Below are 144,179 nucleotides of genomic sequence, written 5' to 3' on the forward strand. Positions count from 1 at the left end.
GTGGGTTCATTTCCCACTCAGACCCCCTCGGTACGGGGGTACAGTTCTGGACTGGCACCCCAGAGACGTGGGTTCATTTCCCACTCAGCTCCCCTCGGTACCGGGGTAGAGTTCTGGACTGGCACCCCAGAGACGTGGGTTCATTTCCCACTCAGCTCCCCTCGGTACCGGGGTAGAGTTCTGGACTGGCACCCCAGAGACGTGGGTTCATTTCCCACTCTGCTCCCCTCGGTACCGGGTTAGAGTTCTGGACTGGCACCACAGAGACGTGGGTTTATTTCCCACTCAGCCCCCCTCGGTACCGGGGTACAGTTCTGGACTGGCACCCCAGAGACGTGGGTTCATTTCCCACTCAGCCCCCTTCGGTACCGGGGTACAGTTCTGGACTGGCACGCCAGAGACGTGGGTTCATTTCCCACTCAGACCCCCTCGGTACCGGGGTACAGTTCTGGACTGGCACCCCAGAGACGTGGGTTCATTTCCCACTCAGACCCCCTCGGTACCGGGGTACAGTTCTGGACTGGCACCCCACAGACGTGGGTTCATTTCCCACTCAGACCCCCTCGGTACCGGGGTACAGTTCTGGACTGGCACGCCAGAGACGTGGGTTCAATTCCCACTCAGACCCCCTTGGTACCGGGGTACAGTTCAGGACTGGCATGCCAGAGACGTGGGTTCATTTCCCACTCAGCTCCCCTCGGTACCGGGGTAGAGTTCTGGACTGGCACCCCAGAGACGTGGGTTCATTTCACACTCAGACCCCCTCGGTACCGGGGTACAGTTCTGGACTGGCACCCCAGAGACGTGGGTTCATTTCCCACTCAGCCCCCCTCGGTACCGGGGTACAGTTCTGGACTGGCACGCCAGAGACGTGGGTTCATTTCCCACTCAGCTCCCCTCGGTACCGGGGTACAGTTCTGGACTGGCGCTCCAGATACGTGGGTTCATTTCCCACTCAGCTCCCCTCGGTACCGGGGTACAGTTCTGGACTGGCACCCCAGAGACGTGGGTTCATTTCCCACTCAGGCCCCCTCGGTACCGGGGTACAGTTCTGGACTGGCACGCCAGAGACGTGGGTTCATTTCCCACTCAGCTCCCCTCGGTACCGCGGAACAGTTCTGGACTGGCGCGCCAGATACATGGGTTCATTTCCCACTCAGCTCCCCTCGGTACCGGGGTACAGTTCTGGACTGGCGCCCCAGAGACGTGGGTTCATTTCCCACTCAGCTCCCCTCGGTACCGGGGTACAGTTCTGGACTGGCACGCCAGAGACGTGGGTTCAATTCCCACTCAGACCACCTCGGTACCGGGGTAGAGTTCTGGACTGGCACCCCAGAGACGTGGGTTCATTTCCCACTCAGCCCCCCTCGGTACCGGGGTACAGTTCTGGACTGGCACCCCAGAGACGTGGGTTCATTTCCCACTCAGCCCCCCTCGGTACCGGGGTACAGTTCTGGACTGGCACCCAAGAGACGTGGGTTCATTTCCCACTCAGACCCCCTCGGTACTGGGGTACAGTTCTGGACTGGCACCCCAGAGACGTGGGTTCATTTCCCACTCAGCTCCCCTCGGTACCGGGGTAGAGTTCTGGACTGGCACCCCAGAGACGTGGGTTCATTTCCCACTCAGACCCCCTCGGTACGGGGGTACAGTTCTGGACTGGCACCCCAGAGACGTGGGTTCATTTCCCACTCAGCTCCCCTCGGTACCGGGGTAGAGTTCTGGACTGGCACCCCAGAGACGTGGGTTCATTTCCCACTCAGCTCCCCTCGGTACCGGGGTAGAGTTCTGGACTGGCACCCCAGAGACGTGGGTTCATTTCCCACTCTGCTCCCCTCGGTACCGGGTTAGAGTTCTGGACTGGCACCACAGAGACGTGGGTTTATTTCCCACTCAGACCCCCTCGATACCGAGGTACAGTTCTGGACTGGCACACCAGATACGTGAGTTCATTTCTCACTCAGACCCCTCGGTACCGGGGTAGAGTTCTGGACTGGCACCCCAGAGATGTGGGTTCATTTCCCACTCAGACCCCCTCGGTACCGGGGTACAGTTCTGGACTGGCACCCCAGAGACGTGGGTTCATTTCCCACTCAGCCCCACTCGGTACCGGGGTACAGTTCTGGACTGGCACCCCAGAGACGTGGGTTCATTTCCCTCTCAGACCCCCTCAGTACTGGGGTACAGTTCTGGACTGGCACCCCAGAGACGTGGGTTCATTTCCCACTCAGCTCCCCTCGGTACCGGGGTACAGTTCTGGACTGGCACCCCAGAGACGTGGGTTCATTTCCCACTCAGCCCCCCTCGGTACCGGGGTACAGTTCTGGACTGGCACCCCAGAGACGTGGGTTCATTTCCCACTCAGCCCCCTTCGGTACCGGGGTACAGTTCTGGACTGGCACGCCAGAGACGTGGGTTCATTTCCCACTCAGACCCCCTCGGTACCGGGGTACAGTTCTGGACTGGCACCCCAGAGACGTGGGTTCATTTCCCACTCAGACCCCCTCGGTACCGGGGTACAGTTCTGGACTGGTACCCCAGAGACGTGGGTTCATTTCCCACTCAGACCCCCTCGGTACCGGGGTAGAGTTCTGGACTGGCACCCCAGAGACGTGGGTTCATTTCCCACTCAGACCGCCTCGGTACCGGGGTACAGTTCTGGTCTGGCACGCCAGAGACGTGGGTTCATTTCCCACTCAGCTCCCCTCAGTACCGGGGTACAGTTCTGGACTGGCACCCCAGAGACGTGGGTTCATTTCCCACTCAGCCCCCCTCGGTACCGGGGTAGAGTTCTGGACTGGCACCCCAGAGACGTGGGTTCATTTCCCACTCAGACCCCCTCGGTACCGGGGTAGAGTTCTGGACTGGCACGCCAGAGACGTGGGTTCAATTCCCACTCAGACCCCCTCGGTACCGGGGTACAGTTCTGGACTGGCACCCCAGAGACGTGGGTTCATTTCCCACTCAGACCCCCTCGGTACCGGGGTACAGTTCTGGACTGGCACCCCAGAGACGTGGGTTCATTTCCCACTCAGACCCCCTCGGTACCGGGGTACAGTTCTGGACTGGCACCCCAGAGACGTGGGTTCATTTCCCACTCAGCTCCCCTCGGTACCAGGGTACAGTTCTGGACTGGCGCTCCAGAGACGTGGGTTCATTTCCCACTCAGCTCCCCTCGGTACCGGGGTAGAGTTCTGGACTGGCACCCCAGAGACGTGGGTTCATTTCCCACTCAGACCCCCTCGGTACCGGGGTACAGTTCTGGACTGGCGCGCCAGAGACGTGGGTTCATTTCCCACTCAGCTCCCCTCGGTACCGGTGTACAGTTCTGGACTGGCGCGCCAGATACATGGGTTCATTTCCCACTCAGCTCCCCTCGGTACCGGGGTACAGTTCTGGACTGGCGCCCCAGAGACGTGGGTTCATTTCCCACTCAGCCCCCCTCGGTACCGGGGTACAGTTCTGGACTGGCACGCCAGAGACGTGGGTTCAATTCCCACTCAGACCCCCTCGGTACCGGGGTAGAGTTCTGGACTGGCACCCCAGAGACGTGGGTTCATTTCCCACTCAGCCCCCCTCGTTACCGGGGTACAGTTCTGGACTGGCACCCCAGAGACGTGGGTTCATTTCCCACTCAGCCCCCCTCGGTACCGGGGTACAGTTCTGGACTGGCACCCCAGAGACGTGGGTTCATTTCCCACTCAGACCCCCTCGGTACTGGGGTACAGTTCTGGACTGGCATGCCAGAGACGTGGGTTCATTTCCCACTCAGCTCCCCTCGGTACCGGGGTTGAGTTCTGGACTGGCACCCCAGAGACGTGGGTTCATTTCCCACTCAGACCCCCTCGGTACCGGGGTACAGTTGTGGACTGGCACCCCAGAGACGTGGGTTCATTTCCCACTCAGCTCCCCTCGGTACCGGGGTACAGTTCTGGACTGGCACCCCAGAGACGTGGGTTCATTTCCCACTCAGCCCCCCTCGGTACCGGGGTACAGTTCTGGACTGGCACCCCAGAGACGTGGGTTCATTTCCCACTCAGCCCCCCTCGGTACCGGGGTACAGTTCTGGACTGGCACGCCAGAGACGTGGGTTCATTTCCCACTCAGACCCCCTCGGTACCGGGGTACAGTTCTGGACTGGCACCCCGGAGACGTGGGTTCATTTCCCACTCAGACCCCCTCGGTACCGGGGTAGAGTTCTGGACTGGCACGCCAGAGACGTGGGTTCAATTCCCACTCAGACCGCCTCGGTACCGGGGTACAGTTCTGGACTGGCACGCCAGAGACGTGGGTTCATTTCCCACTCAGCTCCCCTCAGTACCGGGGTACAGTTCTGGACTGGCACCCCAGAGACGTGGGTTCATTTCCCACTCAGACCCCCTCGGTACCGGGGTAGAGTTCTGGACTGGCACCCCAGAGACGTGGGTTCATTTCCCACTCAGACCCCCTCGGTACCGGGGTACTGTTCTGGACTGGCACCCCAGAGACGTGGGTTCATTTCCCACTCAGACCCCCTCGGTACCGGGGTACAGTTCTGGACTGGCACGCCAGAGACGTGGGTTCAATTCCCACTCAGACCCCCTCGGTACCGGGGTACAGTTCTGGACTGGCACGCCAGAGACGTGGGTTCAATTCCCACTCAGCCCCCCTCGGTACCCGGGGTAGAGTTCTGGACTGGCACCCCAGATACGTGGGTTCATTTCCCACTCAGCTCCCCTCGGTACCGGGGTACAGTTCTGGACTGGCACGCCAGAGACGTGGGTTCATTTCCCACTCAGACCCCCTCGGTACCGGGGTAGAGTTCTGGACTGGCACCCCAGAGACGTGGGTTCATTTCCCACTCAGCTCCCCTCGGTACCGGGGTACTGTTCTGGACTGGCACCCCAGAGACGTGGGTTCATTTCCCACTCAGCCCCCCTCGGTACCGGGGTACAGTTCTGGACTGGCACGCCAGAGACGTGGGTTCATTTCCCACTCAGAGCCCCTCGGTACCGGGGTACAGTTCTGGACTGGCACCCCGGAGACGTGGGTTCATTTCCTACTCAGACCCCCTCGGTACCGGGGTAGAGTTCTGGACTGGCACGCCAGAGACGTGGGTTCAATTCCCACTCAGACCGCCTCGGTACCAGGGTACAGTTCTGGACTGGCACGCCAGAGACGTGGGTTCATTTCCCACTCAGCTCCCCTCAGTACCGGGGTACAGTTCTGGACTGGCACCCCAGAGACGTGGGTTCATTTCCCACTCAGACCCCCTCGGTACCGGGGTAGAGTTCTGGACTGGCACCCCAGAGACGTGGGTTCATTTCCCACTCAGACCCCCTCGGTACCGGGGTAGAGTTCTGGACTGGCACCCCAGAGACGTGGGTTCATTTCCCACTCAGACCCCCTCGGTACCGGGGTACAGTTCTGGACTGGCACCCCAGAGACGTGGGTTCAATTCCCACTCAGACCCCCTCGGTACCGGGGTACAGTTCTGGACTGGCACGCCAGAGACGTGGGTTCAATTCCCACTCAGCCCCCCTCGGTACCCGGGGTAGAGTTCTGGACTGGCACCCCAGATACGTGGGTTCATTTCCCACTCAGCTCCCCTCGGAACCGGGGTACAGTTCTGGACTGGCGCCCCAGAGACGTGGGTTCATTTCCCACTCAGCCCCCCTCGGTACCGGGGTACAGTTCTGGACTGGCACGCCAGAGACGTGGGTTCAATTCCCACTCAGACCCCCTCGGTACCGGGGTAGAGTTCTGGACTGGCACCCCAGAGACGTGGGTTCATTTCCCACTCAGCCCCCCTCGGTACCGGGGTACAGTTCTGGACTGGCACCCCAGAGACGTGGGTTCATTTCCCACTCAGCCCCCCTCGGTACCGGGGTACAGTTCTGGACTGGCACCCCAGAGACGTGGGTTCATTTCCCACTCAGACCCCCTCGGTACTGGGGTACAGTTCTGGACTGGCATGCCAGAGACGTGGGTTCATTTCCCACTCAGCTCCCCTCGGTACCGGGGTTGAGTTCTGGACTGGCACCCCAGAGACGTGGGTTCATTTCCCACTCAGACCCCCTCGGTACCGGGGTACAGTTGTGGACTGGCACCCCAGAGACGTGGGTTCATTTCCCACTCAGCTCCCCTCGGTACCGGGGTACAGTTCTGGACTGGCACCCCAGAGACGTGGGTTCATTTCCCACTCAGCCCCCCTCGGTACCGGGGTACAGTTCTGGACTGGCACCCCAGAGACGTGGGTTCATTTCCCACTCAGCCCCCCTCGGTACCGGGGTACAGTTCTGGACTGGCACGCCAGAGACGTGGGTTCATTTCCCACTCAGACCCCCTCGGTACCGGGGTACAGTTCTGGACTGGCACCCCGGAGACGTGGGTTCATTTCCCACTCAGACCCCCTCGGTACCGGGGTAGAGTTCTGGACTGGCACGCCAGAGACGTGGGTTCAATTCCCACTCAGACCGCCTCGGTACCGGGGTACAGTTCTGGACTGGCACGCCAGAGACGTGGGTTCATTTCCCACTCAGCTCCCCTCAGTACCGGGGTACAGTTCTGGACTGGCACCCCAGAGACGTGGGTTCATTTCCCACTCAGACCCCCTCGGTACCGGGGTAGAGTTCTGGACTGGCACCCCAGAGACGTGGGTTCATTTCCCACTCAGACCCCCTCGGTACCGGGGTACAGTTCTGGACTGGCACCCCAGAGACGTGGGTTCATTTCCCACTCAGACCCCCTCGGTACCGGGGTACAGTTCTGGTCTGGCACGCCAGAGACGTGGGTTCAATTCCCACTCAGACCCCCTCGGTTCCGCGGTACAGTTCTGGACTGGCACGCCAGAGACGTGGGTTCAATTCCCACTCAGCCCCCCTCGGTACCCGGGGTAGAGTTCTGGACTGGCACCCCAGATACGTGGGTTCATTTCCCACTCAGCTCCCCTCGGTACCGGGGTACAGTTCTGGACTGGCACGCCAGAGACGTGGGTTCATTTCCCACTCAGACCCCCTCGGTACCGGGGTAGAGTTCTGGACTGGCACCCCAGAGACGTGGGTTCATTTCCCACTCAGCTCCCCTCGGTACCGGGGTACTGTTCTGGACTGGCACCCCAGAGACGTGGGTTCATTTCCCACTCAGCCCCCCTCGGTACCGGGGTACAGTTCTGGACTGGCACGCCAGAGACGTGGGTTCATTTCCCACTCAGAGCCCCTCGGTACCGGGGTACAGTTCTGGACTGGCACCCCGGAGACGTGGGTTCATTTCCTACTCAGACCCCCTCGGTACCGGGGTAGAGTTCTGGACTGGCACGCCAGAGACGTGGGTTCAATTCCCACTCAGACCGCCTCGGTACCGGGGTACAGTTCTGGACTGGCACGCCAGAGACGTGGGTTCATTTCCCACTCAGCTCCCCTCAGTACCGGGGTACAGTTCTGGACTGGCACCCCAGAGACGTGGGTTCATTTCCCACTCAGACCCCCTCGGTACCGGGGTAGAGTTCTGGACTGGCACCCCAGAGACGTGGGTTCATTTCCCACTCAGACCCCCTCGGTACCGGGGTACAGTTCTGGACTGGCACCCCAGAGACGTGGGTTCATTTCCCACTCAGACCCCCTCGGTACCGGGGTACAGTTCTGGTCTGGCACGCCAGAGACGTGGGTTCAATTCCCACTCAGACCCCCTCGGTACCGCGGTACAGTTCTGGACTGGCACGCCAGAGACGTGGGTTCAATTCCCACTCAGCCCCCCTCGGTACCCGGGGTAGAGTTCTGGACTGGCACCCCAGATACGTGGGTTCAATTCCCACTCAGCTCCCCTCGGTACCGGGGTACAGTTCTGGACTGGCACGCCAGAGACGTGGGTTCATTTCCCACTCAGACCCCCTCGGTACCGGGGTAGAGTTCTGGACTGGCACCCCAGAGACGTGGGTTCATTTCCCACTCAGCTCCCCTCGGTACCGGGGTACTGTTCTGGACTGGCACCCCAGAGACGTGGGTTCATTTCCCACTCAGCCCCCCTCGGTACCGGGGTACAGTTCTGGACTGGCACGCCAGAGACGTGGGTTCATTTCCCACTCAGAGCCCCTCGGTACCGGGGTACAGTTCTGGACTGGCACCCCGGAGACGTGGGTTCATTTCCTACTCAGACCCCCTCGGTACCGGGGTAGAGTTCTGGACTGGCACGCCAGAGACGTGGGTTCAATTCCCACTCAGACCGCCTCGGTACCGGGGTACAGTTCTGGACTGGCACGCCAGAGACGTGGTTTCACTTCCCACTCAGCTCCCCTCAGTACCGGGGTACAGTTCTGGACTGGCACCCCAGAGACGTGGGTTCATTTCCCACTCAGACCCCCTCGGTACCGGGGTAGAGTTCTGGACTGGCACCCCAGAGACGTGGGTTCATTTCCCACTCAGACCCCCTCGGTACCGGGGTAGAGTTCTGGAATGGCACCCCAGAGACGTGGGTTCATTTCCCACTCAGACCTCCTCGGTACCGCGGTACAGTTCTGGACTGGCACGCCAGAGACGTGGGTTCAATTCCCACTCAGCCCCCCTCGGTACCCGGGGTAGAGTTCTGGACTGGCACCCCAGATACGTGGGTTCATTTCCCACTCAGCTCCCCTCGGTACCGGGGTACAGTTCTGGACTGGCACGCCAGAGACGTGGGTTCATTTCCCACTCAGACCCCCTCGGTACCGGGGTAGAGTTCTGGACTGGCACCCCAGAGACGTGGGTTCATTTCCCACTCAGCTCCCCTCGGTACCGGGGTACTGTTCTGGACTGCCACCCCAGAGACGTGGGTTCATTTCCCACTCAGCCCCCCTCGGTACCGGGGTACAGTTCTGGACTGGCACCCCAGAGACGTGGGTTCATTTCCCACTCAGCCCCCCTCGGTACCGGGGTACAGTTCTGGACTGGCACCCCGGAGACGTGGGTTCATTTCCTACTCAGACCCCCTCGGTACCGGGGTAGAGTTCTGGACTGGCACGCCAGAGACGTGGGTTCAATTCCCACTCAGACCGCCTCGGTACCGGGGTACAGTTCTGGACTGGCACGCCAGAGACGTGGGTTCACTTCCCACTCAGCTCCCCTCAGTACCGGGGTACAGTTCTGGACTGGCACCCCAGAGACGTGGGTTCATTTCCCACTCAGACCCCCTCGGTACCGGGGTAGAGTTCTGGACTGGCACCCCAGAGACGTGGGTTCATTTCCCACTCAGACCCCCTCGGTACCGGGGTAGAGTTCTGGAATGGCACCCCAGAGACGTGGGTTCATTTCCCACTCAGACCCCCTCGGTACCGCGGTACAGTTCTGGACTGGCACGCCAGAGACGTGGGTTCAATTCCCACTCAGCCCCCCTCGGTACCCGGGGTAGAGTTCTGGACTGGCACCCCAGATACGTGGGTTCATTTCCCACTCAGCTCCCCTCGGTACCGGGGTACAGTTCTGGACTGGCACGCCAGAGACGTGGGTTCATTTCCCACTCAGACCCCCTCGGTACCGGGGTAGAGTTCTGGACTGGCACCCCAGAGACGTGGGTTCATTTCCCACTCAGCTCCCCTCGGTACCGGGGTACTGTTCTGGACTGGCACCCCAGAGACGTGGGTTCATTTCCCACTCAGCCCCCCTCGGTACCGGGGTACAGTTCTGGACTGGCACGCCAGAGACGTGGGTTCATTTCCCACTCAGAGCCCCTCGGTACCGGGGTACAGTTCTGGACTGGCACCCCGGAGACGTGGGTTCATTTCCTACTCAGACCCCCTCGGTACCGGGGTAGAGTTCTGGACTGGCACGCCAGAGACGTGGGTTCAATTCCCACTCAGACCGCCTCGGTACCGGGGTACAGTTCTGGACTGGCACGCCAGAGACGTGGGTTCACTTCCCACTCAGCTCCCCTCAGTACCGGGGTACAGTTCTGGACTGGCACCCCAGAGACGTGGGTTCATTTCCCACTCAGACCCCCTCGGTACCGGGGTAGAGTTCTGGACTGGCACCCCAGAGACGTGGGTTCATTTCCCACTCAGACCCCCTCGGTACCGGGGTAGAGTTCTGGAATGGCACCCCAGAGACGTGGGTTCATTTCCCACTCAGACCCCCTCGGTACCGGGGTACAGTTCTGGACTGGCACGCCAGAGACGTGGGTTCAATTCCCACTCAGACCCCCTCGGTACCGGGGTACAGTTCTGGACTGGCACGCCAGAGACGTGGGTTCAATTCCCACTCAGCCCCCCTCGGTACCCGGGGTAGAGTTCTGGACTGGCACCCCAGATACGTGGGTTCATTTCCCACTCAGTCCCCCTCGGTACCGGGGTACAGTTCTGGACTGGCGCGCCAGAGACGTGGGTTCAATTCCCACTCAGCTCCCCTCAGTACCGGGGTACAGTTCTGGACTGGCACCCCAGAGACGTGGGTTCATTTCCCACTCAGCTCCCCTCAGTACCGGGGTACAGTTCTGGACTGGCACCCCAGAGACGTGGGTTCATTTCCCACTCAGACCCCCTCGGTACCGGGGTAGAGTTCTGGACTGGCACCCCAGAGACGTGGGTTCATTTCACACTCAGACCCCCTCGGTACCGGGGTACAGTTCTGGACTGGCACCCCAGAGACGTGGGTTCATTTCCCACTCAGACCCCCTCGGTACCGGGGTAGAGTTCTGGACTGGCACGCCAGAGACGTGGGTTCAATTCCCACTCAGACCGCCTCGGTACCGGGGTACAGTTCTGGACTGGCACCCGAGAGACGTGGGTTCATTTCCCACTCAGCTCCCCTCAGTACCGGGGTACAGTTCTGGACTGGCACCCCAGAGACGTGGGTTCATTTCCCACTCAGCCCCCCTCGGTACCGGGGTAGAGTTCTGGACTGGCACCCCAGAGACGTGGGTTCATTTCCCACTCAGACCCCCTCGGTACCGGGGTAGAGTTCTGGACTGGCACGCCAGAGACGTGGGTTCAATTCCCACTCAGACCCCCTCGGTACCGGGGTACAGTTCTGGACTGGCACCCCAGAGACGTGGGTTCATTTCCCACTCAGACCCCCTCGGTACCGGGGTATAGTTCTGGACTGGCACCCCAGAGACGTGGGTTCATTTCCCACTCAGACCCCCTCGGTACCGGGGTACAGTTCTGGACTGGCACCCCAGAGACGTGGCTTCATTTCCCACTCAGCTCCCCTCGGTACCGGGGTACATTTCTGGACTGGCGCTCCAGAGACGTGGGTTCATTTCCCACTCAGCTCCCCTCGGTACCGGGGTACAGTTCTGGACTGGCACCCCAGAGACGTGGGTTCATTTCCCACTCAGACCCCCTCGGTACCGCGGTACAGTTCTGGACTGGCGCGCCAGAGACGTGGGTTCATTTCCCACTCAGCCCCCCTCGGTACCGGGGTACAGTTCTGGACTGGCACGCCAGAGACGTGGGTTCATTTCCCACTCAGAGCCCCTCGGTACCGGGGTACAGTTCTGGACTGGCACCCCGGAGACGTGGGTTCATTTCCTACTCAGACCCCCTCGGTACCGGGGTAGAGTTCTGGACTGGCACGCCAGAGACGTGGGTTCAATTCCCACTCAGACCGCCTCGGTACCGGGGTACAGTTCTGGACTGGCACGCCAGAGACGTGGGTTCACTTCCCACTCAGCTCCCCTCAGTACCGGGGTACAGTTCTGGACTGGCACCCCAGAGACGTGGGTTCATTTCCCACTCAGACCCCCTCGGTACCGGGGTAGAGTTCTGGACTGGCACGCCAGAGACGTGGGTTCATTTCCCACTCAGACCCCCTCGGTACCGGGGTAGAGTTCTGGAATGGCACCCCAGAGACGTGGGTTCATTTCCCACTCAGACCCCCTCGGTACCGGGGTACAGTTCTGGACTGGCACGCCAGAGACGTGGGTTCAATTCCCACTCAGACCCCCTCGGTACCGGGGTACAGTTCTGGACTGGCACGCCAGAGACGTGGGTTCAATTCCCACTCAGCCCCCCTCGGTACCCGGGGTAGAGTTCTGGACTGGCACCCCAGATACGTGGGTTCATTTCCCACTCAGACCCCCTCGGTACCGGGGTACAGTTCTGGACTGGCGCGCCAGAGACGTGGGTTCAATTCCCACTCAGCTCCCCTGAGTACCGGGGTACAGTTCTGGACTGGCACCCCAGAGACGTGGGTTCATTTCCCACTCAGCTCCCCTCAGTACCGGGGTACAGTTCTGGACTGGCACCCCAGAGACGTGGGTTCATTTCCCACTCAGACCCCCTCGGTACCGGGGTAGAGTTCTGGACTGGCACCCCAGAGACGTGGGTTCATTTCACACTCAGACCCCCTCGGTACCGGGGTACAGTTCTGGACTGGCACCCCAGAGACGTGGGTTCATTTCCCACTCAGACCCCCTCGGTACCGGGGTAGAGTTCTGGACTGGCACGCCAGAGACGTGGGTTCAATTCCCACTCAGACCGCCTCGGTACCGGGGTACAGTTCTGGACTGGCACCCCAGAGACGTGGGTTCATTTCCCACTCAGCTCCCCTCAGTACCGGGGTACAGTTCTGGACTGGCACCCCAGAGACGTGGGTTCATTTCCCACTCAGCCCCCCTCGGTACCGGGGTAGAGTTCTGGACTGGCACCCCAGAGACGTGGGTTCATTTCCCACTCAGACCCCCTCGGTACCGGGGTAGAGTTCTGGACTGGCACGCCAGAGACGTGGGTTCAATTCCCACTCAGACCCCCTCGGTACCGCGGTACAGTTCTGGACTGGCGCGCCAGAGACGTGGGTTCATTTCCCACTCAGCTCCCCTCGGTACCGGGGTACAGTTCTGGACTGGCGCGCCAGATACATGGGTTCATTTCCCACTCAGCTCCCCTCGGTACCGGGGTACAGTTCTGGACTGGCGCCCCAGAGACGTGGGTTCATTTCCCACTCAGCCCCCCTCGGTACCGGGGTACAGTTCTGGACTGGCACGCCAGAGACGTGGGTTCAATTCCCACTCAGACCCCCTCGGTACCGGGGTAGAGTTCTGGACTGGCACCCCAGAGACGTGGGTTCATTTCCCACTCAGCCCCCCTCGGTACCGGGGTACAGTTCTGGACTGGCACCCCAGAGACGTGGGTTCATTTCCCACTCAGCCCCCCTCGGTACCGGGGTACAGTTCTGGACTGGCACCCCAGAGACGTGGGTTCATTTCCCACTCAGCCCCCCTCTGTACCGGGGTACAGTTCTGGACTGGCACCCCAGAGACGTGGGATCATTTCCCACTCAGACCCCCTCGGTACCGGGGTACAGTTCTGGACTGGCATGCCAGAGACGTGGGTTCATTTCCCACTCAGCTCCCCTCGGTACCGGGGTAGGGTTCTGGACTGGCACCCCAGAGACGTGGGTTCATTTCCCACTCAGACCCCCTCGGTACCGGGGTACAGTTCTGGACTGGCACCCCAGAGACGTGGGTTCATTTCCCACTCAGCCCCCCTCGGTACCGGGGTAGAGTTCTGGACTGGCACCCCAGAGACGTGGGTTCATTTCCCACTCAGCTCCCCTCAGTACCGGGGTACAGTTCTGGACTGGCACCCCAGAGACGTGGGTTCATTTCCCACTTAGCTCCCCTCGGTACCGGGGTAGAGTTCTGGACTGGCACCCCAGAGACGTGGGTTCATTTCCCACTCAGCTCCCCTCGGTACCGGGGTAGAGTTCTGGACTGGCACCCCAGAGACGTGGGTTCATTTCCCACTCTGCTCCCCTCGGTACCGGGTTAGAGTTCTGGACTGGCACCACAGAGACGTGGGTTCATTTCCCACTCAGCCCCCCTCGGTACCGGGGTAGAGTTCTGGACTGGCACCCCAGAGACGTGGGTTCATTTCCCACTCAGCCCCCCTCAGTACCGGGGTACAGTTCTGGACTGGCACCCCAGAGACGTGGGTTCATTTCCCACTCAGCCCCCCTCGGTACCGGGGTACAGTTCTGGACTGGCACGCCAGAGACGTGGGTTCATTTCCCAATCAGACCCCCTCGGTACCGGGGTACAGTTCTGGACTGGCACCCCGGAGACGTGGGTTCATTTCCCACTCAGACCCCCTCGGTACCGGGGTAGAGTTCTGGACTGGCACGCCAGAGACGTGGGTTCAATTCCCACTCAGACCGCCTCGGTACCGGGGTACAGTTCTGGACTGGCACGCCAGAGACGTGGGTTCATTTCCCACTCAGACCCCCTCGGTACCGGGGTACAGTTCTGGACTGGCACCCCAGAGACGTGGGTTCAATTCCCACTCAGCCCCCCTCGGTACCCGGGGTACAGTTCTGGACTGGCACCCCAGAGACGTGGGTTCAATTCCCACTCAGCCCCCCTCGGTACCCGGGGTAGAGTTCTGGACTGGCACCCCAGATACGTGGGTTCATTTCCCACTCAGCTCCCCTCGGTACCGGGGTACAGTTCTGGACTGGCACGCCAGAGACGTGGGTTCATTTCCCACTCAGACCCCCTCTGTACCGGGGTACAGTTCTGGACTGGCACCCCAGAGACGTGGGTTCATTTCCCACTCAGACCCCCTCGGTACCGGGGTAGAGTTCTGGACTGGCACGCCAGAGACGTGGGTTCATTTCCCACTCAGACCCCCTCGGTACCGGGGTACAGTTCTGGACTGGCACGCCAGAGACGTGGGTTCATTTCCCACTCAGACCCCCTCGGTACCGGGGTAGAGTTCTGGACTGGCACGCCAGAGACGTGGGTTCAATTCCCACTCAGACCGCCTCGGTACCGGGGTACAGTTCTGGACTGGCACGCCAGAGACGTGGGTTCATTTCCCACTCAGCTCCCCTCAGTACCGGGGTAGAGTTCTGGACTGGCACCCCAGAGACGTGGGTTCATTTCCCACTCTGACCCCCTCGGTACCGGGGTAGAGTTCTGGACTGGCACGCCAGAGACGTGGGTTCAATTCCCACTCAGACCCCCTCGGTACCGGGGTACAGTTCTGGACGGGCACCCCAGAGACGTGGGTTCATTTCCCACTCAGACCCCCTCGGTACCGGGGTACAGTTCTGGACTGGCACCCCAGAGACGTGGGTTCATTTCCCACTCAGACCCCCTCGGTACCGGGGTAGAGTTCTGGACTGGCACCCCAGAGACGTGGGTTCATTTCCCACTCAGACCCCCTCGGTACTGGGGTACAGTTCTGGACTGGCATGCCAGAGACGTGCGTTCATTTCTCACTCAGCTCCCCTCGGTACCGGGGTAGAGTTCTGGACTGGCACCCCAGAGACGTGGGTTCATTTCCCACTCAGACCCCCTCGGTACCGCGGTACAGTTCTGGACTGGCACCCCAGAGACGTGGGTTCATTTCCCACTCAGCTCCCCTCGGTACCGGGGTAGAGTTCTGGACTGGCACCCCAGAGACGTGGGTTCATTTCCCACTCAGCTCCCCTCAGTACCGGGGTAGAGTTCTGGACTGGCACGCCAGAGACGTGGGTTCATTTCCCACTCAGACCCCCTCGGTACCGGGGTAGAGTTCTGGACTGGCACCCCAGAGACGTGGGTTCATTTCCCACTCAGCCCCCCTCGTTACCGGGGTAGAGTTCTGGACTGGCACCCCAGAGACGTGGGTTCATTTCCCACTCAGACCCACTCGGTACCGGGGTACAGTTCTGGACTGTCACCCCAGAGACGTGGGTTCATTTCCCACTCAGACCCCCTCGGTACCGGGGTACAGTTCTGGACTGGCATGCCAGAGACGTGGGATCATTTCCCACTCAGCTCCCCTCGGTACCGGGGTAGAGTTCTGGACTGGCACCCCAGAGACGTGGGTTCATTTCCCACTCAGACCCCCTCGGTACCGGGGTACAGTTCTGGACTGGCACCCCAGAGACGTGGGTTCATTTCCCACTCAGCTCCCCTCGGTACCGGGGTACAGTTCTGGACTGGCACCCCAGAGACGTGGGTTCATTTCCCACTCAGCCCCCCTCGGTACCGGGGTACAGTTCTGGACTGGCACCCCAGAGACGTGGGTTCATTTCCCACTCAGCCCCCCTCGGTACCGGGGTAGAGTTCTGGACTGGCACGCCAGAGACGTGGGTTCATTTCCCACTCAGACCCCCTCGGTACCGGGGTACAGTTCTGGACTGGCACCCCGGAGACGTGGGTTCATTTCCCACTCAGACCCCCTCGGTACCGGGGTAGAGTTCTGGACTGGCACGCCAGAGACGTGGGTTCAATTCCCACTCAGACCGCCTCGGTACCGGGGTACAGTTCTGGACTGGCACGCCAGAGACGTGGGTTCATTTCCCACTCAGCTCCCCTCAGTACCGGGGTACAGTTCTGGACTGGCACCCCAGAGACGTGGGTTCATTTCCCACACAGCCCCCCTCGGTACCGGGGTACAGTTCTGGACTGGCACCCCAGAGACGTGGGTTCATTTCCCACTCAGACCCCCTCGGTACCGGGGTACAGTTCTGGACTGGCACGCCAGAGACGTGGGTTCAATTCCCACTCAGACCCCCTCGGTACCGGGGTACAGTTCTGGACTGGCACGCCAGAGACGTGGGTTCAATTCCCACTCAGTCCCCCTCGGTACCCGGGGTAGAGTTCTGGACTGGCACCCCAGATACGTGGGTTCATTTCCCACTCAGCTCCCCTCGGTACCGGGGTACAGTTCTGGACTGGCACGCCAGAGACGTGGGTTCATTTCCCACTCAGACCCCCTCGGTACCGGGGTACAATTCTGGACTGGCACCCCAGAGACGTGGGTTCATTTCCCACTCAGACCCCCTCAGTACTGGGGTAGAGTTCTGGACTGGCACGCCAGAGACGTGGGTTCAATTCCCACTCAGACCGCCTCGGTACCGGGGTACAGTTCTGGACTGGCCTGCCAGAGACGTGGGTTCATTTCCCACTCAGCTCCCCTCAGTACCGGGGTACAGTTCTGGACTGGCACCCCAGAGACGTGGGTTCAATTCCCACTCAGACCGCCTCGGTACCGGGGTACAGTTCTGGACTGGCACGCCAGAGACGTGGGTTCATTTCCCACTCAGCTCCCCTCAGTACCGGGGTACAGTTCTGGACTGGCACCCCAGAGACGTGTGTTCATTTCCCACTCAGCCCCCCTCGGTACCGGGGTAGAGTTCTGGACTGGCACCCCAGAGACGTGGGTTCATTTCCCACTCCGACCCCCTCGGTACCGGGGTACAGTTTGGGACTGGCACGCCAGAGACGTGGGTTCAATTCCCACTCAGACCCCCTCGGTACCGGGGTACAGTTCTGGACTGGCACGCCAGAGACTGGGTTCAATTCCCACTCAGCCCCCCTCGGTACCCGGGGTAGAGTTCTGGACTGGCACCCCAGATACGTGGGTTCATTTCCCACTCAGCTCCCCTCGGTACCGGGGTACAGTTCTGGACTGGCACGCCGGAGACGTGGGTTCATTTCCCACTCAGACCCCCTCGGTACCGGGGTACAGTTCTGGACTGGCACCCCAGATACGTGGGTTCATTTCCCACTCAGCTCCCCTCGGTACCGGGGTAGAGTTCTGGACTGGCACCCCAGAGACGTGGGTTCATTTCCCACTCAGACCCCCTCGGTACCGGGGTACAGTTCTGGACTGGCACCCCAGAGACGTGGGTTCATTTCCCACTCAGCCCCCCTCGGTACCGGGGTACAGTTCTGGACTGGCACGCCAGAGACTGGGTTCAATTCCCACTCAGCCCCCCTCGGTACCGGGGTAGAGTTCTGGACTGGCACCCCAGAGACGTGGGTTCATTTCCCACTCCGACCCCCTCGGTACCGGGGTACAGTTTGGGACTGGCACGCCAGAGACGTGGGTTCAATTCCCACTCAGACCCCCTCGGTACCGGGGTACAGTTCTGGACTGGCACGCCAGAGACTGGGTTCAATTCCCACTCAGCCCCCCTCGGTACCCGGGGTAGAGTTCTGGACTGGCACCCCAGATACGTGGGTTCATTTCCCACTCAGCTCCCCTCGGTACCGGGGTACAGTTCTGGACTGGCACGCCGGAGACGTGGGTTCATTTCCCACTCAGACCCCCTCGGTACCGGGGTACAGTTCTGGACTGGCACCCCAGAGACGTGGGTTCATTTCCCACTCAGCTCCCCTCGGTACCGGGGTAGAGTTCTGGACTGGCACCCCAGAGACGTGGGTTCATTTCCCACTCAGACCCCCTCGGTACCGGGGTACTGTTCTGGACTGGCACCCCAGAGACGTGGGTTCATTTCCCACTCAGCCCCCCTCGGTACCCGGGGTACAGTTCTGGACTGGCGCGCCAGAGACGTGGGTTCATTTCCCACTCAGACCCTCTCGGTACCGGGGTAGAGTTCTGGACTGGCGCGCCAGAGACGTGGGTTCAAGCCCAGACAGACCAGACACACAGAAAATATAAGAAACACAACAGAGTCAATGAAAGACCCAGCAGGATGGATGAACAACCAATGTGGAAATACAAAAAGAAAGGAAGAAAACAATAACAAAATTTAAATAATAAATAAATCAGTAATAAGCATCAAGAACATGAGATGAAGTGTCCTTGAAAGTGTCCACATAGATTGTGGGAACAATTTGCCCCATCAGGGACAGGGCAAATTATCCTGTCTGGTTCAAGGGCCTTTTGGTTAAGGGGTAATAACTGTTTCTGAACCTGGTGGTGAGAGTCCTGAGGCTCTTGTACCTTCATCCTGATGGCAGCAGTGAGAAGAGAGCCTGGCCTGGGTGGTGGGCGTTCCTTGGGGATGGATGCTGTTTTCCATGTAGATGTGCTCAATGTGGGGAGGTCTTTACCCCCGATCCACTCATTTTCTGTTCTCTCCGCCTCTGATCACTCGATGAGGACTGCCTCAGGGTCCTCTGGTTTCCATCACCTGATGTCAATAATCATCTCTTTAGTCTTGTTGATACTGGGGAGAGGATGTTGTTGTGACACCACTCAGCCAGATATTCAATCACCCTTCTATTTACTGATTCATCACCATCGACAGTGGCGTCATCAGCAAATTTGCATATGGTATTAGAGCTGTGCTTAGCCTCACAGTCGGAAGTATAAAGCAAACAGAGTGGGTGGGGGGGGGTTAAGTACACAGCCTTGTGGTGCACCTGTGTTGATGGAGATTGTGGAGGAGATGTTGTTGCCAATCCGAACTGATTGAAGTCTGCAAGTGAGAAGCTGGGGATCCAGATTGTAATATTGAGACCTGTACTAGGTTTGAGGGATGATGATATTGAATGTAGAGGCGTAGTCAATGAAGAACAGCCTGATGTTTGCATCTACACTGTCCAGATGGTCCAGGCTGAGTGAAGAGTCAATGAAATGGAGCACGCTGTTGACCTGTTGTGACCCTCGGCAAATTGGAGCAGATCCAAGTCACTCCTCACGAGCTGATATGTTTCTTCACCAACTTCTCAAAGTACTTCATCACAGAGGATGTACGTGCTACCGGACAATTGTCATTGAGGCAGGTCACCACGTTCTTCTTTGGCACCGATACAATCAAAACCTGCTCGAAGCAGGTGGGTACTTCAGACTGGAGAAGAAGAAGCTAAAGATATCTGTGTACACTCCAGCCAGTTGACCAGCAGAAGTCTTTAGTACTCGGCCGCATACCCAATCCAGGCTGGATGCTTTCCGTGAGTTTACTCTCCTGAAGAAAGTTCTCACGTTGGCCTTAGAGACTGAAATGACTGGTTTTCAGAGCTGTGGGAGTTCGTGAAGGTGCCTCCATGTTTTGATGGCTAAAGCTAACATGAAATGTATTGAGCTCAACTGGGAGTAAAACCTTGCTGTGAAATATCTCATTACTTCTACACAGAACGGAGTGCAGATGCTCAGAGTGACGGAAGAATTGGAGAAATCTTTCCAGAAAGAGAAGGGTTCCTTGTGGCAATACAGGACCAGGTGTTTAACATAAAAACATATCAAAAATATATGATGAAAGACCAACATATTTAAAACGATAAATACAGAAAATGCCAAGAGAAGCCAGAAGCAATGCAATGCATTACAGGATCCCACAGCGGTTTAACTCAATCTGATTACTTACAAAGGCACAATCAAGGTGGAAAAGATCATTCACCAAAATCGAGCTTTAGAAGCAAGCCAGGTCCAGTTTTAGAGCCAGAGTCTTCCAAATTATATTACACTGATCCATTATTTCAGACAGGACAATCCATTATATCCCCCCCCCCCCAGATACAATAACACAGGACAAGCAAGCAAGAACAACTTACTTAACAGATATCCAAACACCTATAACATACAGAAATCAATGTGAAAAACACTAGAAATATGCTAAATTAAAAGAGGAAATTGAAAGACTATGGAAGATGAAAAGGGTATTCCTTGCCCCGATAGTAATATCTACAACTGGTGTCATCCCAAGGGCACTACACAATTAGACCTACGCAGCAATATCCATTTAAATCTCCAGAAAGCCACTAGACACCACTCGAATAGTTCAAATCTTCCTAGCAAATGAGAAATGAGTGTACTTGGCTAAGCCTGTGCCTCAGGTTTTACCTCCTTGAGCTGAGGAAAAAGAATAAACATGCAACGATCATGAGTAGTTGAGAGAAGGAAGACACACACGATATGGTCATCAGAAGTAAACACATCCGTAGTGAGTGTATGTTATCGAGTAACGGAACATGAGACTGGCATCGCCATCAGTTAAAAGCACAATATCCCCCCCCCCCCCCCGCCCCACGCGAGCAAATGCACAATGAATTCCAGCAACCGACCATGGCATTGAACTTGTGAGAAGAGGCTTGTCAAGTGAGACATGATGCCGATCAGGGAAAGTCGTTTGGATCCTGCCTAGTCGAAAACCCTTTCTTCACTGAAGTCCATATCTAGTTTGGGTACCCTGAATGTGACAACCACATACCAGGCAGGAAGATTCACCATCATAGCAAATTAGATGAAACGGTGCAAACTGTTGGTTCTTGGACTGAATGAGACAAGATGAACTCCATCTGGAAAGGCTCCGCCGACAGGCAGAATAATTATCATCCACTCAGGCCATCAGGGCAACGATACATCATATACCGAGGGTGTCGCCTTCATGACGACACCAGAAGCACGTCGAGCCACGATCACATGGGAAGCCATCAGTTCCAGAGTCATCACTTTAAAACCAAGCACGAGAAGGTAACAGCTCGAGTTCTCCGACGTTAAGCACCAACAAACACCATTAATGAAGAAGACAAAGAGGAGTTCGACAACACACTCAATGGAGTCATTAGCGGAGGGAGGGAAAAAGCCCTGAATATTGTCATTGGAGATTTTAATGCCAAAATTGGCAGGGATAATGCAGGATATGAACAGCTGATGGGGAAACACGGTCTTGGAGAAGTCAACGAATATAGTGAGCAACTTGCTGAAACTTGTGCTGACCAAGCTAGTTATTGGAGCAAGATTATTCCCATATAGGCAAATACACAAGGCAACATGGATGTCGCCAGACAAGGTAACGGAGAACCAGATCAATTGCAGAATCATCTCAAAGCAGTTTCGAAGATCGCTTCATGATGCAAGAGTGAAACGAGGTGCAGATGCAGGATCAGGACATCTTCCAAAGTACAGGTGAAGCTACGCACTACCCATCAGAGACTGAACTACAATGTGGACTACCTGAAAGTCAAAGGAACAGCTCAGAGATTGGCCCTCAGACTTTCCAGCAGGTCCCAGGCACTTGAGGACCTTGAAGCAATTGAAGCTGAACCTGGAGGGAAAAAGCCGAGGGAGGGAGGGAGGGAGTATGACAGACTACACAGGGAAGTAAGGAGAAACATCACGAGGGACAGGAGAGAGTCCCAGGCATAAAACTCTGCAAATGGGAATATGAAAGAACTATACAATACTACCAAGGACCCAGCTGGCACATTCAATCAGATCAACACCATCAGTTGACATCAGAATTGGATGTCAACTGTGCCAATCCATCAAAGAAGGCTATCATACAGGCAATCAAGAGGCTAAGCTCAGGAAAAGCAGCTGGCCCAGACAGTGTACTGCCCTGATCTCCCTTCAGCCATGAAATCTGTGCTGTATGATGATAGCCCTCCATCATGGAAGCCACCGGAGACATGGAGTCTGGAGGAGGCAGAAGTAGATACTATGACGCACGAGTCAAGAACAGAAAACAACACCGATACTGATACAGATTTTGAACCCTTTATGTTGTGTGGGCCTCATCTGATAACCCAATCTGAGCTAAATGACCTGGTCAGAGACTTGTCTTTGTCAAAGGCAAAGGCAGAATTATTGGGTTCAAGGCTGTCAGGATGGAATCTGCTGTTACCAGGCACAAACATTTCCGTGAATGATCCTTTATTTTAGATAAATGTTTCCCAGAGTAACTAGGGAGGCGTTTCAGTTGGTCCACAAATCAAACAGCTCTTCACGGACAGGCAACTTGAAGAACCTCTAGTGGGACCAGAGAAAATCACATGGAAGGCATTCAAGAACGTTGTTGAAATTTTTCTTGGCAGCCACAGAGCACCAAACTACGTGCAGCTGGTTGACAACGTGCTTCAACCATACAAAGCCACGAAGTGCAACATGTCACTAAAGATCCATTTTCTGCATTCCCCTTTACACTTCTTCCCTGCAAACCTTGGCGCCGACAGTGACGAGAATGGTGAAAGATTTCACCAGGACATTGCGGCCATGGGGAAACGGTATCAGGGCAAATGGAATCCATCGGTGCTATCCGATTATTTTTGGAAACTTAAGCGAGAAACCTCAGGCACTGAGTTCAAATGAAAGTCATCAACAAGACATTTTTAGCTAGTTGAACTATTGCAAAGCATCAGCACCTTTATGCAATTAAATGCATTATAGTCAATAAAAGTTACATTCCTGTTCCCCCAAATTCCTACGTGATACGAGAAATTATGTATGTGTTTAGTTGTAGGTAGTCTATCATAACCACAGAACATTCCTGAGGAAGCAACACTTTGGGGGAAAAATGTCCATTGTTATTACCCCTTAGCCATCAGGCACCTGAACCAGAGGGGATAACTTCACTCACCCCAACTCAAAAACTGTTCACACAACCTATAGACTCACTTTCAAGGGCTCTTCATCTCGTGTTCTCGATATTTATTGCTTATTTATTATTGTTATTTTGCCTGTTTTTGTTGTTGCTTTGTACTGTGAATGCTGGCAAGAATCTCGGGGTTGTATATGGTGGCTTAACGGTACTTTGCTAATAAAATTTCTTTGACTTTGATGAGCGAAGATACTGGTGTCATTTCAGCATCCGTGGCAGACGGGTCCCTGATTCATGGAGTTTCGGGGCGGGGTGATAGATAGATAGATAGATAGATACTTTATTCATCCCCATGGGGAAATTCAACTTTTTTTCCAATGTCCCATACCCTTGTTGTAGCAAAACTAATTACATACAATACTTAACTCAGTAAAAAATATGATATGCATCTAAATCACTATCTCAAAAAGCATTAATAATAGCTTTTAAAAAGTTCTTAAGTCCTGGCGGTAGAATTGTAAAGCCTAATGGCATTGGGGAGTATTGACCTCTTCATCCTGTCTGAGGAGCATTGCATCGATAGTAACCTGTCGCTGAAACTGCTTCTCTGTCTCTGGATGGTGCTATGTAGAGGATGTTCAGAGTTATCCATAATTGACCGTAGCCTACTCAGCGCCCTTCGCTCAGCTACCGATGTTAAACTCTCCAGTACTTTGCCCACGACAGAGCCCGCCTTCCTTACCAGCTTATTAAGACGTGAGGCGTCCCTCTTCTTAATGCTTCCTCCCCAACACGCCACCACAAAGAAGAGGGCGCTCTCCACAACTGACCTATAGAACATCTTCAGCATCTCACTACAGACATTGAATGACGCCAACCTTCTTAGGAAGTACAGTCGACTCTGTGCCTTCCTGCACAAGGCATCTGTGTTGACAGTCCAGTCTAGCTTCTCATCCAACTGTACTCCCAGATACTTGTAGGTCTTAACCTGCTCCACACATTCTCCATTAATGATCACTGGCTCCATATGAGGCCTAGATCTCCTAAAGTCCACCACCATCTCCTTGGTCTTGGTGATATTGAGACGCAGGTGCCATGCCTGACACCGCCGGAGTAGGAAAGGAAAATGATTTGTGACTGGGAATCTCAAACAGAACAGCATGTCCATTCTGCTGCGTTGGTCGCCTCACCATCACGGCGACTGAATCCAGCTGTAAGATCCCAAACGGAATGCTGACGTCAGATTCTGCAGTTACCGCGGCAGCTCATCACACCCAGAACTGATCCCTGGTCACCGGGCATTGGCGGGGTTTGTTCTGCTGATGTTACTCTTAAATTAGATAGGTGTTTAATACTGTGGATCTGTCATAAATAAAGCGGTTCTATTTTAAATCCCGTTCTCGTGTGCTTCCTGTCTCTGCCACACGGTCTCTGTCCGTGATTTTGTTCCGCATCAGTCCTTCTAAATCCACCTCTGCTGTTCAGCTCTCGCTCACCACGTGTCGAGAGGTTTCAGATGCTCGCCGCGCTGTGGATGAAGATGTTGACCTTGAATTTCCCCTGTAACTTTCAGCAGACTGCAGATGAAGACCAACTCACTGTCTCAAAAATTCGTCGTTCCTCCGGGCTCTGGGCGAAGGAAGAAAGTCGTGAATTGTTAAAGCCCGACTTCTCTTGCCTTTGTCTCACACAGCTGCGTTGTTGCAACGCGTCACAGCCCTCTGAAGTTTGGGAGCAGAATGGCCAGCCATTACGTAGGGTCAGAAACCAAGGAGATGCCAGCACCAGGCAAGATTCTGGGGCTCCAGTAAGTGGTGGGGCGAACAGTCTACTAGGGGTGGGGAGAGAGGAGGGAATCAGACCAGCAGGACATGGCTACAAGATGAGCAACGTTTGGAAACTGATTGACTGAAAATAATCTTGTTTATTCCTGCAACAGACTGGAAGAATGTAGCAGATCAGGCAGCACCTACGGAGCGGATTAAGCAATGGACATTCCAGGCCGAGACCCTTCTCCAGGTTTGATGAAAGGTCCCGGCCTGAAGCTTCGACAGTTCGTTCCTCTACAGGTACTGCGTGACCGGCTGCATTCCTCCGGCAGTTTGTATGTGTCGCTCTAATATTTCCTGCGTCTGCAGAATCCCTTCAGAAACAAGCGGAAATCTGCAGATGCTGAAAATCCGAGCAACACACACAAAATGCTGGAGGAGTTCAGCAGGCAAGGCAGCATCTAGGGTAAGAGTACAGTCGGTGTTTTGGGCCAAAACCCTTGGCAGGACTGGGTTTTGAATAGTTTTGGCCCAAAACATTGACTGTACTCTTTTCCTAGATGCTGAATTTTGTGTGTTACAGAATCTCTTGTAATTTTGTTTAATTTCTGCATATGTAAGTGTGTTGGACTTTTGACACAAGGAACACCGGTTGACATTAAATATATTGCTTGTTGTGTTATAGTAGCTGCTGAGTTTTACATATAAAAATATTGAAACAACAAACACAAAGTGCTGGTGGAACACAGCAGGCCAGGCAGCATCTATAGGGAGAAGCGCTGTCGACGTTTCGGGCCGAGACCCTTCGTCAGGAAATAAAAATATTGATTGGTTTTGAGGGTTGCGGCAGAGGGGAAACTGTCCTTGCAGAAACTTAAATGGCACCTTGCTTACCCAGAAATCTCCACGATTTAGAACTCGCCGTCGGTGACCGACCGATCAAGTGCGCATGCGCCACGTGTCAAATAGTTCCTGTAAAGTCACGCATGCGCTCAGTGGACCAAAGGCTTTGGAGGATTGGGAGCAGGTAGGAAAGGGTTTTGGTGGGGGTTTCATCAGCATTGGACACCGCGCCCCGATTGAGGAACAATTGCCGCGAGCTCCGGACACATCGTGGCCATGCACCCCAGGACAGGCTGCTTTCCCACTTTCTCAGTTCTGCGATCCGCACCCGGGCCCAGGGAAATTTCCTACTGATCAATGAGGGTGCTGGGACCCCGACGGATAGATGTCCGTGGGGTTTTCCGGGTAGAGAGAGGCGGCCATGGATGACTCTGCCGAGGCTTTACCCGCCAGTCTTCGGGCTGTGCTTGGAATGGGAGTGGATGGATCTCCCAAACTCTGCCGAGCTTCAGCGATCTGCATCCAAGGATCTGGAACTCGGAACAAAACTAGGGTTCCGAGTTTAATCTCGGATGTAGAGCGTGCAGGACACTTTCTTGGCAGATAAGTCCGTGGTGAATTAGGCTGTTATATTCAGAGAGTACTAGTCGGAGGTCTGTAATTAGTGGTGTTCCACAGGGATCTGTTTGGGATGTATATAAATGACCTGGATGAAAATGTAGATGGGTCGGTTAGTAAATTTGTAGATGATATGAAGATTGGTGGAGTTGTGAAGAACATAGAAGACTGACAAAGAAATCAGTGGGATATAGATCAGTTGCGGATACGGGGACAGATGGACAGAGTAGATGGGAAAGGCTGTTTCCCTTGGTGGGTGAGTCCAGGGCAAGAGGTCACAGTCTTAGAATTAGAGGGTACCCATTTAACAGATGAGGAGAAATTTTTTTAGCCAGAGGGTCGTGGATTTATGGAATTCGTTGCCACATACAGCTGTGGAGGCCAGTCATTGAAGGTTTTTAAGGAGGAGATTGACAGTTTATCTGATTAGTCAGGGTATCAAGGGATGTGGGAAAAAAGCTGGAAATTGGAACTAGACGGGAGAATAGTTTAGCTCGTGGTGGAGTTACTTACTTATAGAGCACCTTCTTACAGATAATCTCATTCAAAGTGGCTTCCAATGAGATATAGTGAGAACATGAAACTAGAAGACAAAATGATGTCAGTTAAAGTCAAGTTTAAATAGATGAACGGGCTTTGAGTCGGCGTTCACTAGTGTGAACTGAGTCTGAATCCCTTACAGCTTTTGGTGTTGATATCCACCGTATAGAAGCGTAGTTCAAAAACACTGACCTGCCAAGTACCTTTTGAGGAAGATTGCTCAAATTTAAAAGAACAGCAGAACCCGAGAGCTCGGCAGGATGATAAAACAAAGCAGATTCTGTGATGTAGTCTGGTTTCAGACCATTGCGATCTTTAAAACAAGTAAGAGAAATTCAAAATATTTTCTGTAATATTTCTGAAGTGTAGAAATGCTGTTCTGGTCACTCCCTTTCTGTGGGATTTTAAATTCAAATCTGAATCACAGATAACACCCTGGCTTGTTATTTCCAATTTTACAAAGGGAGCCAAGTTTCCAAGTGTTCCCAGAATTTTAACTCTTTTGGCTTTGGGACCAACCAAAAGCATTTCAGTTTTACCTTCATTTGGTTTTAAGAAATTATTGCTCACCCGTGGGTTTATTCCAGCCAGAGAGATCGGGTGTTATCATCAACAGGCTGAACTGGGGTGTACAGTTGTGAGTCATCTGTACAACTGGAAATCAGGTTTATGCTCTCCACTGATGTGTCCTGTGGGGAAAGGCAGTGAACCAAGTCAGCTTCCCTGAGCAACACCAAAAGGTGTGTCGAATCTCTCAGAAAACTGGTCTCCAAGACAGAGATATCTCATGTATCTCTGAGAGACATAAGACGTAAGACCAGAATTAGGCCATTCAGCCCATCGAGTCTGCTCCGCCATTCCACCATGGCTGATCCCGGATCCCACTCAACCCCATACGCCTGCTTTCTTGCCATATCCTTTGATGCCCTGACCGATTAGGAAGCTGTCAACTTCCCCCTTAAATATATGCACAGACTTGGCCTCCACTGCAGTCTGTGGCAGAACATTCCACAGATTCACGACTCTCTGGCTAATTAAAAAAAAATCCTCCTTACCTCTGTTCTAAAGGGTCACCCCTCAATATTGAGGCTGTGCCCTGTTACGTACCCCGTAACTGGGTGTCTGACCAGCAAAGATAGAAGAATCTGTTGGAGTCTGGTGGTACTATTTTCAAACAGTGTTTATTAGTAAAATATACAAATCAATATCAACAATGCAAATATATAGATAATACACGTTAGCAAATACTAAACCTAAAAGTGTGGGTATAATAATAATCAATAATAAACAAGCTCTATCGTTGTCTAGGGGATAATGAATTGTCATATGTGAATATAAAGTTCAGTTCAGTTCATACGTGCTGAGGTAGTTGTTGGTGGTTTTGTTGTAATTGTTGGAGAGAGAGAGAGAGCGAGAGAGAGAGAGAGAGAGAGAGAGAGAGAGCAAACAGTGACAGCTACAGTCAGGCAAACCTTCCTTTACGTTCTTGATCCATCGATGTGTTGTGGCCATTCAGGTATGACACCTCTATCCTTCAGCTAGACCATCCTTCCGTGGTGGACTCGTCACCCAGGCAAAGGCGGACACACACACAAGCCCCCACTGGCCCTGCTATAATGCTGAGAGTTAAACTGACCGATCCGTTGTTCGGTCCCCGATGCCCCACACCTTCTCGTGGGTTCCAACACTCAAGCAGTGCTCACTAGTGTGTCTCCTGGTGTGTCTGAGGGGTGTCTCCCCAGACCCCACTTTTATCCCCACTCACGGGGTCTCAGGTGTCAATCAGTTTTGAATGGCTTAGTCCATCAAACCAGCCCACTCCGGCTGTCCACTGAGGAATTTTAATGAACAGAATAGTACCAAGTAAACAGCCCTCTCCGGAGCCATAAGTCTTACAGGAGTCATAATATGGTCTCTCTCCCCCGGTGTTATCTCTCCCCTATCTGAAGCAAATGTTCCAGTCCCAGTATGTTTTCCCTTCGTCTCTCTTTCTCTCTCATTAGCACCATAGCAACAGTAACAGGTTGTGATTCTCCCGGGGGGGGGGGGGGGGGAGGGAAACGGGCAACTCTGCACCCTTCTGCCCATCAGAGTTGTTCATCCTTCATAACAGCCCTCTAGTTCTGGATAACCACACCATAGGAAACATCCTCTCCACATCCACCCTATCTAGTCCTTTCAACATTTGGTAGGTTTCAATGAGATCTCCATACATTCTGCTAAATTCCAGTGAGTACAGGCCCAAAGCTGGCAAATGATCATCATTAACCTCCTCTGGACTCTCTCCAATGACAACACATCTTTTCTGAGATATGGGGCCCAAAACTTTTGACAATACTCCAAGTGCACCCTGACTGGTGTCATATAAAGGCTCAGCATTATCTCCTTGCTTTTATGTTCTACTCCCCTTGAAATAAATTCTAACATTGCATTTGCCTTCTTTATCACAGACGTGTAAGTTAACCTTTTGGGAGTTTTGCCCGAGGACTCCCAAGTCCATCTGTTCCTCTGATGTTTGAACTTTCCTATTCAGGTAATAGTCTGCACTATTGCTCCTTATACCAAAATGCATTATCACACATTTCCCAACACTCTATTCCATCTGCCACTTTTTTTTGCCCATTCTTCCAGTTTGTCTAAGTCCTGCTGCAATTGTATTGCTTCCTCAACACTACCTACCCCTCCACCTATCTTCGTATCATCCACAAACTTTGCCACAAAGCCACTAATTCCATTATCCAAATCACTGACAAACCATGAGAAAAGTAGCGGTCTCAATTCCGACCCTTGAGGAACATCACTAGTCACTGGCAGCCGACGAGAAATGGCCCCGTTTATTACCACCCGCTGCCTACTGCCCACCAGAAATTCCACTATCCATGCCAGTGTCTTTCCTGTAACGCCATAGGATTTTATCTCGTTAAGCAGCCTCATGTGTGGCACCTTATCAAATGGCTTCTGAAAATCCAAATAAATGACACCCACTGCCTCTCCTGTGTCCACCCTGCTTGTTACTTCCTCGAAGAACTCCAACAGATTTGTCAGGCAAGATTTCCCTTCACAGAAACCATGCTGACTTTGACTTATTTTATCATTAGTCTCCAAGTACCCCTAAACCCCGTCCTTAATAATAGACTCCAGTACTTTCCCAAGTACTGAGGTTAGGCTAAATGGCCTATAATTTCCTTTCTTTTGTCTTCCTTTTTAAAGAGTAGTGTGACATTTGAAGTCTTCCATTCCTCCAGAACCAGGCCAGAATCAAGTTATTCTTGAAAGATCATAACCGATGTATCTTTTATCTCTTCAGCAACCTCTCTCAGGACTCTGGGATGTAGTTTATCTGGTCCAGGTGACTTATCCACCGTAAGACCTTTTCCTAGCACTTTGGCACTCACTCCTGCTCCCTGACACTCACGGACCTCTGGCACACAGCTAGTGTCTTCCACAGTGAAGACTATTGCAAAGTGCCCATTAAGTTCTGCTGCCATTTCTTTCTCCCCCATTACTGCCTCACCAGCATCATTTTCCAGTGGTCCAATATCAACTCTCACCTCCCTTTTATTCTTTGTATAACTGAAACACTTTTGGTATCCCACTTTATATTATTAGCTAGACTGCCCTCATATTTCATCTTTTCCCATCTTATAGCTGTTTTAGTTGCCTTTTGTTGGATTTTATAAACCCGCAATCATCCAACATCCCACTCACCTTTGCTACATTACATGCCCTTTCCTTGGCTTTAATTCAGTCCTTAACTTCCTTTGTCGGCCATGGTTACCACCCTAGTCTTTTGAAAACTTCTTCCTCTTTGGGACATATCTGTCCTGTGGCTTGTGAACTATTCCCAGAAACTTCAGCCATCTCTGCTCTGCCATCATCCCCGCCAGTATCCCCCCTCCAATCCCCCCTGGGCAAGCTCCTCTCACATGCCTCCGTAATTCCCCTTATTCCATTGTGATACTGATACACGTGCTTCCCCCTCTCAAATTACAGTATGAATTCAATCATGATCACTTTCTCCTAAGGGTTCCTTACATTGAGCTCCCTAATAAGATCTGGGTTATTACAACCACCCAATGTATGATAGCCTTTCCCCGAGTAGGCTCAAGCACAAGCTGCTCTAAAAAGCCATCCCATAGGGCATTCAACAAATCCCCTCTCTTGCGATCCGACACCAACTTGACTTTCCCCAATCCCCTTGCATATTGAAGTCCCTCATTACAATTGTGACATTGCCCTTATTAAAGCCCTTTCCAGCTCCCACTGCAATCTCAACCCCACATCTTGGCTACTATTTGGAGGCCTGTATATGATTCCCATCATGGTTTTTTTACTTCCCTTTGCAATTTCTTAACTCCACCCACAAAGATTCAACATTTCTCTGACCCTGTGTCACCTCTTTCTAAAGAAGGTAATTCCATCTCTTACCCACAGAGCCACACCACCACCTATGCCTTCCTGCCTGTCCTTTTGATACAAAGTGTATCCTTTGATGTTAAGCTCCCAACTCTGGCCTTCTTTCAGCCACGACTCAGCGATGCCCACAACGTCATTCCGACCAATCTCTAACTGCGCCACGAGTTCGTCCACCTTATTCCGAATGCTACACGCATTTAAATACAGCACCTTCAATCCTGCATTCTTCGCCCTTTTGAATTTTGCTGCTAGGTACAATTTAACTCTTTGCTCTGTTTGCATGTGTACCCAATTATTGGCTTGTCCTTCCTTCCATTCATATTACATATTACATCTCTACTTGTAAACCTGCTCGCTCATCGTCAGCTCGATCATACTAGTTCCCATCCCCCCCCACCATATTAGTTCAAACCACTCCCAGCAGCTCTAGTAAGTAGAACATAGAATAGTACAGCACAGTGCAGGCCCTTTGGCCCATAATGTTGTGCTGACCCTTAAACCCTGCCTCCCATATATCCCCCCACCTTAAATTTCTCCATATACCTGTCTAAATCAGCCTGCAAGAATATTGATTCCCCCTCAGATTTAAGTGCAACCTGTCCCTTTTGTACAGGTCATAGCTGCCCCAGAAGACGTCTGAATTATCCAGAAATCTGAATCCATGTCCCCCCCCCCCCCCCCCCACGTTCCAATGCAGATGCACGAGCCAGAAACCAGTTAAGGACACAGCCAGTGTGTGGATCCAGTTCTCAGGGTGTTGCGGTGAACTGTGTCAAGGGCAGCGTTTAGATTCGGGAGAATTAGAACTGAGCCCCTGTCAGTATCAGGGTTGAGCCTAAAGTCGCTGACAAGGGTCGGCTTCATGCTGTGGTTTGCTCTGCAGCCTGACTGAAACTTTCCTAAGATATGAAAATTCCTCACATTTGTGGCAGATGCTTGACTGACGACATTATAGGTTGGGGCAGGTTTCAACACCTGGGTAATAGTTGAGCCTCTGTAATAATCTTGGAAAAACGGGCTCTTCTTGCAGAGGTTTATACCAGCATTAAAGGAAGCTAGAAAACATTATGATGGTCGTCTAGTCAGCTTTCGTCCATTTTCTCTCAGCTACTCGTCAGTTCGCAGATAAAGTTGCTTAACTGTGGTGAAGTTTTAGTAAGTTAATTCTTTTTAACCCTAGTGGGGCCACAGTGTTAATATATTTTTCAAATTATTGTTGAAAGAGTCAACCATTTCATTTACTGCGTAGGCAGAAGGGATTAGTCGGCCTGTTTGGTTCAGTACATCATTGTGGGCTGAAGGGCCTGTTTCTGTCCTGTACTGTTTTATCTGCTATAATGTGTTTAGTTGAGACTGAGGTCTGAAAGAATGTACTAGGTCTATCTAACAGTCAACGTAAATGTTAATTAGTTCTGCAAGAAAAAAAATCAGAATTCTTGCATCAACTTTGGTTCTTTAGAAAGTCACCTCTGTTTTACGCCCTCCAGTCTGGACCCTTCTACCCGTGAAGTCATTTTGTCCCATTCTCTCTGAGAACATGATATCAGACGCCTTTGTCCAGGGCACCAAGTGACTTGTAGCGTTCACGTCACAAAGTGTCACACGTCTAATCACTTACCCTTCATATCCATTGCCATTGGTCATTTCACCACCGTCAATCACTTGGAGGGGGAGGAGGGCTCAGAATAATTAGAAAGTCTCCAGAAGACTTCATGTCATATCATGTGCTCTTTGCAGCTCTGTGGGACGTGCCCAGAACCTGAAATAATACCGACTGGGAGAGACAAACTGAGCCAAGTCACAGATCGATGACGGGCAGACATGTCCATTGTGACACAGACAGGGAGTTTGATGGTTGGTCTGGATGCCTGTTAGCAAATGAGGAGTCATTTCTCAACTTGCTGTCACTGGTCAGAGCTCGCCGTAGAGACTAAAACCATCTCACCCGGAAGCTGCCTTTCACCCACCGATGTACTCTATACATCTCTTTACAGGAGAGGAACGGCAACGGGCTTTGTGTACAGGAATCTCATAGCACAACAAGAGGACAATTACGTTGTAACGGTCGGCTCACCAGCACCCGAATCTCTGACTGTGGAGGAGGAGATGCTTGAGAAGACAGCACAGCAGTCACAGCAAGGAGAATCCGAACACGTGTTCAGTGTCCGGGTGAGATTTGGATGAACCCACCTGGAGACACGCTGTGTAAATTGCCGACAAGTTACTGAAGGGGGCAACCAGGTATTTTCTTTGTACCTCATCCCAGCTCCGAAATGAATTTCCCTGAAATCCAGTGGAACCGGGGTGCTGAGAACACACCAGCTTTTATTCACCAGAGATCAGTCCTTCAAACGCAATGATTTTCCAAGGGATTCACTATGTCTAACATCTGATTTGGTGAATTGCCAGAGAATTGATAGCAGGGAGATAGCATTCACCTGCTGTGTGTGTGTGTGTGGAAGGGATTCATTCAGCCATTCAACCACAGTCACACCAGAGAGTTGACACTGTGGAGAGGCCGTGTGTGGGAGGGGATATGCTCAGTTATCGAGCCCAAAGATACATCAGCCAGTTCACACGGTAGTTCGACCGTTCACCTGCTGTTCTGACTGTGGGATGTGATTCGTTCTGCCGTCCAAGCTGAAGCTACGTCAGAAAGTAGTGCCGCTGAGAGCCTGTTCACCTGCTCCGCGTGCGTGATGAGGACACCAGCGGGCTCACACCGGGGAGAGGCGGTTCACCTGCTCAGCCTGCGGGAAGGCGTTCACCCAGTCATTCCAGCTGCGGAGCCACGAGCGGGTTCACACCGGGGAGAGGGCCGTTCTCCTGCTCCGAGTGCGGGAAGGCGTTCACCCAGTCGTCCCAGCTGCGGACCCACCAGCGATTTCACAGAGGGGAGCGGAACTTCATCTGCTCCGTCTGCGCCAAGGGATTCATTCGATCGGCTGACCTGCTGCGGCACCAGCGGGTTCACTCCGGGGAGAGGCCGTTCACCTGCTCAGACTGCGGGAAGGGATTCACCCAGTCGTGTCACCTGCAGACGCACAGCGGATTCACAGAGGGGAGAGGGCCGTTCGTGTGCTCGGTCTGTGGGAAGAGGTACCCTCAGTCATCCCATCTGCTGGTACACCAGCGAGTTCACACTGGCGAGAGGCCGTACTCCTGCTCTGAATGCGGGGAAGACGTTCACTCAGGCCTCCCACCTGCAGACACACGAGCGGGTTCACACCGGGGAGAGGCCGTTCACCTGCTCTGCGTGTGGGAAGAGTTTCAGCAGCTCGTCCAGCCTGATGTCCCACCAGCGAGTCCACTCCGGGGAGAAGCCGTTCACCTGCCCCGAGTGCGGAAGCAGATTCACTCGGCCATCCGAACTGCAGGCCCACCAGCGAGTTCACAGCGGGGAGAGGCCGTTCGTCTGCTCTGTCTGCGGGAAGGGATTCACTCAGTCATCCGAGCTGCTGCGACACCAGCGAGTTCACACCGGGGAGAGGCCGTTCACCTGCTCCGAGTGTGGGAAGGGATTCACCCGGTCGTCCAACCTGGTGACGCACCAGCGAGCCCACACCGGGGAGCGGCCCTTCATCTGCTCCGTGTGTCGGAAGGGATTCGCGAGTTCATCCCACCTGATGCTGGCACCAGCGGGTTCACTCGAGGAGAGGCCGTTCAGCTGCTCGGAATGTGGAAAGAGATTTACTGCGTCCTCTCACCTCCAGGCACCCAGCGGGTTCACACCGGGGAGAGGCCGTTCACCTGCTCAGACTGTGGGAAAGGATTCACTCGATCCTCTTACCTTGTGACACACCGGCGAATTCACTCGGGGGAGAAGCCTTTCACCTACTCCGACTGTGGAAAGAGAATCACTGCGTCATCCCATACCCAGGCACACCAGCGGGTAGACACTGGGGACAGACCATTCAACCTGCTCCGAATGTGGGAGGGGATTCACTCGGTCCATCCAACCTAGAGACACACCAGCGAGTTCACACCGGGGAGAGGCCGTTCACCTGCTCTGAGTGCGGGAAGAGATTCACTCGCTCTTCTCATCTACTGAGACACCAGTCAGTCCACACCGGGGAGAGACCGTTCATCTGTTCCGAGTGTGGGAAGAGATTCACTCAGCTGTCCCACCTCCAGACACACCGGCGAGTTCACACTGGGGAGAAGCCGTTCACCCGCTGAGACTGTGGGCAGGGATTCATTCGGTCATCCCACCTTGTGAGGCAATACTGAGAGTCTGCACACGTCTTTGTGTGAGCAAAGAGGTTTACTAGGTCATCGCACCTGCCTGAAACACCAGCAACTGCACACTGAGGAAAAGCAGTTCAAGTAACTCTGTGTTAGGTTTTTAACCATCACATTTGGAGAACCCATTTGCAGGTTTACGAGTGACTGTTGTCAGATCCTGCAGTTACCGCTGCTGTTCATCGCACCTGGGGCCGAACCCTGGTCATCGGGCTCGGGAGAAGTTTGTTCTGATGACATCGGCCTTTAATTGGACCAGAGATTAATATTGTGGATCTGTCATAAATAATCAGGTCTATTTTAAAACTTGTGTTTCAGGTTCTTACTGACTGTGCAGCACACTGAGTGTACGGTAAAGAGGCCATTCTGCCCCTCTGGTCCCTGCCAGTGTTCCTGCCCCACCACCTGTAGCGATGTTCTTGTCTCTCTCTCTGTTCTCTCAGCTTCCCCTTCAACCCATCCCTGCCGCTCCCCTCAGTCTGTCCCTGTCGTGACGGTCACCGCTCTGGGGTGCAGTGACCTCACCGATCACCTGGTCTCCCACAACTTGCACTCGCTCTTCCTTCCAACTTTCTTTACTTGTGCACCGGGACAACAGTCCGGGCCCCCGTCACCGAACTGTTCTGAAACTTCAGCTCGGAGTTGTCAGTTTTATATCGATATTGACCGATTGAAATCCGGTGCAGCTTCTAATCCCTTATTCGCAAACATGGAATCCAGTCATGATACATTCTTACAGGTGTTAACAACCATTAACACACACAAAATGCCGAAGGAACTCTGCAAGTCGGGCAGTATCTGTGGAAGGGAATAAACAGTCGATATTTCAGCTGAGACCATTCATCTCCCAGTTCGGTTGGTCTCCCTGTTCCAACCCCTCCTCCAGAATGCTCACCCCCTTTTCCCATCTCAGGGTCGACCCCTTCCTACCAGTCTCGGGGTCACTCCTTTTCCCTGGGTCACCCGCTTTTCTCCCCCCCCCCCCCCTTGTCTCTGGGCCTGCCGCCCATTCTCCCCAGTGTTTCTGCAACCCTCCCCCCCTTCTCTAGGTGTGCTCCCCGTCTATTGGTTAACCCATTCAGCGTTCAATCTGGATCTCCCCTTACAGTCTCCACCCCCTCAATTTCCTGGTCACACCCTTCACTCAACCCCCCACTTCCCCCTTCTAAATCCCCACTCACCCCTGTCTCTGGGTAACCACTCACCCCTGCCCCCTCTGGATCACTCCGCTTCCCACCTCAACCCCCGTTTCTAGGTTGCCCACTCCACTCCTGGGTTTCCACTCCACCACTTTCTGGGTCACCTATACCCACTCGCCCCTCTCTATGTTCCCCTCCACCCCTTTCCCTTCTGAGTTGCTCCATTACCCCTCACAACTTCTGGGTGCCACTTCCCCTTCACCCCCCCCCCTCCAGATGGGGACACCGCTTCCTCACCCCTCCCACTCTAGGTCTCCCTCCTCCCCAGACTACCACCCTCAACATCGTCTCTGTGTCACCCTCCTCCCGTCACACCTGCCGTCCTTGGCCACCCCATGCATCTGCCTTTGGATTGTTGTACCCTGCCCTCCCCTCGTATCCCACCCTCCCCTTTCCTCGTCCACTTGTTTTTGGGGGTACCCCTTCCCCCTTCTTCAATCCCTCACACCTCCTGGTCTCCCAACCCTCTCCCTCCCCCACCTGTGGGTCATCCCCTTCCCAAGCCTCTGAATCTCCCCCTTCCCTGTTTCATCTCTGTCAGCCTCTCCTCTGCCCATTCTCTGAGCTCCCTTCCCCCCCCAATTCACTCTTCTCCCCTCCGTACCCTGTCTCTGTCCACCCCTCCCTCGTCTCTGGGATTCCCACTCTGCCCCACTCCCTTCTCTTCGGTGTTGCTCCCCGCCTGTACCCATCTCCATATCTGGCAAACCCACTTTCCCCCATCATCCTTTCTCAGATGCCAACTGTACAACCTCTGGGACCTCCCCTACCCCTCTCCCTGTATCTGAAATGTCCCTCCCCGCTTCTCTGGAAGGCGCCCTTCCAACACTCTCCCCTCCCCCTCCGCTTCCATCTGTCCTGGATTCTTGGATGCCCCTTTCTCCTCCTCCTCACCCCACCCTTCTCTCAAAACACCTGCTTCCCCTGTCTCTAGGGTGCCCCCTGCCCCCTGTATTTGGGACGACCTCTCCCTGCCGACTCTGGGACACCATCTTCTTCCCCCCTCTGCCCCGGTCACGGGACACTCCTAGTCTTCCTATCTCTGGGATGCCCCCTTGCCCAATCCTGTCTCCAGGACGCACCCTTCCCCTGTTTTAGCGATATTCTCCTCATCCCAACTATCTCGCCTCGTATCTGGCACCTCCTCCCCCTATATAGGACGCCACCTCCCCCCACCCCCCATCCAGCTCTCTCCACCCTGTCTCTGAAATGCCCCATCCCCCTCTTTTCCTCCCCTCGTCTGTGTGAGACCACGTCCTCCTTCCCATCTCCGGGACGGCCCTCCTTCCTCTCTCTCCAGCCCCTCCGTTGCACCGGACGCCCCATACTCACTTCCACACTCTCCCATTTCTGGGACATCTCCTATAGGGATGCCTCACCCGTTCCTTGTCCCTTCCCGTCTCAGCGACGTTCCCTTCCTCCCCTACCTGCGCCTCTGGCACGCCACCCCCACTCCCTCCTCCGGGTGTCTGATACAACCCCTTTCCTGCGTCCCTGGGAAAACCGTTCAACCCCATCTCCGGGAGGCCCCTTCTCCCCTCGCGCACTCGTCCCATACCCCATACTCATTCAAACCCAACATTCTCCCGTCTGATAGACCCTCACCAACCCACCCCTCGAACCCCCGGCCCGGGGCACTTCCCTTCCGACCACACCACACCACACTAACCACTCCCCACCCTGTCTGCAATATGTAAAACACAGGTCACAGAAGAAGAATGAGACAATTCGAATCTGCTCCGCTATTGGATCGTGGTTGATCTGTAGTCTCTCTCAATCCCATTCTCCTGGTTTATTCGGGTAACCTGCAGCGCCCTTACTAAACAAGAACCCATTCACTTCCAGTTTAAATACAGCCGAGCGTGGAAATGAAATCCACAGGCTAAAGAAATTCGGCCTCATCTCTGTTCGAAAGATACGTCCTTCCCATCCGGCTCCGAGAGTCACCCGGGACGCATCCACTCCATCTAGACATTTCAATGAGAAACCACCCCCTCACCCCCAGTCTTCTAATATCCAGCGAGCACGAGCCCAGAGCATCGTATCAAACTCTCCTCATACGTTAACCCTTTCATTTGCGGATTTTTTTTTTGGAAAATCTTCTCTGGACCTCCTCTAATGTTAACACCTGGTTTCTCAGATAAGGGGCCAACAGCCGCTCCCAATACTCCAGATGCGGTGTGGCCAATGCCTTACAAAGCCTCAACATTTCATCCTGGCTTTTAAACTTGTCTGGTGGCAGGCAAGCCACCTTTTCGTCCATGCCAACAAGGCGGAGGAGATGGTTATTGGCCACCGCGGACACTTCTCTTCACATCGGCAGCTGTTACACACTCCTGGGAGTGCACAGCTCACGCAATCCCCCATTGTCCCAGAACGCATCCGACACGTTCAGGAAAGCTCACCGAGGCCGCTTGTTTTCTGCGGAGGTCGGTGCGCATCGATACTTCCACAGATGCGCAGCAGAGGGCGCCCTAGCGCGCTGCACCACTGCACCGGAGGGCAATTGCACAGGACAACGAGCAGTTAAAACCTCCCAGCGCATCATCGGCACCGGCCTGGCCGCCATCCAGAAAGGCGCGAGAAAAAGGCCAGCAAGGATCCCACCCACCCCGCTCGTGGACTGTCTGTCCCACTCCCGTCACGGAGGAGGCTACACAGCCGCCATGCCGGGGCCACCAGACTCAGAAACAGTTACTTTCCCCGAGCCGCCAAGCTGGTCACCACCCCATCACACCAGACCCCCTGCCCCACCAAAACTTCTTTGTTGTTACAGTCACCCTATGTACAGATACTCCTGTACCCAATGTCAACTTGTCTATAAACTAATCTTATGTTTTCATATTGATGTCACGGTCCCTTCGGGCAACCCCCACTTGGCTACTTACCTCAGGAATTGGGCCTCAATCCCCTCGTTCAGTTCCCAATCATTCCCAGGTTCCACTGACTACACACACCTACTTTCCATCAGCAAACGCAGAATTAAAAACCCTGTGACCACGACAAGGAGCTGCCAGTTCGTTGGTCGAGTCCGGTGTGAGTAACCTCGTTTCGTGGCTCTTAGGACAGCCAGTTCTAAGTCTAGCATCGCTCCTGGAAACCGGCTCCACGCTCGCTACGTTAATAACGTCTCCCGACGCTGCCTCCGCGCCCGTGTTCTGCACTTGGGGTTCGTCCACCGCCACGCTCGTGTAACAATTGATGGTGTTTTAAAATCGTGTTATTTTCATGTTGCATCGTATCTGGAGTAACAACTATTCTAGGTGTTCTTGTACATCAGTCAATGAAAGCAAGCATGCAGGTACAGCAGGCAGTGAGGAAAGCTAATGGCATGCTGGCCTTTATAACAAGAGGAATTGACTATAGGGGTAAAGAGGTCCTTCTGCAGCTGTACAGGGCCCTGGTGAGACCCCACCTGGAGTATTGTGTGCAGTTTTGGTCTCCAAATTTGAGGAAGGACATTCTTGCTATTGAGGGAGTGCAGCGTAGGTTCACGAGGTTAATTCCCGGAATGGCGGGACTGTCATATGTTGAAAGATTGGAGCGACTGGAATTTAGAAGGATGAGAGGGGATCTGATTGAAACATATAAGATTATTAAGGGATTGGACATACTGGAGGCAGGAAGCATGTTCCCGCTGATGGGTGTGTCCAGAATTAGAGGCCACAGTTTAAGAATAAGGGGTAGGCCGTTTAGAACAGAGATGCGGAAAAACTTTTTCACCCAGAGAGTGGTGGATATGTGGAATGCTCTGCCCCAGAAGGCAGTGGAGGCCAATTCTCTGGATGCTTTCAAGAGAGTTAGATAGAGCTCTTATAAATAGCGGGGTCAAGGGATATGGGGAGAGGGCAGGAACGGGGTACTGATTGTGTATGATCAGCCATGATCACAATGAAGGGCGGTGCTGGCTAGAAGGGCCGAATGGCCTACTCCCGCACCTACTGTCTGTTGTCTATTTCGCTCTCTTTTATGCTTGTCCACTGAAGAATGGCAACAGGCGAACTTGAGTCTGGATCTTGAATATTGTAGTCCCCACAAAGTGACTGCACACATTGCATTTGCTTCCCTTAGTAACCTCCTCAGAAAACCCTGCAGGAGGTGTCGCAAGTCCTCTTCCACTTGCTTCCCGTTCTATCAGGGTGAAGGGCCACACACTTCCCCACCTTGTATTCCATCTGCCACTTCTTCGCTCATTCTCCCACTCTGTCCAAGTCTTCCCGCAGATCCCCTGCTTCCTTCACACTACCTGCCCGTCTACCCGTCTTTGTATCGTTTGCAAACTTGGCCACGAAGACGTCAACTCCGTCGTCCGGGTCATTGATATAACGTGACAAGAAGCGGTCCCAATTCCGACAGCTAACCAGAAATGCCCCCCCCCCACCTCTTTCTCCCCACTCTGCCGGTCGGCCGATCGTTTATCCACACTGGCCTGTCTCCTGGATGCCTCGGGCTCGCGTGTTCAGCAGCCTCATGGCCGGCTCCTTGTCAAAGGCCATCTGAAAATCCAAGTACACAACACCCACTCAGTTCTCATTGTCCACCCTGCCTGTTACTTCCTCAAAGATTCCCAGCAGATTTGTCAGGCAAAATTTCCCCTGAAGGAAACAATACCGACCTCGATCTATTTTATCGCGGCTTCCAAGCTCTCTGAAAAGGCGTCCACGATGATAGACTCTTAACGGCTTGCCAACCACGGAAGCCAGTCCAACTTCTGGAAAAGTGGCGTGCCGAGTGTAATTTTCCACTTCTCTGGAGCCATTCTCAAACAGCGATTATTGACAAATCACTGCTAATTCCTCCGCAATCTTTCCAGCCACCTCTTTCCGGACGCTGGGGTGTAGTCTATCAGATCCAGATGACTTTCAGCTTTCCAGACACCTTCTCCTTCGTGATAGTGGCCACACTTAACTTCTGCCCCTCTCTCGCGTTTCTGCCACACTGCTGGCGTCTCCCACAGTGAAGAGTGGCGCTAAATTCCTTTCTTCCCCAGTTTCGTCCGCCGGACCCGTGCGGCGTCGTTTCCGGCGTCCCGATGTCCGCTTGCCTTTCTTTTACTCTTTATATCCGAGAATAACAAAGTTTGGTATCGGCCAGCTCAACTTCAAAGTTCATCTTTCCTTTCCTTATTGTTTTCTGTTCAGTTATCCCCTGTTGGTTTTTAAAAGCTTTCCAGTCCTCTGGCTTCACACGGGTTTTGCAGCATTCCATGCCTTCCTAATCGTTTGTCTTCGTACCGTCTTTAACTTCTCATGTCGGCCACGGTCGCCTCGCCCTCCCCTCCCCTGAGAGCGCTTCTCCTTGGCGATGAGCCCTTCCCAGAAACTCAATCTATCGCTGCTGGACCGTCATCCCTACGACTGCCCCGTTTCCTTCTCATGCCCCTGTACAGTACTTTTACTCCACTGTACTACCGACACGTCCGATTTTAGCTGCTCCCGCTCAGGCTGCGGGGTGTATTAAACCCCCACCTTTAACCCCCCCCCCCCCAGAATTTCTCCTCAGTATCATCTTCACCGAGACACAATCACCCGACTGATAGCGCGTGCTAACATGTGTATTCACAACTGACACACTGCATTAAATATACACGCAACTAAAAGCATGCACACGCATTTCACGCGTGACGTGACGTGCACTGCCAAACGTACACACGTATGCAGACAAGCACCCAACCCCCAACATAGCGAAGTACGCATGCTGAGATATGTGTGTGTATGTATATATATGTATGTGTATATATGTATGTATATATGTGTATATATGTATGTGTATATATATGTATATGTATGTATATATGTATGTATGTGTGTGTATATATATATGTGTGTGTATGTATATATATGTATGTGTATATATGTATGTATATATGTGTATATGTGTATGTGTATATATATGTATATGTATGTATATATGTATGTGTGTGTGTATATATATATATGTGTGTGTGTGTGTGTGTGTGTATATATATGTATGTGTATATATGTATGTATATATGTGTATATATGTATGTGTATATATATGTATATGTATGTATATATGTATGTATGTGTGTATATATATGTGTGTGTATGTATATATATGTATGTGTATATATGTATGTATATATGTGTATATGTGTATGTGTATATATATGTATATGTATGTATATATGTATGTGTGTGTGTGTGTGTGTGTGTGTGTGTGTGTGTGTGTGTGTGTGTGTATATATATATATATATACACACACACACACACATGCAAGCGTACCCCACATACCCGACTCACACAAGTACGTTCTGTTACCCGCCACGTAGGATCACGTCGCCGGACACGCAGAGACACACGAAGGCTAACACACACAGAGAGGTTGGTGCAGCCCCACACGGAATCTCTCGTGTTTCCGTTCTCAGAGCCGGCTTCCCGTGTCTGCGGAACTGATCACGTTTCGTGAGGTCAAACCCACCCTGACGCCTGCGGTGGAGGTTTGTGTCAGAACCCGACCGGATCTCTTTCGATACGGATTCGAGGCATCGAAGAGCGATGACCCGGTGATTCGGAGGACTGGGAGTCCGCGAAAATCCCGTAACTGTGAACGCAAGAGATTTTGCAGATGCTCGAAATTTTAAGAACACACACAAAATGCTGGTGGGACTCTAGCTGTTCAGGCAGAATCTATGGAGAATAAACAGTCGATGTTTCTGGCCGAGACCCTTCATGTTAAACGTCGGCTGTCAAATCCCCTCTACACACACCGCCTGCCCCGCTGAGTGCCTCCAGCGTTGTGCCTGTTGCTTTAGTTTCCAGTATTTGCGGGACCTTGTGTCTCAATTAATTCCCCCCATTTTCATGGACCATCTGCCTATAAGTTCATTCTGACACACCCTGTCCAATATCGTGGCCTCTAAATTCATGTGCTTGTCAAATACCTTTAGAAAATCTAATTACGCCACAGCCACAGTTTTACCTCCATCAGCCTTTCCTGCCGCAGTTTCGTCCTTCAGTTCCTTTAATCTTCACAACCCGGTAACTGAGCACTGCCCACCCCACACCCGCAGCAGCGGAGGTTCACCTCCCTCCAAAGACAAATTATTTCTCCCTACAACACACACAAAATGCTGGGGGAACACAGCAGGCCAGGCAGCATCTATAGGGAGAAGCGCTGTCGACATTAACAACAACACACACAAAATGCTGGTGGAACGCAGCAGGCCAGGCAGCATCTATAGGGAGAAGCGCTGTCGACATTAACAACAACATACACAAAATGCTGGTGGAACGCAGCAGGCCAGGCAGCGTCTATAGGGAGAAGCGCTGTCGACATTAACAACAACATACACAAAATGCTGGTGGAACACAGCAGGCCAGGCAGCATCTATAGGGAGAAGCGCTGTCGACATTAACAACAACACACACAAAATGCTGGTGGAACACAGCAGGCCAGGCAGCATCTACAGGGAGAAGCGCTGTCGACATTAACAACAACACACACAAAATGCTGGTGGAACACAGCAGGCCAGGCAGCATCTATAAGGAGAAGCACCGTCGATGTTTCGGGCTGAGACCCTTCGTCAGGACTAACTGAAAGGAAAGATAATAAGAGATTTGAAAGTAGGAGGGGAGGGGGAAATGCGAGATGGTAGGAGAAGATCGGAGGGGGTGGGATGAAGCTGAGAGCTGGAAAGGTGATTGGCGAAAGGGATACAGAGCTGGAGAAGGGAAAGGATCATGGGATGGGAGGCCTCGGGAGAAAGAAAGGGGGAGGGGATCACCAGAGGGAGATGGAGAACAGGCAGAGTGATGGGCAGAGAGAGAGAGAAAAAGGGGAGGGGGGAAACTAAATATGTCAGGGATGGGGTAAGAAGTGGAGGAGGGGCATTAACGGAAGTTAGAGAAGTCAATGTTCACGCCATCAGGTTGGAGGCTACCCAGCCGGTATATAAGGTGTTGTTCCTCCAACCTGAGTGTGGCTTCATCTTGACAGTAGAGGAGGCCATGGATAGACATATCAGAATGGGAATGGAACGTGGAATTAAAATGTGTGGCCACTGGGAGATCCTGCTTTCTCTGGCGGACAGAGCGTAGGTGTTCAGCAAAACGGTCTCCCAGTCTGCGGTCTTGACGTTCGACCCCTTCCTCTGACACAGTGAACGCCAGCATACCTCTCAAATCGGGTGGGGGGAAGGTGAAACAACCCATCTTCCACTCTGTCGATCTTCGGGAGGATTTGCAATGACATCTTCTCTGAGTCGCCTGAACTCCGAAGCCTACAGGCCCGTTTTCTCACAGAATAATCCAGCACCTCGCCTCCCGTCCGGCGAACCGCCATTCCTTGGGTCGGGGGGAGCGGCCCTGCGCACAATATTCCAGAGGACCCTGTGCGGTGGGAATGTGGACAGGGAGAGATGCGTGCCGCCATCTGCGTGTGCAGAGCCGTGTCCAGGCGTCTGCTCGACTTGCGTGTTCGCAAGTGATTGTGCATCTGCGTGTACACGCGACTTCCACGCACACGCCCACGTGTCAGCGTGTACGTGACTTGGGGGGGAGTGAGCACGTGGGTGCGTGTATAGCAAGTGTGCATGGGAGTGAGCTTGTGGATGTGTAGTATGTGTGTGACATTGTGACACGCGGCTACACCTACAACCTACAGAACCCGAACTCTCACTAACACAGGCAGTTGTACAGCGCATTGTGTGGGAGGGGTGTTAATCCCGAGCTGCTTCAGGTACACGATGTGGCAAACCCCTCTGTTTCTGGCAATGAAGTTCCAGTCTATCCCGACCAGCGCCTTAGTTTTCACACGAGTGCTTCCGGGTTTGAACGCGTTCCTATTTAAAGAAACAAACTGTTTCTGTCCTACTGCCGTTTGCACTCTGTTCCGTGTAGGTGCGGGGGGGGGGGGGGGTGGAGTGGGGGTCAACCCTGCGCTCACCACACTGTCTCTGGCATCTTCTTTCTTCAATCTGATTTTCCATCTCACGTTTTTACGCAGCGGCAGATTAACCCATCAACACGCACATGGTCAACGTGCAAAGACCTACACACACACACTCACACACACACACCCCACACTCACACACAACACACACACCACACACTCACACACACCCCCCCCACACACACACACACTCACACACACCCACACCCACTCACACACACACACTCACACACACATAAACAACACACACCACACACACACACACACAACACACACACTCACACACACCCACACCCACACACACTCAAACACATCCCACACTCACACACACACACTCACACACAACACACACACCACACACTCACACCCCCCCCCACACACACACTCACACACACCCACACCCACTCACACACACACACACTCACACACACATAAACAACACACACCACACACACACACACATACACAACACACACACCACACACACAACACACAAACACTCACACACACACCACACACACACACTCACACACACACACCACACACACACACACTCACACACACCACACACACACTCACACACACCCCACACACACAACACACACGCACTCAGACACACAACACACACACACTCACACACACACCCCACACTCACTCACACACACACACAACACACACCACACACACACCCCACACTCACATACCCCACACCCTCACTCACACACACACCCCACACTCACATACACACACACCCGACACTCACGTACACACACACACACACTCACACACACACCAGTGGAGGTCGGATTCCAGCCGACAGCTGCTCTAACTGTGTCACCATACACACAAGAGGGAATTTGTAGAATGCCTAGGAGATAGCTTTTGGGAACAGCTTCCGGTTGCGCCCACTGGATTAGGTATTGCGCAATAAATCGGATTTGATTAAAGGAACCCTTAGGACGCAGTGTTAATAATTTAATAGACGTCATCCTGCAACTTGAGGGGGAGTAGCTGAAGTCACGTGTATCAGTATTACAGTGGAGTAAGGGATGAGAGATGAGCGGGCCGAAGTTCATTGCAAGGGGACACAAGCAGGGATGACGGCAGAGCAGCAATAGCTGGAGCTGCTGAGAGGAATTCGGAAGGCGCGGGATAGATACATGCCAAATAAAAAGAATTATTCCAAAGGGACGATGACGTAGCTGACAAGGGAAGTCAAAATCCAGGTAAAAGCAAAAGAGAGAACATATAATAGAATAAAAATTAGTGGGAAGTTAGAGGATTGGGAAGCCTTTAAAACCATGTGAAGGGACCTAAAAAGCCACAAGGGGGGAAAAGATGAAATATCAATTTAAACGAGTCAATAATACTAATATGAGAATACAAGAGATAGGAGAAGGGGTTGGCCAACTGGCCCGTCCATCCTGCTCCACCAATTAACCACAACACTAATCCTACTTACGTCCTCTTAATCCCTCCCTACATTCTTGTCAACTCCCCAACTTCAACCACTCATCCCCTCACAAGGGACAATTTATAGCAGCCAGTTGACCTACCCACCAGTGTGCCTTTGGAACACTGGAGCTCCTGGAAGAAACGAGAAAAGAAAACCTCCAAGATGTGGACTGATCCCGTGCTCCTGACCTTGAAAAGCGATTACCTCAGCCGCTCGAATTCCTTTTGCCACCAATCTGCTGAAAGACCAGCAGAAGTTCCAAGGAACGCTGTTCACCCGCGGAGATGAGTAACGTTGAACTCGCCTCCACAGGGAGGGTTCGAGGTGAGAGAGTAGGGAGCCGAGTAAACACAGAGCAACGTGCAAACGTCCGGGTTCGATCCTAACCTCGGGATTTGTCTGTGGGGAGTTTGCCTTTTGCATGTGACTGCACGGGGCACCTCCCACATCCCAAAACCTCCAGTCTGCATTACTAAATCTCCTCTGTAAATTGCCCATAATATCCCGGCAGTGAGTAGAACCTTGGGGTGAAGGAGCGTGTGGGCAATGCATGCATGGGCAGCGTCTGGAGACTCGTCCCCATCCCACTTTGCTAATCTGTGTCTCCAGACTCTGTCGGCAGAACAAAGGCAAAGTGTTTATCGGAACAGTACCTATGGTCACAATTCTACCGACCATCACTTCGGCCCCAGAACGTGGACCGTTCTGTCCATCCCCAGGCCCGGGAGTACACCTGGGACTGGGCTGACAGGCAGAGCCCCCCAAAAAAATCACGCTCAAATCCCACCTGTCCCTTTCCAGTCCTGACGAAGGGGCTTGGCTCGAAATGTCCACTGTTTATTCCCCTCCATAGATGCTGCCTGACCTGCTGAGTTCCTCCCGGATTTTGTGTGTACCACTGTTGTTTATACCATTCTCCTCTGCTGACAATGACATTAATCAGCTCGAAGACATGTTCAGACACTCCAGATCATTAGTGTGCTGTCTCACGCTAGATTCAGACACACAATATTAAAATACCCAGCTGCGTTCTTGGGCATGTCTCCCACCTCTTCCAAAATTCGAGATTTTAGGAAAACGGATCTGGGGGTAGAGAGAAAAAAAAGTGGCTCACAGGCGAAAGAGCAGACGGGATCTTATTGGATGGTAGAGCAGATGAAGGAGTCGAATGCCCCGTTCCCATTGGCTCCCTGTGATGTGAATCTCTTTTCCATTTTTGCCCTCCATCAGACACACTTGCCCAGCACTGGAACCCCCAGCTTCGGCTTTCTACCTCAGCCTCTTACTCCCTCCCTCACCAAGTTGTTCTTTCAAAGCGCTGCTGAAGTTTTCATCAATTATCCCGATATCCCATCTGTGACGAGGTTTTGAATTGTGTCATCCTTTGTTTAAATGGTTGTAAAGACATCACCATAGTAGATACATTATTATTTATATTCTACACAAGAGATTGGGACCTAATGTTGAAATTGTACAAGGCATTGGTAAGGCCGAATTTGGAGTATTGTGTACAGTTCTGGTCGTCGAATTATAGGAAAGATGTCAACAAAATAGAGAGAGTGCAGAGATTTACTAGAATGTTACCTGGGTTTCAGCACCTAAGTTACAGGGAAAGGTCGAAGTTGAACAAGTTAGGTATTTATTCTTTGGAGCGTAGAAGGTTGAGGGGGGACTTGACAGAGGTATTTAAAATTATGAGGGGGATAGATAGAGTTGACGTGGATAGGCTTTTTTCCATTGAGAGTAGGGGAGATTCAAACAAGAGGACACGAGTTGAGAGTTAGGGGGCAAAAGTTTAGGTGTAACGGGGGGGGGGGGGGAAATTTCTTTACTCAGAGAGTGGTAGCTGTGTGGAACGAGCTTCCAGTAGAAGTGGTAGAGGCAGGTTCGATTTTGTCATTTAAAACAAAATTGGATAGGTATATGGACAGGAAAGGAATGGAGGGTTATGGGCTGAGTGCAGGTAGGTGGGACTAGGTGAGAGTAAGCACTCGGCACGGACTAGAAGGGCCGAGATGGCCTGTTCCCGTGCTGTAATTGTTATGTGGTTGTATGGACAACAAATTAAGATTAATCAAACAACTCATTTCCATGCTGTACAACTGTGACTCGCTATCTTGCGATAGTAACTGTGTCCCAGATCCCTGTGTACATGTTCAATAACCCAGCAAGTTCAAACGCTCCGCAGATGATTTATCATCACTCCTTGGAACTGTCAAAGGTTCTGAAATGGGTTATTCTGGGGGCGAATTCCTGTCATTTCCCAGACAGGCAATTGGAATTTCAGGTGCTGACGTTCTGTGCTATTCCCAGACGGCATTCGCGGCCTTGATTCAACAAAACTTTCACCGACACAGAGTTCCAATTAAACTAACAACTTTCAAAAAGCTCGTCATGTTAAGACTGGTTCATTTTCAGGACCTTCTGAGTGGAGCCGGAGTGGGTTAGGTTGTCTTGAGTCTCCTTCGCAAACTCTCAATGCTTAAAGGAGTGACTGTGATGGTGAAAGTGAGTCTCTGAGCCACAGGCTGTTCCCAGCAACGAATGCTGCTGGACAATCATCAACTCAGTGAAGAACGTCCTTTGGTCTGCCCGAAACTTGCTGGACTTCCAGCACAGCCAGATGCCTGTGTAGGAATGCCGTCGACTGGCACGTTCCAGGCTCAGGAATAAATGCTGAAGGATGCACTGAAATTCAGTGCAAAGGCTGTGTGGGGAAGGACCATAGTCTAGAGTCCTTTCACTGAAGGACCTGAGGAAGTCCATTGAGCATTGAATGGGCGTAACACTACAGGGAGGCAACGTTGTCTCTAATTAACTGGACTCTGAAAACTCACACTGGTCCTCAAACATACTTTATTTACTCGTGCACGAGGAGGACAGCATGGCCCCTGTCACCACATTGCTCTGAAGTCCGAACAGAGAGATGCCATTTTTACACAGAATTGACCAGCAGTTATGGATATTAACCAATTAGTAACCTTGTGTACATTCAAATTTCTTACTTGGAAGATCAATTGTCATTCACAAAACTCATCAGAAACTACAAGCTAACCACTGATGATACTTAGAAGTTATTAAAATAATTGTCCCTTAGTTGGTGTATGTTCCATAACTCCTTCTGTTGCAGACACTGGGTAAGAACGTACACCAAAAAGTTACAGCATCATTTCTATGAGTTTGATAAGCTTTCACCCATGGAGACAACAAACACAGCAACATGTACAAAATCACAACCCATACATTTAGGTAACTGGATAAAGTCTGTTTGGAGATGCACAAATGGGGGAGGGTCTGGCAGCAGCAGATATGTCTCTGGCAAATCATACAGTTGCTGTTACTTTTCTTGCTGTGGTTGACAATGTCTCATTTTTCATTATATACAGTGGCATGCAAAAGTTTGGGCACCCCTGGTCAAAATTTCTGTTACTGTGAATAGTTAAGTGAGTAGAAGATGAACTGATCTCCAAAAGTCATACCGTTAAAGATGAAACATTCTTTTCAACATTTTAAGCAAGATTAGTATATTAGTTTTGTTTTGTACTATTGTAGAGTGGGGAAAAAAAGGAAAGGAGCACCATGCGAAAGTTTGGGCACCCCAAAAGATTTGAGCTCTCAAATAACTTTTACCAAGGTCTCAGACCTTAATTAGCTTGTTCGGGCTATGGCTTGTTCACAGTCATTGTTAGGAAAGGCCAGGTGATGCAAATTTCAAAGCTTTATAAATACCCTGACTCCTCAAACCTCGTCCCAACAATCAGCAGCCATGGGCTCCTCTAAGCAGCTGCCTAGCACTCTGAAAATTAAAATAAGTGATGCCCACAAAGCAGGAGAAGGCTAAAAGAAGACAGCAAAGCGTTTTCAGGTAGCCGTTTCCTCAGTTTGTAATGTAATTAAGAAACGGCAGTTAACAGGAACGGTGGAGGTCGAGTTGAGGTCTGAAAGTCCAAGAAAACTTCCCAAGAGAACTGCTCTTGATTGCTAGAAGGGCAAATCAAAACCCCCGTTTGACTGTAAAAGTCCTTCAGGAAGATTTAGCAGACTCTGGAGTGGTGGTGAACTGTTCTACTGTGCAGCAACACCTGCACAAATATGACCTTCATGGAAGAGTCATCAGAAGAAAACCTTTCCTGCGTCCTCACCACAAAATTCAGCATCAGAAGTTTGCAAAGGAACATCTAAACAAGCCTGATGCATTTTGGAAACAAGTCCTGTGGACTGATGAAGTTAAAATAGAACTTTTTGGCTACAATGAACAAAGGTATTTTTGGAGAAAAAAGGGTGCAGAATTTCATGAAAAGAACACCTCTCCAACTGTTAAGCACGGGGGCGGATTGATCATGCTTTGGGCTTGTGTTGCAGCCAGTGGCACAGGGAATATTTCATTGGTAGAGGGAAGAATTAATTCAATTAAATACCAGCAAATTCTGGAAGCAAACATCACACTGTCTGTAAAAAAGCTGAAGATGGTAAGAGGATGGCTTCTACAACAGGATAATGATTCTAAACACAGCTCAAAATCCACAATGGATTACCTCAAGAGGCATAAGCTGAAGGTTTTGCCATGGCCCTCACAGCCCCCCGACCTAAACATCATCGAAAATCTGGATAGACCTCAAAAGAGCAGTGCATGCAAGATGGCTCAAGAATCTCACAGAACTAGAAGCCTTTTGCAAAGAAGAATGGGCGAAAATCCCCCAAACAAGAATCGAAAGACTCTTAGCTGGCTATAGAAAGCACTTACAAGCTGTGATACTTGCCGAAGGGGGTGTTACTAAGTACTGACCATGCAGTGTGCCCAAACTTTTGCTTCGGGCCCTTTTCCTTTTTTGTTGTTTTGAAACTGTAAAAGATGGAAATAAAAAAGTAATCTTGTTTAAAATATTAAAGAAATGTGTCATCTTTAACTTTATGCCTTTTGGAAATCAGGTCATCTTTTACTCACTTAGCTATTCACAGTAACAGAAATGTTGACCAGGGGTGCCCAAACTTTTGCATGCCACTGTAAATCATCCTTTATAGTTTGGCACAGTGTGTTTTAGTCCATAACGTCTCTGACGCACCATGCTATAATTGTGCCAGTTCATCAAAAGAATTTGGAAAGTATCGGCAGCCAGTTCACACTGGGGTACCACGTGACCATAAAGATCTGCTGTGACTGCCTGGAAAAGGGAACTCGTTTGTGCCCTCGTTATTTCATCATTCGCATTCGCGTGAGCCACACGTCTTGAGTTCCAGGGAAGGCGAGAAACCCACGTGTTTTCCGTGAATGTCCATTGTCATGTGTGCAAACGGTAAATGTTTACAGCAGTACCAGCTGCTAAAGTACAGAAAGCACAGCCGCTTGAGTGGACATGAGGGATGGTCGCTCTGTTGTATTAGCTCCACGCGCTACACATCTACTAAAACTCTCACCAGTCTCCGATCGACAGGAAAAGTCAAAGGAAAAAAAAAACATTCACCGTTCCACCAGCAGGCATTTTGCAATGGGCAGAATTAAGTTAGTACAAGTTCTTCAGCACAGGATCATTTAAACTCTGTCACCTGCGGTGCTGGTGGTGGTCGAGGTGGAAACTGACTGCTATCGAAATTGCCTTCACGTTAAGCGCATCTTGGAGCCCAGTGGTCAGGGTGTCTGCAAAGAAAAACATACCCCTCACAGACAACCCCGGGTCTTCCCCTACAGTGTCCACCATACCCCCCCCCCCCCCCCACACACAATAAATCAAACTAACTACACAAACTTACATTTGGAAAAATGTTACATAAACATCTACTTTGTTCAAAACCAAACATCTGTAACAGCAGTCACTAGATCCAGACCTGTATAAAGCAGATAGTATCAAAACTAAGCTTACAATGAAATTGTCAGCATAAATTAATCTGGTAACTGTTCACTGTTATTTTATTTAAATATGAAATTAAAGCTAAAATACCAATTAAATAGTTTCTGACAGATGCCACACTACTTTAAAACAATATATACAATGTTACCTGGGTAACCTGGGATTGTCCCCATTGTCCCCATTCCACAGTTTTAATCCTTTGATGCTGGAGTTGCCTTTGGCAACACTGTAGAACACTCACAATTTTACTTAAACTCTTCTCATCTCACACAAGTAACAGTTTACATTTTTCTTTCATCTAGGTTGCAGCTAATTTACAGTAACATTTATAAAGACACTAGAGTTCTAGAGTTATCCCTGAACACTGCTGAAAACATTTATTCACATATTCTACATACAGTCGGCCCTCCTTATCCGCGGATTCAACCAACCGCGGATCAGGAAAACCCGGAAGTTCTCTCTCCAGCACTCGTTGTTTGAGCATGTACAGACTTTTCTTGTCATTATTCCCTAAACAATCAAATATAACAACTATTTACATAGCATTTACATTGTATTGGGTATTATAAGTAATCTAGAGATGATTTAAAGTATACGGGAGGATGTGCATTGGTTCCTGTGCATCGGGATTTTAAAAAATGGAAGTTCCCTCTCCAGCACTCGTTGTTTGAGCATGTACAGACTTTTTCTTTCTTGTCATTACTCTCTAAACAATACAGTATAACAACTATTTACATAGCATTTACTTTGTATTAGATATTATAAGTAAGTCAGAACAGGTACATTCGGTATTATTTAGTGTCAGTCAAACGTTAGTCTTAGTATATAATATATATTTTACCTTTCTATGCATATAAAACACTTAAGGAAGGTGTGTATTTCAATAATTAAACCACTGCGTTGCTTAGTAATAGTGGTAGCTTTCATCGGGGCAGGGCCTTTCACATGCTCCATTATTCTCACTTTATCCTTTAAAATTGTTCTGATCGTTGTCCGACTGCAGCCTAACTCTTTTCCAATAACTGATGGCTTTTCACCTCTTTCTGATCACTTTATTATTCCCACTTTATTTTCAACCATGATCGTTTTCCATCAGTGGAATAGAAACACTGCTGGTGGTGGGTCCTGAGCTCCGGCAGGTCCTAAAGTCCACCGCACTGAGACAGGTTAAATAAAGTCTGGAGCTCCGCCGGGTCCTAAAGTCCATCACACTGAGAGGTTAAATAAGGGACTTGAGCATCTGCATTTTTTGTTATCCGCGGGGGGTCCCGGAACCAATCCCCCGCGGATAAGGAGGGCCGACTGTATTCATTAACATCTCTATCTTTTGCATGACCTACAGAGCGAGGGAAACATTTTCTTAAGAGCTTCCACGAGATCAGCACAGGGTACATTTGAAACGACATCTCACTCATCTCTTCTGCACCGCTCTGCCCCAACACATTCCCCACCCCCACCTTCCACAGCTACTGGGCGCCTCCACCCTTGGTAGGGCACTGGAAGACGCCTGGGTTTTCAGGAGGCGTGATGTGGCCTGGGATTTATCGAAAGCATGCCTGGTGAAAGGCAAGGGTACAGCAGATTGTAAACATCTAGTTCATCGTCAAGCTCTGCAGCAAATCGTTTCTTCTGAAACATAAAGGTACTGCAGACACTATTATCCTTTTCCTGTTCTATCTGTGTCTTTTCCTACTTTTCTTCACTTCCTTTGCTCTTTTTATAATCAAATTTCAATCAACTAGAGACACAGGGCGTGAGAAGCATCTACAGAATGTAATGAAGTGACTCCCAGCTTTGAAAGCATCTCCTTAATCTCTGATCAGCAGGAGTGATCGCTCAGTTACTGTATTCAGGACAGACATCAAGCCAATTTTTGAGACTGTCAATGGGAGGATGTTGGGTGGGGTGGGGGGGGCAACGAACAAGACACGGGATCTGTCAAGCAGTCCTGTATTGCTGTACCTCAGCCCACTGTGGAAAAGAACTGGGAGTGGAGATAAACCCCATTACTTTCCCCCCCCGAGGCTTGGTGGTGAGGGAACGTCACAAAATGATAGACCCCATTACTTTCTCCCCGAGCCATGGTGGTTAGGGAACGTCACAAAATGATAGACCCCATTACTTTCTCCCCGAGGCATGGTGGTTAGGGAACGTCACAAAATGATAGACCCCATTACTTTCTCCCCGAGGCATGGTGGTTAGGGAACGTCACAAAATGATAGACCCCATTACTTTCTCCCCGAGGCATGGTGGTTAGGGAACGTCACAAAATGATAGACCCCATTACTTTCTCCCCGAGGCATGGTGGTTAGGGAACGTCACAAAATGATAGACCCCATTACTTTCTCCCCGAGGCATGGTGGTTAGGGAACGTCACAAAATGATAGACCCCATTACTTTCTCCCCGAGGCATGGTGGTGAGGGAACGTCACAAAATGATAGACCCCATTACTTTCTCCCCGAGGCATGGTGGTTAGGGAACGTCACAAAATGATAGACCCCATTACTTTCTCCCCGAGGCATGGTGGTTAGGGAACGTCACAAAATGATAGACCCCATTACTTTCTCCCCGAGGCATGGTGGTTAGGGAACGTCACAAAATGATAGACCCCATTACTTTCTCCCCGAGGCATGGTGGTTAGGGAACGTCACAAAATGATAGACCCCATTACTTTCTCCCCGAGGCATGGTGGTTAGGGAACGTCACAAAATGATAGACCCCATTACTTTCTCCCCGAGGCATGGTGGTTAGGGAACGTCACAAAATGATAAACCCCATTACTTCCCCCCCCCCCCCCCCCGAGGCTTGGTGGTTAGGGAACGTCACAAAATGATAAACCCCATTACTTCCCCCCCGAGGCTTGGTGGTTAGGGAACGTCACAAAATGATAACCGTGCAGAAACACAAACTCCAGCCCTAAGAGTCTGCAGCTCATTCTAATCTGCAGTTCATCCTCTTAAATTCTACCTACATTCCCATCAATTCTCCCCAACTTCTACCAGTCACCCTCACTCTCGTGGGAAACTACAGCAGCCCGTCTACCTATCAACCAGCATGCCTTTGGGATGCGGGAGGTAACTGGAGCTCTTGGAAGCACCAGGGAGAAACCTCCACATGAAACCAAGATGTGGACTGATCCCAGATTCCTGACCTCGCAGACCAACAGCCTCCCCAATGTCTGGGGCAGGATCCCCCCCCCAGTGAGCTGTTGTCTTTGCCATCGACCTGCTGCGAGCTGCAGAAATTCCGGGCAATTTCTTGCTCACAGAGTTCAACAATGTGGAATTTGTCACCACCGGGAGGGCCGGAGGTGACAAACTGGGAAGCTGAATAAACTCAGACTGAGTTGCTGCCTCAGGCACAAACATCAGGTTCAGTCCTGACCTCGGGGGTCCGCCCATTCTCCCTGTGACCGCACAGGGCTCCTCCTGCGTCCCAAACCCTGGGGGCCCAAAGGCTAATCAGCCGCTGTAAATTGCTTCTACTATGACGGTGGCAAGTAGAACCTTGGGGTGAAAGGGGGTGTGGCCAATGCAAATGAAGAGAGAATTTTAAAAATGCGTGAATGAAACATCGGGGTAAATGAGTGATGATCGCTGTGGACTCCGAGTCAAAGGGCCGAGTTCTCTGCCTCATTTCTGAATATTCCTACCGGCCGAGATGGAAGGAGGCTGGAGCGGAGCAGAAATACTGTACAGCAGCAGACGGGCTGAAAGGCCTATCTACTGTTCATTATACGCACTGCAAAGGAAGGGCCTTGAATAAAGTCTTTCAGACAGAACTGTCTTATGTTAGTCGCAGATCCAGAACATTAACGGAGCTAAACTTTAAACAGACTGTGAACATCAGCAACAGAGCCCCAATTCTGCCCACTACCAGATTCAGTCTGGGTGTCAACAGAAGTTTCAACAGAACCCAAGGCCCTGATTCACCTGCAACTCTTGTGAACTCGTGTTAGATTTCAGTAGATGCAAAGGTTGAATGCTTGGCATGCAGCATCTTCAATCTTTCTTCACGTTGTGAACTCGCTGGTGTTTCAGCAGGCGAGATGAGCAAGTGAATCCTTTCCCGCACTCGGAGCAGATGAACGGCCTCTCCCCGGTGTGCAGCCGCTGGTGTGTTTTTAGGATGGCTGACTGGGTGAATGTCTTCCCACACTCGGAGCAGGTGAAGGGCCTCTCCCCAGTGTGAACTCGCTGGTGTGCCAGCAGGTTAGACAAGCGAGCAAATCCCTTCCGACACTCAGTGCAGGAGTAGGGCCTCTCCCCAGTGTGAACTCGTTGGTGTATCTTCAGATCGCACGACTGACTGAACCCCTTCCCACACTCGGAGCAGGAGAACGGCTTCTCCCCGGTGTGAATTCGCTGGTGTGTCTGCAAATTGGACGAACGAGTGAATCTCTTTCCACACGTTGAGCAGGAGAACGGCTTCTCCCCAGTGTGAACTCGCTGGTGTGACCGTAAATTGAACGACCGAGTGAACCTCTTTCCACACGTTGAGCAGGAGAACGGCTTCTCCCCAGTGTGAACTCTCTGGTGTACCTTCAATTCGCATGACTGAATGAATCCCTTCCCACAACTTGAGCAGATGAACGGCCTCTCGCCATTGTGAACTCGCTGGTGAACCAACAGCTGGGATGACTGAATGAACCCCTTCCCACACACTGTGCAGAAGAACGGCCTCTCCCTGTTGTGAACTCGCTGGTGCGCCTGCAGATGGGAAGACTGAGTGAATTTCACCCCACATTCAGAGCAGGTGAACGGCCTCTCCCCAGTGTGAACTCGCTGGTGCACCTTCAGCTCACACGAGCGAACGAATCCCTTCCCACACGTTGAGCAGATGAACGGCCTGTCCACCGTATGGTATCGCTGGTGTTGCAACAGGTCAGAGGAACTGGTGAATCCCTTCCCGCACTCGGAGCAGTTGAACGGCCTCTCCCCGGTGTGAACGCGTTTGTGTATCACCAGGTTGCTCGACGAAGCAAATCTCTTCCCGCACGTTGAGCAGATAAACGGCCTCGCCCCAGTGTGAACTTGCTGGTGCGTCTGCAAACCGGACAACTGCGTGAAGCTCTTCCCACACACCGAGCAGGAGTACGGCCTCTCCCCGGTGTGAACTCGCCGGTGAGCCTGCAGATTGGACGACTGGGTGAATCTCCGCCCACACGTTGAGCAGGAGAACGGTTTCTCCCCAGTGTGAACTCGCTGGTGTGCCTTCAGGTGCAGAGTCCGGGTGAAGCTCTTGCCGCACTCGGAGCAGGTGAACGGCCTCTCGCCGGTGTGAACTTGCTGGTGCGTCATCAGGCTGGGTAACTGAGTGAATCCCTTTCCACACATAGAACAGATGAAAGGCCTCTCCCCGTCTGAATTTGCTAGCGTTCCTGGACTTGGGATAACTGAATGAAACTCTTACTGCACGTTGAGCAGGAGAACGGCTTCTCCCCAGTCTGAGCTGGCTGGTGTGTCTGCAAATGGGACAACTGAGTGAATCCCTTCCCACACTCAGAGCAGACGGACAGCAAAGTGCGGATTTGCTGATGATGCATTTGAGATTCCCATAAACAAATTCACGGCTTGTTTTACCCTGTACAAAGTTACAAAAGTTATCAGTCAGTACAGGACAGCTGATATTATTTTTATCTCCACAGTGAGCTGCTGTAATGACACTGAGGAACAAGCAGGAACTTCCATCTGGGACCGTTGGAGGCATCCTGACTCGAATCAACATCTCTACTTTTCCTTCTACCTCCATCAGAAGGGGCCACTTCTGCCTGTTCCCATCGTTCCCTCACCTACCAAAATTCACCTGTTTCCTGGGGAAAGGATTAATAAAATCCAAGACATCTCCTCTTTCTGCAGATCTGCACTCTCCTTCCCTTTTACTTTATCTATCAGACACAGGAACAGAATTAGGCCATTCAGCCCATCAAATCAGCTCTGCCACTCCATCATGGCCGATTTATTATCCCTCTCCACAGCATTACTCCTACCTTCTCCCTGAAATCTGTGATGCCCTTACCAACCATAGTGAATCAGCCTCTGCATTAAATACACCCAAAGCCTTATCTGTGGCAGTGAATTACACAGTTTTAACACCGTCTAGCCAAAGAATTCCTAATAATCTCTGTGCCCTGTGGTCCTAACCTCTCCCTTCCCCACACTATAACACCCTGTCCACATCCACACTAATGACACCTGTCAATATTCGGTAGGTTTCAATGAAATCCCCACTCGTTCTTCTGAACAGTGAATACAGGCCCAGAGCAATTAAAAAATGCTCCTTGTGCATTAACCCTTTCTTTCCTGAGATCACTCTGCTGAACCTCCTCTGGGCTTTACTCCTCCTGCAGGTACTGAGAATCTGGAGCAACACACAAGAGAGCTGGGGGAACTCAGAAGCTCAGGCAGCATCTACGGAGCGAAATGGACTGTGGACATTTCAACTGTATTGATGGGGTTAGTGATTGTAATGCCATTTGGCACGAAGCGTAGCTGGGTAGACTCACTCACTGGAGACTGACATTGTGTGCTCCCCACGTTACCTGACAGAGGTGCCCAATACCATTCTATATCCAGACAGAAAAGAACACGTTCTCAGTCCGCGGGCAGACCCTGGACCGGAGGGGGCTGAACAAAGTTGAGTTGCCAAATATTCAGAAGTGAGAAGGACTTCCAACGTGGGTAAATTATTTTCAGCATACAAGATATATTTCTTTGTCAATGGAGTTCGCACAATCCCTTCTTTTGGCCTCTCTCTGAACTATAGATTACCTTCAAAGATCTGGAGATGAGCTGTGGCTGGAGACTGGTCCCAACCTCCACTTGCTCACCTGTGTCTGCAGACTTGGTCTGCCCAGCAAGGCAAAGTGCTTATCAGAGCAGTAACAATGGCTGCAATTCTACCCACAATCCCCTGGGCTCTAGAAAAACCCGTGCCAAACATTCATTCATCCCACAGGGCCTGAAGTACACACTGAGCTGGTCTGACAGGGAAAGCACAGGAAGTCCCTTGTTGCTGGAAACAGATGATCAAAATTAAAAGTGCCAGACAAGGTCAGACAGCACCTGTGCGAAGAGATGAAAGTAATGTTTTGGGTTGAAAACCCTGTGTCAGAACTGAGAAAGTGAGAGAACAGGTTTTATATTGTAGAAAATATGGGGGAGGGATGACCATAGGAAGTGGGATCAGGGGTAGACCGTTCAGCTTCTCACTTGGCTCCTCTGCCGCCCAGTAGGATCATGGTTGAATTTCCTGTCCTATAGCCCTGGATTCCATTACTGGTTAGGAATTTCTCCCAGCCTTAAATAAACACCAGGACTCTATCCCACAGATCACAGTGTATGATCTTGCAAAGACTGAAACTTCAGGGAGAAGAACCCCTCCCACCTCACCTTTCAATTGGGCACCAGTGAATTTCTCTTTCATAACTCTGATCAATAAGTTGTGAATTTTCAGACAAGCGGACAATAACAGCAAGTCTCCAACCTGATACATTCCCCTTCCAAAAATGCTGCCTGGCCTGCTGAATTGTCCAGATCTGGGTCAAAATGTCAACTGTTTATTCCCCCCTCCCCACCCACCCCCACAGATGCTACCTGACCAGCTGAGTTCCCCTTGGCATGCTATGCGTGTTGCTCTGGATTTCCAGCGTCTGCAGAATGTCCAGCACTTTTTGTTTTCACGCCAGATTCTTGCATCGGCCATTTTATAAAAAGGGCAAAGAACGCGTCTGGTGAAGAATGCCTCACCTTTAGTTTGCAGACCCGTCAGTTCCCGAGATGAATCAGGACAGGTAGAGGGAGAGGAATCAAACACGAGATACTGTGAAGCGGAGCTGCAGCCGTCAGCAACAGCTCTGGCCCGCGTATCAAAGCGTGAACATTGTTCTGTCTGCGGCTGCCTTTGTTAATCTGCTCATCAGAGAGGCCAATGACCAAGTGAAGCCGATCAGATGCTCCCTTTGTCCGGTCTATCCCACCCGCACCCAGTCGGCTCTGCAAGAAAAGCTAACGCACTTTTTGCTTTTCCCCAGTTCTAACGGAAGGGTCTCTCGGACTTTTAAAGTTCCCTGCTTCTCGCTCCGCTGGATGCGCCTGACCTGCTGACTCTGCCCATCTCTCCACCGATGCCTGGGCCCCCACGTACAGGCTGCGACTGCGAGCGGGGAGCGGGTGAGGAGCCGGGAGGGGTGGGGGGGGGGGGAGAGAAACGCCGAGACCACTCAGTGTGATCACTGCCTGCCGTGACCGTTCAGCCCGCACGAATCCTTACCCCGGCCGTGACCTGGCGAAATCCGCTCCGCACTTCCCCGCTGACGCCCGGAAGGCTTCTTGTGCAGAGGGCACGCCGCGGTGACGTCACGCGCAATCTGCGCCTGCGCCGTGGGCTCCCTCGGTGCCGGTAGGGCGCTTTCCCCGCCGCGGTGCTTCTTGGTTATGTTCAGCTGCCATGCTTGCCTGTTATGAATCTTTAGCACTGCCAGTGTAATGGAGGACAAAACTGTTACTCCTGATCCGATGCAGCAAGAAAAGCACAAAACCCATAAAACACAATGGACTGCTGAGCGTGGCCGTACATATAGAAGATGTTCAAAAATATCTGATCATAACATGATACTGACCGGAAATGAGATAGGAGCAAATGATCGTCGGCAGTAGAACGCGTCCAGGTTTTTATATAGCTCTAAAATTGCCTTTTGAGATTCGCTTTCGACCACAAACTCATTCTGCCGACCAGTGGAGGAAATACTATTATCAGCCTATGCGCGGAAAGCTTCAAAGATGTAAAACTCTCATTTATTAATGAGCTCACTTAAAGCGGTGGAGGAACTCAGCCGCTCATGCAGCGTCTATGGAAGGGGATAAAGACTCGACGTTTCGGGTGAGCCCCCCCCTCCCCCCCACCCCGCTTCATAAGCTTTGGGAAGGAAGGGGATAAAGCCAGAACACCAAGGTCGGGGAGCTGAAGGGGAGGATGACAGGTGAAACCGGGTGAGGGGAAAATAAGTGAGTGGGAAAGAGGGGGATGAAGTAAGAAGCTGGGAGGTTGAGGGGTAACGGATGAAAGAGAAGGAATCTGATAGGAGAGAAGAATGGACTATGGGAGAAGGAGACGAGGGGCACCGGAGGGAGGCGATTGGCAGAGAGGAGAAGAGAAACTGGAATAAGGAATGGAAAAACAGTGAATTGGGAGGCGGGGTAATTACCGGATGTTAGAGAAATCGATGACCATGCCATCAGTTTGGAGGCTACCCAAACAGAATATGAGGTGTTGTCCCTCCAACCGGAGGTTAGCCTCCGCATGGCAGTTGACTAACGGAGTGAATCCCTGCACACACATTGATAGACGAATGACCCCTCTCATTGAAACCTCAGCATAGAAGGACCCCCCCCTCCCCTTAGAACAACTTCTGATTGTTCACACTCCCCCTTGAGAATGCTGTGGACCCGACCCGAGATACCCCCTGACCCTGGCACCGGGAAGGCAGCATCCCATCCAGATGTCCCGTTGGCAGAGTATCCTATAAGTTTCTGTATTGAATCCCCAATCAGCACTGCAGTCCTCTTCTCCCCTCTTCCCTTCAGAGCCGCACTCAGCGCCATTTACACGGTGCTGTAGTTTTCAATGGTACGTCGTACCCCCCTCCCCTCCAAAGCGCTGTAATTACTATTGAGGGAATGGCCACGGGGTTACTCTGCACTCTCTATCTATTCCCCTTCCATCTCCTGATAGTCACCCTGTCTCCCGCAACTCAGGAGTGACTACCTCCCTGTAGCTCCTCGGCTTCTCATTCTCCCGAGTTAGCAACCTCCACTTCCCTAACACGGTTTGTGAGGACCTGCAGTGCAGCTGGATGCATCTCCTTCCATTTTGGCCATATTTCAGAAATATGGGGGACTGGAGTTCTCCCAGAATTCCCGTATCTCACATGGGGAACGCACCACTGGCCCTGGACCCGTTCGTCATGCACTAATAGACGAAGAAAGAAACCTACCTAGAGCCTGAAGTGCTTGAGCTGAAGCCTTAACCTAACCACTTTAACACTGTCCACTCCCACAGTGGCCGCTCCCTTAAACCTAGCTTCGTTCGTGACTTTTGCCCATTTCCTGATACATCACAAATGACTGAAGTCCACCAAAAAGTCTCGAAAGATCCTGTTCACTTTTTAAATATTTTCCTGTCTCACCAAAGCAGGTGACTGCCTTTAATGACTGAAGACCAACTAAAAGTCCCAACTCGTTCCTTCCCACCACCACCCTTCGCTGTCCGACGGAACGTTGACGACTGCTTTGGTGCCACCCAGCTTGTTAAATTCATCAAATTTGCCTCCCACCTTGCCCTCGAGTATACTTAGCCAAATCTCTGACATCTCTCTTCGCTTTCTCAGTCTCTCCGCCTCCATCTCGGGACATCTTTTACAAACCTACTGACTGTCAGTTATCTTGACTATACCTCCACCCAGCCCCCTACCACCTCACCACCATTCAGGGCCCCAAACTGTTCTTCCAGGTGATGTGACACTTCAGTATCCTGTTCTGCTGGCCTCTTATACGCCGGTGAGACTGGACATAGATTGGACCATTTTGTCAGCACCTTCACTCTGTCCAATGCAAGAGGTAGGATTTCCCAGTGGCCACCTATTTCAAATTGTCTTCCCTCTCCCATTCTGACATGTCAGCCCATCGCCTCTTCTACTACCCCGATGAGACCATGTCAGGATGGAGGAGCAATGCCTCATAATCTGTGTGGGTCGCCTCCAACCTAATGCCATTTATCTAACCGCCAGTAATCCCACTCCCCAACTACACCTCTTCTCTCTTTTCCTGTTCTCCGTTCTCAGGGTCAGGTTGAGTTCACTGTCATTCAACGCATACGTATTCAAAATGTATACGGCCAAATGAAACATCGTTCCCCCAGAACAAAGTGCACTGCACGGTACATCTAACTCAGACATGTAACAAATAAAGTAACGTTACCTCATGCAAATTAACAAACAACGAGGTGCGGTTACGTCACAAGATAAAAAGTAAACAGTGTAGCACTACCTGCGCCTCGTGCAAGATGAACTTAGATGGTGGTAGCGAGTACAGAAATGGCTGGATATTCCATGGGAACATTTCCGTTTTGCCTTCCCCAGGGCGCGGGAGAGCGCAGCTCTTGCTGACCTGCGGGCTGTCTAATCCCTCGAGTTGAACGCTCAGCAATGGCCGATAGTGTAATGATCTGAAGAGATGCGATTTATTTCTGAAAAATCACCCAGGAAGGGCACAACGGCAGAGAAAGTTAGACCAGGTTAAACTTGAGTAAAATAAAACCCTAGAAACAGAGTATAAGAAAATATATGCAAAATAAAAACATGCAGTATATGACACACTCTGTTGTTGGCGCGTGGCCTGGTGGGCAAGGCATCAGACTAGTAACCTGAAGGTCACTGGTTCGAGCCTCAGCTGAGGCAGCATGTTTGTGTCCTTGAGCAAGGCACTTAACAACACGTTGCTCTGCGACGTCACCGGTGCCAAGCTGCTTGGGTCCTAGTGCCCTTCCCTTGGACAACATCGGTGAAGGCTTTGCAGCTTGGGCAACTGCCGGTCTCCCACACAACCCTGCCCAGGCCTGCACCCTGGAAACTTCAGGCGCAGATCCATGGTCTCTCGAGACCAACAGATGCCACTAATATGACACACCCCCATAGAAATGATGTTACTTCCCTAATCTTTCCTAATTTTAAAATCAGAATCAGGTTCAATAACACTGACATAGATGTCGTAAGATTCATTTTTTTGTGGCAGCAGTACAGCACAAGACGTGAAATAGGCTATAAATTGCAATAAACTCTCTCTCTCTCTCTCTCTCTCTCTATATATATATATATATATATATGCAGCTCAAAGTGAATTTACAGTATGATCATAGCACCTACACTCAGTGTCCACTTTATTAGGTACATCTGTACATCTGCTGCTTAATCAGCCAATCAGGTGGCAGCAACTCGATGCATGAAAGCACGCAGACATGGTCAAGAGGGTCAGTTGTTGTTCAGACCAAACATCAGAATGGGGGAAGAAAAAGCGTGAACAAAGCGACTTTGACCGTGGCACCATTGGTGGTTTGAGTATCTCAGAAACTGCCGATCTCCTGGGATTTTCACGCACACGGTCTCTAGTGTTTACAGAAAACGGGTCCAAGCACAAACTAAATGAAACAAAAAAAGCACCTAGTGAGTGGTTCCGTGGGTGAAAATAACTTGTTAATGAGAGAGGTCAGAGGCGAATGGCCAGACTGGTTCATGCTGTTAGAACACTGGTGTCAGAAGAGCGTCTCTGCATGCACAACACGCCAAATCGTGAAGTGGATGGGCTACAGTAGCAAAAGGTCACAAAGACACTGAATGTATTTCCCCAGGAGTTTGAGGAGATTTGGTACGTTACCAAAGACTAGCAAATTTCTTCAGATATGGAGAACATCTGGTTGCATCACTGAATGGAGCCACTGCACAGGATCAGAAAAAAAACTGGAGACGGTTTCAAACTCAGCCAACATCGTGGGCACTAACCTCCCCAGCATAGAGGACAGCTTCAAAAGGCAGCATCCATCGTTAAGGACCCCCACCGGCCAGAACATGCCCTCTTCTCCTGCGAACATCAGGAGGTGGTACAGGAAGCTGAAGATAAACACACAACGTTTAAGGGACGGATTTCTTCCCCCCCACTCTGCCGTCGGGTTTCTGAGTGATTCGTGAATCCATGGACACTATCTTTGATCTTTCTCTATTCGCACTACACTATTGAGCGAATCTGCAAAGAACGCTGTCACAGGAACTTAGCATCCATCATCACGGACCACACAAACCTGGTCTCGCTGTCTTTTCACTGCTGCCATCAGAAAGAAGGTACAGGAGCCTCAGGTATGGTCCCACACCGCCAGCTTCCGGAACATTTATTACCCTTCAATCATCAGGCTCCCAGACCAACGTGGATAACTTCACTCACCTCAACACTGAACTGATTCCACACATCAGGCTCCTGAACCAGTGTGGATATCTTCACTCACCCCAACACTGAACTGATTCCACACATCAGGCTCCTGACCCAGTGTGGACAACGTCACTCACACCAACACTGAACTGATTCCACACATCAGGCTCCTGAACCAGTGTGGATAACTTCACTCACCCCAACACTGAACTGATTCAACACATCAGGCTCCTGAACCAGTGTGGATAACTTCACTCACCCCAACACTGAACTGATTCCACACATCAGGCTCCTGAACCAGTGTGGATAACTTCACTCACCTCAACACTGAACTGATTCAACACATCAGGCTCCAGAACCAGTGTGGATAACTTCACTCACCTCAACACTGACCCAATTCCACACATTAGGCTCCTGAACCAGTGTGGATAACTTCACTCATCCCAACACTGAACTGATTAAACACATCAGGCTCCTGAACCAATGTGGATAACTTCACTCACCCCAACGCTGAACTGATTCCACACATCAGGCTCCTGAACCAGTGTGGATAACTTCACTCACCCCAACTCTGAACTGATTCCACACATCAGGCTCCTGAACCAGTGTGGATAACTTCACTCACCCCAATGCTGAACTGATTCAACACATCAGGCTCCTGAACCAGTGTGGATAACTTCACTCACCCCAACACTGAACTGATTCCACACATCAGGCTCCTGAACCAGTGTGGATAACTTCACTCACCTCAACACTGAACTGATTCAACACATCAGGCTCCGGAACCAGTGTGGATAACTTCACTCACCTCAACACTGACCCAATTCCACACATTAGGCTCCTGAACCAGTGTGGATAACTTCACTCATCCCAACACTGAACTCCTTAAACACATCAGGCTCCTGAACCAATGTGGATAACTTCACTCACCCCAACACTGAACTGATTCCACACATCAGGCTCCTGAACCAGTGTGGATAACTTCACTCACCCCAACACTGAACTGATTCCACACATCAGGCTCCTGAACCAGTGTGGATAACTTCACTCACCCCAACTCTGAACTGATTCAACACATCAGGCTCCTGAACCAGTGTGGATAACTTCACTCACCACAACACTGAACTGATTCCACACATCAGGCTCCTGAACCAGTGTGGATAACTTCACTCACCCCAACACTGAACTGATTCCACACATCAGGCTCCTGAACCAGTGTGGATAACTTCACTCACCCCAACACTGAACTGATTCCACACATCAGGCTCCTGAACCAGTGTGGATAACTTCACTCACCCCAACTCTGAACTGATTCAACACATCAGGCTCCTGAACCAGTGTGGATAACTTCACTCACCCCAACACTGAACTGATTCCACACATCAGGCTCCTGAACCAGTGTGGATAACTTCACTCACCCCAACACTGATCTGATTCCACACATCAGGCTCCTGAACCAGTGTGGATAACTTCACTCACCCCAACGCTGAACTGATTCAACACATCAGGCTCCTGAACCAGTGTGGATAACTTCACTCACCCCAACACTGAACTGATTCCACACATCAGGCTCCTGAACCAGTGTGGGTAACTTCACTCATCCCAACTCTGAACTGATTCCACACATCAGGCTCCTGAACCAGTGTGGATAACTTCACTCACCCCAACGCTGAACTGATTCCACACATCAGGCTCCTGAACCAGTGTGGATAACTTCACTCACCCCAACTCTGAACTGATTCAACACATCAGGCTCCTGAACCAGTGTGGATAACTTCACTCACCCCAACGCTGAACTGATTCCACACATCAGGCTCCTGAACCAGTGTGGATAACTTCACTCACCCCAACGCTGAACTGATTCAACACATCAGGCTCCTGAACCAGTGTGGATAACTTCACTCACCCCAACACTGAACTGATTCAACACATCAGGCTCCTGAACCAGTGTGGATATCTTCACTCACCCCAACTCTGAACTGATTCCACACATCAGGCTCCTGAACCAGTGTGGATAACTTCACTCACCCCAACTCTGAACTGATTCCACACATCAGGCTCCTGAACCAGTGTGGATAATTTCACTCACCCCAACACTGAACTGATTCCACACATCAGGCTCCTGAACCAGTGTGGATAACGTCACTCACCCCAACACTGAACTGATTCAACACATCAGGCTCCTGAACCAGTGTGGATAACTTCACTCACCCCAACTCTGAACTGATTCCACACATCAGGCTCCTGAACCAGTGTGGATAACTTCACTCACCCCAACACTGAACCGATTCCACACATCAGGCTCCTGAACCAGTGTGGATAACTTCACTCACCCCAACTCTGAACCGATTCCACACATCAGGCTCCTGAACCAGTGTGGATAACTTCACTCATCCCAACTCTGAACTGATTCCACACATCAGGCTCCTGAACCAGTGTGGATAACTTCACTCACCCCAACACTGAACTGATTCCACACATCAGGCTCCTGAACCAGTGTGGATAACTTCACTCACCCCAACACTGAACTGATTCAACACATCAGGCTCTTGAACCAGTGTGGATAACTTCACTCACCTCAACACTGAACTGATTCCACACATCAGGCTCCTGAACCAGTGTAGATAACTTCACTCACCCCAACACTGAACTGATTCCACACATCAGGCTCCTGACCAGTGTGGATAACTTCACTCACCCCAACACTGAACTGATTCCACACATCAGGCTCCTGAACCAGTGTGGGTAACTTCACTCATCCCAACTCTGAACTGATTCCACACATCAGGCTCCTGAACCAGTGTGGATAACTTCACTCACCCCAAACACTGAACTGATTCAACACATCAGGCTCCTGAACCAGTGTGGGTAACTTCACTCATCCCAACTCTGAACTGATTCCACACATCAGGCTCCTGAACCAGTGTGGATAACTTCACTCACCCCAACACTGAACTGATTCCACACATCAGGCTCCTGAACCAGTGTGGATAACTTCACTCACCCCAACACTGAACTGATTCCACACATCAGGCTCCTGAACCAGTGTGGATAACTTCACTCATCCCAACACTGAACTGATTCCACACATCAGGCTCCTGAACCAGTGTGGATAACTTCACTCACCCCAACACTGAACTGATTCAACACATCAGGCTCCTGAACCAGTGTGGATAACTTCACTCACCCCAACGCTGAACTGATTCCACACATCAGGCTCCTGAACCAGTGTGGATAACTTCACTCACCCCAACGCTGAACTGATTCCACACATCAGGCTCCTGAACCAGTGTGGATAACTTCACTCACCTCAACACTGAACTGATTCCACACATCAGGCTCCTGAACCAGTGTGGGTAACTTCACTCATCCCAACTCTGAACTGATTCCACACATCAGGCTCCTGAACCAGTGTGGATAACTTCACTCACCCCAACACTGAACTGATTCAACACATCAGGCTCCTGAACCAGTGTGGGTAACTTCACTCATCCCAACTCTGAACTGATTCCACACATCAGGCTCCTGAACCAGTGTGGATAACTTCACTCACCCCAACACTGAACTGATTCCACACATCAGGCTCCTGAACCAGTGTGGATAACTTCACTCACCCCAACACTGAACTGATTCCACACATCAGGCTCCTGAACCAGTGTGGATAACTTCACTCACCTCAACACTGAACTGATTCCACACATCAGGCTCCTGAACCAGTGTGGATAACTTCACTCATCCCAACACTGAACTGATTCCACACATCAGGCTCCTGAACCAGTGTGGATAACTTCACTCACCTCAACACTGACCCAATTCCACACATTAGGCTCCTGAACCAGTGTGGATAACTTCACTCACCCCAACACTGAACTGATTCCACACATCAGGCTCCTGAACCAGTGTGGATAACTTCACTCACCCCAACACTGAACTGATTCCACAAACTTTGGACATACTCTGAAGTAGACTACAACTTGTGTTCTCAATATTATGTATCTATTTACCTACTTCATTTTTATTCGCACAGTTCGTTTGGCTGTTTATCCTTGTTAGTGTGATTTTTCATTGATTCCATTGTATTTTTTTGCACTGTGAATGCCCGAAAGAAAGTAAACCTCGGGGTGGTGACATATTCACTGTGGCCATTTAAGAACATCTTGGATAGACATATAGATATGGTCAAATGGAGGAAGACTTAGGTTGACCTCGGAGGAGGTTACTAAGTTGGCACAGTATTCTAGTCCTCATTGTTTTATGTCATCACAATGTGAGTTTTGCCCACCCCTGCCACGCAGGTACGGGATTACCGAGCTTGCCGTGTGGGGAACATGTACAGTCCGTGGAACTGGCGGTCATCGTCGGACGGTGGAGTCTGGAGCAAGTGGAAAGGAAAATAATAAACCTGCAGGAGGAACACAGCAGATCTAGCTGCATCTGTAGAGTCAGAGGGATGGTCAGTGGTTTCATCAGGCCAAGGCACCGTATCAGGGCTGAGAATGTCCAGGGAAGGTCCCAGTGTTAAAAAAGTGAGAGAGTGGTGAGACGGAGCTTGTGCAGGTGTAACCAGGTGAGATGGGAGGTTGTGCAGGTGTAACCAGGTGAGATGGGAGGTGAGGAGCAGGTGTAACCAGGTCAGATGGGAGGTGAGGAGCAGGTGTAACCAGGTGAGATGGGAGGTGAGGAGCAGGTGTAACCAGGTCAGATGGGAGGTGAGGAGCAGGTGTAACCAGGTGAGATGGGAGGTGAGGAGCAGGTGTAACCAGGTCAGATGAGAGGTGAGGAGCAGGTGTAACCAGGTCAGATGGGAGGTGAGGAGCAGGTGTAACCAGGTCAGATGGGAGGTGAGGAGCAGGTGTAACCAGGTGAGCTGGGAGGTGAGGAGCAGGTGTAACCAGGTGAGATGGGAGGTGAGGAGCAGGTGTAACCAGGTGAGATGGGAGGTGAGGAGCAGGTGTAACCAGGTCAGATGGGAGGTGAGGAGCAGGAGTAACCAGGTGAAATGAGAGGTGAGGAGCAGGTGTAACCAGGTGAGATGGGAAGTGAGGAGCATGTGTAACCAGGTGAGATGGGAGGTTGTGCAGGTGTAACCAGGTGAGATGGGAGGTGAGGAGCAGGTGTAACCAGGTGAGATGGGAGGTGAGGAGCAGGTGTAACCAGGTGAAATGAGAGGTGAGGAGCAGGTGTAACCAGGTGAGATGGGAGGTGAGGAGCAGGTGTAACCAGGTGAGATGGGAGGTTGTGCAGGTGTAACCAGGTGAGATGGGAGGTGAGGAGCAGGTGTAACCAGGTGAGATGGGAGGTTGTGCAGGTGTAACCAGGTGAGATGGGAGGTTGTGCAGGTGTAACCAGGTGAGATGGGAGGTGAGGAGCAGGTGTAACCAGGTGAGATGGGAGGTGAGGAACAGGTGTAATCAGGTGAGATGAGAGGTGAGGAGCAGGTGTAACCAGGTGAGATGAGAGGTGAGGAGCAGGTGTAACCAGGTCAGATGGGAGGTTGTGCAGGTGTAACCAGGTGAGATGGGAGGTGAAGAGCAGGTGTAACCAGGTGAGATGGGAGGTGAGGAGCAGGTGTAACCAGGTGAGATGAGAGGTGAGGAGCAGGTGTAACCAGGTGAGATGGGAGGTGAGGAGCAGGTGTAACCAGGTGAGATGGGAGGTGAGGAGCAGGTGTAACCAGGTGAGATGGGAGGTTGTGCAGGTGTAACCAGGTCAGATGGGAGGTTGTGCAGGTGTAACCAGGTGAGATGGGAGGTTGTGCAGGTGTAACCAGGTCAGATGGGAGGCTGTGCAGGTGTAACCAGGTGAGATGGGAGGTTGTGCAGGTGTAACCAGGTGAAATGAGAGGTGAGGAGCAGGTGTAACCAGGTGAGATGGGAGGTGAGGAGCAGGTGTAACCAGGTGAAATGAGAGGTGAGGAGCAGGTGTAACCAGGTGAGATGGGAGGTGAGGAGCAGGTGTAACCAGGTGAGATGGGAGGTGAGGAGCAGGTGTAACCAGGTGAGATGGGAGGTTGTGCAGGTGTAACCAGGTGAGATGGGAGGTTGTGCAGGTGTAACCAGGTGAGATGGGAGGTGTGGAGCAGGTGTAACCAGGTGAGATGGGAGGTGTGGAGCAGGTGTAACCAGGTGAGATGGGAGGTGAGGAGCAGGTGAGATGGAGTGGAGGGGGGGGGGAAGGAAACATTGATGTGGGACTAGATAAGGAGGGGATTGTGGGCAGATGGAGCTAGGTGTGGCAGTGTTTCTGTGGGGATGGGGAGAAGCAGACACAGTGACTGAAAGATTGGAAGTTGAAGCTGTCGAGGGAGGGAGGAAGGAAAGAATGGGAGGGGGAGAAATTGCCAGAGGTTAGAGGTATCAACGTTCATGCCATCGGATCGGAGGCTACTCTGACGTCAAACAAGGTGCTGTTCCTCCATCGTGGTAGTAGAGGAGTCCGTTGTGAAAGACGTGTGATGCAGGAGACACTGTGCATCGGGCTTCACATTTCCGCTGATGACATTCATCTCTGCCTCTCCAACATCTCTGGCTCACTCCATTATCCCAGATCTATCACCAACCCCCAATGTTCAATGTGCAGAGGGGATCTACAAGTGAATGATATGAAGACTGGTGCTATTGTCTTTGGCCCCCACCACCAGCTGAGATGACGAGAGAAGATGCTGGAGAGGACCCGTCGTAGGATTCGTCCCAGTGGGGGGCCGTGATTCGATGGAGCAAGGCCAGAGTCTACTGAGGATCTGTGAATATGACTTTTGGAAGGGTTTAACTCCAACTAGTGCACATTTGACTGTTTAATTATAAAGAGCCCTTTTTGGTGTGTTTTCTTTTCTTTCTTTTCTTTACTAACCGTTTAGTTAGGATTCATGAATATAATTCCTTTAATCACATTCTAAAGTTGAGCCTGATCAATCGCAGCCTCTCTTGTCTGACATGGGCCGGAGATTATACCTGTACCTGACTTTCACCTCCTACATCACCGTCTCAATTTATCTGTTGCTTCAAGTATCATTTATTCAGCTCATTTTTGTCCCCACATTTGTTTATTCCGCTAACACGAGATTTTGCCGGTGCTGGAAATCCAGAGAAACGTGCAAAAAACAAAAAAGTGCTGGAGGAACTCAGGTCGGGCACTACCTATGGAGAGGGGAAAATGGGTGACGTTTACAGCCGAGACCCTCCATCAGGGGAAGAGAACAACCAAACCCCACCTCCTTGTTCTGCCATGAATCTGCCGAAAGACCGGCAGATATCTTAGGGGACGCTCTTCAGTAATGTGGAACAGCAGCACAGCGAGGGCTGCTGGTGACAAAACAGGCGGCCGAATAAACGGAGAGCGAGTAGGGGAGCTGCTTCACGTTAAAACGTCCCGGGTTCACCAGGTTCAATTCTGGCCTCTGGCGGAACTCTGCAACTAGATTCTTGGGTACAATGTACCGTGTATGTTAATCAAAATGGCTTCTTTGTTTTGTTAAGAGTAGGAATGCTTCTTTGTGTGATGAGTGCTTTCTCTCGCAGTCGTTCAGCTTCGGACTTGCTGATATCGGGATTGTTGACCTATGGGGGGGAATGTTATTTTGTCTTGTGGGGCTGGGAGCTTGGGGGTTTTCGCGGTCTTTGCGGGGAATCGGGAGGAAGGTGGACGTGCGCTGCACTGCTCGGTTGACCATCGGGGTGGCCCCGGGTGCGAGGACGTGGAGGTCGGAGGAAAGTAACGAGGGGTCGAGTGGTTCGATGTTTGAGCTCCAACGATGTGCTCTAAACTGACTGAACTTTGATAAGTTGGCACCTTTTACTTTATTTTCTTTTCCTTCATATATACTGTATTGCATAGTACTCTTTTATAGACCATTCGGCCCGTCGAGCCTGCACCGCCATTTTGAGATCATGGCTGATCATCTACTATCAATACCCGGTTCCTGCCTTGTCCCCATATCCCTTGATTCCCCTATCCATAAGATACCTATCTAGCTCCTTCTTGAAAGCATCCAGAGAATTGGCCTCCACTACCTTCCGAGGCAGTGCATTCCAGACCCCCACAACTCTCTGGGAGAAGAAGTTTTTCCTTAACTCTGTCCTAAATGACCTACCCCTTATTCTCAAACCATGCCCTCTGGTACTGGACTCTCCCAGCATCTGGAACATATTTCCTGCCTCTATCTTGTCCAATCCCTTAATAATCTTATATGTTTCAATCAGATCCCCTCTCAATCTCCTTAATTCCAGCGTGTACAAGCTCAGTCTCTCTAACCTCTCTGCGTAAGACAGTCCAGACATCCCAGGAATTAACCTCGTGAATCTACGCTGCACTTCCTCTACAGCCAGGATGTCCTTCCTTAACCCTGGAGACCAAAACTGTACACAATACTCCAGGTGTGGTCTCACCAGGGCCCTGTACAAATGCAAGAGGATTTCCTTGCTCTTGTACTCAATTCCCTTTGTAATAAAGGCCAACATTCCATTAGCCTTCTTCACTGCCTGCTGCACTTGCTCATTCACCTTCAGTGACTGATGAACAAGTACTCCGAGATCTCTTTGTATTTCTCCCTTACCTAACTCTACACCGTTCAGATAATAATCTGCCTTCCTGTTCTTACTCCCAAAGTGGATAACCTCACACTTATTCACATTAAACGTCATCTGCCAAGTATCTGCCCACTCACTCAGCCTATCCAAGTCACCCTGAATTCTCCTAACATCCTCATCACATGTCACACTGCCACCCAGCTTAGTATCATCAGCAAATTTGCTGATGTTATTCTCAATGCCTTCATCTAAATCGTTGACGTAAATCGTAATATCTTTAAAGTGTATTTCATAATGGTATCTGGCGTGAGTTTGATATGGTGTGTGTGCGCACGGCATAAACTTGATTCTCACAGCACCTGCGTGTACGGGAGGTGGGGTTGGTGAGTGGCTGGATCTCCTTTTCCCCTAGACATCTACCAGCCTGCTGGGTAAGTGTTACACTTGACTTCTTCAAGTCTCCTCCTCGCCAATAATTGAGGCAAGTGCACCTCTGCTTAGCCCGCTGCTCTACGGTCACCGCACCCACGAGCGTGTAGCTACGCACCACTCGAACAGCATCTAGAAATCTGCCGATGACATAACTATCGCTGGGAGAATTTCAGATGGTACGAGGAGGCTTACAGGAGTGTGATAGATCTGCTGGTTGAGTGGTGCTGGAACAACCTTGCTCTGAAGAACTGATGTGGACTCCATCAAGGAGGTGGTACAGGAGCCTGAAGACACACACTTAACCCTTTAGAGACAGCTTTGTCCACTCTGTTATCGGATTTCTGAATGGACACCGCCTTGAAATGTTTCGCTCTCTTTTTGCACGACTCATTTAATATTTTAATCACATCTCTTATTATAGTTTTTATTAAGCACTGTAATCTACAGCTGCCACAACGTAAGAATTTTCACGATCACCTGCCAGTGATAGGAAACCCTCATTCCCCTTCTGAGTTTGCCCAATCTCCCTGAGACTGCACGCGGCTCCTCCTATCCCAAAGGCCAATCGCCACTGTAAATTACTCCCACTATCCAGGTGTAAGATCGCGGGGTGAAGGGGAGTGTGCTTAATGCAAATGAGGAGAGAACGTAAAACGCATTAAAGTAACATCGGGGTAAATGAGTGATGATCACTGTGGACTCCGAGTCAAAGGGCTGAGTCCTTCGCCTCATTTCTCTATCACTTTGACCGTGACTGTGTCGCCAGGCACTGCTCGAACATCATCTTTAAATCTGCCAGTGACATAGCTATTGCTGGGAGATGGTACGAGGCGGCTTACAGGGGTGAGGTAGATCAGCTGGATGAGTGGTGCTGTAACAACTTTGCGCTCAGCGTCAATAATATCAGGGAACTGATGTGGACTCCATCAAGGAGGTGATACAGGAGCCTTAAGACACACACTTAACCCTTTAGAGACAGCTTCGTCCACTCTGTTATCGGATTTCTGAATGGACACCGCCTTGAAATGTTTGCACGACTCATTTAATATTTTAATCACACCGGCTGAGATGGAAGGGCACTGGTGTGGAGCAGAATCACGGCAAGGCAGCAGATGGGCTGAACTGCCATTCACTGTGTGCGCAATGCAGAGACAGTAAGGGCCTTGGATAAACCGTTTCGAACAGAACTTTTTTTTATTTCAATCACAGATCCAGAATATTAAATCGTATCGCAGTGTTCCCAACGAACGGGGCTCAGCCCTGGGGTGTGATCAGCAGCATCAGTGGAATCCGACGTCCTGCAACTCTTGCGAATTTGTGTTGCATTTCGGGAGCAGCGGCCAGCTAGCAGCAAGTTTAGTCTTCCTCCGCAGCGTGAATGCGCTGGTGGTTCAGCAGGTCGGTGGACTGACGGAATCGCTTCCCGCACGTCGAGCAGGGGAACGGCCGCTCCCCGGTGTGAATTCGCTGGTGCGCCCGCAATATGGATGAATGGGTGAACCCCCTCCCGCACGTCGAGCAGATGAACGGCCTCTCGCCAGTGTGAACCCGCTGGTGTATGACCAGCTCGTTTGATCTAGTGAATCCCTTCCCACAGTCAGAGCAGGTGAACGGCCTCTCCCCGGTGTGAATCCGTGTGTGTATCACCAGGTTGTTTGACCAAGCGAACCCCTTCCCGCACGTCGCGCAGGTGAACGGTTTCTCCCCGGTGTGGACTCGCTGGTGCCCCTTCAATTGGGACGACCGAGTGAATCGCAGTCCGCACTCGGAGCAGATGAACGGCCTCTCCCCGGTGTGGACTCGCTGGTGCATCATCAGTCCGGTTAACTGAGCGTATTCCTTCCCGCACGTCGAGCACGCGAACGGTTTCTCCCCAGTGTGAACGCGCTGGTGTGCCCGCAAATTGGACGACTGACTGAATCTCTTCCCGCACTCAGCGCAGGTGAACGGTCTCTCCCCGGTGTGAACTCGCTGGTGCGCCCGCAAGTGGGAGAGCTGAGTGAATCTCTTCCCGCACTCGGAGCAGATGAACGGTCTCTCCCCAGTGTGAACCCGCTGGTGATTCACCAGGCTGGACAACTGAGTGAATCCCTTCCCACACATCGAGCAGGTGAACGGCCTCTCCCCAGTGTGAACTCGCTGGTGTGCCTGCAGATTGGTCGACTGATTGAATCTCTTCCCACATGTGGAGCAGACGAACGGCCTCTCCCCGGTCTGGTGTGTCATCAGGCTGGATAATGGAGACAAGCCCTGCGCTAACGTTGACAGATGAATGAGCTCCTCTCACTGATGTATAGGCAAACAGGAGGACTGAAGGAAGACGGTCTGGGCTCTGTCTCTGCCTCAGAAAGTGGAGAGCTCCTCGCCAGTGTGAATTCACTGATGCTGCATTTGAGATTCCCATAAACAAATTCACTGCTTCTTCTGCCCTGCAAAGAGAATTTACAACAATCATCAATAGGCCCAGGCCAGGATTTCAGCTGAGATTATTTTCCTCTCCATAGTCAGCTGTTACAGTAACACTAAACGGGAACAAGCAGTCACTTTCCACCTGGGAACGCTGCAGGCCTCCGGACTGCTTTTCCTTCCATCTCGACAAGAATGGCCCTTTCCTGCCTCGTTCCTTTTCCTGACCTGCCCCTCCCTCATCTGTTCTTCTACTGAAACAGAGAAAACCTACAGCACAATACAGGCCCTTCAGCCCACAAAGCTGTGCCAAACCATGTCCTTACTGTAGAAATTACCCAGGGTTACCCACAGCCCTCTGTTTTTCTGAGCTCCATGTACCTGTCCAGGAGTTCCTTAAAAGACCCCATCGTATCCGCCTCCAGCCCATTCCACGCACTCACCACTCTCTGCGTAAAAAAACTTACCCCTGACATCTCCTCTGTACCTACTTCCAAGCACCTTAAAACTGTGCCCTCTCGTGCTAGCCATTTCAGCCCTGGGGAAAAAGCCTCTGACTATCCACACGATCAATGCCTCTCATCATCTTGTACACCTCTATCTGGTCACATCTCATCCTCCGTCGCTCCAAGGGGAAAAGGCTTGGAGTTCACTAAACCTATTCTCATAAGGCATGCTCCCCAATCCAGGCAACATCCTTGTAAATCTCCGCTGCACCCTTTCTATGGCTTCCACATCCTTCCTGTAGTGAGGTGACCAGAACTGAGCACAGTACTCCAAGTGGGGTCTGACCAGGGTCCTATATAGCCGCAACATTACCTCTCGGCCTTTAAACTCAATCCCATGATTGATGAACGCCAATGCACCCTATGCCTTCTTAACCACAGAGTCAACCTGCGCAGCAGCTTTGAGTGTCCTATGGACTCGGACCCCAAGATCCCTCTGATCCTCCACACTGCCAAGAGTCTTACCATTAATACTATATTCTGTCATCATATTTGACCTACCAAAATGAACCACTTCACACTTATCTGGGTTGAACTCTATCTGCCACTTCTCAGCCCAGTTTTGCATCCTATCAAAGTCCCGCTGTAACCTCTGACAGCCCTCCACACTATCCACAACCCCTCCAACCTTTGTGTCATCAGCAAACTTACTAACCCTAACCCTCTACTTCCTCATCCAGGTTATTTATAAAAATCATGAAGACTAGAGGTCCCAGATCAGATCCCTGAGGCACACCACTGGTAACCAACCTCCATGCAAAATATGACCCATCTCCACCACTCTTTGCCTTCTGTAGGCAAGCCAGTTCTGGATCCACAAAGCAATGTCCCCTTGGATCCCATGCCTCCTTACTTTCTCAATAAGCCCTGCATGGGGTACCTTGTTAAATGTCTTGCTGAAATCGATATACACTACATCTACTGCTCTACCTTTATCAGTGTGTTTAGTCACATCCTCAAAAAATTCAATCAGACTCATAAGGCATGACCTGCCCTTGACAAAGCCATGCTGACTGTTCCTAATCATATTATACCTTTCCAAATGTTCATAAATCCTGCATCTCAGGATCTTCTCCATCAACTTACCAACCACTGAAGTAAGACCCACTGGCCTATAATTTCCTGGGCTATCCCTACTCCCTTTTTTGAATAAAGGAACATCTGCAACCCTCCAATCCTCCGGAACCTCTCCTGACCCTATTGATAATGCAAAGATCATTGCCAGAGGCTCAGCAATCACCTCTCTCACCTCTCAAGGTAGCCTGGGAGGCATCTCATCTGGCCCCAGAGACTTATCCAACTTGATGCTTTCCAAAAGCTCCAGCACATCCTCTTTCTTAATATTTACAAGCTCAAACTTTTCAGTCTGCTGTAAGTCTTCCCTACAATTGCCAAGGTCCTTTTCCGTAGTGAATACTGAAGCAAAGTATTCATTAAGTACCTCTGCTGTTTCCTCCAGTTCCATACGCACTTTTCCACTGTCACACTTGATTGGTCCTATTCTCTCCCTTCTTATCCTCTTGCTCTTCACATACTTGTAGAATGCCTTGGGGTTTTCCTTAATCCTGTCCACCAAGACCTTCTTGAGGCCTCTCATAGCTCTCCTAATTTCTTTCCAAAGTTCTTTCCTGCTAGCCTTATAATCTTCTAGATCTCTATCATTACCAAGTTTTTTGAACCTTTCATAAGCTCTTCTTTTCTTCTTGACTAGATTTACAACAGCCTTTGTACACCACGGTTCCTGTACCCTGCCATCCTTTCCCTGTCTCATTGGAACGTATCTATGCAGAACTCCATGCAAATATCCCCTGAACATTTGCCACATTTCTTCGCTACATTTCCCTGAGAACATCTGTTTCCAATTTTTGCTTCCAAGTTCCTGCCTGATAGCCTCAAATTTCCCCTTACTCCAATGAAACGCTTTCCTAACTTGTCTGTTCCTATCCCTCTCCAATAAAGGAGATAGAATTTTGATCACTATCTCCGAAATGCTCTCCCACTGAGGGATCTGACACCTGACCAGGTTCATCTCCCAATACCAGATCAAGTACAGCCTCTCCCTCTTGTAGGCTTATCTACATATTGTGTCAAGAAATCTGCCTGAGCACATCTAACAAACTCCACCCCATCTAAACTCCTCATTCCAGGGACATGCCGATCAATATTTGGGAAAGTAAAAGCCCCCACCACGACAGCCCTGGTATTATTACACCTTTCCAGAATCTGTCTCCGCACCTGCTCCTTGAAGTCCTTGTTACTATTGGGTGGTCTATAAAAATAAACTCAGTAGAGTTATTGGCCCCTTCCTGTTCCTGAAACTCACTTGTTTCCTGTCTTTCACTGGTGAAAGGGGTAGTAAAATCCCAAACATCTCCTCTTTCTGCAGATCTCCTGCACTCTCCTTTCCTTCTATTTATCCATGCCACCAAAAGACATCAGAGCAAATAAATTTAAACCCATCAAGTGTGCTCCACCATCCCATCATAACTGATTATTATCCCTTCTTAGCTCCATTCTCCTGGCTTCTGCCTGTAACCTTTGACCCCCTTACTAACCAAGAACCTATCAACCAATGATTTGGCCTCCACAGCCACCTGTCCAATGAATCCCATAGATTCTCCACCCTCTGGCAAAGGAACTTCCACCACATCTCTGTTCTAAATGGACGTTCTGTTCTGAGGCTGTGTCCTCTGGTCCTGCACATCTGCCGCTAAAGGAAACATCCTCTCCACGCCCACTCTACCTAGTCATTTCAATATTTGAGAGGGCTCAATGCGATCAGCAGCACATCCTTTCCTCGACAAAGGTCCCAAAAGTGCAGTCTGACCAACCAAGAGCTTATAAGCCTCAGTATTAAATCCTTGCTTTTATACTCTCGTCCTGTCACAACAAATACAAGCATTTCATTTGCCTTCCTTAACACCAACTCAACCTGCAGGTTAACCTTTATAGGGAATCCTGCAAGAAGCTTCCCTTGGCACCTCTCATTTCTGAATTTTCTCCCAATTTAGAAGACAGTCTACATCGTTACTCCTTCTACCAGAGTGCGTGACCATACACTTCCCTGCACTGTGTTCTGTCTGCCTCTTCTTTGTCCGTTCTCATCTGTCCGAACCCTTCTGCACACGGGTGTTGCTTCCACAGCACTGCCTGACCCTCTGCCTTTGTATCGTCCACACACTTAGCGATTATAATGCCACCGAGTGTGAGGATTAGCTGATTTGGAGTCACTGATTGGAGATCGTCCAATTGTTATTTGATGCAGGTGTTCAATATCGTTCTACACCTAGGTAGACTAGAATATGTCCAGGAGCAGAAGAACCCAGGACCAGAGGATGCTGAACAAAATCCAGAAGTCAAAACGACCCCCTGCATGGGTAAATTATTTTCAGGATACAAGACATTTTTTCTTGACTGGGAGTTAGACACAGTCCATTTCTTGGTCCCTTTTCAGACTATAACCATTACCTACAAAGATTTGTACATAGGCAGCGTCTGGAGACCCATCCCAATCCCAATTATCTCATCTGAGTCTCCTGACTCCGTCAGCAGACCAAAGCCAAAGTGCTTACTGCATTAGAATCAGTTCATCGTGTACGATGTTGCAAAGGTTTGGGGAGAAGATCTCCTTCCCATCTCCCCTTTCAATTGGGTGCCAGTGAATTTCTCTTTGATGACACCATACAAACCATGATCAATAAGTTATGAATTTTCAAACAATCAGATAATAATAGGGAGTCTCTAAACTGATACATTCCCTTTCCACAGATGCTGCCTAGCCTGCTGAACTTATCCAGCTCTGGGCTAAATGTGGACAGTTTATTTCCCGCACACATACTATCACCACATAACAATTACAGCACGGAAACAGGCCATCTCGGCCCTTCTAGTCCGTGCCGAACGCTTACTCTCACCTAGTCCCGCTGGCCTGCACTCAGCCCATAACCCTCCATTCCTTTCCTGTCCATATACCTATCCAATTTTTTTTAAATGACAATATCGAACCTGCCTCTACCACTTCTACTGGAAGCTCCTTCCACACAGCTACCACTCTCTGAGTAAAGAAATTCCCCCTCGTGTTACCCCTAAACTTTTGTCCCTTAACTCTCAACTCATGTCCTCTTGTTTGAATCTCCCCTACTCTCAATGGAAAAAGCCTATCCATGTCAACTCTATCTATCCCCCTCATAATTTTAAATACCTCTATCAAGTCCCCCCTCAACCTTCTACGTTACAAAGAATAAAGACCTAACTTGTTCAACCTTTCCCTGTAACTTAGGTGCTGAAACCCAGGTAACATGCTAGTAAATCTCCTCTGCACTCTCCTCTATTTTGTTTACTGCCTGATCTGCTGAATTCCTCCAGCATGTGTGCTTCGCTCTGGATTCCCAGCATCTGCGGAACGTCTAGCAGTTTCGGCATCACCTGTAGTTTACAGATCTGTCAGTTCCTGAGATGAGTCAAGCCAGGCAGAGAGAGAAATCAAACCCCAGACATATTACGAACTGTGAGGCAGAGCTGCAGCCGCTGTTGGGGCCACAGCCCTCGGCAACAGCTCTGGCCCACGTTTCAAAGCGTTAACATCGTTCTGTCTCCAGCAACCTGCTCACCAGAAGGGTCAGTAAGTGGCTAGAGTGGCCCAAGTGAAGCCAATCGGACGGGCCGCGTCTGGGAGACCCGTCCCAATTTCAATTTGTGCATCTGCGTCTCCAGACTGCCGGCAGAGCAAAGCTTATCGCAACAGAATCAGGTCACAGTAACACGACGTTGCAAAGGCTCCAGCTCCGGACAGAAGAAACCCTCCCGTCTCACCTTTAAACTGGGCACCAGTGCGACTCACTGGTTCAGTCGCCCCCGCAGGTGAAAGCAACTTCCCCGGTTCGGACTCGCAAAGTTCCCCGCTCAGCAGCTGCCGTCACTATCGCGGGGCAGCACCCGGGTCCGCGGGGAAGGCAGTGACCGCAGCTCGCACGGGTTCGTTACCCCTCCCCCGGGGCGTGACCTGCCCCGGACCCGGGTAAACCCGCGGCCCCCCTCCGCTGACGGCCAGGGAGCTTCCTGTCGCGGTCACGTGCCGGCGACGTCACGTCCAAACGCGCGCCTGCGCAGTCGGCTCGCTCCCGCCTGGCTTCGCTGCGTTTGGCCTCCCCGCGACCTGTGTGGTGTTTACCGCCACCTACTGAGCACTTTTCTTCCTGCAGTCTCCCACTACCTTCCCCACAGCCCCGGGGGAGCTCAGCAGGTCGGTCGGGCGGCATCCATGGAAGTCAATGAACAGCCGAGAGCCTTCTTCAGCACTGCAAAGGAAGGGGGAAGATGTCAGAGTAAAGCGGAGGGGGGAAGGCGAGGAAGGATGAAGCCAGCTGGGTAGGAAAGGTAAAGGGCTGGAGATGAAGGAATCAGATGGGAGAGGAGAGTGGACCACGGGGAAAAAGGGAAGGAGGACGAGACACAAGAGGGTGTAAGAAAAGGTGAAAGACCAGAGTGGGAAATAGAAGACTAGGGGAGTGGGAGGAAAATTTAATTTTACTGGAAGGAGAAATCGATACTCATGCCATCAGGTTGGAGGCTACCCAGACAGAACATGAGGTGTTGCTCCTCCACCCGGAGGCTGGCCTCATCTTGGCACAAGAGGAGGCCACGGACCAACATGTTGGAACGGGAATGGGAATCAGAATTAAAATGTCTGGTTTTTGGTGGGCGGAGTGGAACTGCTTGGCGAGACGATCCCCCCAGTTTACGGCAGTTCTCACCACTAGAGAGGAGGCCGCTTCGGGAGCACCAGACACAACAGGTGAAGTGCTGCCTCGCCTGGAAGGACTGTTTGGAGACCTGAAGGGAGGCGAGGGAGCAGGTGAAAAGGCAGATGTAGCACTCAGGCCCCTTTCAGGGACAAGTGCCGGGAGGGAGATCAGTGGGGAGGGACGAATGGACAAGGGAGTTGTGGAGGGGGAGCGATCCCTGCGGAAAGCGGAAAGGGCGGAGAGTTTTCGGTAGCAGGATCCCTTCGGAGATGATGCAGAGAATGATGTGTTGGGTGCGGAGGCTGATGGGTGGTAGGTGAGGACATGAGAAACTCTATCACTGTAAAGGCAGGAGGATGGGGTAGGTGCGGGCATTTGGGAAATGGACGGGATGCGGGTGAACTGGAGGAAGAGAAGCCCCATTCCTTAACGAAGGACATCTGATGCCCTGGGAACAGATATGGCGGAGACAAAGGAACTGAGAAAAAGGAATGGCATTTTATGGACTATAACATAGCATTAAAATCCTCTGACCATTAGCTAAGAATCTTTTAGCATTCCAATAAAGAAAAAATGATTTTAAAAAAACATTAACACTTCTCTGGCCACGAGCTGACAAATTCCTAGCATTCCATTGCAAAACATCAGAAAATTAAAAAAAACATTAACAACTCTCCTTTGATGTCGGAACCTTATTTACTCCGCCTTGTAAAGCATCATAACTTCTAGAGTTCAGTCTTTTATCTCTATATTTTTCAGAAGTTTTTAATATAAATTTAATCATTTTCTGTCCTACTTTTAGTTTGTGCTGTTTGTCGCCACATTTAACATGAAAGTAACAAATTTTAGTTAATCAACATTCAGAGAATCCTTTGTTATACCATCATGCATTTTACACACTGACTTTAATTTATCTGGGCATTATTAGGTTCAATTGACACAGTCCTCTGTGCTTTTCGAAGTATGGGAATGATATGTCATTTCTACACAACCTTGTTGCACCTCCACGGCATTTTTTTTAATGTACAGGACACCCTGCTTAAGCAGAGCTACATTCCCCTCCACAATTGCTCCATTTTGGACTAAAGCTTACTCTACAATTACCACAATCATATTCTCCACCACATCTGTCGCACCACTCCCCCCCCACCCCCCCGCACACAACTGCTCTTGACCCAACTTCTGACACTGAAGACATCTCGGGGGGAGGCACATAGAATCTGTAAGGTGAAGAGTTAGTGTGCGAAAGCCGCTTCCGACATGATGGTTCGTGATTGACCCATTCAGCGGATACTCTGCAGCTCTTGCCATTGGTTGCCGTGCCCCCCACCCCCCCATTGGCACCGGTGTCCGGTTTCATACACCACGACTGAGAGACTCCAGAGCTGAAGAACCATTGGGAAAGTACGTTGCAGATATAGGAGGGTTAAGTGCCTGTTGAATGTTTAATTCTGTAGTTGTGTAACTTGGGGAGACTTAATGAGGTACCCGTTGAGTTTGAAGTGTCACTGAATGTTTAGTGTCGCCGTTTCTGTCACTTAGGGTGACTTAGATGTTTGGTCCAACTTTTACAGGTTATGGTGGTGGCATCCGTCGGCCTGGAATTTCCTGGGCAGGGTTGTATGGCCCAAGCTGCAGGCCTTCCCCTCTCCACGCCACCGATGTTGTCCAAGGGAAGGGCACCGGTGACGTCGCAGAGCAATGTGTTGTTAAGTGCCTTGCTCAAGGACACAAACACGCTGCCTCAGCTGAGGCTCGAACCAGTGACCTTCAGGTTACTAGTCTGATGCCTTGCCCACTAGGCCACATGCCAACACCTGTAAATAAATGGCTAATGTGCTTTTTCATAATCAGTGTCTTCTCTCTCAATAACCAAACCTGCTTCCTCATAACAGACTCGAAGCATATAACTCATATAACCTAACTTAACCCTTTCCAGCAACACTTTACCATCATTTTTTTCCATCAGTTTCCCGAATTTATATTTGGCTGACATGTGAACCCACCTAAAAGGATTCAATGTGCAAATAGTGCCTTTAAGTTAGAAGTTCACTGTTCAAAGTAAATGAATGATCAAAATAGATGAATGCCACTCTATACTACCCCGAGATGAAGTTTCTTCCAGACATTCACAGTTAAATACAATTGAATCAATGAAAACACACAACAAAGACAGACAAACAACTGACATGCAAAAGACACCAATCTCTGCAAATACAAACAGAAATATTAATAATAAATAAATCAGCAATAAATATCAGGAACATGGGTTGTTAAGTCCTTGAAGGCTGTGGAATCAGGTCAGTGTTGGGGTGAGTGATGTTATTCCCTCTGGTTCAAGAGCTTGATGATTGAGGGGTAATAACTGTTCCTGAATCCACCAAGCCCACGTGGCCCCTCACTGTTCTTGCTCCCCTCTGTTTTTTTGTCTCTGTCCATTTGAGGAAATATTTGATACTCAATCTTCACCGCATCCTGAGAACTGAGGTCTGTGGGTATAATTAAAGCTGAGGTGGATTCCTAACCTGGCCTTCATAACGTTCAGAGCACAGTTTTTCATTTTCCAGCCTCCTGTATTTCAGACGAGAGTCACTGTTAAGGACGGTGTGGTGGCTGCCTATGGATCAGCTTCCCCACGTTCAACAAAGTCATGCATAGGTGTTCTCAATTAAGAGAATGACCCCTTAGGAGAACATCAAGTGATCCTATTACCTGCACCATAACCCTTAATTTCTTGGTTACAAATATTCATTGACGTTACAGTACATTTCAAATTTGCATTTCTCCCAACATCAAATCGCACTTGTGGAAATGCACTCAGTGGCCACTTTATACTAGGTAACATGCTCGTCAATGCAAATATCTGATCAACCAATCAAACGGCAGCAACTCGATGCATGAAAGCATGCAGACACGGTCAAGAGGTTCAGTTGTTGTTCAGACCAAACATCAGAAGTGTGATCTAAGTGAGTTTGACCGTGGAATGATAGTTTGTGCCAGATAGAGTGCATCGAGCATCTGAGAAACAAAATACAGAAACATCCAGTGAGCAGCAGATCTGTGGGCGAAAATGCTGAGAGAGATCAGAGGAGAGTGGCCAGACTGGTTCAAGCTGACAGGAACACCAATAAGCACCTGTACAACAGTGGAGCATGCAGGGCATCGCTGAACGCTCGGACCTTGAAACGCACGGGCTACAGCAGCAGAAGACCACGCACGTACACTCAGTGACCATGCAGATAAATAATAGTGGCCACTTAGCACGTTTTCATTACCTAAGTGTGCCGGGATGTCAGAATGCCGTATATCTGAGGAAAGGATGAGTGAGATGAGGCTTTTCTCTTTGGTACAAATGAGGATGAGAGGTGACAACTAAAGATAACCAGACAAAGGATATGACTTGCTGCTATCTATCTTAAACAAGTTACCTTTCAAGGAATATATTTCACTTAGTGTAAGGAAAAGAGGTGTGTATCGAGTGAACAATCAGCACCTTTTCCCCAGGGGAGGGTGGTGAATGGTTAACATTAGAGGGTGATTGGGGTAAAGTATGGGGAGGGGACGTCAGCGACGTAGGTATTTCACACTGTGAATGGTGGGTACGAGGAACACACTGGCATGGGCAGTGCCAGAGGCACATACCGCTCCCTGACAGATGCCATATCAACAGTCATGCACCAGACACCCGTGTCTTTTTCCCCCTGAATTTCAGTTCGGCGTTCAACACTGTTGTCCCACAGACATTAGCGAACAAACTCCTACTCCATGGTCTAAGTGCACCATTGTGCGACTAACTGGGTGTTGCTTCCAAATGAATAGACCTCCAATATTCAGAATGCACAGCCACCCCACCCTTCCCATCACTGGTGCCCTCCAGGGCCCTGCGTTGAACCCACTGCTCACACACAACGGCACAGCCAAACAATCACGTTGTCAAGTTTGCCGATGACACGACAGTGGTGGGGCTCTTTACCAACAATGAGGAGGTGGAAGAACTCAAGGCCGAGTGCCAGGCAAGTAACCTCTTCCTCGATGCCAACAAGACAAAGGAGATGTTTATTAACTTCAAGAGAACCTGCACCCCTCTTTACATCAGCGGAAACCGCGAGCGGTTTCAAACTCCTGGGAGTGCCCACCCACACAATCTCCCATGGACCCAGAACACATCCTACACAGTCACCAGTGCCTTTACTTTCTGAGGAGGATAAAGGGAGCCGGACTATTTACATCAATACTCAGAGGTGCGGTAGAGAACATCCTGTATGTTGCATCACTGCATGGCAAAGAAACGGCACAGCAGCGGACCAGAGACTTTTACGACGGGTACTCAAAACCACCCAGTGCATCGCTGGCACCAGCCTACCTCCTATCAAGGGCACATGTACAGTAGGGTGTCAGAAAACAGCCAACATCACCATGAGAGATCCCACCCATCCAGCTCGTGGAGTGTTTGTCCCACTCCCATCAGGGAGGAGGCTACGTAGCATCCACACCAAGACCACCAGACTCAAAAACAGTTCCTTTCCCCAAGCAGTGAGGCCGATCAACATCTCCCCCCATCCACTACTTTATCATTTCCAATCAGTCATCTTATGTAGACCCTCCTGTTGCTTGCATCACTCATACAGATACAAACATGATATCTTATGTCTTTATTGTTTTTATTAATATTGCGCTCTTTATCTGCGTCTGTGGAACATATCCATAGCCCGATCCAGAGAAACATTTATTCCATTCTCCCTTACGCTTGCGTACCAGAAATGACATGAACAATCATCAACCTTGAGTCTTGAGTTAAAGGCTTTTAGGAGGCTCTTGGATAGGCAGATGGATGACTAAAGAATAGAGGACTATGGAGAAAGGGATAGTTACATTGACCTTAGAGTAGGTTGAAAGGTCGGCACATTGTGCAACGAAAGGTGTGTACTGTTCGTGCTATGATCCAGCACCTCTTGGAGCCCAACACCAAGGAGGCCACAGCTGTTGTGGATACGGGGAAACCAGTAGCTCAGGCAGGAAGTGTGGAAAGGGACACAACTCAGGTCAAAGGTCGCCAGAACAGGGACCAGAGGCAGTCGGAAAACCTGTCAGAGAATCCCTTCAGGGCCGACGTTGCTAGAGGAGATGGGACAGTAGCTCCGAAGGGAACTGAAAATGAAGGCATCGTTTCTGGCGCCGAGCAGGCCAAACAGGATCTGCAGGGTGATATTTGCGACATGAGACGCTGCCCGTGGGGGGGGGGGGGGGGCTCGTGTAGGACGGGCTAGGCTGAGTGCTGAGATGTGGGGCTCAACGTGAGTCATTGCTGAGGTCTTCGGCCCGGTGGCGTAGATACCATGGGGAAATCTCCGGGCTGGGAGGAATGGCAGAGGTTGGTAAGGGAGATCAGAACGCTTGGCAGCAGCAGCAACACTGGGCCATTCAGCCCATTGAGTTGGGCTACAATCATCACGAGGCTTAAAATGAGGTCAGGACCTTTTGGGTCTTTGCAGCCGGCTGCAGTCATGATGATCTTTTAGGCACTCAGAAAAGGCCAGTAAAATGAAACGCAGCGAGGCCATTGTCGGATTGGACAGTGTTGGAGGGCCGGGCTTTGACAACAGCATGAGTGAGAACACGCAGAGGCTCTAAGCATGTAGGTTTTCCTCTTTCTCTACTAGTAGATGGCTCGTGCAACGAGAATGGGTCCAGGGTTAGCGGTGCGTTCTCTTTGTGTGATGTGGGAGTTCTCCCCGAGAACTGCACCTTCGCGGAGGTCAGTGAGTCACAGCTTCTCGGAGACCGTGCTGAGGAACTGGAGCCGCAGCCCGACGGCACGGGAGACTGAGGAGGCGACAGGCAGGAGCCACAGGGAGGTAAACACCCTCGCGTTGCAGGAGGTATTTACCTGATGGGAGAGGAAGAGGGAATAGGCAGCCAGCACAGAGCACCCTCTCAACGAAAACCACTCTTTGGGAGGTGAGACCTACAGGGGGAAAGCTCGGGATACCTTTGGGAGGTGAGACCTACAGGGGGAAAGCTGCAGCAACTGAGTCTGGCTCCGAGGTTCAGAAGGGAAGGGAGGAGAAGACGAGAGCATTTGGGACAGGACGATTCCATTCTGGAAAATTGATGGAGACACCCAGATGGTGCGTTGCCTCCCAGGTGCCAGGGTCAGGGATTCCTCAGATCAGGTCCACAGCGTCCTTGAGGGGTCAGGCAGAGGTCAGGGTACTTATCGGTACCAATAATGTACCGTTGGTAGGAAAAAGGAGGAGGTCCTGAAGAGAGAATACAGTCGGCCCTCCTTATCCGCGGGTTCCGCATGCACAGATTCAACCAACCACGGATCAGAAAAACCCGGAAGTTCTCTCTCCAGCACTCGTTGTTTGAGCATGTACAGACTTTTTGTCCTTGTCATTATTCCCTGAACAATGCAGTATAACAACTATTTACATAGCATTTACATTGTATTAGGTATTATAAGTAATCTAGAGATGATTTAAAGTCCAGGCAGTCCCCGGGTTATGAACAAGTTCCGTTCCTGAGTCTGTCTTTAAGTCGGATTTGTACGCAAGTCGGAACAGGTACATCCGGTATTATTTAGCATCAGTTAGTCAAACGTTTGTCTTAGTATATAGTATATATCTTACCTTTCTATGCATACAAAACACTTAAGAAATGTATGTATTTCAGTAATTAAACCACTGCGTTGCTTAGTAATAGTGGTAGCTTTCATCGGGGCAGAGCCCGCACTTGCTTCATTATTCTCACTTTATCCTTTAAAATTGTTCCGATCGTTGACCGACTGTAGCCTAACGCTTTTCCAATGACCGATGGCGTTTCACCTCTTTCCGATCGCTTTATTATTTCCACTTAATTTTCAATCGTGATTGTCTTCCGTCAACGGAACAGAAACACTGCGGATTCAGCAGCAGCCACGAGCAGCGGGTCCTGAGCTCCCCTGGGTCCTAAAGTCCACTGCACTGAGCCAGGTTAAATAAGGGACTTGAGCATCCGCGTTTTTTGGTATCCTTGGGGGGTTCTGGAGTCAATCCCCCCCGGATAAGGAGGGCCAACTCCTGGAGCAGAAATCTCCGGATTGGTGCCTTTGCTATGAGCTAGTAAGGGTAAGAACAGGATGATTTGGCGGATAAATGCGTGGCAGAGAAATTAGTGCGGGGGCAGGGCATCCGATTTTTGGATCAATGGGGATCTCTTCTGGGTAAGGTATGGTCTGTCCAAAGAGAACAGCCAGGGTGATGAATCTCCTTGTGGGCAAGTTTGTTCGACCTGCTGAGAAGGCTCAAACTAATTTGGCAGGGGAATGGGAACTAGAGTGATGGGGCTGAGGACGGGGCAGTTGTTAATACAACCAGATGCAGTGTTCAATGAGAAAGTGAGGAAGGACAGGCAGTAGTTGATCAGCCATGATCTCAGAATGGCGGTGCAGGCTCGAGGGGCCGAATGGTCTACTTCTGCACCTATTGTCTATTGTCAGATAATAGGGAAAAACTGCAGTTGAAGTGTAACACGGGGACAAATTCGAACAGGGTGACGAATACAGGATTGGAGGTGTTATATTTGAATAGATTCTGCATACAGGGCAAGGTATATGATCTTGTGGCACTATTAGAGATTGTCAAGTTACGATGTGGCCGTGACTGAGTCGTGGCTAAAAAAAAGTTCATAGTTGGGAGCTTAACACCCAAGGATACACATTATATCAAACGGACCAGCAGGGAGGCAGAGAAGGTAGGGTGGCTCCACTGGTAAAAAATGAAATCAAATCCTTAGAAAGAGGAGACATATGATCGGAGGATGCAGAATCAATGTGGCTACAGAGACAGGAAGAGCCTCAGATAAACTGTTTTATTTTAATCACAGATCCAGAGCATTATACTCTGTCGTAGTAAACCAATTGTTCTCAATGCCCTGGGATCAGCAGGAACAGAATCCAACATCCAGGAACTCCTGCAGCTCTGGTGAATTTCTGTCGGATTTCGAGAGAAATGCTCAGCTTACGGTCCATTCAATCTTCCTCCGCAGCGTGAATGCGCTGGTGGTTCAGCAGGTCGGTGGACTGACGGAACCCCTTCCCGCACGTCGAGCAGGGGAACGGCCGCTCGCCGGTGTGAACCCGCTGGTGCTTGACCAGCTCGTTGGACCGGGTGAACCCCTTCCCGCACTCAGAGCAGACGAACGGCCTCTCCCCGGTGTGAATCCGTGTGTGTATCACCAGGTTGTTTGACCAAGCGAACCCCTTCCCGCACGTCGAGCAAGTGAACGGCTTCTCTCCGGTGTGAACCCGCTGGTGTTCCTTCAATTGGGACGACCGAGTGAATCGCACTCCACACTCGGAGCAGATGAACGGCTTCTCCCCGGTGTGGACTCGCTGGTGCATCATCAGACTGGTCAGCTGAGCGTATTCCTTCCCGCACGTCGAGCACGTGAACGGTTTCTCCCCGGTGTGAACGCGCTGGTGTGTCCGCAAATTGACTGACTGACTGAATGTCTTCCCGCACTCAGAGCAGGAGAACGGCCTCTCCCCGGTGTGAACGCGCTGGTGCGTCTTCAAATGGGACGACTGAGTGAATTTCCCTCCGCACTCGGAGCACGTGAACGGCCTCTCCCCGCTGTGAACTCGCTGGTGTGTCTGCAAGTGGGAGAGCTGAGTGAATCTCTTCCCGCACTCGGAGCAGATGAACGGACTCTCCCCGGTGTGAACGCGCTGGTGATTCACCAGGCTGGACAACTGAGTGAATCCCTTCCCGCACTCAGAGCAGGTGAACGGCCTCTCCCCAGTGTGAACTCGCTGGTGTGCCTGCAGATTGGTCGACTGGCTGAATCTCTTCCCACATGCGGAGCAGACGAACGGCCTCTCCCCGGTCTGGTGTGTCATCAGGCTGGATAACGGAGTCAAGCCCTGCGCTAACGTTGACAGATGAATGAGCTCCTCTAAGGTACGAGCCCACCGATGTAGGAACGGAGTCTGTCTCTCTCTCGGTGAGCCGGTTGGTGCATCAGCAGCTGGAGTAATCGAGTGAATCCTTTCCCACACCCAGAGCAGACGGACGGCCCCACGACTGTGAATTCACCGCTGTTGTGTTTGAGATTCGCATAATCTTGTTTCACCCTGTAAAACGAATTTATATAAGTCACCAACAGGCCCGGGACAGGATTTCAGCCGAGATTATTTTCGTCTTTATAGTGAGGTTTTACAATAACACTAAACACAAGAGTGAGGAACAACCCGCCATCACCAGCTGTAATAGGGGACTCTGTAGTTAGGGGGACAGACAGGTGATTCTGTGGATGTGAGAGAGAAACACGGATGGTAGTTTGCCTCCCAGGTGCCAGAGCCGGCGATGTTCCTGAGAGCGTCCACGATTATCCTGAAAAGGAGGGTGAGCAGCCAGAAGGCGTGGTACATACTGGTTCTAACAACATAAAGTAGAAAAAGGGAGGAGGTCCTGAAACAGAATTCTGGGAATTGGGAAGGAAGCTGAGAGGCAGAACCTCAAGGGTAGTAATCTCGGGGTTGCTGTCTGTGCCGTACGACAGTGAGGATAGGAATAGAATGAGGTGGCAGATAAATGTGTGGCTGAAGAATTAGAGCAGGGGGCAGGGGTTCAGATTTCTGGATAATTGGGACCTCTTCTGGAGAAGGTGGGACCTGTACAAAAGGGATGGGTTGCACTTGAATCTGATGGGGACCAATATTCTCATGGGCTGGTTTACGAGAGCTGTTGGGAGTGGTTTAAACTAATATGGCGGGGGGTGGGTGGGATCCAGTACGATAGAGCTGAGGATGAGCCAACAGGTTTACAAGTAGATGATGGATGTAACATGAATGTAAGGAAGGACAAGCCAATGTTTGGGTACAAATACAGACAGAGTAAAGGGTTAAATTGTACCATCGGAGCAAAATTCAAAAGGGCGAAGAATGCAGGACTGAAGGTGCTGTATTTAAATACACAAGGCATTCAGAATAAGGTGGGTGAACTCGAGGCGCAGTTAGAGATTGGTCTCATGATGATGTGGGCACCACTGAGTCGTGGCTGAAAGAAGGTCTTAGTGGGAGCTTAACATCAAAGGATATCCTTTGTATCAAAAGGACAGGCCGGAAGGCATAGGTGGTGGCTCGACTCTGTGGGTAAGAGATGGAATTACACCTTTAGAAAGAGGTGAATGTTGAATCTTTGTGGGTGGAGTTAAGAAACTGCAAGGGTAAAAAAAAACCATTATGGGAATCATATATAGGCCTCCAAATAGTAGCCAAGATGTGGGGTTGAGATTGCAGTGGGAGCTGGAAAAGGCTTTAATAAGGGAAGTAGGGACTTCAATATGCAAGAGGACAGGGAAAATCAGGTTGGTGTCGGATCGCAAGAGAGGGAATTTGTTAAATGCCTACCAGATGGCTTTTTAGAGCAGTTTGTGCTTGAGCCTACTCAGGATAGGCTATCTTACATTGGGTGTTTGTAATAACCCATAATCGGGGAGCTTAAGGTAAAGGAACCCTTAGGATGCAGTGATCATGGTATGATTGAATTCATACTGCAGTTTCAGAGGGAGAAGCACAAGTCACATGTATCGCTAACGCAATGGCATAAAGAGAATTACAGACGCATGAGAGACGAACTTGCCCTGGTAGGGAGGGATACTGCGGGAGAGGGGGAATAGCAGAGCAGAGGTGGCTGAATTTCTGGGAATAGTTCATCACTTGCAAGATAGATACGTCCGACAGAAGAAGTTGTTCTCAAATGGCAGGGGCAGGCAATCGTGGTTGATAGGAGAAGGTAAGGACAGAGTTAAAGCCAAGGAAAGAACATACAGTGTAGCAAAAGTGAGTGGGAAGTTGGATGATCAGGAAATTTTTAAAATCTAACAAAAGGCAACAAGAAAAGCTATAAGAAGGGAAAAGATGAAATATGAGGGCAGACTAGCTAATAATAGAAAGCAGGATACCAAAATTTTTTTCAGTTATATAAAGAATAAAAGGTTGGTGAGAGTTGATATTGGACGACTGGAAAATGATGCTGGTGAGGCAGTAATGGGGGAGAAAGAAATGGCAGATGAACTTAATGGGTACTTTGCAATAGTCTTCACTGTGGAAGACACTAGCTGTGTGCCAGAGGTCCGTGTGAGTCAGGGAGCAGGAGTGAGTTACTGTGAGTCAGAAAAATGCTAGTCAAACTGAAAGGTCTTACGGTGGATAAGTCACCTTGACCAGTTGGACAACGTCCCAGTGTCCTGAGAGAGGTTGCTGAAGAGATAACGGATGCATTGGTCATGATCTTTCAAAAAATCACTTGATTCTGGCATGGTCCCAGAGGACTGGGAAACTACAAATGTCACTCCGCTCTTTAAGAAGGGAGGAAAGACAAAAGAAAGAAAATTATAGACCAGTTAGCCTAACCTCAGTAGCTGGGAAAGTATTGGAGACTATTACTAAGGACGAGGTTTCGGAGTACTTGGAGACTAATGATAAATTAAGTCAAAGTCAGCATGGTTTCTGTAAAGGGAAATCTTGCCTGACAAATCTGTTAAGAGTTCTTCGAGGAAGTAACAAGCAGGATGGATAAAAGAGAGGCAGTGGATGTCATTTACTTGGATTTTCAGAAGGCATTTGGTAAGGTGACACTCATGAGGCTGGTTAACAAGATAAAATCCTATGGTGTTACAGGAAAGATACTGGCATGGATAGAGGAATGGCTGACAGGCAGGAGGCAGCGAGTGGGAATAAAGGGGGCCTTTTTTTAGTTGGCTGCCGGTGACTAGTGGTGTTCCTCAGGGATCAGTATTAGGACCGCTACTTTTCACATTGTTTGTCAGTGATTTGGATAATGGAATTTATGGCTTTGTGGCAAAGTTTGTGGATGATACAAAGATAGGTGGAGGGGTAGGTAGTGCTGAGGAAGCAATGTGATTGCAGCAAGACTTAGGCAACTTGGAAGAATGAACAAAAAGGTGGCAGATGGAATAGAGTGTTGGGAAATGTATGGCATAGTACAGACTATTTTCTAAATGGGGAGAAAATTCAAACATCAGAGGTGCAGAGGGACTTAGGAGTCCTCGTGCAAGATGTCCAGAAGGTTAATTTATGGACTGAGTCTGTGGTAAAGGCGGTAAATGCAATGCTGGCATTTATTTCAAGGGGCGTAGAACGTAAAGCAGGGAGATAATGCTGAACCTTTATAAGACACTAGCCAGGCTGCACTTGGAGTATTGTCAACAGCTTTGGGCTCCATATCTCAGAAGGGATGTGTTGTCATTGGAGAGAGTCCAGAGAAGGTTCACAAGGATGATTCCAGAATTAAGGGGTTAACATATAAGGAGTGTTTGGCAGCTTTGGGCCTGTACTCACTGGAATTCAGTAGAATGCGGGGTATCTCATTGAAACCTACTGAATATTGAAAGGACCAGGTAAGTTGGATATGGAGAGGATGTTTCCTATAGTGGGGGAGTCTAGGACCAGAGGGCACAGATAGAGTGGGTGTGGAGAGGATGTTTCCTATAGTGGGGGAGTCTAGGACCAGAGGGCACAGATAGAGTGGGTGTGGAGAGGATGTTTCCTATAGTGGGGGAGTCTAGGACCAGAGGGCACAGACAGAGTGGGTGTGGAGAGGATGTTTCCTATAGTGGGGGAGTCTAGGACCAGAGGGCACAGATAGAGTGGGTGTGGAGAGGATGTTTCCTATAGTGGGGGAGTCTAGGACCAGAGGACACAGATAGAGTGGGTGTGGAGAGGATGTTTCCTATAGTGGGGGAGTCTAGGACCAGAGGGCACAGATAAAGTGGGTGTGGAGAGGATGTTTCCTATAGTGGGGGAGTCTAGGACCAGAGGGCACAGATAGAGTGGGTGTGGAGAGGATGTTTCCTATAGTGGGGGAGTCTAGGACCAGAGGGCACAGACAGAGTGGGTGTGGAGAGGATGTTTCCTATAGTGGGGGAGTCTAGGACCAGAGGGCACAGATAGAGTGGGTGTGGAGAGGATGTTTCCTATAGTGGGGGAGTCTAGGACCAGAGGACACAGATAGAGTGGATGTGGAGAGGATGTTTCCTATAGTGGGGGAGTCTAGGACCAGAGGACACAGATAGAGTGGATGTGGAGAGGATGTTTCCTATAGTGGGGGAGTCTAGGACCAGAGGACACAGATAGAGTGGATGTGGAGAGGATGTTTCCTATAGTGGGGGAGTCTAGGACCAGAGGACACAGATAAGTTGGATATGGAGAGGATGTTTCCTATAGTGGGGGAGTCTAGGACCAGAGGGCACAGATAGAGTGGGTGTGGAGAGGATGTTTCCTATAGTGGGGGAGTCTAGGACCAGAGGGCACAGATAGAGTGGGTGTGGAGAGGATGTTTCCTATAGTGGGGGAGTCTAGGACCAGAGGGCACAGACAGAGTGGGTGTGGAGAGGATGTTTCCTATAGTGGGGGAGTCTAGGACCAGAGGGCACAGATAGAGTGGGTGTGGAGAGGATGTTTCCTATAGTGGGGGAGTCTAGGACCAGAGGGCACAGACAGAGTGGGTGTGGAGAGGATGTTTCCTATAGTGGGGGAGTCTAGGACCAGAGGGCACAGATAGAGTGGATGTGGAGAGGATGTTTCCTATAGTGGGGGAGCCTAGGACCAGAGGGCACAGACAGAGTGGATGTGGAGAGGATGTTTCCTATAGTGGGGGAGTCTAGGACCAGAGGGCACAGACAGAGTGGGTGTGGAGAGGATGTTTCCTATAGTGGGGGAGTCTAGGACCAGAGGGCACAGATAGAGTGGATGTGGAGAGGATGTTTCCTATAGTGGGGGAGTCTAGGACCAGAGGGCACAGACAGAGTGGATGTGGAGAGGATGTTTCCTATGGGGGGGGGGGGGGGGGAGTCTAGGACCAGAGGACACAGATAGAGTGGATGTGGAGAGGATGTTCCCTATAGTGGGGGAGTCTAGGACCAGAGGACACAGATAGAGTGGATGTGGAGAGGATGTTCCCTATAGTGGGGGAGTCTAGGACCAGAGGACACAGATAGAGTGGAGGTGGAGAGGATGTTTCCTATAGTGGGGGAGTCTAGGACCAGAGGACACAGATAGAGTGGATGTGGAGAGGATGTTTCCTATAGTGGGGGAGTCTAGGACCAGAGGACACAGATAGAGTGGATGTGGAGAGGATGTTTCCTATAGTGGGGGAGTCTAGGACCAGAGGACACAGATAGAGTGGATGTGGAGAGGATGTTTCCTATAGTGGGGGAGTCTAGGACCAGAGGACACAGATAAGTTGGATATGGAGAGGATGTTTCCTATAGTGGGGGTGTCCAGAACTAGACGGCACAGATAGAGTGGATATGGAGAGGATGTTTCCTATAGTGGGGGTGTCCAGAACTAGAGGGCACAGATAGAGTGGATGTGGAGAGGATGTTTCCTATAGTGGAGGAGTCTAGGACCAGAGGACACAGATAAGTTGGATATAGAGAGGATGTTTCCTATAGTGGGGGAGTCTAGGACCAGAGGACACAGATAAGTTGGATATGGAGAGGATGTTTCCTATAGTGGGGAAGTCTAGGACCAGAGGACACAGATAAGTTGGATATGGAGAGGATGTTTCCTATAGTGGGGGAGTCTAGGACCAGAGGACACAGATAGAGTGGATATGGAGAGGATGTTTCCTATAGTGGGGGTGTCCAGAACTAGAGGGCACAGCCTCAAAACTGAGGGGCGATCCTTCAGAATAGAGGCAAGGAGGAATTTTTATAGCAGAGAGTAGTGAATCTGTGGAATGCTCTGGAGGGCAAGACTGTGACTATATTTAAAGCAAAAATTGGTAGTTTCTGATTGGTCAGGGCATCCAAGGTTAGGGCCAGAAGGCAGGTTGAGTGAGATCCGGGATCAGCCACGATGGAATGGTGGAGCAGATTTGATGGACTGAACGGCCTAATTCTTCTCCGATGTCTTGTGATTTTATCTTCCATTTGGGAATGCTGCAGGTATCAACACCTCTGCTTCTCCTTCTGTCTTCTACTGGAGTGTTTCTGCCAGTGGCTCCCTCACCGACTCTACTACTGAAATTCACCCGTTTCCTGACTTCCACCGGTGAGAGGGGTATTAAAACCCAAAACACCCCCTCTTTCTGCAGATCCCCTACACTCTCCTTACCTTTTACTTTATCCATGCAAACAAACGAGACAGGAGCAAAATTAGGCCATTCGGCCCATCATGTCCTGTCCACCATTCCATCATGTCTGATTTATTATCCCTCTTAACTCCATTTTCGTGCTTTTCCCCTGTAACCTTTGACATCCTGACTAATCGGAAACCTATCAACATCTGCTTTAAATATACACAATGACTTGGGCTCCTCAGCCAGCTGTCTAGTACTGCACCAATGTTCAATATCATTCTATATCCAGACATTCTCAGTGACAGAAGCACCCAGGAATAGAGAACGATGAACAATTTCCAGAAGTGAGAAGGGTAAATAACTTTCAGAATTCAAGTCACACGAGTGAATCTGCAGATGCTGGAAATAAATAAAAACACAGGGAGATCCGCCACTGTGGCCACACACTTCAATTCCACAGACCACTCCCATTCCGACATGTCTGTCCATGGCTTCCTTTACCGTCAAGATGAGACCACACGCGGGTCGATGAAGTAATACCTTATCTCCCGCCTAGGTAGCCTCCAACCTGCCGGCATGAACATCCAACTCACAGACCTCTGTTGGTACCCCTGCCCCCCCATCCCTATCTATTATTTCAGTCTGGTTCTCTTTCTCTCTCTTTTTCCCCCCTCACTATAATCTCCCCCCAGCCCTACCTTTCTTTCTCGTTTATTTCCCATAATTCTCCACCTCCCCCCTAGCCCATTTCCCTCCAGCCTATCACTTCCCAGCTCTCTACTTCATCCCTCCCCCCACTTCTTATCTCCCCTCGACCATCCCATGTTACTTCACTCCTGATGAAGGGTTTCGGCCCAAAACGTCGTCACTACCTCCTCCCATAGATGCTGTCTGGCCTGCCGAGTTCTGCCAGCATTTTGTGTTTTTATTCAGAATACAAGACATCTTTTTTCTCGACTGGCAGTTAAACACAGCCCCACTTTTGGCCATTACCAACAGAGATTTGGACAACTTTCCAGACAACGCCCATCTCAATTTACTCACCTCTGTCTCCAGACACAGTCTGCACAGCAAACGCAAAGAACATAGGACATACATGGTAAATGGTAGGGCATTGAGGAATGCAGTAGAACTGAGTGATCTAGGAATAATGGTGCACAGTTCCCTGAAGGTGGAATCTCATGTGGATAGGGTGGTGAAGAAAGCTTTTGGTATGCTGGCCTTTATAAATCAGAGCATTGAGTATAGGAGTTGGGATGTAATGTTTAAATTGTACAAGGCATTGGTGAGGCCAAATTTGGAGTATTGTGTACAGATCTGGTCATCGAATTATAGGAAAGATGTCAACAAAATAGAGAGAGTACAGAGGAGATTTACTACAATATTACCTGGGTTTCAGCACCTAAGTTACAGAGAAAGGTTGAACAAGTTAGGTCTTTATTCTTTGGAGCGTAGAAGGTTAAGGGGGGAACTTGATAGAGGTATTTAAAATTATGAGGGGGATAGATAGAGTTGACATGGATAGGCTTTTTCCATTGAGAGTAGGGGAGATTCAAACAAGAGGACATGAGTTGAGCGTTAAGGGGCAAAAGGTTAGGGGTAACACGAAGGGGAATTTCTTTACTCAGAGAGTGGTAGCTGTGTGGAAGGAGCTTCCAGTAGAAGTGGTAGAGGCAGGTTCGATATTGTCATTTAAAGTAAAATTGGATAGGTATATGGACAGGAAAGGAATGGAGGGTTATGGGCTGAGTGCAGGTCGGTGGGACTAGGTGAGAGTAAGCGTTCGGCACGGACTAGAAGGCCTGTTTCCGTGCTGTAATTGTTGTATGGTTATATAACTAATCACAGCAGAATCACTTCGCAGTAGATCGATGTTGCCAAGATTCAAGTTTTAGAGAGAAGAAAACCTTCCCACCTTTAAACTGGGCACCAATAAACTTCTGTCATAACAGCATGCTAGCTCTGTTCAGTAAGTTGTAAACTGTCAAAGAACCAGATAACTGGAGGTCTCCTTCCACAGATGCTACCTGACCTGCTGAACTCCTTCAGCCAGTTGTGTGTGTGGCTCTGGATTTCCAACATCTGCAGAATTTCCAGCAGTTTCTGTTTTTTACGCCGAATTATTGCTGCTGTATTTTTTGAAACGGGGCAAATAGAATGGTTCTGGTTGAGAATACCTCAGCAACCCTTGCCTCACCCCTAGTTTACAGACCCGTCAGTTCCCCAGATGAATCAGGGAGCTACAGAGAGAACAATCAGACACTAGATGTTTTCATAAACTGTGATGCACAAATGCCGCTGGTGTTGGAAGCACAGCTCTGGCCCACTTTTCAAAGCGTTAACATTTTTCTGCCTTTGTTCATCAGAAAGGACAATTAAAAAGTTGAGCGAGGCTCGGGTGGACCAAGTGAAGCCGATCAGATGTCCCCTTTGTCCGGTCTATCCCACCCGCACCCAGTCGTCCCCACAAAGAGACAGGAAAAAAGGACAACTTACTTTCGCTCTGCCCCAGTTCTCACCGGAGAGACTTGTTAACGCAGGGAGGTCCCCGGGTCCTCTGCGATCGGGAAGCGGGGCGAGAGCAAGGTCCAGACCGCTCAGGGTGATCACTGGCCCGGCCGCCCGGACGGATTCTAACCCCCAGCCGCGACCCGCTCCTCGGAGCCGATTGACCGCCGGCCGCCGCCGCTCTGAAAGTTTCCTGTATGGTCACGTGACGGTGACGTCACATCCAGAGCGCGCCCCCGCGCTGGGCTCGCTCCCGCTTTCACAGCCACGGTGATTTGTGGTTAAATTTTTGCTTTTTTTGCCCTTCGTCTTCCAGTAATGTTTAAAGGCGTTTGGCAGAGCGGCGTTAAAGCCATCAGCTGGGGTTCTTCCAAGCACACCAAATACTTCTGCTGTAAAAAGTCCCCCACTGTTGCCGCATTCCCATTCCAAACCCGAGAAAATCTGCAGATGCTGGGAATCCGAGTAACACACAGGAACTCGGCAGGGCAGGCAGCAGCATCTTGGGTGTGTTCGCCGCATTCGCACTTGTCAAAGTACCAGAAGCATTCAGATCCCCTGGCCATTGGCGAACAAACTTACAGCTTTCCATTGTAAAAGAGTAAACTGGAAAAAAAAACAACCCCCAAAAAACTTTGAGGTCTTTTCTATTAAATACATCCTTGTAAAGAAGCATTAGTGACTTCTAGAGTTAAGTCTTTGATCTCTAGAGGTTTTTCTGGAGCTTTTAATATGATGTTTATTTTTTTTCTGGCCTATTGTTTGTTTGAGCTGTATATTTACCACATCTGCCATGAAAGTGACAGACTCTAGTTTTATCAAATATCAACGAATCCTTTGTTATAAAATTACTCAACACACTGTTTTAAATCTATTTGTAGGTACTCATATGTCCTGTTGACACAGTCGTATGTGCTTTCTGAAGAGACTCTAGACATGATATGCTCATTTCTACCCAAACATATTGCATTTCCACAGCTTTCTTCTATGCAGGACACCCTGCGTAACCAGGGCTAAATTCTTTGACACAAACGCAACATATTGGTCTAACACCTTCTCCACAATTGGCACAATCATGCTCTCTGCTACATCTACATCACCGATTTTTGCCCTCACACACAGCTGCTACATGGTCAATCTTCTGGCACCGAAAACATCTCAGAGATGGTGGTACACAAACTCGAACCATATAACTTATATAACCTAAATCCAGCAACTTGTTACATCAAATTAATTCAACACTGATAAACTATCTGTTCTTATTCCACACAAAGCCCCTTTAAATGTTTAGTGTCACAACTTTTCCCCCGACTAAATTATTTTTAACTTGTTCCATTGATACATCTAGAAGCACTCCTGTGATTACTCCCCAAAGCCACTGTTGTTCAATATTATTCCTTGGTTTTAATTTTCTTCCTCCCACAGCTTTTATCCCAAAAGCTTTTTCACATTGCTTATTATCTTTACAGAAACACTAAGTGTGCACTGTCTCTTAAAGTTCTTCCACACACAATATCTCTTACTGCTTTTTTTTTTGCAAATCCTTAGTTAATCTACTTGGATTGATATTATAAACAGGTCCACATTCAAAAATCAGCAATACCCTAAACGCTACCTTCCTTCTTTTATTTAAATCCTGTCTACCGCGTTCACCGCTGGATGATAAGCCACCACAATCCTCAATTCACCACCTATCCTTCCGATTCCCAGAAAACTGCCATTCACCTTCTGCCACACAAATCCTGTCACCCAGTACCATCACCTGTTTGTGACACCTGTCTTCTTCATCCCGAATTCTCCACCCCGCTTTCTGCTTGAGAGCAACTTCCGTCAGCAGACTCACGCCGCTGTCCTACTGAACTCCACACCCAACTGCAACTGCTGCGGCAAGTTGGGTCTCTGCACTTCGCAGGTCTTACATACGGCTGCCATGTAAACAAAACAGATTTAATATTCAAATAGCACCTTTAAGTTGGAAGTTCAACCTTGAAAGTAAATTGGTGAAGAAAGTACATAAACGTCACTATATACTGCACAGATTCATGTCTTGTGTGCATTCCCAGTAAAATCCAAAGACAGAATCAATGAAAGGCCATAGACAACAAAAGAAAACAAACTGAAAATACAAAGAGAAAAAAAAGCAAAATAATAATAAATAAATTCACAATAAATATCAGGACTATGAGTTGTTAAGACCTTGAAAGCGAGTCCATAAGTTGTGGAATTAAATCAGTGTTGGGGCGAGTGGAAGTTATTCCCTCTAGTTTGAGAGCCTGGTGGTTGAGGGGTAATAACTGTTCCTGAATCCTCTCACTCTTCCATAGTCTGTTCCTGAATCCTCTCACTCTTCCATAGTCTGTTCCTGAATCCTCTCACTCTTCCATAGTCCCTCCTGGTTCTTGCTTCCCTCTGGTTTCTGCCTCTGATCCATTGAAGAAATATTTGATATTCAACCTTCATAGCATCCTGAGAACTGAGAACTGTGGGGTAGTGTTCTTGGGAATATTTAAAGCTGAGACAGGTTCCTAATCTGGTCCTCATAGTACTCGGAGCAGTGATTTCCATTTTCCAGATGAGAGTCACTGTCAAGGACTATGTAGTGGCTGCCCATGCATCAAGTTCCCCATGTTAAACAAAGTCACACACAGGCATTCTCCATTAAGACAATAGCCCCCTAGGTGAAGATCATAGTTGGCTCATGTGATCGCATTATCTGCCCCATAACCCTTAATTTAAGTCCTGGGTAGGTCTGTAGTTTAGTGTATTTTTTTCTCTCTGTGTTGTTTTTACGTAGTTCAGTCTAGTTTTTGTACTGCATCGTGTAACACCATGGTCCTGAAAAACATCGTCTCATTTTTATTATGTACTGTACCAGCAGTTATGGTTGAAATCACAATAAAAAGTGACTTGACTTGACTGATTTCTTGGTTACATATTTTCATTGAAGTTGCATTTCAACTTTCCCATTCTTGTTAATTCAAATATCTAACTAGCCAATCATGTGGCAGCACCTCAATGCAAAAAAGCATGCAGACATGGTCAAGAGGTTCAGTTGTTGTTCAGACCAAACATCAGAACGGGGAAGAAATGTGACCTAAGTGACTTTGACCGTGAAGTGATTGTTGGTGTCGATGAGATGGTCTGAATATTGTAGAAACTGCTGACCTCCTGAAGTTTTCAAATACAGGTTTCTAAAGTTTACACAGCATGGTATGAGAAACAAAATTCATCCTGCGAGCGGCAGTTCTGTGGGTGAAAACACAGTGTCAATGAGAGAGACCAGAGGAGAATGGCCAGACTGGTTCAAGCTGACAGGAAGGCAACACAAAAAGAGATATGGACCCCTCCCGCCCGCCCCGCCCAGGAGTGTGTGGAAGAGCACCTCTGAATGCATAACGTGTTGAACCTTGAAGTGGACGGGCTACAGCAGCAGAAGACCACAAACGCACATTCAGTAGCCACTTTATTAGGTACAGGAGGTCAATAATGATGTGGCACTGACTCCATGTTGTAAGTACAACAGTGTGCCAGGAATTCGGGTTATAGAAAGTTGCGTCTCCGATCCAGATATGTGAGGAAGGGATGAGCGAGATAGGTTTTTTCTCCTTTTTGGAGTAAATGAGGATGAGAGGTGACAACTGTGCCACATTGAATCTGCTCAAGTTGAAGACAAAGGATATGATTTGTTGACTGCTTTCAACATTACAGTCAGGGAATACAGCCTACTATACTCTGTATAAGATGAGGCATGGATCGAGAGTTCCCCAGGGTGGAAATGGTTAATATGAGAGGGGATTGGGGAGGGTAGTTGGGGGAATAAGAGGCAGATGGAAAACCAGCCAGAACAGAGAATTCCTCCAAGGCTTGCCTTGCTAAAAGAGATGAGACAGTAACTTCAAAGGGAAATAAAAATAAAAACATCATTTCTAGTGCTGAGCAGGCCAGACAGGATCTGTAAAAAAAAAATGAAGCAGGTTGATCTTGGGATATGATGGTTCGGTGTTGAGACGCTGCCTGTGGGGGCTCGTGTAGGATGGGCTGGACTGAGTGCTGAGATGCGGGGGCTCATTGTGAGTCATTGCTGGGGTCTTCAGCCGTTTAATGTAGATACCATGGGGAAATCGCAGGGCTGGGAAAGAGTTGAGGAGACCATAACACATAGGAGCAGCATTAGTCCATTCTGTCCAGCAAGTCAGGTTACAGTCGTCATGAACTGTCGTTTGTTTGATTGAGGCAGCGTAGGTTTTAAAAAGAGCTCAGGACTTTTCGGTGGGCTGCATTCACAATGATCACTAAGGCACTCGGCATAGACCAATAAAAAGGAGCAGAGAGTGAGCGCAGCAGCCATTGTAGGAGTGGACAGTGTTGGAGTGGTCAGTGTTGGAGTGGACAGTGTTGGAGTGGACAATGTTGGAGTGGACAGTGTTGGAGTGGACAGTGTTGGAGTGGTCAGTGTTGGAGTGGTCAGTGTTGGAGTGGTCAGTGTTGGAGTGGACAGTGTTGGAGTGGACCGTGTTGGAGTGGACAGTGTTGGAGTGGTCAGTGTTGGAGTGGTCAGTGTTGGCGTGGACAGTGTTGGAGTGGACAGTGTTGGAGTGGACAGTGTTGGAGTGGTCAGTGTTGGAGTGGACAGTGTTGGAGTGGTCAGTGTTGGAGTGGTCAGTGTTGGAGTGGTCAGTGTTGGAGTGGACAGTGTTGGAGTGGACAGTGTTGGAATGGACAGTGTTGGAGTGGTCAGTGTTGGAGTGGACAGTGTTGGAGTGGACAGTGTTGGAGTGGTCAGTGTTGGAATGGTCAGTGTTGGAGTGGACAGTGTTGGAGTGGACCGTGTTGGAGTGGACAGTGTTGGAATGGACAGTGTTGGAGTGGTCAGTGTTGGAGTGGACAGTGTTGGAGTGGACAGTGTTGGAGTGGTCAGAGTTGGAATGGTCAGTGTTGGAGTGGTCAGTGTTGGAATGGTCAGTGTTGGAGTGGACAGTGTTGGAGTGGACAGTGTTGGAATGGACAGTGTTGGAGTGGACAGTGTTGGAGTGGTCAGTGTTGGAGTGGTCAGTGTTGGAGTGGTCAGTGTTGGAGTGGACAGTGTTGGAGTGGTCAGTGTTGGAGTGGTCAGTGTTGGAGTGGTCAGTGTTGGAGTGGTCAGAGTTGGAGTGGTCAGTGTTGGAATGGTCAGTGTTGGAATGGTCAGGCCTTTGTTCAACAGCCTCAGGCCAGAACAGGCAGAGCCTCCAAGTAAGATTTTTTTTCTCTTTCTTTAATATCAGAACATTGCTAGTTCAGCGAGAATGGATCCAAGATGAGTGGCTTGTTGTTGGTGTGAGACGTGGGAGCTCTAGACGAGCTCCAGTCTCTCTGATAACTACACCTGCACCAAGTATATTGCTCCTCGGAGATCGTGTTAAAGAATTGGAGCAGCCGCTCATACAGGACAATAAGGAAGTGATAGATAGGAGCCACACAGAGATGGTCAGCCGTATGTTGCAGGAGGTACGTACCTGGGTCACTGTCAGAAGGAAAGGGAATAGACAGCCAGTACAGAACCTCTGTGGCTCTTCCCCTTGGACCCTGTTGGTGGTGGGTCAACCTACCGGGGAAAGCCCAGTGACGGGATTCCGTAGTTAGAGTGGACAGGAGATTCTGTGGAGTTTGAAGATGGGACGTGCTTCCCAAGGTGCTAGGATCACGGATATTTCAGATCAGGCCCAAAGCATTCTAAAGGGGGAGGGTGAGCAACCAGAAGTCATGGTGCAGATTGGTAGCAATTACATTGGTAGGTAAATGTAGGAGAATATAGGGTTTAAGGTTGAAGGCCGAAAAGCAGGACCTTCAGGGCAGTAATCTTGGGATTGCTGAATGTGCCATGCTCCAGTGGGAGTAGGAATAGGACGACTTGGCAGATCAATGCCAAGGAATTGGTGCAGTGGGAAGGGGATAGGCAGGGGTTGAGATTTCTGGATCATTGGGATCTCTTCTAGAGAAGGTATGACCTTAGAAAAAGGACGGGATACATCTGAACCTCAGGGGTACCAATATCTTTGCAGGCATGTCTGTTCACGTTGTTGTGGAGAGTTTAATCTAATTTGGCAGGGGAACAGCGTTGCCTATTTGAGATTTCAATAACACTTGAGTAATCTTGCATTTTTATATATTGTTTGATTAAGCATTCTTGTTCATTTAAATAATTAATCATGGGTTATATGTAAAATAGATCAATTGCATACATCATCACACTACCACGGACTCCCATCCTCACTTGAGTTAATCTAACGTTGTTAAGTTACAGAATCAGAATCGGGTTTATTATCACCAGCATGCAAATTAAAATTTGTTAACTTAGCAGCAGCAGTTCAATGCAATACATAATAGACATTAGACAATAGGTGCAGAAGTAGACCATTCGGCCCTTCGAGCCTGCACCGCCATTTTGAGATCATGGCTGATCATCTACTATCAATACCCGGTTCCTGCCTTGTCCCCATATCCCTTGATTCCCCTATCCATAAGATACCTATCTAGCTCCTTCTTGAAAGCATCCAGAGAATTGGCCTCCACTACCTTCCGAGGCAGTGCATTCCAGACCCCCACAACTCTCTGGGAGAAGAAGTTTTTCCTTAACTCTGTCCTAAATGACCTACCCCTTATTCTCAAACCATGCCCTCTGGTACTGGACTCTCCCAGCATCTGGAACATATTTCCTTCCTCTATCTTGTCCAATCCCTTAATAATCTTATATGTTTCAATCAGATCCCCTCTCAATCTCCTTAATTCCAGCGTGTACAAGCTCAGTCTCTCTAACCTCTCTGCGTAAGACAGTCCAGACATCCCAGGAATTAACCTCGTGAATCTAAGCTGCACTTCCTCTACAGCCAGGATGTCCTTCCTTAACCCTGGAGACCAAAACTGTACACAATACTCCAGGTGTGGTCTCACCAGGGCTCTGTACAAATGCAAGAGGATTTCCTTGCTCTTGTACTCAATTCCCTTTGTAATAAAGGCCAACATTCCATTAGCCTTCTTCACTGCCTGCTGCACTTGCTCATTCACCTTCAGTGACTGATGAACAAGGACTCCGAGATCTCTTTGTATTTCTCCCTTACCCAACTCTACACCATTCAGATAATAATCTGCCTTCCTGTTCTTACTCCCAAAGTGGATAACCTCACACTTATCCACATTAAACGCCATCTGCCAACTATCTGCCCACTCACCCAGCCTATCCAAGTCACCCTGAATTCTCCTAACATCCTCATCACATGTCACACTGCCACCCAGCTTAGTATCATCAGCAAATTTGCTGATGTTATTCTCAATGCCTTCATCTAAATTGTTAACGTAAATGGTAAACAGCTGTGGTCCCAATACCGAGCCCTGTGGCACCCCACTAGTCACCACCTGCCATTCCGAGAAACACCCATTCACCGCTACCCTTTGCTTTCTATCTGCCAACCAGTTTTCTATCCATGTCAATGCCTTCCCCCCGATGCCCTGAGCTTTGATTTTACCCACCAATCTTCTATGTGGGACCTTATCAAATGCCTTCTGAAAATCGAGGTACACTACATCCACTGGATCTCCCCCGTCTAACTTCCTGGTTACATCCTCGAAAAACTCCAACAGATTAGTCAAGCATGATTTACCCTTGGTAAATCCATGCTGGCTCAGCCCAATCCTATCACTGCTATCTAGATATGCCACTATTTCATCCTTAATAATGGACTCTAGCATCTTTCCCACCACCAATGTCCGGCTGACAGGTCGATAGTTCTCTGTTTTCTCCCTCCCTCCTTTCTTAAAAAGTGGGATAACATTAGCCATTCTCCAATCCTCAGGAACTGATCCTGAATCTAAGGAACATTGGAAAATGATTACCAATGCATCTGCAATTTCCAGGGCCACCTACTTTAGTACCCTAGGGTGCAGACCATCTGGACCTGGGGATTTGTCAGCCTTCAGTCCCATCAGTCTTCTCATCACCGTTTCCTTCCGAATGTCAATCTGTTTCATTTCCTCTGTTACCCTATGTCCTTGGCCCATCCATACATCTGGGAGATTGCTTGTGTCTTCCTTAGTGAAGACAGATCTAAAGTACTCATTAAATTCTTCTGCCATTTCTCTGTTTCCCATAACAATTTCACCCAATTCATTCTTCAAGGGCCCAACATTGTTCTTAACTATCTTCTTTCTCTTCACATACCTAAAAAAGCTTTTGCTATCTTCCTTTATATTCCTGGCTAGCTTTCATTCGTACCTCATTTTTTCTCCCTATATTGTCTTTTTAGTTAAGTTCTGTTGTTCCTTAAAAACTTCCCAATCATCTGTCCTCCCACTCACCTTAGCTCTGACATTATCTAGGAGAGAAATAAAAATAATAAATAAAATAATAAATAATAATAAATAAACAAGCGTATCAATTAGTTATATTGAATAGACTAAAAAAATGCAAAAACAGAAATACTGTATTTTTTTTTAAAGTGAGGTCGTGTCCAAAGATTCAATATCCATTTAGGAATTGGATGGCAGTGGGGAAGAAGCTGTTCCTGAATTGCTGAGTGTGTGCCTTCAGGCTTCTGTACCTCCTTCCTGATGGTAACAGTGAGAAAAGGGCATGCCCTGGGTGCTGGAGGTCCTTAATAATGGACGCTGCCTTTCTGAGACACCGCTCCCTAAAGATGTCCTGGGTACTTTGTAGGCTAGTGTCCAAGATGGAGCTGATTAGATTCACAACCTTCTGCAGCTTCTTTCGGTCCTGTGCAGTAGCCCCTCCATACCAGACAGTGATGCAGCCTGTCAGAATGCTCTCCACGGTACAACTATAGAAGTCTTTGAATATATTTGTTGACACACCAAACCTCTTCAAACTCCTAATGAAATATAACCTCCATCTTTCCTTCTTTATAACTACATCGATATGTTGGGACCAGGTTAGATCCTCAGAGATCTAGACACCCAGGAACTTGAAACTGCTCACCCTCTCCACTTCTGATCCCTCTATGAGGATTGGTATGTTTTCCTTCATCTTACCCTTCCTGAAGTCCACAATCAGCTCTTTCGTCTTACTGACGTTGAGTGCCAGGTTGTTGCTGTGGCACCACTCCACTAGTTGGCATATCTCACTACTGTACGCCCTTTTGTCTCCAAAATTGACGATGAGGTATTTTTAAACACTACTGACCATTAAAGTAGAGCAAGGTGGTCGAAGTGAAAAAGAAGCTTAGTGCAGCCCAGCGTGGGAAGAGAGAGACTTCAGGAGGGAAGACACAACTAAGTTTTTTTTAAAGTCAGAAAACAGAATAATTCAAAGTTCATAAAGAGTGAGTGCTGGGTAATAATAATCATTTTTAAAATCTGAAGTCCTGGCTACATCGAAAAGATTGACAAATTTAATTAAAAAACATGTCATTGGCTCATGTATACTGAGCCTCTTAGTTGGCTTATCTGCATATTGCGTCAGGAAACCTTCCTGAACACACCTAACAAACTCCACCCCATCCAAACCCCTTGCTCCAGGGAGATGTCAATCAATATTAGGAAAGTTGAAATCACCCATCACAACAACCCTATTATTATTGTTTCACTCTAGAATCTGGCTCCCTATCTGCTCCTTGATGTCTCTGTTACTATGGGGGGGGGGGGGGTTCTATAAAAACACCCAGTAGAGTTATTGCCCCCTTCCTGTTTCTGACTTCCACACACACTGACTCAGTAGACAATCCCACCATGACTTCTTCCTTTCCTGCAGCCATGATACTGCCCCTAGAGCAATGCCATTGCCCCACCTCTTCTGCCTCCCTCCGTGTCCTTTTTGAAACATTTAAAGCCGGGCACCCTCAGAAGCCATTCCTCCTGCAGAGACATCCAAGTCTCTGTAATGGCCACAATGTCACAGTTCCACGTATTGATCCATGCTCTTAAGTTCATTCACCTTATCTATGACACTCCTTGCATTAAAATAGACAGGTCTCAAACCATCTGGCTGAGCGCATCTTTGCTCAATCATCTGCCTATCCTTCCTCACAAACTCCCTACGAGCTGTCTCCACCTGTGTGCCAACCACTCCATCCTCTGCTTCTTCACTTTGGTTCCCACCCCCCTGCAAATCTAGTTTAAAACCTCCCCCCCCCCCGGGATATTGGTTCCCCTCCAGTTCAGGGGCAACCCGTCCCACTTGTACAGGTCACCCCTTCCCCAGAAAAATGTTCTAACGATCTAAGAACTTGAAATCCTGCCCCCTTCACGATCCCCTCAGCCACTCATTCATCTGCGCTATCTTCCTGTTCTGACCTTCCCTAGTTCGTGGCGCTGGGAGTAATCGGGAGATTACCACCTTGGAGGTCCAGCCTCCTTCCTAACTCCCTAAACGTACTGTGCAGGACCTCTGCCCTTCTCCTGCCTATGTCATTGGTACCAATATGTACCACATCCCCTGGCTGCTCACCCTCCCCTTCAAGAATATTCTACAACCAATCAGAGACATTCTGGACCCTATCACCTGGGAGACAACACACTATCCTGGTATCTCTTGTGCTGCCGCAAAGCCTCCTAGCTGTCCCCCTAGCTATCGAGTCCCTTATGACTGTGCTATGCCTGAATTCACCCTAACCTTGTGAGGTTCAGAGCTGATCATAGTGTTACAGGTCTGGCTGCTGCTGCCTTGCACCCACCCCTCAGCAGTATCCAGGGGTATGTTGCTGAGGGGATGGCCATAGAGGGACCCTGCACTGACTTCTTTCTCCCTTTACCTCTCTCGGTGTTCACCCATCTACTCCCTGAATTCTGCACTCTGGGTGTAACTACCTGCTCAGAAGTCTGATGCATCAATTGCTCTGCCTCCTGGTTGATCCTAGTTCATCCAACTCCGGCTCCTTAATGCCATCTTTCAGGAGCTGGAGTTGGCTGCACTTCCCACAGGTGTAGTTATCAGGGAGACCATCAGGTTCCATGAATTCCCACATCCTACAGGAGGGGCATTCCACTGCCACATCTGCCGTCCTGCCTGCGCTGTACGATGGGCAACCAAGACCAAATCAGCAATAACGAGGGGAAAATCCTACCCCTCTTACCCGTTTCTTTGGCCTCAGCCTCTTCTCGTCAAAGCCTCTAAGTTCCCACTCTGACTCTAGCCCCCACTCCCACACCGGCTGCCCTGCTGGACCCCACCTCCCTTTCATAGTTTAAAAAACAACACCCCCACACAAGGAGAAAGAACTCACCTCGTTTGGTGGGGCTCTGCCTGCCTTCCACTGCCACTTCCGTTAAAATGGAACTTGGCACTGTTTCAGTCAATCGCAAAACGAGTTTGACTGGCGATGCGAAGATAGCAAACTGAAGCCTGCAGGTATCCAATTAAGAACTTATACTGGAGAAAAGACATCTGTGTCGGTGAAATACAGCAACAAGAAGCCACGCTGAACTTGTACGAGAAGGACCAGCATTGCCATTGGCTCTGACAACTACGACTTGATTGGAGATCCGTCCACCATTTGCATGCCACGTCTGCAATGGAGCCAGCGGAAAGTGAATTCAGAAAGGAACTGGGAGACTGTCTCCATGCCGAACGCCTTAAGCCGTTGCCCAACAGAGGGCAAGCAGGTGTTGTTGCCAATCTCGGTGCCCCTGGCTGGCAAGTATATTGGTCCCAGGACCATGCTGCTGAGAGGAATTGTGAGTGATGAAACTAATGATCCAACTACAACTGTTTTTGTAGGCACCGTATCTGAGAAAGCTTCTTGTATGTTGATCAGGCAGTTACTTGTGAAATGTGGCTTGGTTTTAAGCTGAAGGAAAGTTCAAGGATTCAGCTTCTGTGAGTGTAAAAAACCAGAATCTACTCCGTGTGTATTAAGGTTATCGTATGAACTTCAAGTGGGAGACGAAAAGCATCTTGTAAAAGTAGATGCAAAGACCAAAGCCCAGCTCAGTGAGTGGAAAACCAGAAAGAAAGGAGACAATGGAGATACGAAAACAGAGGATTATGATGAGGATGAGGAAACGAAGAGGAGAGATCAGATTATAACAGGAGCAATAGGAGGATTAATACTCCCGTGAACTAAATGCACCTTCCCAGGTCAAGACACGCAAGCCAGAAGAAAAAGGAAGGGAGAGATGGAGAGAAAGATGGGAAAGAGAAAGAGAAAGAAATCAGGATCAGCTACCAAACAAGACAAGAATAGACTCCAAAGAACCGTCAGGGCTGCGGAAAGGATTATTGGTGTGAAGCTGCCCTCGATCCAGGACTTATATGCATTTAGAGTCAGGAAGCGAGCAAGCAGCATTATTGTAGACCCATCACACCCTGGACATCACCTGTTCCAACTCCTTCCTTCTGGTAGGCACTTTAGATCACTGTTGCCAGGACAAATGGGTACAAGAACAGTTTCTTCCCGTATGCCATCAGTCTTATGAACACTTGAATTTTAGTCTATTATAAATCAAGTCTACCTGTACGTTCAATGAGGTGGACCTCATTGTACATAGTTTATGATTATTTGCACTATGGTTTTGTTTGCTTTTAATTCTGTACAGAGAGAGCTCAGGGAAACCGGCATCAAATTCCTTGTATGTGTCCTCATACCTGGCAATAATAAAGGATTCTGATTCTGAGAACGGCGTGAAAGAGAGAAGGAACGTGAGAAAGAAAAAGGGGATCGAAGTAGATCGAGAGAGAGAAAAGGAGAAGAAAAGTGTCCAGAGCTATCAGGATCCATCTTCAATCTCGACCCTTGAATTAGAGACATTTAGATTGTTTCCTAGCAACACACACAAAATGCTGGTGGAACGCAGCAGGCCAGGCAGCCTCTATAGGGAGAAGCGCTGTCGACGTTTCGGGCCGAGACCCTTCGTCAGGACAAGGGTAGATTGTTCCTCTTCGTTTCCTCATCCTCTGAGATTGTTTCACAGCCAGAGGTTTCTCCTGCAAAGCCCCTTGTCGGGAAGCTGTTATCTGACAAGACTAAGAAATCCTCCACACCCATTAAACCTTTAGACCTGTATAGGACAATTTAAAAGTTACTATGTTGTGGATGGCTGCAAAGAGTAGTTATATTATATAGTATACCTTGTATATAGTTCGGGTGCATTCTTTAATGAGTTAGAGTTTATAGCTGAGCAGGAAAGTGTTGTGTATTTAACATTCCAATAATATTTGAGTAATCTTGCATATATATTGTTTGATTAAGCATTCGTTTGTTTAAATAATTAATTACAGGTTATATATAGAATGCATTAATTACATATGTCATCATGCTACCAGTGATACATACGCACCTTGCTTAAACTCGGACTACTCCTGAACTTTAGGACTCCCGTCTTCGCTTGAATTAAGTTAATGTTTTCGAGTTACAAAACAGAACAGATGGGAACCCAAATGATAGAGCTGCGGGTGGGGCATTTGGTACACAAGTAGATGCAAGGTGTAGTGAGAAGGTGAGGAAGGACAGGCAGATGATGGGGCAAAATCACAGTCAGTGGGGTGAGCTGAAGTGTAACATGGGGGCAAAGTCGAAAAGCCTGACGAACGCAGGACTGAAGGGCTTTATCTTTGAATGCATACGGTATGTGGAATAAGGAAGGTGATCTTTTAGTGCAGTTAGAAATTGGCAGGTGCGAAATTGTGGACATCCGTGAGACTTGGCTGAAAGCAGATCCTAGGTGAGAGCTTAACATCCAAGGATACACATTGTACCAAAAGGATGGGCAGTCGGCAAACGGGGCGGTGTGGTTCTGTTGGTAAAAAAATGTGATTAAACCCTTAAAAAGAAGAAACAAAAGGCCAGAAGATGTAGAATCCTTGTGGGTAGAGTTAAGAAACTGCAGGGGTAAAAAATACCCCGATGGGAGTTATATACAAGCCCCCAAATAGTAACCAGGATGTGGGATGCAAATTACAGTGGGAGACAGAAAAGGCATGTAAAGAGGGCAATGTTGGGGGATTTCAGCATGCAGGTAGGTTGGGAAAATTACGTTTGTGCTGGATCCCAAGAGACGGAATTTGGAGAATGCCTACGAGATGGGTTTTTAGGGCAGTGATTGAGCCCACTAGGGGGAGAAAGGTAACTCTGGATTGGATGCTTGAGTAGGCATTGAGGTAAAGGAGGCAGTGACCAAGTTACAAAAGGTTTCACCCTGGAGTTTTGAGAGGGAGAAGTTAAAGTCAGATGTATCAGTATTACAAGTGAAGCCAAGATGATACTGGTGAACTACAGCGACGTTCTGCAGGCGACGTACAATACTTCTCTTTTACTGATTCTATCGTTATCACTCTACGATGGATTTATTGAGTATGCCTGCAAGGAAATAAAATTCAGGGTATATGGGGACGTGTATGTAGTTTTCAAAAATAAACTTACTTTGAACTTTACAGAAGAGTAAAGGGAATTACAGGGGCATGAGAGAGGAGCTAACCATGACAGCTGCGCAGCAAGGGGTGGAGTTTCAGGGAGCAGTTTGGAAGGCGTGGAACAGATACGTTCCAAAGATGAAGTAGTATTCTAAAAAGAGAATGACACAACCATGACTGGGAAGTTAGAGGATTGGGAAGCTTTCAATAACCAACAGAAAACAACTAAATAAGCCATAAGGTGAGAAAAGATGAAATATGGAGATAAGCCAGCCAATACTATAAAATAGAATACTAAAGATTTTTCAGATAAACTATATAAAGAGTAGAAGAGAGGTGGGAGTGGATATTGGATTGCTAGAAAATTACGCTGGAGAGGTAGTAATGGGGGCAAAGAAATGGCAGGTGATATTTCTAACAACACACACAAAATGCAGGTGGAACACAGCAGGCCAGGCAGCATCTATAGTGAGAAGCACTGTTGACGTTTCGGGCCGAGACCCTTCGTCAGGACTAACTGAAAGGAGAGATAGTAAGAGATTTGAAAGTAGGAGGGGGAGGGGGAAATGCGAAATGATAGGAGAAGACCGGAGGGGGAGGGGTGAAGCTAAGAGCTGGAAAGGTGATTGGTGAAAGTGATACAGAGCCGGAGAAGGGAAAGGATCATGGGACGGGAGGCCTTGGGAGAAAGAAAGGGGGGGGGGAAGCACCAGAGGGAGATGGAGAACAGACAAACAACTAAATATGTCAGGGATGGGGTAAGAAGGGGAGGAGGAGCATTAACGGAAGTTAGGGAAGTCAAAGTTCTTGCCATCAGGTTGGAGGCTGGAGGTTGTTCCTCCAACCTGAGTATGGATTCATTTTGACAGTAGAGGAGGCCGTGGATAGACATATTTCTAAGTGTTTTGTGTCAGTCTTCAATTGGGAAGACGGCAGCAGAATGTCAGAAATTCGAGAGTGCCAGGGGGCAGAAGTGAGTGTCATTGCTGTGACTATGGAGAAGGTGCTTGGGAAGCTGAAAGGTCTGAAGGTAGCCAGGTCACCAGAACCAGATGGAGCACACCCCAGGGTTCCGGAAGAGGCAGCTGAAGAGATGATGGAGGCATTAGTAATGTTCTTTCAAGAATCACTAGATTCTGGAATGATTCCAGAGGACTGGACAATTGCAAATTTCTCTCCACTCTGAAGGAAGAGACGGAGGCAGAAGGGAATTATAGGCTAACTTGAAAGGATGGGAGGAACTTGGGTCTATTACTAAGGATAAGGTTCAGGGTAGTTGGAGGCACATGATAAAATAGGCCAAAGTCATCGTGGTTTCCTTCAGGGAAAATCTTACCTGACAAATCTGTTGGGAGTTATTTGAGGAAATAACAGGCAGGATAGACAAAGAAGAGTCCGTGGATGTTGTTTACTTGGATTTTCAGAAGGCATTTTGGCAAGGTGCCACACACGAGGCTCCCATGGTGTTACAGGGAAGATACTAGCATTGAGGGAAGATTGACAGACTGGCAGGAGGCAACGGTGGGAACATAGAGGAGAAAGTTCAGCAAACAGGTGCAAAGGCCACTTGGGAGTCTGTGTGCAGGATTCCCTAGAGATTAACTTGTAGGTTGAGTCACTGGTAAGGAAGGCAAGTGCAACATTAGCATTAATTTTGAGAGGTCTAGGACATGAAAGGATGGAATACTGACGCTTTGTAAGGCGTTGGTCAGACTGCACTTGGAGTATTGTGAAGTGTTGGGCCTTTTATCTGAGGGAACACGGAGAGGGTCCATAGGAAGTCCAGAAGAATAATTCTGGGAATGAAAGAGTTAATGCATGAGGAGCTCTGGGCCTGTATTCACTGAATTAGAACAATGAGGGAGCTCTCACTGAAACCTATTGAATATTGAAAAGCCTTGATAGAGTGGATGTGGAAAGGATGTTTCCTATAGTGGGGGAGTCTAGGACCAGAGGACACAGATAGAGTGGAGGTGGAGAGGATGTTTCCTATAGTGGGGGAGTCTAGGACCAGAGGACACAGATAGAGTGGAGGTGGAGAGGATGTTTCCTATAGTGGGGGAGTCTAGGACCAGAGGACACAGATAGAGTGGATGTGGAGAGGATGTTTCCTGCGGTGGGGGAGTCTAGGACCAGAGGACACAGATAGAGTGGGTGTGGAGAGGATGTTTCCTGCGGTGGGGGAGTCTAGGACCAGAGGACACAGATAGAGTGGAGGTGGAGAGGATGTTTCCTATAGTGGGGGAGTCTAGGACCAGAGGACACAGATAGAGTGGATGTGGAGAGGATGTTTCCTGCGGTGGGGGAGTCTAGGACCAGAGGACACAGATAGAGTGGAGGTGGAGAGGATGTTTCCTATAGTGGGGGAGTCTAGGACCAGAGGACACAGATAGAGTGGATGTGGAGAGGATGTTTCCTATAGCGGGGGAGTCTAGGACCAGAGGGCACAGATAGAGTGGATGTGGAGAGGATGTTTCCTGCGGTGGGGGAGTCTAGGACCAGAGGACACAGATAGAGTGGAGGTGGAGAGGATGTTTCCTATAGTGGGGGAGTCTAGGACCAGAGGACACAGATAGAGTGGATGTGGAGAGGATGTTTCCTATGGGGGGGGGGGGGGGAGTCTAGGACCAGAGGACACAGATAGAGTGGATGTGGAGAGGATGTTTCCTATAGTGGGGGAGTCTAGGACCAGAGGACACAGATAGAGTGGAGGTGGAGAGGATGTTTCCTATGGTGGGGGAGTCTAGGACCAGAGGGCACAGATAGAGTGGGTGTGGAGAGGATGTTTCCTATAGTGGGAGAGTCTATGACCAGAGGACACAGATAGAGTGGGTGTGGAGAGGATGTTTCCTATAGTGGGGGAGTCTAGGACCAGAGGACACAGATAGAGTGGATGTGGAGAGGATGTTTCCTATGGTGGGGGAGTCTAGGACCAGAGGGCACAGATAGAGTGGATGTGGAGAGGATGTTTCCTATGGTGGGGGAGTCTAGGACCAGAGGGCACAGAGAGAGTGGATGTGGAGAGGATGTTTCCTATGGTGGGGGAGTCTAGGACCAGAGGACACAGATAGAGTGGATGTGGAAAGGATGTTCCCTATAGTGGGGGAGTCTAGGCCCAGAGGGCACAGTTAGAGTGGATGTGGAGAGGATGTTTCCTATGGTGGGGGAGTCTAGGACCAGAGGACACAGAGAGAATGAACGTGGAAAGGATGTTTCCTATAGTGGGGGAGTCTAGGACCAGAGGTTACGGCATCAAAACAGAGGGAGGTCCATTTAAAACAGAGATGAGGAGGAATTCCTTTAGCCAGAGGGTAGTCAGTCTGTGGAATTCATTGCCACAGACACTCTGGAGGCGGTCACTGGGTAGAATTAAAGCAGATTCTGATCAGTTCCTGATTAGTTAAGGGGTCAAAGGTAATGGGAAGAAGGCAAGAATTATGGTTGAGAGGGGCAATAAATCAGCCAAATTCTGCTCGTACGTCTTATGATTGTCCTCTGTTCCACATTTCCATAACGGCCGATTTATTATCGTTCTCAACCCCATTCTCCTGCCCGTAATCTTCGATGCCCACTCAGGACTGTTTTTTCCTGAGGAGGATTTGATGCTATTGTTGGCAGGGGTGGGGGGGGGGGGGGGGTTGGGGTTTACAAGTTTTGTTTCTTTTCCTTTTTTGTGCGGGGGGGGGGGAGTTGGCATCTTTTCTTTCATGGTTTTTCCGTATTTCCTGGCTATCTGGAGGAGACAAATATCAGAGTTGTACTGTACGTGCATCCTTTGATGACAAAGTCAACCTTCGAACCTTTTGAATAAGACAAAAGTAGGGTGGGGGTTGGAGGGGGGAAGTCGGGTTGAACAACGGATGAGGCACAGTAGCTGTCAGGAGAGTCTTGTGTGGCAGTAACTCAGTTGTATGACATTCAGCCCATCGAAAACACCCCCATGTGGCAGAGAACTGGGAGTGGAGCTAAGCCACTGCTTCTCCCTGAGGCTTGATGGTTAGGGAACGTCATAAAACGGTAACAGTATAGAGACAGGTCCTCCAACCCAAAGAGTCTGCAGCTCAACACTAATCCTATGTTCATCCTTTGAAACTCTCCCTACCTTCTGGTCTACGCTCCCCACCACCTACCTACCACTCAGCTTCACACCAGGAGCAATTTACTAACAGCCAATTGACCCGCTGACCAGCAAGGCATTGGAACGCAGGAGGAAACTGGACCTCGCCGAAGCAACGGGGAGAAACCCCCAGCGAGATGTGGACTGATCGCAGGTCCCTGACCTTGCCAAGCTGCTGTATCAGCCCTGTCTCTCTGGCGTCGGGGAGAAGACTCCCGGTGAGCCATCGCCTTTGCCATCCATCTGCTGAAAGGCCTGCAGAAATTCTCGGGAAAGCATCCATGGCTTCTCACATCCCAAAGCCCGTTGCCACTGTAAATTGCTCCTGTGTGTAAAACCTCGGGTGAAGGAGGCCGTGGTCAATGCGAATGAGAAGAGAATTTAAAATGTATTAACGTAACAGCAGGGTAAATGAGCGATGATCGCTGCGGACTCCGAGTCAAAGGGCCGAGGTCTTTGCCTCATTTCACTATTCCCCTGAATATTCACACTGGCCGAGATGGGAGAAATGGGAGTACAGCAGAAACACCGGGAGAGAGCAGATGGGCTGAATGGCCTCGCTGCCTGCTGTTCATTGTGTGCTCTGCAAAGAACGGGCCTCAACCAAAGCATTTCAGACAGAACTGTTTTTATTTTAATCACAGATCCAGAACATTAACAGGGCTAAAATTTAAACAGATTATGTACATCAGCAAAAGACACCCACTTCTGCCCAGTGTCAGGTTTCAGTCTCACATCTCATCAGCAGCATCGTGGAAATCAAACGCCCAGAGACACCCGCAGCTCCTGTGAATCTGTGTTAGATTTCGGGAGCAGCGGCCGTTCAGTCTTCATCCGCAGCGTGAATCCGCTGGTGGTTCAGCAGGTCGGTCGATCGGTGGAACCCCTTCCCGCACGTCGAGCAGGGGAACAGACGCTCCGCGGAGTGAACTCGCTGGTGCACCCGCAGCTGGGACGAGTGGATGAACCCCCTCCCGCACGTCGAGCAGATGAACGGCCTCTCCCCGGTGTGAACCCGCTGGTGGATGAGCAGCTCGTAGGACCGGGTGAACCCCTTCCCGCACTCAGAGCAGACGTACGGCCTCTCCCCGGTGTGAATCCGTGTGTGTATCACCAGGTTGTTTGACCAAGCGAACCCCTTCCCGCACGTCGCGCAGGTGAACGGTTTCTCCCCGGTGTGGACTCGCTGGTGCCCCTTCAATTGGGACAACCGAGTGAATCGCACTCCACACTCAGAGCAGATGAACGGCCTCTCCCCGGTGTGGACTCGCTGGTGTGTCATCAATCCGGTTAATTGAGCGTATTGCTTCCCGCACGTCGAGCAGGTGAACGGTCTCTCCCCGGTGTGAACGCGCTGGTGTGCCCGCAAGTTGGACGACTGACTGAATCTCTTCCCACACACCGAGCAAGTGTACGGCCTCTCCCCGGTGTGAATTCGCTGGTGCGCCTGCAGGTGGGACAGCTGACTGAATCTCTTCCCGCACTCGGAGCAGATGAACGGCCGCTCCCCGGTGTGAACCCGCTGGTGCGTCATCAGGCCAGTTAACTGAGTGTATTCCTTCCCGCACAACGAGCAGGTGAACGGTCTCTCCCCGGTGTGAACGCGCTGGTGTGCCCGCAAGTTAGTCGACTGACTGAATCCCTTCCCGCACGTGGAGCAGATGAACGGCCTCTCCCCGGTCTGAACGCGCGGGTGTATCATCAGGCTGGTTAATGGAGTGAATCCCTGTGCGCACATTGATAGACGAATGACCCCTTCTCTAGCGTGAACTCACCGATGTATAGCCAGCGGGAGAACCGAAGGACGCAGGTCTGGCCTCTCGCTCTCTCTGAAGTGGTTGGTGCACCAGCGGCTGGAGTGATCGAGTAAATCTCTTCCCACACCCAGAGCAGATGGACAGCACCTCCCCGCTGTGAACTTGCTGATACTGTGTTTGAGATTCCCGTGAACTGCAACAAGAATTTACAAAAGGTCAGGATTTCAAAGGAGATTATGTTCACCTCTATAGCAAGCTGTTACAATAACACTAAGCACAGCTCTGAGGAACAACCAGTCATCTTGCACCTGGGGACTTTGCAGGCACCGGGACTCGCATCAACATCCCTGCTTTTCCTAAAATCTACACCAGAAGGGGCTATTTCTGCCGGGTCGCTTTGTTCTACCTGTGCCTCCCTCACCTACTGAACTTCCTGTTTCCTGTCTTTCACTGCTCAAAGGGGTAATAAAACCAAAACCGTCTCTTTCTGTGGATCTCCTACACCCTGCTTTATCCAGACGACCATAAGACATGGGAGAAGAATTAGGCAACTTGGCCCAATCATGTCTGACAACAGAGAATAGACAGTAGGTGCAGGAGTAGGCCATTCAGCTCTTCAAGCCAGCACCACCATTCACTGTGATCATGGCTGATCATACACAATCAGTACCCCCGTTCCTGCCTTCTCCCCATATCCCTTGACTCCGCTATCTTTAAGAGCTCTATCTAACTCTTTCTTGAAAGCATCCAGAGACTTGGCCTCCACTGCCTTCTGGGGCAGAGCATTCCACATATCCACCACTCTCTGGGTGAAAAAGTTTTTCCGCATCTCTGTTCTAAATGGCCCACCCCTTATTCTTAAACTGGGGCCTCTGGTTCTGGACTCCCCCAACATCGGGAACATGTTTCCTGCCTCTAGCGTGTCCAATCCCTTAATAATTTTATATGTTTCAATCAGATCCCCTCTCATCCTTCTAAATTCCAGTGTATGCAAGCCCAGTCGCTCCAACCTTTCAACATATGACAGTCCCGCCATTCCGGGAATTAACCTTGTGAACCTGCGCTGCACTCCCTCAATAGCAAGAATGTCCTTCCTCAAATTTGGAGACCAAAACTGCACACAATACTCCAGGTGGGGTCTCACCAGGGCCCTGTACAGCTGCAGAAGGACCTCTTTACTCCTATACTCAACTCTCCTTGTTATAAAGGCCAGCATGCCATTAGCTTTCTTCACTGCCTGCTGTACCTGCATGCTTGCTTTCAGTGGCTGATGTCTGCTTTACCATTCTATCAAGGCTGATTTACCATCCCTCTCAATCCCATCCTCCTGCCTTCTCCCTGTAACATATGATGCCCTTACTAACCAAGAACCCACCAATGTCCACCATCACTGATGTGGCTTCCACAGTCAGCTGTGGCAATGAATTCCAAAGTTTCACCAACCTCTACTGAAAGAAATTCTTCTTCATCTCTGCTCTAAAGGGACACCCTTCTATTCTGAGATTGTGTCCTCTGGTCCTAGACCACCCCCACCCCCAAACCATCAAACACTCCTCAGACATTAACCCTTTCATTCCTGTGGTCCTCCCGAGTGTTTCTGCAGATGATGAATATCCGGCACTTTACCAAAGGGAGCTGGGGGAACTCAGAGGCTCAGGCAGCATCTACGGAGCGAAATGGATTGTGGACATTTCAACTGTACTGATGGGGTTAGTGATTGTAATGCCATTTGGCACGAAGCGTAGCTGGGTAGACTCACTCACTGGAGATTGACATTGTGTGCTTCCCACGTTACCTGACAGAGGTGCCCAATACCATTCTATATCCAGACAGAGAAGAACACGTTTTCAGTCCGCGGGCAGACCCTGGACCAGAGGGGGCTGAACAAAGTTGAGTAGCCGAGTACCCAGAAGTGAGAAGGACTTCCAACATGGGTAAATTATTTTCAGAATACATTACTTTGTCAATGGAGTTTTCATAATCCCTTTTATTTTGGGCCTCTCTCCAAACTATAGAAATTACTAACAAGGATTTGGAGATCAGCTGCGGCTGGAGACTCGTCCCAATCTCCATTTGCTCGTCTGTGCCTGCACTCTGTCTGCCGAGCAGGGCAAAGTGCTTTATCACAGCAGCATCAATGGCCGCACTTCTACCCACAATCCCCTGGGCTCTACAAACACCAATGCCAAACGCTCCCAGTGAAACATTCATTCCCCCACAGCCTTGAACTGTGAACCACGTCAACCACGAGGAAATCTGCAGATGCTGGACACCCACAAAATGCTGGTGGGACACAGCAGGCCAGGCAGCGTCTATAGGGAGAAGCGCTGTCGACGTTTCGGGCCGAGACCCCCTTTGTCAGAATTGGGAAAGTGAGCAAACAAGTTTATTGACCCGTCGGTTCCCGAGATGAATCAGGACAGGTAGAGAGAGAGAGAGAAATCAAACAGGAGGTAAGTTATTAACTGTGAAGCAGAGCTGCAGCTCTGGGCCACGTTTCAAAGCGTTAATGTTCTTCTGTCTCCAGCTGCCTTTGTTAATCTGTTCATCAGAAAGGCCAATGAAACGTTGAGCGAGGCTCGGGTGGACCAAGTGAAGCCAATCAGATGTTCCCTTTGTCCGATCTATCCCACCCGCACCCAGTTGTCTTGGCCAGAGAGAAAAAAAAAACAACTTAGTTTTGCGCTTTCCCAGTTCCAATCGAAACGTCTTGGACTTGAAAAATGATCTCTGTTTCTCGTTCCCCAGATACTGCCTGCGCCCAGCATTTACCGTTCAAATTATGATCGCAGCGAAGTCCCCGGGTCCCACGGGTACGCTGCGAGCGAGGTGAGAGGAGCGCCGAGACGGCTCCGTGCGATGACTGCTCGCGGTGATTCCCAGCCCGGTCGTGCCCTGCACTTCGGACCCGGACCTCGGACCCGGTTGGACCCGCGCTGCTGCGCTCCGCTCCTACCTGCTCGCTGACGTCCAGACAGCTTCCTGGTGCAAGGTCGCGCGCTAATGACGTTACATCCAGTGCGCCCCTGCGGGAAGATAGGGCGCTTTCTGAGCCGCGGTGCTTCTTGGTAAGGTTCGCCTGCCATGTAAACCAAGGTAAATACCATCTTTTAATCCTCTCACTGTCCCATAGTTCTTACTCCCCTCTCGTTTCTGACTCGTGATCAACTGAGGATATGTTTGATACTCAGCCTTCAAAGCATCCTGAGAACTGCGGGGCAGAGTTTTTGTGTATATTTATGGCATTTTTTCCCAGCATGAGTCACAGTGTTTTATCCTCCCTTATTGAAAACAGCTTGGTGTAGACAGTTAAAACCCGACGAGCTTTTCCTTGTGTGAGATGGATACGGGAAAAGATCCAATTTTTATTACTAATTGAATTGATCAGCTGCCGGAGGTCGGGAATTGCACATCTTCAGGGAAACAGTGGTGTATTTGACAATCTCTAGGGTTGACAGAGAGCGCTGCGTTTAAAAAAATTCATTCAGTGAGTAGCAGCTCTGTGCGTGTAAACACAAACGTTTCTGGCCGAAGTTGGAGTAAGAATGTGGGAGGAGGGGAGGAAGAAATACAAGGTGGCAGGTCATAGGTGAAACCGGGAGAGGGGGAGGGGATGAAGTAAAGAGCTGGGAAGTTGATTGGAGTGAGAGATAAAGGGCAGGGGAAGGGGAATTTGATAGGAGAGAACAGACGATCATGGAAGACATGGCGGGGTGAGGAGCACCAGAGGGAGACTGTTTACTCTTTCCCATAGAAAGACCTGCTTGAGTTCCTTCTGCATTTTGTGTGTGCGTTGTTCTGGATTTCCAGCATCCGCAGATTTTGTTTAACACACACTCAGTGGCCTCTTTACTAGACACAGGAGGATGAAATGTGTTGTTTTGCAGCAGTTGTGCAGTGCAAAGACAAGATTACTATAAATTTCAAAGGTTAAATAGTACAGAAAGAGGGATAATGAGGTGGAGTGCATGGGCTATTCAGTCCTAATGGAGGAGGGAATGAGGCTGCTACTGAATCACTGAGCATGGTTCCTCAGGCCCCTGTAGTTTCACAGTGGTAGTCACGAGAAGAAAATGGGCAAGGTTTTAGAGATGGATGCCGCCTCTTAAAGGTATCTTTGATGGTGCCAGACGGCTGTGCCTGGCGTTACATACCAGCAGGCAATAGATTTCATACTGAGTCAGGTTTTAATGTTAAAACCACTATCTTGATTAGTATCTACTCAGAATATAGTAACTTAAACGAAACAAGCAGAAGTTAACAGTGTTGTCAGATTCAGTTTATTGTCATTTAGAAACCACAAATGCAATGCAGTTAAAAATGAGCCACTGTTATGCTTATATACGCGTGTGTGGCTCCCAAACAAACAAGCCTGGGAAATAAGTCTTCGGATGGTAAAGTAGAAGAGTTCAGTAATCCACAGAATAAGTGAGTGAGGGGATTTGTGATCCAGGATATAATGTAGAGAGAAGGTGATTACGAAGAGTCACAGGTTCCCGGCTGGGTAAACGAAGATCTTGTCTTGAGTCGTTCCGAAATCCACTTGACATAACACCAAAAGCCACCTGCCACAGGAATATCGTCTTCAAGTGGTTACCACAACACCCCAATTCCAGGCAAAGGGCCAACAAAAGTGGTACCACAGGATACTCCAACAAGTCCACACATAAGGATTATACGAAGTGACAGTCACACTGTGTGCCAATGATCAACCCAATCTTTTGGATATTCGAAGAGTTCCAAACCATAGAAGTGAGAAGCTGAAGTTTCTGCAGCCTGTCTTTCTCTATCTCTCTCCTCTCTCTCTCTCTCTCTCTCCCCCTTTCTCTCCTCCCCCTCTCTCCCCCCTCTCTCCCCCCCTCTCTCCCCCCTCTCTCTCCCCATCTCCCCCTCCCCATCTCTCTCCTCCCCTCTCCCCCTCTCTCCCCTCTCTCTCCCCCCTCTCCTCCCCTCTCCCCTCTCTCTCCCCCCTCTCTCTCCCCCTCTCTCCCAAGCTGCTACAGCCTCTGACTGATGTCATAGTCACCTCACTCAGCCGCTCTTAAAGTCACACTCACAGTACGAGCCTGCGAGTCTCGTAACACTGATCGAGCTGGCTGAGTCCTCAGTCTTCCGAGGCCCCTCTCCATCCAGGATATTGGAGACTCCAAATCGGGTTTGATGCCACCAGTCACATTGCTTTGCACGGTATACTTGCAGTATATGGATTTATAAGAATATTTGATGACACGCCAAGCTTTCCCAAATTCCTAATTGTGTGCCATTCTCGTCATGGTGTCAGTGCGGAACTCCACTCTCGTCATGGTGTCAGTGCGGAACTCCATTCTTGTCATGGTGTCAGTTCCGAACACCACTCTCGTCATGGTGTCAGTGCCGAACACCATTCTCGTCATGGTGTCAGTGCGGAACTCCATTCTTGTCATGGTGTCAGTTCCGAACACCACTCTCGTCATGGTGTCAGTTCCGAACACCATTCTCGTCATGGTGTCAGTGCGGAACTCCATTCTCGTCATGGTGTCAGTTCCGAACACCATTCTCATCATGGTGTCAGTGCGGAACTCCATTCTCGTCATGGTGTCAGTGCGGAACTCCATTCTCGTCATGGTGTCAGTTCCGAACACCATTCTCATCATGGTGTCAGTGCGGAACTCCATTCTCGTCATGGTGTCAGTGCGGAACTCCATTCTCGTCATGGTGTCAGTGCGGAACTCCATTCTCGTCATGGTGTCAGTGCCGAACACCACTCTCGTCATGGTGTCAGTGCCGAACACCACTCTCGTCATGGTGTCAGTGCCGATTAACTGGACTCTGAAACCTTCCACTTGTTCATCACCTGTGATCACCTGTTATTTACCTGTGCACAAGGAAAACAGCGTGGCCCCCGTCACCACGCCGTCTGAACAGAGAGGTGCCATTGTTGTTCAGAGTTGACCAGTAGTTCTGGACATCGGCTTCATGCACGCTTTCTACCCGCGCTGGCTTCAGCTTCGAGCTAGCACTCGGCCTCATAAAACAGACAAACGCTAAAGAGACGGCAAGGTTGCTGCCTGATGGGCCAAGTGAGGCGCAGGGAGGAACTATAGATATCGACCAGTTGGTAACCTTGTGCACGTTCAAATTCCTACTTACACGAGCAATCACCAATCACAATACAGGTAATACAGTTAGTCCTGATGAAGGGTCTCAGCCCGAAACGTCGACAGTGCTTCTCCCTATAGACACTGCCTGGCCTGCTGTGTTCCACCAGCATTTTGTGTGTGTTGTTGTTAATGTCGACAGTGCTTCTCCCTATAGATGCTGCCTGGCCTGCTGTGTTCCACCAGCATTTTGTGTGTGTTGCTTGACGGTTGTTAAAATTCTGTGGGAACTACAAGCTAACAACCTACAATGCTTTGAAGCAATTGTCCCCAAGTGGCCGTGTGCTTTGCATTTTTATCTTGTCTCGATATCTTGTCAGATAGCTCTGGTCCCCTGTTGTGCAGAGGGAAGCTATGTTCCTCAAAGGCATCTCTTCAAAGGCCTCACTTGTTTAGACTGACTAAATACCTGCTGGGCATTATCACGAACCTTACGATATAGGATAGGTCCTCCGAGATCTCGATAGCCAGAAGCTTGAAGCCGCTCACTCCTTCTACCACTGACCCCTCGAAGAGGACAGTAGTGTGTTCCCCCAGCTTCCCCTCCCTGAAGTCCACGATCAGGCCCTTGCTGCTGTGGAGTGTGAGGCTGTGGTTGTGATACCACTCAACTAGTCAATTTGTCTCACTCGTGTAGGCGTCCTCATCACCATCTGAGATTTTGCCTCAGCTCAGAGCTCGCCGATCAGCAGAATGGTTTGTTCCACCCTTTTCCTATTATATGGAAAAAGCCAGTGGCCTTTTTATTAGATACACCTGCCCGTTAATGCAAATATCGAATCAGCCAATCCTTTGGCAGCAACTCAATGCATAAAAGCATGCAGACATGATCAAGAGATACAGTTGTTCAGACCAAACGTAGGGATGGGGAAGAAATGCATCCACAAAGCAAACAGCATTATGAAGGACCCCACGCACCCCTCATACAAACTCCTCTCCCTCCTGACATCTGGGAAAAGGCACCGAAGCATTTGGGCTCTCACGACCAGACTGTGTAACAGTTTCTTCCCCCAAGCTATCAGACTCCTCAATACCCAGAGCTTGGACTGACGCCTTACTGCCCTGTTGTCTTGTTTATTATTTATTGTAATGCCTGCACTGTTTTTGTGCACTTTATGCAGTCCAGTGTAGGTCTGTAGTCTAGTGTAGCTTTCTCTGTGTTGTTTTTTTACGTAGTTCAGTCTAGTTTTTTGTACTGTGTCATGTAACACCATGGTCCTGAAAAACGTTGTCTCGTTTTTACTGTGTACTGTACCAGCAGTTATGGTCGAAATGACAATAAAAGTGACTTGACTTGACTTGATCTATGGGACTTTGACTGTGGAATGACTGAGGGTGCCAGATGGGGTGGTTTGAGTATCTCCAAAACCCCTGGGACCCTTGATTTCCTGGGATTTTCATATACAACAGTCTCAAGTTTTAACGGAGAATGTCACGAGAAGTAAAACCCAAAAAACTCCAGAGGGCGGCAGCTCTGAGGGGAAAACACGTTGTCAATGAGAGAATGGCCAGACTGGTTCAATTGGACGGGGAGGGCAACATTACAACAGCAGTGTGCAGAAGAGCGTCTCTGAAAGCACAGGTCGAGGTTTGAAGTGGACGGGCTACAGCAGCAGAAGACCACGAGCACGCACTCAGCGGCCAGCTTGTTAGGGATCAGGAGGTACTGAATAAACCGGTGGCTGAGTGTCACTGCGGGATTCACTGTCAGCTGTGTAAAGGAAACAGTCGGCGAGCGCCTGGACTTTGAGGAAAAGCAAACGGTAAATGAAGAACCGCGGGTCCAAGAGAGCCAACCGACCCGTCAAGTTCTCTCGTGAGCGTGGCTGGTGATTGCTGCTTAATCTGACGACGGCCCTTTAACTGGTGCATGGACTGTAAGGAAAGTAGTTAACGTGGAGTATAGAACAGGGTAGAGTCTAGAAATGCCCTGAAGGGTCTCGATCGGAAACATGGCAGCAGAGCGGTTAACACAACGCTATCGCAGCTCGGGAATCAGAATTCAGAGTTCAATTCCAACGCCGGTCATGGGCTCTGCAGTTTGCCGGAGAGCGTAGAGCTCCCTGGGTTTTTGAGCCCTTGTATTAATCATTCCCTTAACTAGAGGGAATTCTCTGAATTCAAAGAATTCTTTATTCTTTGGAGCGTAGAAGGCTGAGGGGGGACTTGATAGAGGTATTTAAAATTATGAGGGGGATAGATAGAGTTGACATGGATAGGCTTTTTCCATTGAGAGTAGGGGAGATTCAAACAAGAGGACGTGAGTTGAGAGTTAGGGGGCAAAAGGTTAGGGGTAACATGAGGGGGAACTTCTTTACTCAGAGAGTGGTAGCTGTGTGGAACGAGCTTCCAGTAGAAGTGGTAGAGGCAAGTTCGGTATTGTCATTTAAAGTAAAATTAGATAGGTATATGGACAGGAAAGGAATGGAGGGTTATGGGCTGAGTGCGGGTGGGTGGGACTAGGTGTGAGTAAGCGTTCGGCACGGACTAGAAGGGCCGAGATGGCCTGACTCCATGCTGTATTTGTTATATGGTTACAGAGCCGCTAAGCATTGTGCTCTCAGTTTAATCTTGTCTAATTAATTGTGGCGTTCACGGGTTTCCTGCAGTCCATGATTATTTAACGAGGATTCTCAGTTAGCGCTTTGATTTTAGGTGACATGACTCAATAACATCCTGATTGCCTACTCTTCTGTTGCTTCGTCAAATGTTAGGGGGAATTAGTATAATAATGTTAGCCATTTTTACTGATGGATCAAAAGATACTTTAACAGGGAATGTTGGTGTGGCTGAATTACATGCAACAATAAAGGAATGTCTTACTTATCATTTATCAGTATAAACTGCAGGGCTGGTTGCCGTCATTTTGGGCTTACGGTGGGTGGAGGAAATCTGTCCCTGCAAAGTTATAATTTGTTCAGATTCTTTTTTGGTTTTGACAAGTCTTAAAACAGGTCATTCTTGCAGTCCTGACGAAGGGTCCCGGCCCGAAACGTCGACAGCGCTTCTCCCTATAGATGCTGCCTGGCCTGCTGAGTTCCACCAGCATTTTGTGTGTGTTGTTGTTAATGTCGACAGTGCTTCTCCCTATAGATGCTGCCTGGCCTGCTGTGTTCCACCGGCATTTTGTATGTGTTGTCATTCTAGCAGTAGATCTGATTTACTGCTGGAAGCTCTTCAGACTTTATTTCATATTCAAAGTATTGGTTTACGTGTCCCTTCTGACGGGCCCCTGCACGGAGGTGTTGAGGGGACTGAACGGGTTGGTTGTTTGGCCGAAAAAGGCTGTTAAAAGGTGGTCTGTGGATATCGACCTTCCACTTAGCGAATCAGAAGCTAAGGGGTTGGTGGGGCAAAGAATTAGGGGATTATGGCAATACTTGTGGGATAATGGACATAAAGGGAGACACCTTTACAGAATACACAAGACTGTTGGATTGATGGGAGAAGGGGGTAAGACAAGAAGGGAAGGAATTGTGTTGACTCAACTTAGAATTGGGCATACTACGCTTAATTATTCCTTGTATCTTGTTGGAAACCATCACTGGGGTGGGTAGGTTTTGTCATCATGAAACAGTCGGACACTTTCTTTTACAATGTGCAGAATATAACATTGAAAGTAAGCAAATGTGGGCTAAACTACTAGTTTTAGGGGTTGATAGTTTTCATTAACTTATGGAAGTCACAATATTGTCTTTAATTTTTTACAATCTATGGGGCTCTTTGGGGTCATTTAGTTTTAATTCGATAAAGAACGAGTAAGGGTTTTACTTCGCAGCTCTCTACACCACACTCCAGTCCAGTTGGTGTTGGTTATGTGGGACTGCCACCCACCGGTAAGAGTGTAAAGAAGAAGTGCCTTGGTGGGGCCATTGTACTGGAGAGAGTGAATTGTCCCGCGGTGTCGTTCAGCCGCTCTTCCGAGACTCTGCTGGTACTCCTGTGTCGAACCTCTTGTTTCTGTCTCCTCGTGGGGATCCTGCCGTTCCTCTGCTCCTGGGTCCAGTCCTGCAGGAGCACACCGCGACAGTGACCTTTATCAAAGATTGCACGTGTTTGCCACGTGCACACGGGTTTCCTCTGGGCGCACAGTCGAAAGACGTGCAGGTTAATTGGTGGTTGTAAGTTGCCCTGAGATTATCGAGGGTTAAATAGGTGGGTTAGACTATAAGACATAGGAGCAGAATTAGGCCATTCAGCCCATCGAGTCTGCTCCGCCGTTCCGTCATGGCTAATCCCGGATCCCATTCAACCCCATACACCCGCCTTCTCGCCATATTTAAGGGTGACATAGCTCAGTGCGCTGGAAAGGTCTGTTTCATGCTCTATCCCTAAATCAATAAATCAAACACGTCCCTGCGTAGACACTACCTGCTTCTGCATATCGTGTATTGCTCCAAGTTCCAGCATCTGCTGTCTCTTGACACAAACACGAGGAAACCTGCAGATGCTGGAAATTCAAGCAACACACACAAAATGCCGGTGGAACACAGCAGGCCAGGCAGCATCTATAGGGAGAAGCACTGTCGACGTTTCGGGTCGAGACCCTTCGTCAGGACTAACTGAAAGCAGAGATAGTAAGAGATTTGAAAGTGGGAGGGGGAAGGGGGAGATCTGAAATGATAGGAGAAGACCAGAGGGGGTGGGATGAAGCTGAGAGCCGGAAAGGTGATTGGCGAAAGGGATACAGAGCTGGAGAAGGGAAAGGATCATGGGATGGGAGGCCTAGGGAGAAAGAAAGGGAGAGGGGAGCACCAGAGGGAGATGGAGAACAGGCAGGGAGTGATTGTGTTAGGGGCAGAGAGAGAAAAGAAGAAAAAGAAAGGGGGGAAATAAATAAATAAGGGATGGGGTAAGAAGGGGAGGGGGGCATTAATGGAAATTAGAGAAATCAATGTTCCTGCCATCAGGTTGGAGGTTACCCAGCCGGTATATAAGGTGTTGTTCCTCCAACCTGAGTTTGGATTCATTTTGATAATAGAGGAGGCCATGGATAGACATATCAGAATGGGAATGGGACGTGGAATTAAAATATGTGGCCACTGGGAGATCCTGCTTTCTCTGGCGGACAGAGCGTAGGTGTTCAGCAAAACGGTCTCCCAGTCTGCGTCGGGTCCCACCAATATATAAAAGGCCACACCGGGAGCACCGGACGCAGTATACCACAGCAGCCGACTCACAGGTGAAGTGTCACCTCACCTGGAAAGACTGTCTGGGGCCCGGAATGGTGGTGAGGGAGGAAGTGTAAGGGCTTGTTCCGCTTACAAGGGTAAGTGCTGGGAGTACCACCAGCATTGGGTGTGTGTTGCTGACAGACAGACAGACTTTATTGATCCCGAGGGAAATTGGGTCTGTATCTTGAGTCTGGTAAAGCCCTCTCATTTGCCGCTGGGCGTATTTCCACTGGTAACATGCCTTTAACATCAAGTTTCATGTGCTCACATACCCACCTGAATTGTCCCTTCTCTTGTACATTCGAGTACATTTATCATCTGGCCAGCCGAGAGTAAGTTGAAAATCAGATTAAGAAGTTTTCTGTGATTTAAAACTGTCTGTGACATTTTGGGCCCTACTCTAAGTAAGAATGTGCCAGCGGTGGAAAACATCGACAGGACGCTCACCAGAATGAAAGGGTTAACATACGAGAAGCAGTTGATGGCTCTGGGCCTGTACTTACTGGAGTTTAGAACAATGACAGGGGCGGGGGGGTCCAATAGAGGGGGAGTCTCGGACCAGAGGGCAGAGCCTGAGAATTAAAGGCCATCCTTTTAATACAGAGATGAGGAGGAATTTCTTTACCCGGGAGATGTGGAGTTCATTGCCACCGGTGGATGCGGAGGTCGAGTCACTGGGTATACTTAAAGCAGAGCTTGATTAGTCAGGTTGAAAAGATCAGGGTGTCAGGATCAGAGGTCCTGCTCGCTGCCCTGTGACGTTCTACTCAACTCCGCGCTGAACTGAGGCTGTGGCCCGGCCTGGCCGCGGTGACGCCCGTCGTCGCGCCTGCGGTCTCACGACGTTTACTCGGCTTTGCGATGAACTATGGCTGCGCCCGTGCCGGCCTTTGCATCTTTTGTAAAGCTTTCGTTCTGAAGCTATTTGCTTACGTTTATCGTCTGCGCAATCTTTCTCCCCGTTCTGCGCGTTGGGCGCTCGACAATCTTTTTTAATGGGTTCCTCGTCCTGCGGCTGCCTGTAAGGGGACGAATCTCAAGGTCGCATGCCTTGATGATAAATGTACTTTGAACTTTGAACCGAACGTGCAGCATTCCGCATTACCAGTGCCCAGCAAGGTCTTGTGATCACGAGAAAAGCAACCAAGGCAATCATTTGCTGTGGGACTGCACACCGCCTTCGCTCGCCAACCCCAACACAGCTCTGTAGCGGGCATCAACACAGTCCACACCGTCCAGCCTCCATTTCTCTGCCAACGTGCAAATCGCTGATGGGGGTAGACCTGCGGTACTTTAAGTTCTTAATGTCCAGCAGGGTCTTGCGGCCATAAAATATTCATTTAAAAAAACAATAACACCTCTAGTAGGAGCTGTTGTGTCCAAGTCCACTGCCATCCTACTGGTAGTGAGGTACTACCCTGAGACTGACTTTCGTGCAGACACTCACAGTTGAACGAAGAGTAGAACAGAATCAATGAAAAACTACACGTAAAGATTAACTATCAATGTACAAGGAAGACAAACTGTGCAAATATAAAGAAAACAAATAATAATAATAATAATAATAATAATAATAATAATAATAATAATAATAATAAATACATACTAAATAGAATTAGAATGATTTGTGGAAACAGTTCTATTCTGGGCCCAATATATTGATCAACCGATTTCATTGCTTGCTGTATGTCTGTGATAATAAATCTAATTCTGTCTCTTATTCTGATTCGGAATCGCCTTGCGATTCTGGTCTGCAAGACCGTTACTGATCTGGACTTGAGAGGCTGAGAGTCCGAGGGTTGGTTCAACAGCTTCCGTGCTGATGGGATGGTCAGTGCCCAGAACGGGAGCAAAAGACCCCAGTGGTCAGGCAAGATCTGTGGGGGTAAAAGGTATAGCTGAGAACGTGCGAGCACGGAGGAGAGACGGCCGGTATGAAGGGTTGAGGGGGCAGAGGTGAGGGGGGAGCTGGCAGGCAATAGCTGGAACCAGGTGAGGAGGGAGGGGGTGATATAGACGGAGCTTGATTTGGGTAGGGGGAGGTGGTGGAGTTGAGACACAATAATGATTACAGAAAGTGAGACAGAGGAAAAGAGGCAGGTGGAGCTGCATGTGAGAGTCGGGTGGCAAGAGATAAGAGGCTGGAGGGCAATGAGTAGAGACCCAGGAGGCTGCAGGTGCAGGGACCCGATTAGGCAAGCAGATCAGGGAGGGACAATGGGAGAGGTCTTGAGACCCAGAACATATACTACGTGGGTGAAAGGCAAATTTGAAATAAATTTATTATCAATACTGTATGTATACTGTATACCAGTGTACACGCAGTGGAACTGGGTGTGGAATTCTGCTGCTGTAGCCCGTCTACTTCAAGGTTCAACGTGCATTCAGAGAAGCTCTTTTGCACACCACTATTTTTATTTGAGTTACTGTCACCTTCCTGTCAGCTTGAACCAGTCTGGTCATTCTCCTCTGACCTCTCTCATTAACAAGGTGTTTTTGCCCACAGGTCTGCTGCTCACTGGATGGGTTTTGTTCGTTTTTTACGTGATTCTGTGTAAACTCTAGCGGCTGCTATGTGTGAAAATCCCAGGAGATCAGCAGTTTCTCAGATACTCAAACCACCCCATCTGGCACCAACGATCAAAGTCACTTAGACCATGATTCTTCCCCATTCTGACGTTCGGTCTGAACCTCTTGACCATGCTTTTATGCATTGAGTTACTGCCATATGATTGGTTAATCAGATATTGGTATTAATGAGCAGGCGTACAGGTGTACCTAATAAAATGGCCACTGAGTGTGTATGACCTTGAGATTAAATCTCTAGCAGGCATTTACAGGAAAATTAAAATATACAATTGATTTTATGAATCAGCTATACATAACCAAGGACTGACAAGCAATCGATGTGCAAAAGAAGACAAACTGAGTTGCAGAGCCCTTGAAAGTGAGTCTGTAGGTTGCAGAATAGTTCAGTAGGAGGTGAGCAAAGTTCTCCACACTGGTTCAGGAGCTTAATGGTTGAAGGCTAGTGACTATTCCTGAACCTGATGCTGTGCGAACTAAAGCTCCTGGATCTCCTGCCCAATGGTAGCAGTGAGGAGAGAGCATGGCCTGGATGGTGGGGGTCCTGAATGACGGACGATGGATGGATGGAGACTGATTGAACCAAGTGGAGAAGAGGAGTGAAGCTGGGTGATGGAGTGATTGGGGGGGGGGGGGATCTGTACAGATCAGAAGGAGAGGAATGCACAGAGAATGCTTGTTACCCGAAACTATAAAATCCCAGTGTTCATACTATTGCCCAGGTGGAACGTGAGGTGTTGTGCTTCTCGTTTGCCTTTAGTTCACCCTGGCGACAGTGAAGGCCGAGGACAGTGATCCTCTCCACAATTGAGCATGTCTACAAGCAGCACTGCTAAAAGAAAGCAACCCCCACCGTCCAGGGCATGTCTTTCTTCTGGAAGGAGGTAAAGGAGCCTCAGCTCCCACACCACCAGGTTCAGGAACAGTTATAGATAGATAGATAGATAGATAGATAGATACTTTATTCATCCCCATGGGGAAATTCAACATTTTTTCCAATGTCCCATACACTTGTTGTAGCAAAAACTCATTACATACAATACTTAACTCAGTAATAATATGATATGCATCTAAATCACTAACTCAAAAAGCATTAATAATAGCTTTAAAAAAAGTTCTTAAGTCCTGGCAGTTGAATTGTAAAGCCTAATGGCATTGGGGAGTATTGACCTCTTCATCCTGTCTGAGGAGCATTGCATCGACAGTAACCTGTCGCTGAAACTGCTTCTCTGTCTCTGGATGGTGCTATGTAGAGGATGTTCAGGGTTTTCCATAATTGACCGTAGCCTACTCAGCGCCCTTCGCTCAGCTACCGATGTTAAACTCTCCAGTACTTTGCCCACGACAGAGCCCGCCTTCCTTATCAGCTTATTAAGACGTGAGGCGTCCTTCTTCTTAATGCTTCCTCCCCAACACGCCACCACAAAGAAGAGGGCGCTCTCAACAACTGACCTATAGAACATCTTCAGCATCTCACTGCAGACATTGAATGACGCCAACCTTCTAAGGAAGTACAGTCAACTCTGTGCCTTCCTGCACAAGGCATCTGTGTTGGCAGTCCAGTCTAGCTTCTCGTCCAACTGTACTCCCAGATACTTGTAGGTCTTAACCTGCTCCACACATTCTCCATTAATGATCACTGGCTCCATATGAGGCCTAGATCTCCTAAAGTCCACCACCATCTCCTTGGTCTTGGTGACATTGAGACGCAGGTAGTTTGAGTTGCACCATATCACAAAGTCCTGTATCAGTTTCCTATACTCCTCCTCCTGTCCATTCCTGACACACCCCACTATGGCCGTGTCATCAGCGAACTTCTGCACATGGCAGGACTCCGAGTTATATTGGAAGTCAGATGTGTACAGGGTGAACAGGACCGGAGAGAGTACGGTTCCCTGTGGCGCTCCTGTGCTGCTGACCAACCATCAGCTCCCACACCACCAGGTTCAGGGACAGTTATCACCCCTCAACCATCAGGTCCCACACCACCAGGTTCAGGGACAGTTATCACCCCTCAACCATCAGGCCCCACACCACCAGGTTCAGGAACAGTTATAACCCCTCAACCATCAGGTCCCACACCACCAGGTTCAGGAACAGTTATAACCCCTCAACCATCAGGCCCCACACCACCAGGTTCAGGAACAGTTATAACCCCTCAACCATCAGGTCCCACACCACCAGGTTCAGGAACAGTTATAACCCCTCAACCATCAGGTCCCACACCACCAGGTTCAGGAACAGTTATAACCCCTCAACCATCAGGTCCCACACCACCAGCTTCAGGAACAGTTATAACCCCTCAACCATCAGGTCCCACACCACCAGCTTCAGGAACAGTTATAACCCCTCAACCATCAGGTCCCACACCACCAGCTTCAGGAACAGTTATAACCCCTCAACCATCAGGTCCCACACCACCAGGTTCAGGAACAGTTATAACCCCTCAACCATCAGGTCCCACACCACCAGGTTCAGGAACAGTTATAACCCCTCAACCATCAGGCCCCACACCACCAGCTTCAGGAACAGTTATAACCCCTCAACCATCAGGTCCCACACCACCAGGTTCAGGAACAGTTATAACCCCTCAACCATCAGGTCCCACACCACCAGGTTCAGGAACAGTTATAACCCCTCAACCATCAGGCCCCACACCACCAGCTTCAGGAACAGTTATAACCCCTCAACCATCAGGTCCCACACCACCAGGTTCAGGAACAGTTATAACCCCTCAACCATCAGGCCCCACACCACCAGCTTCAGGAACAGTTATAACCCCTCAACCATCAGGTCCCACACCACCAGGTTCAGGAACAGTTATAACCCCTCAACCATCAGGTCCCACACCACCAGGTTCAGGAACAGTTATAACCCCTCAACCATCAGGTCCCACACCACCAGGTTCAGGAACAGTTATAACCCCTCAACCATCAGGTCCCACACCACCAGGTTCAGGAACAGTTATAACCCCTCAACCATCAGGTCCCACACCACCAGGTTCAGGAACAGTTATAACCCCTCAACCATCAGGTCCCACACCACCAGGTTCAGGAACAGTTATAACCCCTCAACCATCAGGTCCCACACCACCAGGTTCAGGAACAGTTATAACCCCTCAACCATCAGGTCCCACACCACCAGGTTCAGGAACAGTTATAACCCCTCAACCATCAGGTCCCACACCACCAGGTTCAGGAACAGTTATAACCCCTCAACCATCAGGTCCCACACCACCAGCTTCAGGAACAGTTATAACCCCTCAACCATCAGGTCCCACACCACCAGGTTCAGGAACAGTTATAACCCCTCAACCATCAGGTCCCACACCACCAGGTTCAGGAACAGTTATAACCCCTCAACCATCAGGTCCCACACCACCAGGTTCAGGAACAGTTATAACCCCTCAACCATCAGGTCCCACACCACCAGGTTCAGGAACAGTTATAACCCCTCAACCATCAGGTCCCACACCACCAGGTTCAGGAACAGTTATAACCCCTCAACCATCAGGTCCCACACCACCAGGTTCAGGAACAGTTATAACCCCTCAACCATCAGGTCCCACACCACCAGGTTCAGGAACAGTTATAACCCCTCAACCATCAGCTCCCACACCACCAGGTTCAGGAACAGTTATAACCCCTCAACCATCAGGTCCCACACCACCAGGTTCAGGAACAGTTATAACCCCTCAACCATCAGGTCCCACACCACCAGGTTCAGGAACAGTTATTACCCCTCAACCATCAGGTCCCACACCACCAGGTTCAGGGACAGTTATAACCCCTCAACCATCAGGTCCCACACCACCAGGTTCAGGAACAGTTATAACCCCTCAACCATCAGGTCCCACACCACCAGGTTCAGGAACAGTTATAACCCCTCAACCATCAGGTCCCACACCACCAGGTTCAGGAACAGTTATTACCCCTCAACCATCAGGTCCCACACCACCAGGTTCAGGGACAGTTATAACCCCTCAACCATCAGGTCCCACACCACCAGGTTCAGGAACAGTTATAACCCCTCAACCATCAGGTCCCACACCACCAGGTTCAGGAACAGTTATAACCCCTCAACCATCAGGTCCCACACCACCAGGTTCAGGAACAGTTATAACCCCTCAACCATCAGGCCCCACACCACCAGGTTCAGGAACAGTTATAACCCCTCAACCATCAGGTCCCACACCACCAGGTTCAGGAACAGTTATAACCCCTCAACCATCAGGTCCCACACCACCAGGTTCAGGAACAGTTATAACCCCTCAACCATCAGGTCCCACACCACCAGGTTCAGGAACAGTTATAACCCCTCAACCATCAGCTCCCACACCACCAGGTTCAGGAACAGTTATAACCCCTCAACCATCAGGTCCCACACCACCAGGTTCAGGAACAGTTATAACCCCTCAACCATCAGGTCCCACACCACCAGGTTCAGGAACAGTTATAACCCCTCAACCATCAGGTCCCACACCACCAGGTTCAGGAACAGTTATAACCCCTCAACCATCAGGCCCCACACCACCAGGTTCAGGAACAGTTATAACCCCTCAACCATCAGGTCCCACACCACCAGGTTCAGGAACAGTTATAACCCCTCAACCATCAGGTCCCACACCACCAGGTTCAGGAACAGTTATAACCCCTCAACCATCAGGTCCCACACCACCAGGTTCAGGAACAGTTATAACCCCTCAACCATCAGGTCCCACACCACCAGGTTCAGGAACAGTTATAACCCCTCAACCATCAGGTCCCACACCACCAGGTTCAGGAACAGTTATAACCCCTCAACCATCAGGTCCCACACCACCAGGTTCAGGAACAGTTATAACCCCTCAACCATCAGGTCCCACACCACCAGGTTCAGGAACAGTTATAACCCCTCAACCATCAGGTCCCACACCACCAGGTTCAGGAACAGTTATTACCCCTCAACCATCAGGTCCCACACCACCAGGTTCAGGAACAGTTATAACCCCTCAACCATCAGGTCCCACACCACCAGGTTCAGGAACAGTTATAACCCCTCAACCATCAGGACCCACACCGCCAGGTTCAGGAACAGTTATAACCCCTCAACCATCAGGTCCCACACCACCAGCTTCAGGAACAGTTATAACCCCTCAACCATCAGCTCCCACACCGCCAGGTTCAGGAACAGTTATAACCCCTCAACCATCAGGTCCCACACCACCAGGTTCAGGAACAGTTATAACCCCTCAACCATCAGGTCCCACACCACCAGGTTCAGGAACAGTTATAACCCCTCAACCATCAGGTCCCACACCACCAGGTTCAGGAACAGTTATAACCCCTCAACCATCAGGTCCCACACCACCAGGTTCAGGAACAGTTATAACCCCTCAACCACCAGCTCCCACACCACCAGGTTCAGGAACAGTTATAACCCCTCAACCATCAGGTCCCACACCACCAGGTTCAGGGACAGTTATCACCCCTCAACCATCAGCTCCCACACCACCAGGTTCAGGAACAGTTATAACCCCTCAACCATCAGGTCCCACACCACCAGGTTCAGGAACAGTTATAACCCTTCAACCATCAGGTCCCACACCACCAGGTTCAGGAACAGTTATTACCCCTCAACCATCAGGTCCCACACCACCAGGTTCAGGAACAGTTATAACCCCTCAACCATCAGGTCCCACACCACCAGGTTCAGGAACAGTTATAACCCCTCAACCATCAGGTCCCACACCACCAGGTTCAGGAACAGTTATAACCCCTCAACCATCAGGTCCCACACCACCAGGTTCAGGAACAGTTATTACCCCTCAACCATCAGGTCCCACACCACCAGGTTCAGGAACAGTTATAACCCCTCAACCATCAGCTCCCACACCACCAGGTTCAGGAACAGTTATAACCCCTCAACCATCAGGTCCCACACCACCAGGTTCAGGAACAGTTATAACCCCTCAACCATCAGGTCCCACACCACCAGGTTCAGGAACAGTTATAACCCCTCAACCATCAGCTCCCACACCACCAGGTTCAGGAACAGTTATAACCCCTCAACCATCAGGTCCCACACCACCAGGTTCAGGAACAGTTATAACCCCTCAACCATCAGGTCCCACACCACCAGGTTCAGGAACAGTTATAACCCCTCAACCATCAGGTCCCACACCACCAGGTTCAGGAACAGTTATAACCCCTCAACCATCAGGTCCCACACCACCAGGTTCAGGAACAGTTATAACCCCTCAACCATCAGGTCCCACACCACCAGGTTCAGGAACAGTTATAACCCCTCAACCATCAGGTCCCACACCACCAGGTTCAGGAACAGTTATAACCCCTCAACCATCAGGTCCCACACCACCAGGTTCAGGAACAGTTATAACCCCTCAACCATCAGGTCCCACACCACCAGGTTCAGGAACAGTTATAACCCCTCAACCATCAGGTCCCACACCACCAGGTTCAGGAACAGTTATAACCCCTCAACCATCAGGTCCCACACCACCAGGTTCAGGAACAGTTATTACCCCTCAACCATCAGGTCCCACACCACCAGGTTCAGGAACAGTTATAACCCCTCAACCATCAGGTCCCACACCACCAGGTTCAGGAACAGTTATAACCCCTCAACCATCAGGACCCACACCGCCAGGTTCAGGAACAGTTATAACCCCTCAACCATCAGGTCCCACACCACCAGCTTCAGGAACAGTTATAACCCCTCAACCATCAGCTCCCACACCGCCAGGTTCAGGAACAGTTATAACCCCTCAACCATCAGGTCCCACACCACCAGGTTCAGGAACAGTTATAACCCCTCAACCATCAGGTCCCACACCACCAGGTTCAGGAACAGTTATAACCCCTCAACCATCAGGTCCCACACCACCAGGTTCAGGAACAGTTATAACCCCTCAACCATCAGGTCCCACACCACCAGGTTCAGGAACAGTTATAACCCCTCAACCACCAGCTCCCACACCACCAGGTTCAGGAACAGTTATAACCCCTCAACCATCAGGTCCCACACCACCAGGTTCAGGGACAGTTATCACCCCTCAACCATCAGCTCCCACACCACCAGGTTCAGGAACAGTTATAACCCCTCAACCATCAGGTCCCACACCACCAGGTTCAGGAACAGTTATAACCCTTCAACCATCAGGTCCCACACCACCAGGTTCAGGAACAGTTATTACCCCTCAACCATCAGGTCCCACACCACCAGGTTCAGGAACAGTTATAACCCCTCAACCATCAGGTCCCACACCACCAGGTTCAGGAACAGTTATAACCCCTCAACCATCAGGTCCCACACCACCAGGTTCAGGAACAGTTATAACCCCTCAACCATCAGGTCCCACACCACCAGGTTCAGGAACAGTTATTACCCCTCAACCATCAGGTCCCACACCACCAGGTTCAGGAACAGTTATAACCCCTCAACCATCAGCTCCCACACCACCAGGTTCAGGAACAGTTATAACCCCTCAACCATCAGGTCCCACACCACCAGGTTCAGGAACAGTTATAACCCCTCAACCATCAGGTCCCACACCACCAGGTTCAGGAACAGTTATAACCCCTCAACCATCAGCTCCCACACCACCAGGTTCAGGAACAGTTATAACCCCTCAACCATCAGGTCCCACACCACCAGGTTCAGGAACAGTTATAACCCCTCAACCATCAGGTCCCACACCACCAGGTTCAGGAACAGTTATAACCCCTCAACCATCAGGTCCCACACCACCAGGTTCAGGAACAGTTATAACCCCTCAACCATCAGGTCCCACACCACCAGGTTCAGGAACAGTTATAACCCCTCAACCATCAGGTCCCACACCACCAGGTTCAGGAACAGTTATAACCCCTCAACCATCAGGTCCCACACCACCAGGTTCAGGAACAGTTATAACCCCTCAACCATCAGGTCCCACACCACCAGGTTCAGGAACAGTTATAACCCCTCAACCATCAGGTCCCACACCACCAGGTTCAGGAACAGTTATAACCCCTCAACCATCAGGTCCCACACCACCAGGTTCAGGAACAGTTATAACCCCTCAACCACCAGGCTCCTTCACTCACGACACTGAACAGAACCTATGGACTCACTTTCAAGGACTCTGCAGTTCACGTTCTCAGTATCCGTCTATTTATTTATTCAAACAATTTGTTGTCATTTGCACATTGGTTGTCCATCGTTGTGTGCAGTTTTTCATTGTTTCTATTGTGGCTCCTTGTATTTATTGTGAATGCCCACAAGAAAATGAATCTCAGGGTTGATAACCAATTTACGTTGAGACAGTCCTTCATCAACAGGAAGGTGATGAATGCAGCCCCGAGGGAGGGTGGCCATTGGGGTCAGAGAGGAGATGTTGCACACAGTGGCCGGCTGGTGTAGAGGAGGCCACATCGAGAACGTTGAATGCCCTCTTACACCTTCTAGGAGAAGATGCAGGAAATTGACAGTCCAAATGATCAGACTCAGGAACTGCTTGTTCTCCCCCGCTATCAGACTTCCGGACCACGCCTCTTACACATCCCCCCTTCCTGGTGGGGCAGTCATCGGGACTCGGGAAACTCACACTCATTGCACAATCACTCGTGCACGAGGAGAACAGCACACTGTCACCACACCGCCCGAACTCTGAGCAAAGAGGGGCTATTCGAAACTGAATGGATAAGCGGATAGAGTATATTGCCCAAATGGTGAACTTACATCTGTTCAAATTCCTGACTCACATAATCCATTACCATTCACAAAGCAGGTGTTAATAGTCAGAAACTACAACCGAGGATACTTTGAAGTCAGTAAAGCAATTCTACCTCTGCGCGTTTACTTTGCAGCCTCCAATTACATTCTTATCTTATCTCAAAATGCCAAAACGGCTCCGTTCCCCTGCTGTGCAAAGAGAAGCTATGTTCTTCAAAGAACTCTCTTCAAAGGCCTCTGCTTCCTGGGCTGACTGCACAAACTACCCTCGCCTGGACGTTACCTTAACCCCTGCCTTGCTGCATCTTCCACAGCGGTGCCGATCTCTCCCCCTTTAGGAACTGGATTACTGCAATGCACTTTATACTGGCTTTCCGGAGGAAT

The 144,179-nt window shown here is 49.9% G+C and overlaps 3 protein-coding genes and 1 long non-coding RNA gene across 6 annotated transcripts; 2 read left to right on the plus strand and 2 right to left on the minus strand.

Annotated features, from left to right (window-relative positions):
- The first annotated feature begins 25,705 nt into the window (after positions 1-25,705).
- Positions 25,706-33,648, plus strand: LOC140716436 (uncharacterized). Its single transcript, XR_012096297.1, has 3 exons — positions 25,706-25,742; positions 29,167-29,249; positions 32,870-33,648. It is a non-coding gene; the product is annotated as an uncharacterized lncRNA (long non-coding RNA).
- Positions 33,649-33,655: 7 nt separating this feature from the next.
- LOC140716435 (uncharacterized) lies at positions 33,656-35,655 on the plus strand. Its single transcript, XM_073029172.1, is given in 2 exon segments — positions 33,656-34,776; positions 34,778-35,655. Coding segments are annotated over 2 exon segments (1,479 nt in total). The 5' UTR covers positions 33,656-33,831; the 3' UTR covers positions 35,312-35,655.
- A 19,931-nt stretch (positions 35,656-55,586) lies between these two features.
- On the minus strand, positions 55,587-101,178 carry LOC140716252 (uncharacterized). Its single transcript, XM_073028861.1, has 6 exons — positions 100,963-101,178; positions 91,390-92,492; positions 82,846-82,930; positions 76,083-77,001; positions 61,062-61,298; positions 55,587-58,197 (listed from the first exon to the last, which is right to left on the minus strand). The coding sequence occupies exons 2-6, from the start codon at positions 92,256-92,258 to the stop codon at positions 56,792-56,794; spliced, it is 3,516 nt and encodes a 1,171-aa protein (XP_072884962.1). The 5' UTR covers positions 92,259-92,492; positions 100,963-101,178; the 3' UTR covers positions 55,587-56,791.
- Positions 101,179-120,047: 18,869 nt separating this feature from the next.
- Positions 120,048-124,169, minus strand: LOC140716433 (uncharacterized). 3 transcript variants are annotated; one of them, XM_073029169.1, is made up of 3 exons: positions 123,956-124,133; positions 122,750-122,847; positions 120,048-121,376 (listed from the first exon to the last, which is right to left on the minus strand). In XM_073029169.1, the coding sequence occupies exon 3, from the start codon at positions 121,162-121,164 to the stop codon at positions 120,250-120,252; it is 915 nt and encodes a 304-aa protein (XP_072885270.1). In that variant the 5' UTR covers positions 121,165-121,376; positions 122,750-122,847; positions 123,956-124,133; the 3' UTR covers positions 120,048-120,249. The 3 variants fall into 3 exon arrangements, with proteins under 3 accessions (XP_072885270.1, XP_072885271.1, XP_072885268.1); XM_073029170.1 differs by lacking the exons at positions 122,750-122,847; positions 123,956-124,133 and adding an exon at positions 124,140-124,169; XM_073029167.1 differs by lacking the exon at positions 122,750-122,847.
- Between the last annotated feature and the right edge of the window lie 20,010 nt (positions 124,170-144,179).

The sequence above is a fragment of the Hemitrygon akajei genome, chromosome 25 (assembly GCF_048418815.1).
Source record: "Hemitrygon akajei chromosome 25, sHemAka1.3, whole genome shotgun sequence".
Lineage (NCBI taxonomy): Eukaryota > Metazoa > Chordata > Chondrichthyes > Myliobatiformes > Dasyatidae > Hemitrygon > Hemitrygon akajei.

Bases quoted from the DNA above. Each gene is read 5' to 3' on its own strand.
- LOC140716252 (XM_073028861.1), bottom strand. From the start codon at position 92,258: ATGACACACCAGACCGGGGAGAGGCCGTTCGTCTGCTCCGCATGTGGG. The intron at 61,299-76,082 runs ACTAAACTTGCT...GCATCGGATCAG, and splicing joins CATTCACGCTGCGGAGGAAG to GAGTAACAGTTTTGTCCTCC. The intron at 58,198-61,061 runs GTAAGGATTCGT...ACGTGCAGTAAG, and splicing joins TTCGCCAGGTCACGGCCGGG to AGTTTCATTCAGTTATCCCA.
- LOC140716433 (XM_073029170.1), bottom strand. From the start codon at position 121,164: ATGTGCGCACAGGGATTCACTCCATTAACCAGCCTGATGATACACCCG.